Source organism: Pleurodeles waltl, chromosome 6, assembly GCF_031143425.1.
Source record: "Pleurodeles waltl isolate 20211129_DDA chromosome 6, aPleWal1.hap1.20221129, whole genome shotgun sequence".
Taxonomy (NCBI): Eukaryota; Metazoa; Chordata; class Amphibia; order Caudata; family Salamandridae; genus Pleurodeles; species Pleurodeles waltl.
The window spans coordinates 655,396,241-655,540,419 of NC_090445.1; positions in this window are offsets into that span (position 1 = coordinate 655,396,241).

Genomic DNA, 144,179 nt, shown 5'->3' on the forward strand with positions numbered 1-144,179 from the left:
CACACTGGGCACTATGCCCCATGCAGAACCAGTGGAGAACCATCCACTCACCGCATCCTTGCCAGGATGAAGCACACTAGGCACAAGGCCCCCTCCAGAATCAGTGGAAGAAGCCATCCACTCACCGCATTCTTGCCAGGATGAAGCACACTGGGCACAAGGCCCCCTCCAGAACCAGTAGAAGAAGCCATCCACTCACCACATCCTTGCCAAGCTGAAGCACATTTTGGACAAGGCCCCCTCAAGAACCAGAGGAGTAGCCATCCGCTTGCGAGACTGTGGCCTTGCACTCCCCAGGACCACGCAGTGGGCAAACCACCCACTTGAGAGACTGTGGCCTTGCACTCCCCAGGACATCTCACAGGGCATGTAGCCCCCTCCAGGACCAGTGGTGTTGTACCATCTTCCGGCTGAGGTACCCCCCAATTCCCCATCCCCCTGAAGTGCCTGTGTATTTTCGACCTGATGCCCCTGCAGTGTTCTTTCCGTGTTGTTGCAGGAGTGAGTTAGGGCCTTGGCCTATGTGTTGTGGTCCTGTGGCCCACGGACATTGAAGACTGGGCAGTGTCCCTCCATTTGTATATATGTATATACTGTTTTGATTTAGAAGCACGCATTTCTACTATTTTATCTTATGTCACTCACTGAAATCAATTCCTTTTGTCCTTGCATTTTTCCTGAGGGGTACGGGGTGGATATGTAATGTTATTGCATCTGTTTGTGTGTATGGTGTTGGGGGTGTTGTGTGTGTGTGTCATTCTCTTTTTCCTCCCCCCTCCCTTGTGTGCTAGGCGGCAGTACTCACCATGGTCGTTTTCGCCGGCCTTGCTGCTCGTAATGCAAGAAGAGGTAGACGACCATGGAGAAAATGTGCAACTCGAGCTCCATGGTGTTGTGGTTGTTCCCTGAGTGTCCAGAGGTGAGTCCTTTGACTTCTGTGTTCTGTTTCCGCCGTGCTTTTGATGTCGTTGGTACCTCCCCAGAAAAGGTGGTGGATAGGCCTGTCTTTATACAGTGGGTGGAACATTGTCTTCCGTCTGGCTGTTGGCGGTTACCCCCGTGGTGCTTGTTGCTACCGCCGTGGTGGTCGGTGTGTTAAAGTGGCTGTCTGTCTGAGCGGTTTCCGTCATTGTCATAATTAAAAAAACAATTACCGCCGGCCTGTTGGCGGTATTACCGCCACTTTATCGTCGACCACCAGGGTTGTAATGTGGGCCAAAATCTATTTGTATTATGTACATATGCACCTATGAAAAATAATGCTAACAATCACATATGTAATCACAAAATGTATCCAGTATTAATCAGACATGAATTTTGTCTTCTATTTCCTTGAAGTTTCCCATGCCATTATATTAATCACAAACCTTTTCTGTCCTTCGCAGGCTCAGATGCCATAAGGTTCAATGATGCTCATTTTTTAGTAGCATAAACTTGTTTTCAAACCTGGCAAGGAATGCAGGATTGTGTGAGAAGAACAATGCCATTGCTGTGTTTATGATTGTTGTTTCCCCTTCAAGGCCATCCTTCCCTTTCTTGAGATGAAGATCCTGACACTTGCACATTAGGCACGTTTTCCCTGAGAATAGCACATTTCTGTCACAGGGTCATGTTACATTTACTTCTTTTAAGAGAAATTGTACACATACTAACTAATTTTACATGATTTTACTTCTACATTCCAACTGAGCTTCTACCAAGATACTTAGGTGGTCATTCTGACCTCGGCGGTAAAAGGCGCCTACCGCCGGTCAGAAATCCTCCATAATCCCGCCGCGGTCGCGGAAACCCGCCACGGTCATTCTGACCCGCAGAAGGCAAACCTCCGAAAATCCGACCGCCACAACAGACCGCCAGACCAGCGGTCGGCGGAAAGGTGGAGGTGAGCAAACCTCCACCGCCACGCCAACAGAAATACGCCCATGCCATTACTACCCACGAATCCACGCGGCGGTCATTCAAACGCGGTATTCCATTGGCGGGACACACCGGCGCGGTCAGAATACACACAAACGAACAAAACTCAGCCACATTGGACGATTTGAATCCCACACACCTGATACACATACACACACCACTCCCACACACACAATACAATATAAAACACCCACCCACATCACCCACAAACCCCTACGCTTAAAAATTCGTAAAGAAGACAAGAGCGAGACACCAGCATCCAAAACATAACAGCCACAGCCACTCAACACCATCACCCACACACTATCCACACACAAAACAACACACACCACCACACTCAACTCACTTAAATACACATACTCCACCCCACACATCATTCACACCACCCCATGGCACCCCAAAGACAACCCCGCTTCACAGACAAAGAACTCAGGGTCATGGTGGAGGAAATCGTTCGGGTAGAGCCCCAGCTGTTCGGCACACAGATACAATACACCAGCATTGCCCGGAGGACGGAGCTATGGCAGAGGATTGTCGACAGGGTGAACGCAGTGGGACAGCACCCCAGAAATCGGGAAGACATCAGGAAGCGATGGAACGACCTACGGGGGAAGGTGCGTTCCATGGTATCCAGGCACAACATCGCCGTGCAGAAGACTGGCGGAGGACCCCCACCTCAACCCCCACAATTCACATCATGGGAGGAGGAAGTCTTGAACATCCTGCATCCTGACGGCCTCGCAGGAGTCAGCGGAGGAATGGATACTGGTAAGTTGAAGCTTCAATACTGCTTCCCCCCCACCTGCATGCCAAATCAGACCCCAACCCTCACCCCCATCCTCGAACCCCACCCTCACCCCCACCCCCATCCTCACCCCCACCCTCACCCCCACCACCATCCTCACCCCCACCACCATCCTCACCCCCACCACCATCCTCACCCCCACCCCCAGCACACCTATTCCCCGCCAATGTCTCACCATCACAACCCACACATCCCAAAACCTAGGCCTGCATGCGTCCACTAAGCATGGACACCCATCACCAAAGCATGCCCAATGCATATACACATCCCCCCCACAAGCCACCCTCACCAAAGCCCCCACACACGAATGCCAGCACTTGGGGACACGAGAACCCACAGATACACCCATATGCCACACATTTAAACTATAACCATACCTCTATACCCCTGCAGGACCCGACCGTCAACACACCGCGGCGGAGGGGCCAGAATTATCCACACCCCCCACCCAAGAGGCCGTCAGCGATGACAGCAGCTCTGTCGACCTGGACACCGATGACCAGCCCGGACCATCGGGGACCTCTGGACAGTCGGTTCCCCTCACACAGGCCCAGGCCACTACAGACCCAAACCCCTCTGGGAACACCAGCACAGCTCCCACCCAGCGGGCCCATGCCTCTGTCTCCAGGGCGCGTCAATCTGCGGTGTGTCTACCACTACAGGGCACCCAGGATAACCCACCACCCCAACAACAACAGGGACCTGGGGGCAGTGGTAGTGGGCACACCGGCCAGGGGGCAGAGGCCCAGGGAAACAGGGCAACTCGGCGGGCAGCTGTGCGACAGGGGGGGGAGGAGAGGCCCAGGGAACCCACTCTCCACGAGGTCCTCACCACCATCATGGGAGCATACAACCGCTCCCAGGAGACGATGGCGACGGTACTGGCCCGGTTCCAGGAGATCCAGGTGCTGCAGGAGGAACACTATCGGGGGTACAGGGAGGACATCAGAGCCATCAACACCACCCTGGTTACCATGGTAGGGCTGCTGCAGGACCTCGTAAACAGCAGGGCGGACACTGAACAACACCCAAGGGCCCCTGCCACTAGCCTGGACCAAGAACAGCCATCCACCTCCGCCGGCGCTAGTGGACAGGAGGCCCCCGCACAGCAGCAGCCCACCAGACCCCCACCTCCTGCAGGAGAAGAACCACCCCGCAAGAGGGCCCTGAGATCTCGCAAGAAGACAGAGTAGGATGTCAAGACCCCCGCCAGCAAAGGATACCACCTGATGTCATCCCACTGTCCCACATTGTCACCCTGTCCATCCTTGAACTGCCCATGCTCCATCTCTCCACAGGCCTCTGGACAATGCACCTGTGTGACTGTTACTCTGGACTCTGCCATGGACATTCCTTCACCATAGCCCCCACCCACTTGAAACCACCCATCCCATTTTGAGCACTTCAATAAACACCTATTTTGCACCAAAATATCAGGAGTCTGGCTGTGATTTCAATAGATTGTAATTGACATGACAGTGCAAATATGTCCTTGTACATGGTGAAGTCAACAAACAGCTGCCACAAAGCTGTAGTCCATGGGGAAACGAAGCACAGGACTCGTAGTGGGGACCCCAGATCTGAAATAGGGAGGGAAAAGCCAAAACTCAGTCATCATACACTGGGGCAAATAGACAGGCAGCAGAGATGCTGCAGAGTAGTTAACATTTACTAAATTATCTTTGAAATGTTACCTGTGTCCTATTGGAAGTACTGTTCAATGATTCTGTCCCTGTTGTCTGTTTCAGCCCCGTCGTCTTCCTCCTCGTCACTCTCCTCAGGTTCCACCGCTGCCACAACACCACCGTCTCGACCATCCTCCTGCAGGAAAGGCACCTGGCGGCGCAAAGCCAGGTTGTGAAGCATGCAGCAGGCCACGATGATGTGACACACCTTCTTAGGTGAGTACATTAGGGATCCACCGGTCATATGCAGGCACCTAAACCTGGCCTTTAGGAGGCCAAAGGTGCGTTCGATCACCCTCCTAGTACGCCCATGGGCCTCATTGTACCGTTCCTCTGCCCTGGTCCGGGGATTCCTTACTGGGGTCAGTAGCCACGACAGGTTGGGGTACCCAGAGTCCCCCACTAGCCATACACGGTGTCTCTGTAGCTGTTCCATCACGTAAGGGATGCTGCTATTCCTGAGGATGTAGGCGTCATGCACTGACCCTGGGAATTTGGCATTTACATGCGAGATGTACTGGTCAGCCAAACACACCACCTGGATGTTCATTGAATGGTAATTTTTTCTGTTCCTGTACACCTGCTCCCTGTCTCTTGGGGGAACCAAAGCCACATGGGTCCCATCAATGGCACCAATTACGTTGGGAATATGTCCAAGGGCGTAGAAATCACCCTTCACTGTAGCCAATTCGCCCACCTCAGGGAAAATGATGTAGTTCCTCACGGATTTCATCAGGGCAGACAACACTCTGGATAACACCTTCAAAAACATGGGCTGAGACATTCCGGAAGCAATTCCCACGGTTGTCTGAAATGACCCACTTGCCAAGAAATGTAGTACTGACATGACCTGCACCAGAGGGGGAATCCCTGTGGGTTGGCGGATGGGGGACATCAGGTCGGGCTCCAGCTGGGCACACAGTTCATGGATAGTGGCACGGTTAAGACGGTAGGTCAGGATAATGTGGCGTTCTTCCATTGTCGACAGGTCCACCAGCGGTCGGTACACGGGAGGATTCATCCGTCTCCTCGCCCAACCCAGCGGACGGTGCCTAGGAAGGACAACATGGAGCACACAGTCAAGCAACCCACAGGTACGTACTCACAGCTAGCACAGTATACGATTCTCTATGCAGTGAATGGCGTGTCTGAGTGGCTATGCAAGGCCTAGGCCTGTGTGACGCAGTTGAAATTGAGCCATGTGGGCCCTGGAAATGGCGGCTGCCTGACCTGTGAAGTGTGACAATGGGATGTGAGGTCAATGCGCTGGCGTGGCACACCGCGGCGGGCGGCGGGCGAAGACCGCGGCGCGAAGCCGCATTGGTTAACATTGAAGCCTATGGGTTTCAGGAGCCAATGGCGAAGGGCGCCGGCGGTGGCGGGACGCACCGCCGCGGTACGCACCGCCGCGGACGTGACCGCCATTTTCTATCTACTTATCCACTTGCGACTTGAACTTTCACAGGAGAGGACCTATACTGCAAGTGTTGCTGTGACCTCGGTCTGGAAGGGACAATGGCTGCTGCGACTGGGGAAAGGGCCCCTGCCTTCACTGGAGAGGAGTTGGAGAAACTTGTGGATGGGGTCCTCCCCCAGTATGCGCTACTCTACGGTCCTCCAGACCAACAAGTGAGTTTAATTCAATATGGATTTGGGGCCACTGGCTGGCTTGGGGGCCTGGCGGGGATGGGGGGCATGTTGGGGCTGGCGGGGGGCCTGGCGGGGGGCCTGGCGGGGATGGGGGGCATGTTGGGGCTGGCGGGGGGCCTGGCGGGGGGCCTGGCGGGGATGGGGGGCATGTTGGGCATGGCGGGGGGCATGGCGGGGGGCCTGGCGGGGATGGGGGGCATGTTGGGCATGGCGGGGGGCATGGCGGGGGGCCTGGCGGGGATGGGGGGCATGTTGGGCATGGCGGGGGCATGGCGGGGGGCCTGGCGGGGATGGGGGGCATGTTGGGCATGGCGGGGGGCATGGCGGGGGGCCTGGCGGGGATGGGGGGCATGTTGGGCATGGCGGGGGGCCTGGCGGGGATGGGGGGCATGTTGGGCATGGCGGGGGCATGGCGGGGGGCCTGGCGGGGATGGGGGGCATGTTGGGCATGGCGGGGGGCATGGCGGGGATGGGGGGCATGTTGGGCATGGCGGGGGGCATGGCGGGGGGCCTGGCGGGGATGGGGGGCATGTTGGGCATGGCGGGGGGCATGGCGGGGGGCCTGGCGGGGATGGGGGGCATGTTGGGCATGGCGGGGGGCATGGCGGGGGGCCTGGCGGGGATGGGGGGCATGTTGGGCATGGCGGGGGGCATGGCGGGGGGCCTGGCGGGGATGGGGGGCATGTTGGGCATGGCGGGGGGCATGGCGGGGATGGGGGGCGTTGGGCCACTGGAAAGGAAAATGCTGAGAAACTTGAACGTGGTATTTCTCCCTCCCTTTACATGTCACATAGGTCCGCGCCCATGAGAAGATCGGGATTTGGCGTGCCATCGCCAAGGAAGTCCGGGCCCTGGGGGTCCACCATCGACGGGGCACCCACTGCCGCAAGAGGTGGGAGGACATCCGCCGCGGGACCAAGAAGACCGCCGAGTCTCTGCTGGGGATGGCCTCCCAACATAGGCGGGGTGCCTGCCGTCAACTGAGCCCCCTGATGTTCCGGATCCTGGCGGTGGCCTACCCTGAATTGGATGGGCGCGTGAGGGCAGCACAGCAGACACAAGGGTGTGAGTACAAGCATTATCTACTCTGTTGTCGCGCAGTGGAGGTGTCTGGGTGGGGGAGGAGGGCTGGGGGTCCCCCTAGGCCAGGGCGATATCTGTAGGCTGGGCACCCCCGTAAGCCCCTGTGTCCCCAGCCACCACCCTCAGTAGTTTGTCAGTACAGCCATCCCTGGGCCGTGTCATCCATGGGTGCAGTTGTCAACTCTAGGCGTGTAGGCCATGTTCCACGGAATGCGTAGCGTACCCCAAGTGCGCAACTTAGTGCAGGGGGCATCTGTGTCTGTCATGTCCGCTAACTGTACCGGAGATCCATGTACTCAATATGCCTTTATTTCTCTCTCCCCCCCCCTTTTTGTTTGTCTTTCTGTGCTTGTGTGCATCAGCATCATCAGGCGGAGGAGAAGTGGCATCGGGGCAGGAGGGAGCTGCATCTCACATGGCCCAGGAGGGCCATGCCACAGAGTCAGACTGGACCAGTGAGACGGAGGGCGAGGGGAGCTCCACGACGGGGACGACTGGACCCTGCAGCGACACGGACACGTCCTCGGAAGGGGGCTCCCTTGCGGGGGTGGCACCATCCGTGCCCCCCGCCATTACAGGTACAGCCGCCACCCAGCGCACCATCTCCGCCCTCCCAGCAGCCCCTCCGCGTTCGCCCCGTGCCCGCTCTGCCAGGAAGCCGGGCATCTCCTTCGCCCCAGGCACCTCAGGCCCTGCCCCTGTTACCCCCGCTGCCCTCAGTGAGGAGGTCATTGACCTCCTCCGAACGCTCATTGTTGGGCAGACTACCCTTTTGAATGCCATCCAGGGGGTGGAGAGGGAGGTTCATCGCAGCAATGCGTACCTGGAGGGCATTCATTCGGGTCAGGCTGCCCATCAGCGATCGTTCCAGGCTCTGGCCTCAGCACTGACGGCAGCCATTGTCCCTGTCTCCTGCCTGCCTCTACTAACTCCCTCCTCCCAGTCTCCTGTTCCTCTGCCTGTCCCACCCACACCATCAGACCAGCCTGCACACACCTCAACACCCAAGAGAAGCTCATCCAAACATAAGCACCACAGATCACGCAGACATTCACACACGCAACATTCCGATGCAGACATGCCAACAGTCACTACCACCTCTGTGACCCCCACCTCCTCGTCTCCCTCCTCCCTCCCTGTGACGTCTACACTCACACCTCCATTCACCTCACCATCAGCCAGTGTTTCCATCACCAGCACACCCTCCACTCCAGTCCGCACACGTGCAGTCACCACCCCCACTGCCATTTACACGTCCCCTGTGTCCTCTCCCACTGTGTCTGTCACCCCCTCTTCCACACCACACAAACGCAGCCACCCACCCACCCAACAGCCATCCACCTCACGACAGCCTATCCCTCCTGCACCTGCACCCAAAGACAGCAAACGTGACTCACCTACAACCACATCCTCTCCCTCCACTCCCATTCCCACTGTACCTACCACTCTCCATTGTCCCAAGAAGCTCTTCCTCGCCACTACTAACTTCTTTCCTGACCCTGAGCCCCCCCCTCCTTCTCGTCGGGGTAAGAAGAGCACCTCAGCCACCACCAGCCCTGCAGCCCCCTTGACAAGGGTGCAGGGGTATTGGAGCCCGCCAGCCCGCATGTCTGGATCTTCGCCCAGCAGCAAGGGGACAGCCAGCCCACCCCCTGGGAAGAGGAGCAGAAGGCGGAAGGGGCGCCGCAGGAGCCCGCCTTCTACATCCCCCCCGGACACCACCCAGAGACAGTCACCAGCCACAGCTCCAAAGGGAGGAAAGGGCCACAGGCCGACGACTAAGGAGGGCAAGGGCAGCAAGTTGGAGAGGTCAGGCAGCAGGCCTGCTGCCCAGGAGGAGCCCACAACCCCCATAGCCGCTGCCCCGGGAGGAACCGGCACAGCTGCCCCGGGAGAGCCCACCACCCCCATAGCCGCTGCCCAGGGAGGACCCAGCCCAGCTGGCCAGGAGGGCCCCACCACCCACAGCCCAGGTGGGCAGTGAAGGAGCACCATCCCCGCTGCCCAGGAGGGCACCACCAGGCAATTAGCAGTTGGCCATAGACCGTCCGCCGTCTCAAGAACCGCTGAACTGGGCCCTTCAAGGCAAGGACCGCTGAACTGGGCCCCGCCGTCTCAAGAACCGCTGAACTGGGCCCCGCCGTCTCAAGAACCGCTGAACTGGGCCCTTCAAGGCAAGAACCGCTGAACTGGGCCCCGCCGTCTCAAGAACCGCTGAACTGGGCCCCGCCGTCTCAAGAACCGCTGAACTGGGCCCTTCAAGGCAAGAAGCGCTGAACTGGGCCCCGCCGTCTCAAGAACCGCTGAACTGGGCCCCGCCGTCTCAAGAACCGCTGAACTGGGCCCCGCCGTCTCAAGAACCGCTGAACTGGGCCCCGCCGTCTCAAGAACCGCTGAACTGGGCCCCGCCGTCTCAAGAACTGCTGAACTGGGCCCTTCAAGGCAAGAAGCGCTGAACTGGGCCCCGCCGTCTCAAGAACCGCTGAACTGGGCCCCGCCGTCTCAAGAACCGCTGAACTGGGCCCGCCGTCTCAAGAACCGCTGAACTGGGCCCCGCCGTCTCAAGAACCGCTGAACTGGGCCCTTCAAGGCAAGAACCGCTGAACTGGGCCCCGCCGTCTCAAGAACCGCTGAACTGGGCCCCGCCGTCTCAAGAACCGCTGAACTGGGCCCTTCAAGGCAAGAAGCGCTGAACTGGGCCCCGCCGTCTCAAGAACCGCTGAACTGGGCCCCGCCGTCTCAAGAACCGCTGAACTGGGCCCCGCCGTCTCAAGAACCGCTGAACTGGGCCCCGCCGTCTCAAGAAGCGCTGAACTGGGCCCCGCCGTCTCAAGAACCGCTGAACTGGGCCCCGCCGTCTCAAGAACCGCTGAACTGGGCCCTTCAAGGCAAGAACCGCTGAACTGGGCCCCGCCGTCTCAAGAACCGCTGAACTGGGCCCCGCCGTCTCAAGAACCGCTGAACTGGGCCCCGCCGTCTCAAGAACCGCTGAACTGGGCCCTTCAGGGCAAGAACCGCTGGCCCTTTGGCAGACGTGGCAGGGCAGGATCTATCTCGGGCAGGGCTGCAGGATGTCCTCTGGCCAACTTGCCTCCTCCAGTGGCAGTGGGGTCTGTTATGGACTGTATGGACTATGGCTTTGCTCTCCCCAGGATTGCCCAGTGGGCAGGCCACCCACTGTATGGACTGTATGGACTGTGGCTTTGCTCTCCCCAGGATGGCCCAGTGGGCAGGCCACCCACTGTATGGACTGTATGGACTGTGGCTTTGCTCTCCCCAGGATGGCCCAGTGGGCAGGCCACCCACTGTATGGACTGTATGGACTGTGGCTTTGCTCTCCCCAGGATGGCCCAGTGGGCAGGCCACCCACTGTATGGACTGTATGGACTGTGGCTTTGCTCTCCCCAGGATGGCCCAGTGGGCAGGCCACCCACTGTATGGACTGTATGGACTGTGGCTTTGCTCTCCCCAGGATGGCCCAGTGGGCAGGCCACCCACTATATGGACTGTATGGACTGTGGCTTTGCTCTCCCCAGGATGGCCCAGTGGGCAGGCCACCCACTGTATGGACTGTATGGACTGTGGCTTTGCTCTCCCCAGGATGGCCCAGTGGGCAGGCCACCCACTGTATGGACTGTTTGGACTGTGGCTTTGCTCTCCCCAGGATGGGCCAGTGGTCATGGAGTCCCCTCGTGGATCTGGCGTCGTGTACTCAAGTGGCTGAGGTGCCCCCCCTTCCCTTCCCCCTGAGGTGCCTGTCCTATTTTCTTTCTGATGCCCCTGCAGTGTTCTCTTCGTGGAGTTCTTGTCGTGGGACTGGGCCTTGCCCCTTTGCACAGGACCCCTGTGATCCACGGACAGTGGTTGGACTACATTTAGTAGCTGTATATATTTTGTACATAGTTTATTTATTAATTGGGATTACTGGTGTACATATTTCAATATATCTGCCCGTTTATGATCTCTTCTTTTGGTCTTTGCATTATTTCGGAGGGGGGTGGTTTGTGGGTTGTGACAGTGATCTGTGGGAATGCATTGCTGTGTGTGTTGTAGTGGGTGTGGGTGGGTGGGTGTGTGCCGGTAATCTTTTCCCTCCCCTGTGTCGTAGGTGCCGTACTCACCGATGTCTTCCGCGCCGCCGGGCGTGCTCCTGGTATATGAGCAGGAATAGGAGTGCGGGGATGACCTGCAACTCTGGCTCCATACTGCCGGAATCTCGCGTGGAGTGCGTAGAGGTGAGCGTTTTCCCGTTCGTAGTCTGTTTCCGCCGTGTTCTTATCGGCGGTGCTCCCGCCCCGGAAAAGGTGGCAGATTGGTGGGTCGTAATAGGGTGGGCGGTACTTTGTCTGCCGCCGGGCTGTTGGCGGGAACCGCCGCGCTGTTTGTTTGTACCGCTGTGGCGGTCGGAGTGTTAAGTTGGCGGGCTGTGTTGGCGGTTCCCGCCAGGGTCAGAATTGCATATTTTAGACCGCCGGCCTGTTGGCGGCTTGGCCGCCGCTTTATCACCGACCGCCAGGGTCAGAATGAGGGCCTTAGTCAGTTGAAATGACAATTGTCTTTTGATCCTTTGCTTTGCTGCCTGCTATTTTTAGTTTAAGACTAGTTGGACTTTAGGCCCCCAACATGTTGTGTTTTACTTTTTTATCACATACCAGAAACAGTGTTGCCCCAGAGCCAGCCAATGATGCAGAAAGTGAATTGTTCTTATTAGTACACTTTTTACATTCTATTCTGGGCACTGATTTTGTCACCTCTGGGGCCAGGCTCGCAAAGGCAGTACTAGGGGTTACAAGCAGTGAGCCTGGGGTAGCAGTGACTACCAGTGGTACCCTCAAATTACGTCTGTCGGTAAAGCCTCACGACACCAGTGGTAAAGGCGCTCATCATTACAATATTAGCACAGTTACACTTGAATGCCGCGGAACACCTGAAAAAGCTCCCACACTTGACAGGAAATGATATATGATCAGCTGTAAAGACATGGCAGGAGGTATATAGCACATACTGTGAGCGGGATTTTAAAACTTTAGTTACCATAGTACATGAGCAAATGCAAAGCATGAGAATAAGTTATGCCCATGTTATCAGGGCATCACAAAAGTGATGAATGGATCGCTTGTATTAATCTCAGCCGCTGGCAATCGCTCGGCAGCATCCCAATCCATCGTTTGTCGACCACCATGTCACCTCAGTTTGAACCCATCGATGTGTAAATGAGCAGGGTCCTCCCCGAACCAGGAATACAAGCAACACAGGACCGGTTTTGCCCTAGGTAGGGCTCATGGGCCAGGTATAGCTTGGCTCCAGGGCACAAGGACTTTGGCATCCGAGATACAACTGATGATCTTTGTTTGTCCCAGTGTTTCAGGATGACTTCCCTGTATCAGTAATGTTGATTCTGATCCACAAAACTGGGTAAGGATGCTTATCAAAGTAAAGCAATCATGAAGGTCACGATATTTTGTGGTGACAGCAGAACAAGACTTTGATACCAAAATATTTGTAAATGATTATCTGCAAATGTGGTACTCAAGAAGTAGCTATAGGCATGTTTAGTTATACTTCGTTTAATGGGACTTTTTGGATCTGTTTGTGTTTAACTTTCTATTGCTCACTCTGTATAGGTCCAGATACATCAGCAGAATGTGTTTATTTGCACTGTAAATGTAAAAAAATCCAACCCTTTTATCACTCACGATAGCGTACAAAACTGTCCTATTGCAAGTTGCAGTACTAGTTAATTTCCAAATAAATAACATTGGCACCTGTATTACTCAGTTTCTTGTGATGTTGCTTGCTTGTATAACACTTATTTTGTCAAAACGGTTTCAAAGCACTACAAGGGAACAAAAGTGATAAGAATTAGACATGAGAGGGAAAGACAAGCTGTTGGGCCTCTATGTGACTGTGATGCCAATAGGTTGTGGCTATACATCAGGCCCCAGTGGAAGGAAATCATCTATACGGTGGCACAAGGCTTGGGCTGGATGGTCCTACCTTATGAATAAAACCCTTCCACCACCTTCCACACTTCCTGCCACAATTGCGGCCTGGATACCCATCCAGCACATGCAACCAGTCTCATGGTAAATCCAGGGTGGGCAGTACATGTGGGCAAGGTTTGCTGGAGACAGTGCCATGAGGGAGTGTTGGAGAATCATGGTGCAGTGAAGCACTGATGCCGGGATAAAATCAAACTAGCCTCTTTGTAATGCTATAGAAACTGGGTCATAGTGAAGCCTGGCATAACTATGATGTTTCACATAACAGGGCAAAGGGGCCCTGGCCTGGCTACATGGTGCTTTACAAGCTGGACTGTTGCACAGTATGTAAAGCGCTATAACCAGGCCAGTAGCCACAGTGTCCTGTATGTAAATAATGATAGCCAGGCCAGTGTTGTATCCATGTTACTTGGGCTATACTGACTATATTAAATTGCTTAACATGTTGTACCACTGTGACGGCTAGTCTGGCCAGGAAGCTTTATACTTGGTGTATGAGAGGGTTATAGGACCATAACATCCTAGAAATTCCCTCCATGGTGATTTTAACCTATACCCACGCTGACCTCTAATAAAGGGATACCTTGGCCTGCATGAGGTATTTTTATTTTCTTAGTTTTAGGAATAATATCAAAAATGCACCATGAAATATGGTTAAGCTCACCCTGGCATTTAGGGGCTGGTGCGGAGCCAATGATGAAGCATTCCACTACTAGAGTGGGTGATGGTCACATATAAAAAGAAAATAATTTATATTCCTTTTTTAAAAAAGACCTAGAATGTAGGATAGGTGTTTCTCTGGTTAGGCTGGGCATACCTTATTGTGATTATTGTCTTACGCTACATAAAGGACCATGTAAATACTGACTTCTACCTCACTAGTGAAACTGGCATAGGCAAGGTGCTCTGTATGCTGGAAGACTGTGTAAACTGGGATAGTAATATTGATTTGTATCGGAGTATAATATGGAGACTGAAATCATGGTATTATTTATTTATCCATTTATTTATTGAGAGTTTTATAGAGCCCATATATGACCCACCTCTGTGTCCTAACCAACACCTGTTGAAGGTGCCTCAGGTGGTCCTTTAATGAATTGCTAAACTCTGCAATATCATCCAAGTAGACCACATAGAACTCTTCCATCTCTGTGAGAACTTGGTGCACCAAGAGCTGAAAAGTGGCAGTAGCATTCTTCAACCCAAAGGGCATCACCTTAAACTGATATAGCCCTTCTGGTGTAGAGAATGATATCTTCTCCTTAGCGCTTAGTGTCAGGGAGATCTGCCAATAACCACTGCTCAGATCTATGGTAAAGTACTTTGTAGCACCTAACCGATCCACAAGCTCATTCCCTCTCGGAATTGGATGGGAATTGGTTTTGGTTACCTCATTGAGGGCTCTGTAGTCCGCACAGAACGACAAGTCAGTAGACAGTTGCATTGATACTAGAACCTCAGGACTAGAACAAGGACCAGGATATCTCTCAATGACTCCAAGGTCCAACATTTTGACATCTTCCGCCTTAACGCATCCCTTAACCTGGTCAGACATTCTTCCCTTCACTGGCAGACTGTCACCCCTTCGTATGTCATGCACACAGACAGATGTCAACCCTGGAGTCAGCGAGAAGAGGTTGGCAAACTATCCCAACACCTCTCTACAATCTCTCTGCTGCTCAGGCTTTAACTCAGGGGCTAACTGAACACCTTTCACAGTGTTATCCTTCATGTCACTATGAAGCAAGTCAGGAAGAGGCTCACTCTCTTCCTCATATTTCTCTGCCATAGCCATGACATTCGCTGTGTAGTCTCTCTGGAGTTAAGGCTTCAGCCTGTTCTCCAGAAAAACCCTCTTGGGGTCCATTGTGGCATATGTCTACCAAGTAGTTTACCTCAGACACTTTCTGAACTACTTTGTATGGCACACACAATTTGTCTTCCAAAGACCTTGGAAAAATAGACTTTAGCACCAACACCTCCTGGCCTTTCTGATACCCAGTCAGTGTAGCTTTCTGGTCATATTATTCCTTCATCTGCAGTTGGCTAGCCTGAAGGTGGTAAGGATGAGTGAGGAGTCGGGTTGGAGCAGAGGGACACAATGTGAGAAAGAGGAAGAGACAGGAAAGAGCAACAAGAAGGAGAGGTGGGTGTGAGCAAGAAAGAGCTGACATACAGGAGAAGGAAGGATCAGTGGGAGGGAGCAACACGCAGGGAAAAAGGACAGAGGGATGGAATGGGAAACCAAAACATATTTTATTACAAACCTCAAATTGAGAGAGTACCAACCAAGCCTAATTCTCTCCATGTGGGACCATGAGGTTCTCTCTTAAAGTCAATTTTGGAAAACAGTTGCATTTTACAGTACACTTTTCCAAATATATTGACTAAAAAGTAATAGTGTTTTGCAAGCAGCTTTCACGTGTTACAAATAAAATTTTCTGTTTTGCAGAGTCTACCTACTATACCACAGGGGAAGATTTATTTTGTCATGTAGTTGTATATACATTACGTGTGTGATGCAATGCACTGGATGTACAACAGACAGATATCTGTTCCACAGGAGAAACAATTGTATCTGGTCCAGTGCGAGCCACTGAAAATGATTGCCATCAAGCATCAATGAGCATTAACACTTTCAAATATTATGCCACTAAAAATTACCCTTCATTTGTTCCAGTGCCAATAAAAAGCCTAGACAAATGTACTGTATGTGCCAGAAATAAATTAAAATACAATCAGAATCAAGGCTATCATTTGCCACATCACTGCCATCATATCCTAAGGTAATTCTAATATATTCCTGAGTGGTACTTTAATATAGTTATAGGTATAGTTAATTTTATTAAGTTGCAATCATGTATTCCATAATTTGCCTGATATGTAGTCCTAAAACTGTCTTGGGGTCCAACAGTGTTGATGCCAACACTCTCTAAGGGAGTGCAAATGACAGGTAAGTGGGTCAGAGGATCTGAAAGCTTTTTCGCCAATTTCCCATTGGCCTGGTAGGTGGGACAGGACCTACAGAATGCATCTGAGGCTGTCTTCATCCAGGGCCAAAAGAAGTTGGGGACAAGTCTAGCTATGGTCCTGCCCTGCCCCAGATGTCCTGCCAGGGAGAAATTGTGAACCAAACCTAGCAAGAAGGTTCTGTAACACTGAGGAACACATGCACACGTGCTGCCCATGTCTCAGGAACCTTAGGTTCACTGTGAAGGAAGTTATTCTCCCCATAGATAAGGTGATCTCCAGAGTTATCTCTTGCTGCCTGGGCCACAGCTTGCAACCTCAGGTGTCCCATCAACCTAGACTCCAGGAACTTCAAGAGATGGTTTCCTACACTCCTTATCCCTTCTAATCTTGGCATCTTCCTGGGTCATTCCTCCAGGCTTCAGGCCCCCCTGACTCTCTTCCTGGACAACCATGGACCTTGTGGTCAGACAGTCCTATTCAGGCAACCCTAATATCTCCAAGTGTGACCTGAGCTCCACTTCTTTCCAGATGGTGTGCTCTAGACCGTTGCCTAACAGACAATCTGCAGGCATGGCATGACTCACATCTACTTTTAGAGAACCAGAGACCCCCCTCCACTCAAATGGAATCAGAGCCGCTGGTAGGTGACTCATGTAGTTGTCTTTGACTATGACTTGACAAAATGTATTAAGGAGGACATGCTCTGAGGACATTAGCTAACACCCTAGACATGCTGGCTCCTGTGTCCCTCAGAGCCTCCACCCGCTGCCCTCTGTTGGTGGCCCACTGCCTATAGTTACAAGTATTGGAAGGCATATGGGCTTTTGGCACCACCTCATTTTCCTCCAGGGACAGAAGGGTAGCCTCTATCTGCTCCCCAAAGCTAACTGAGATCAACTCCTCTCCAAGCCCTACACTCGCCAACCCAAGTATGTGCCTACTGGTGGGGGAGCATGCCCTTTTGGGACATTTAGGCCCTCATTACAACCCTGGTGGTCGGTGTTAAAGCAGCGTTAATACTGCCAACAGGCCAGCGGTAAAAAAAATGGGATTTGGACCCTGACGGTAACCACCATCCAAGACCGCCACTTTAACACACCGACCACCAGGGTGGTAACGGCCGCTGGGCTGGAGACTTCGGTCTCCAGCCCGGCAGCCTCCACAATCCCACCCTCGGGATTATGAAAAGGCCTACCGCCATGGCTTTCGTGCCAAACTTACCGCCATGAAAACCATGGCAGTAGGCACTATCAGTGCCAGCGAATCACTTCCCTGGCACTGATAGGGGTCTCCCCCACCACCCTCCCACACCCCAGAGTCCTCCCCCACCTTCCCCCTCCCTCTCCTGCCCCCTGCACATATATACACCGCACGCGCACCCATATACACACACGCATACCCACCACCACCCATGCATGCATACGTACATACCCACACACCACAACACACACCAACATACCTTTTCACACATATGCATTCACAACATTCACAATCAGTCATTCATGCTTGCATCCAACGCAACTCAAACCCGCATGCACGCATTCCAAAACATACACCCCCCCCCACATACACACAATACCCCCCACCCCCTCTCCGGTCAGAGTACCCGACTTACCCGCTTGTAGGGGGTCCTCCGGCTGGAGACGGTCCGCGGCGCTGCTGCCAGCAGCAGCGTCCGCCAGCAAAACACTGCAAGGCTGGCTGCAGTCAGCAGTGCCGCCTTACCACCTTCCGCCGCCATGACCATCGGCGGTGTTCCGCCAGCATTCTGAAGGTATACCACCAGCGGTCATGATACGCATAGACGGCTGGTAGCCACGGCGGCGGTATGTTGGTGGCCGTCGCCGTGGCGTTAGGCGGTACTTACTGCCAATGTTGTAATGAGGGCCTTAGTGTCTTCCTTGGAGTGCCCATAGTTGTAGCACTCAGTACACTGGATGGGCAAATCCCACAGTTTATTTGTCAAAGAACCATTTCTTCTTTGGCTCAGATTGGGACTAGTGAGTGCTGTTCCCATGGGAATTATTTTGGGGGCCTTTTGAGAACTGATTTTTAAGTTATCTCCTCTCCCTTTCCCTTGGTTGGAACCCTGACCACCTTTTAGGAGTCCCCACAAATGCCTTCTTGGACACCCCGGTACTGGCCTGAGGTCTGTTGCCTCAGGAAGCTTCCTGGGGTGAGTCAGCTTGCTGTTCAGTAGGTGTTGGTAGAGCTCTGTAAAACAAATAGTGAGCATGCGGTCCCCGAGAATCAAGTTGTACAGCCCATTATAACCATTAACTTTGCTGCCCTTCAGCAAGCCATTCATCGCCTTGACTGTTTTGAGAGTCTGTAGCTGTTCCAGAACCTCTGACAGTACTTCTCAGAGGTCATCCCAAATTTAGCAATAAGTTTCATTGGGGCTTACTGGGTTTGGGCCTCTATTTGTAATGTAAAGTGTGTCTTTCCCCACTGGAGAGATATGTTCAACAAACCACACCTCAACCCCTCCCAGTTTTTCTCTTGAATCTTATGTACTCTCACGGTCACCTCACACATAGAAAACTATTAATCTATGTCATCTTCCAACACATAATTGGGCACCAGATAACCAGGAATGCAGACATTCTTGCCTCCTTCAGACACTGTGTGTATGTTACCACCATTGCTGCTGGTCTCTGCTTGTGTAGCCCTGATGTCCAGCTCTCTGAGGCTCCTTCATTGAGCCATTTTCCTCTCTTTAGCCTCCATCTTCAGTTTGCCCGAAACTCCCTCTTTGCCATCCTGTCCTCCAGCATCTCATGGGACTGGCCATGTGAGGATACACTGCTTCCTGCTATGGCCAGGAGTTCCAACTAAGGAGATGAGTCATCCCCCTCCCCTGAAGGCTGCTTTATCTTACTGGGTTGCTGGTTGAGGGGAGTGAAACTCTACTCTAGCAGAAACCACAATCCTTCTAAGGGTCAAGTTAAGAGCAAAACCCAATTAACCTGTGTTCAACACTCTTGTAGTTTAGCACAGAGCTTGTGATGTAAAGTCCTGCGCCATTGTCCAGGCTGTCTTCAACAACAGGCTTGTGATGCACGGACCTGCAAAGGGGATGCATCATGCAGCAGAAGTTTCAATGAGGCTGTGTGGACAATGCAAAGTCCTTGCTCTAGGAAAGTTGTTGCATCAGAGGTGATGCGTCACTTCTGCTCAGGGTTGTGCCACGTAGCAGTGGAAATGCTTTGGTTCTGCTGGATTCACAGATGGGCTATCAGAGCACCGTCAGGCCCAAATTCAAGGGTCGAGGACTGGGGTGGCACTACTTGGCAGAGTTGGACATACAGTTGCAGAGTCCAGACACTGGTTACAGCAGACTAGTCCTTGGAATTACTCTGGTGGCTCTGGGTACAGGCCATACGTCCAGTCTTTCTCATTTGTTCAAGAGGGCAGCAGGTCAACCGAGCAGCAGTCCTTCAGGGCAGAAGTCCAGGAGGGTGGCAGTCCTTTTAGCAGCACAGCAGGCCTTCTTCCCAGAAGTCTTTCACAGGTCCAGAAGTATACCAAGGAGTTGGTGTCTGAGGTCTAATATTTAATATGGTGCCTTCTTTGAATTGGAAGAAACTTCTAGAGTATTTCCTTTTGAAATGCTCAGGTTTCCTGCCTCCCATGCCTTGGCTGCAGACTAACCACAGCAGGTATTCAATCCTAAGTGTGAAGGCAGGCACGACCTATTTAAGTGTAAGTAGGGTTTTGTCAGCTCTGTCCTCCCATCCTGCTAGTGGTGGCCCATCCAGGCACACTTAAGCTCTCTATTGTGTATGGCTGTCTAGGAGGATTAAGCAAAGACCACCTGCCAACTACACCCAGACATATGACCCAGAGACAGACCGGAAGCATTAAGGGGGTCATTCCGACCCTGGCGGTCCATGACCGCCAGGGCCGGGGACCACGGAAGCACCGCCAACAGGCTGGCGGTGCTTCCAGGGCTATTCTGACCACGGCGGTAAAGCCGCGGTCAGAAAAGGGGAACCGGCGGTTTCCCGCCGGTTTTCCCCTGGCCCAGGGAATCCTCCATGGCGGCGCTGCTTGCAGCGCCGCCATGGGGATTCCGACCCCCTTCCCGCCACCCTGTTTCTGGCGGTTCTTACCGCCAGGAACAGGATGGCGGGAACGGGTGTTGTGGGGCCCCTGGGGGCCCCTGCACTGCCCATGCCACTGGCATGGGCAGTGCAGGGGCCCCCTAACAGGGCCCCATGAAGATTTTCACTGTCTGCATTGCAGACAGTGAAAATCGCGACGGGTGCAACTGCACACGTCGCACCCCTGCAACTCCGCCGGCTCCATTCGCGCCGGCTTCCTTGTTGCAGGGCCTTTCCCGCTGGGCCGGCGGGCGCTCTTTTGGCGGTCGCCCGCCGGCCCACATATGGCGGTAACCGCATGATGGGCGGCGAATGCCGCCCGCCGCGGTCAGAATGACCGCCTAAATGACTAAGGCAGGAAAATACAAACTTTCTAAAAGTGGCATTTTCAAAACTGTAATTCAAAATCTGACTTTACCAAAAAATAATTGTCATTATAATTCCGAAGACACCAAACATTAACTCTCTATCTGCTCCCATTTGGAAGATTATTAAATGTAACTCCAATATTGTCCGATGGGAGGGGTAGGCCTTGCAATAGTAAAAAATGAATTTAGGAAGTTTTCCACTATCAGGACATATAAAAGTTAAAAGTATATGTTCTACTTTTTAAATAAGTTGCACCCTGCCCAGTGGGCTGTTTGGGGCCTACCCTTGCGGTGATATATGCATTAAAAAGGAAGCTTTGGGCCAGGGAAAAGGTTTATTTTGCCAGATTGAGATGGCAGTATAAAGCTACACACACAGGCTTTAGTGGCGAGTCTGTGACATGTTTAAAGAGCTACTTAGGTGGGTGGCACAATAAGTGCTGCAGGCCCACTAGAAGCATTTATTTTACAGGCCCTGGGTACATGTTGTACCACTCTACTAGGGACTTGTAAGTAAATTAAATATGCCAATTGGGGATAAGCCAAAAGCCCAAATTACCATGTTTTAAGGAGTGAGAACACACACTTTAGCATTGGCTAACTGGGATAAATGCAAAATCCTAAGGCCAACAAAAATGTGACCCAAAAAACATGGAGGACCAGGGCAAAAAGTTTGGGGGAAGGCCACCCTAACACTGGCAGGTCTTACAATGGCTATGCAGGGAGAGAACACCAGGTCCTTGAAATTATTTATGTATTTACAAAGTTTAGACTTTGTAGTGGAGCATGGAGCCGGATTGAGTCACAGAAAATCTGATGGATCTATTTGACCATCTGACCATCCAACTTCACCAGGTTAGGAGTTGGTTCTGGCTGCTCTGATATGGAAGGGGCTTCTTTTGGGACTGTAAAGTCCTCTGCATGGTAAAAGATATTGTACCCCTTCCCTGTGTGCCCAACAGTACTGTTTTCTGGATTCCTAATGTTGATTTTTGTTGTCATAAGCAAACAGAACATGCATGTGCACCATGACATAGGCCTGTCTCATAGGCTGCGGTCTTGTAGGGCACCCAAAGCGCTAGCCTCATAGTGGTGGAGGGCTACTGCCTTCACCAAGAGTTAAGCAGCACAAGTGATGTGGTTATTGCATACTGTATAGTGATCAGTAGGAAATAACATTTCCTTTTTGACCTGTGTCACTGGAGTGAGGCTAACAGGGTCCCTCACCTTTTTTGTTAAAGTACAGCTGTTGTGTGCTTAGCTCACCCTTCACTGACAAGACGGAGCTCATCATCTTCGGAAATGCCACCTTAGCTTGGTGGCTCACATCCTTCAGCATCCCCACTGCACCAACCGAGCACGCCTGCAACTTAGGAATCATCCCCGACTCCTCCCTCTCCATGACCCGCCAGGTAAACTCTGCCGCCTCCTCCTGCTGGCACACACTCCGCAAACTTCGGAAGATCTTCAGATGAATCCCAGCAGACTACTGCAGGACATTCACCCACGCCTTAAACACTAGCAAGCTCAACTATGGCAACGCGCTCTACGCCGACACCTCAGCTAGGAACATCAAAAAACTTCAACTCATCCAGAACGTCGCCGCCAGACTCATTCTGGACCTCCCTCGCCAAGAACACATCTCCCAACACCTGAGAACCCTCCACTAGCTCCCGGTTAAGAAGCAAATCACCTTCAAGCTTCTCACTCACACGTACAAGGCCATACACAACTCAGGACCAGCCTACTTGAACCACCACATCTCCTTCCACACCCCCATCAGATGCCTCCGCTCCGCTCAGATGGCCCTGGCCACCGTCCCTCGCATCCGCAAAACCAATGCCGGAGGACAATCTTTCACCTACACTGCAGCAAAGAGTTGAGACAACCTCCCCCTGCACCTCAGACAAAGCCCGTCGCTCACCATCTTCAGGAAGAACCTCAAGACGTGGCTCTTCGGATGAGGCCCCTTCCCCCCCAGTGCCTTGAGACCCTCATGGGTGAGTAGACACACTTTACAATTATTGATTGATTGAATCAGATAGATGTAAAGTGTCTCACAGTGCAAGAGGGGTGACCCTGCATTGGTGCTTGGTAAGGGTAAAGTATAGGGATAGAGCATTGCTGAGCAGTACAAGCATGGTTAGTGCATGTACTGAGTGTATGTCTACCTGCAAGGAATACATCACTTGAGAGTTGTAGTGCTATGCCGATGTTAACACGTCCTTTAATGATATTTTATTACACATCAGGACTCGTTTTAGGCCAATGAATCTTTTGATCCAGTTGAGAGACACCTTAGGACGAGATAGCTAATCAATATATCAATCAATACATCAATAATGTCATCAATATTTATCACGACAATGCATTTCACTTTAGTCAGAGTCATTAATCAATTCAAAGACATTACCATGACCTTTCAGCCATGAATAACCACACCTTGTTTAGTAGAATTTTATGAATTTTTATTCCCTATTAATTACAATCTAACAGCAAATGCGTTACTCTACACCAAGAAACATAATAGCATAGTCACAGTATGGCAACTTTGATAAGCTTTCATGTAGGCAAGAATCACAAACATCAGAACATAACACGGCGTGAACATAGATCAATTTTAGCAGAGTGTCAATAACACGTCAGTTTCAACAAAGCATAGTTTCGGTTGTTTGTCTATTTGCGTCAGTTTGATGAACACCTGTCCTAACCACTGATTAGCATTCGCATGTTGGGCTTCATGCAAAACAATTTAGAACACTAATTTGGAAAACATCTAGCTAAGGTCTCTGTCAAAAGCAAGCAGTTGGTACCTAGAAAGGAAAAGCAAACAAACAAATCACAAATGCATTGTCATAATTACCCTCCAAGGATTAGGTCAGCGCACAGGTTCAGTCTTCGTCTTCAGGACATCAGTCAAATAGCCATCAGTCAGAACTCAGCTCTGGGGCAAAAGGGCACTTCCCTCATAAGGAGGTAAAGTGTAAATGGGCAATCTAAGGGAGAGGATGGTTTTAATTAAACCAAAAAGTCACTAAACAGAGTGACAGAGTTTCTAGATAAAATCAATAGCATTCCCTACCTAATTCTAAATGACTTCCCGTGACATGGGTTTTTATCCTTTTTTCAATATACATTCCCCCAAAATTCTATTGGTCGTTTGTTATACCCCACTAACTTTAACCTATCAAATTAAGCATTAGGTAATCCTAATCTTCACCCCATATTGTATTACAAGTTTTTGATTGGTCTCTGTAATTGACGTCTTCAGAAGTGGCACGTCTGGTATGATTTCATCTTTTTGTAATTCTTTGCACATCTTTTGGTCAGCAGTTCCATTGTCTTCACCGGTTTGAATGACCTTGTACATTACATTAATCTACACTGTTTCAATTCATTTTAACATTTATTTTGCAAGACGATGCGAAGCGGTGGGAAACGGATTTACATGGTTACATTCATCTTCCAAAAAGAACTTGCAGGGTCATGTACCCTGTGAGTCAGCACACTGAAAAATAGAAAAATGCATTTAATATGAGAGCCAAGCAGCTAAGCTGCAGCTCATGCTAATTTAAGGCCTATAAGGTTTTCAATACAGATTTAATAACGCAAATGTTAGTATAAGCTGATTTAAATGTAACATAAATATTTTTGGTCATCATTATTAGTTTGCGTATACATTGGTGGTCAAATTCAAGCGCACGTCTAAGCAAAATTGCTATTATTATTATGGTTTCTATGCTGCATCATCACACCTTAATTCATAAACATTTCATGTTAATATAGATTATATAAGCTACGCTCTCTCAGTCCCTCCTCTGATGACGTTCATCATCACACAAACTTTTCCCTTTGACCTTTCACTTACATTTTTCACCTTACGCATAATGCGCATTTCAAAATCTTGTCCCTTGTGTGAACTTTACCAAATTTAGTTGAACATTTTCTACCTTTCACTTTCTTCATTTTTCCTGGTTCTCTTTGTCCAATTTCATTTAATTTTATCATTAATTTTGCATGCTCCCCATAATCCTAATAGACAGGCCATAACAATTAATAGACACCCTAATATTTTCGCGAGTACCCCATTCCAAATATTGCTAAACCAGCTCCCTACTCTGGCAATTCCTTTTCCTAATTTCTATCACACTCCAGGTTCTTCAAGTCCTTCAGATCTGTACTATCTTTAGTTAGGTTAATGAGCATACCTCTAATCTTTTTACTATTGTCCGGTATAAATGAGCAACAATGACGCTCGTTGAGCATCTTGCAGACTCCGCCGCTCTTTGCTAAAAGAATGTCTAAAGCAAGCCGGTTTTGAAGAGTCATAGCTCTTTCTGCAGCAAGTTCAGTATCCATCAGGAGTATAGCCCTTGTAAAATTTGTCAGCATGTTATCCACAATAGTAGACAACTTTTGAATCTTTATGGAGTTTAAGATAACCCCTACCGAAGGAATTATGGCTCCAAATATGTCACCAACGACAGCAGCCGCAGTCTCTCGTTTTTGTCTAGCATGTTGTAATTTAGATGTTTTAGGTATTTGCTTGAAGTCATCGATTTGGTAAATCTTCGGAAAACTATTCCCAAATACCATGTCCCATACCATCCCTTAGGGAGACGGTAATAAGCATTAAGTCCACAGATATAATAGACCCCTTCTTGTACTGACGAAGGAATCTTTGTACACACATAACAGTTTTTCGCATCCATGGTCTCAACGTACTCATTCAGCAAGTGATAGAAGACATTAGTAGAAAGTTCCCGCTTTGAATTAGTTCCCTCATGCAAGTGTTGGGCATCCTGCTCAAACTTTTCCCACAGTGTTAGTGTTGTAGTTTCAGGTTTTGAAGCATTGTTAGTCGCTTTCTTATCCAACCACGGCATTCCCACAATCACTCCCACAATTATTATTGCACACACAATACCTATTAAAAGACTCAACCAACCACACACCTTACCCTTCTTGTTACTACCTTTATTATAAGCCATGTCTGTAAAGAATAACAATCAACTTGAGGACGATATAAACTCTCTCTTTTTTTTTCTTAATTGAAAAGTCTCTTTCTCTCTGCGTGTATTTACAACGTTTCACTCACTCCAGGACCCCTTTGTCAAATCATGTTAGCAGCTTGTCATAATCAGGTTTCTCAAAGTCAAATCAGGTTATCAGTGTCGCATCCGGTAATTTATTAGTCTCTTTTCATAAGTTTTCAATTTTCTTTTTAACAAAATCTCTTTCTTTGAATCACTTCAGGTACCGCAGTATTGGCTTGGCACTTCTCGATCAAAACAGAATGCTAAGAATTCTTGTTGCCATTCAGATGTTGTTGCATACGCCCATTCAGGACCTGCGTACCTTCTATTTGCGGTTCCCTTTCTTTTCAGTCTACGTTCACCTTGCAATTCTCCTTCACTCAGATTTTCTACTCGGGATGTATCAGTCTCTTCTGTTATTGTTTCACCTGGTACACTCTTTTCTCTTGCAGCCTGTTTCTCTGGCCAGTTATCTCCCTTATGCGTCTTCTTTCTACCTGTTCTTTCAGGACGTTGAACAGCACCCTCCTCTTGTACTATGGTGTTTTCTCTTGATGGACCTGCAACTGGCTCAGGGGATGCCGCAGTACTTTGGTCTCTTTCTATTATTTCCCCTTCTTCTTCTTCTTCTGGATCTGTAATGGGTTCAAGTTCTAACCCGTATCCGTCTATTTCTGGGAGAACCTCTCCTTGACTTAGTTTTCCTGCTGCCTCTACTGAGATAGGCACACTGTCACCTCTCTCGAACTCGTTCACTGTTTGAGGGACTAGGCTGTTCTCAGTGGGCTATCCTGCAGTCTCAGTTCCCTCGTGGCTGTTTTCTGGCCCTGAGACTTCCCTCTCTGGAACTGTTGTGCCGGAAACTTCAAGTTCCTCATCAGTTGGACACGTTACCTTTTTTGTGTGACTGGCATGTATCCAATTTGGAACGCCTGCACATTTCACAGCAGTGGTTGTTGTCAAGATTACTTGATATGGCCCCTTCCAGCGCGGCTCCAAACACGACTTTCTCACGTGCTTCTTGACAACCACCCAGTCACCGGCTTGTAGGGTGTGACCTGGATCACCGATCGGTGGCAATGTGTTAGCTTCTACCTGGTGAGAGAAAGAGCGAATCACATCAGCCAAGCCTTTGCAGTAGTCCAACACCATATCATCCGTGATATTCACTAGAGCATTTGCAGGTACTGCGGGTAACCTCATAGCTCTGCCCATGAGGATCTCATGGGGTGATAGTCCTGTCTTCTTATCAGAGGTGTTCCTCATTGACATCAGCACTAATGGTAATGCATCTGGCCATTTCATATTGGTAGCTGCGCACATCTTTGCCATTCTTGATTTCAAGGTACCATGCATTTGCTCTACTAATCCTGATGCTTCAGGGCGGTAGCCACAGTGCAGCTTCTGTTCAATATCCAATGCGGCACACAAGAGTTTAATCACCTCATTGTCAAAGTGTCTGCCCCTATCTGATTCTATAGAGACCGGAAACCCGGACCTGGGTATTAGTTCCCTAAGCAGCAGCTTTGCAACTGTGAGACTGTCATTTCTACGTGTGGGGTAAGCTTCAATCCAATGGCTGAAAACACACACAATCATCAACACGTATTTTAAGCCTCCACAAACAGGCATCTCAATGAAATCCATTTGTATCTTGCTAAATGGACTGCCAGCTCTCCCAGTGTGGCTTAGAGTTACCACAGTCCCTTTTCCGGCATTCATCTGTTGACAGATGATGCACCTTTGACAGTTAACCTCTGCCGCATTTCTGAACTTTGGGTTAAACCAATCGATTTTGAATGACCTGATCATTGCATCTCTCCCAAGATGAGCCTGTCCATGGTAGAGCCTTGCAAATTGAGATAGAAGACTGTTTGGCAAAACTAATTTCCCCTCTTCTGAGACCCACAAGTCATCAGCCCTCTGTATACATTGCATTCTTTGCCAGGAGCGTTTTTCCTCTTTGCTAGCACAACCCTGTAGTGTTTCTAGCTCATCTAGTGTATTGACCACCCTTAATGCAAGGTTCAAGCATGTGTCATTTTCAGTTTGCGGCATCAATCCTTACAGTTCAATGTGCAAAACCTTGCGACTTGATCTGCATAGCCGTTTCCCATGGACACAAAGGTGGTCATTCTGACCCTGGCGGTCTTTGACCGCCAGGGCGGAGGACCGCGGGAGCACCGCCGACAGGCCGGCGGTGCTCCAATGGGGATTCCGACCGCGGCGGTAAAGCCGCGGTCGGACCGGCACCACTGGCGGGGTCCCGCCAGTGTACCGCCGCCCCATTGAATCCTCCGCGGCGGCGCAGCTTGCTTCACCGCCGCGGGGATTCCGACCCCCCCTACCGCCATCCAGATCCCGGCGGTCGGACCGCCGGGATCCGGATGGCGGTAGGGGGGGTCGCGGGCCCCTGGGGGCCCCTGCAGTGCCCATGCCACTGGCATGGGCATTGCAGGGGCCCCCGTAAGAGGGCCCCTACAAGTATTTCACTGTCTGCTGTGCAGACAGTGAAATACGCGACGGGTGCAACTGCACCCGTCGCACAGCTTCCACTCCGCCGGCTCGATTCCGAGCCGGCTTCATCGTGGAAGCCTCTTTCCCGCTGGGCTGGCGGGCGGTCTGAAGGCGACCGCCCGCCAGCCCAGCGGGAAAGTCAGAATTACCGCCGCGGTCTTTCGACCGCGGAACGGTAATCTGACGGCGGGACTTTGGCGGGCGGCCTCCGCCGCCCGCCAAGGTCAGAATGAGGGCCAAAGTCTTGTGACTTAACGTGAGCATTGCATTTCACCACGGCAATTGCAAGAGGTAACTGAATCGCATGTAACAAATACTTAATTTGTTCACCATTTTTCACAGGAGAACCAGAAGAGGTCATGAAACCTCTCTGCGACCACAATTGGCCAAAATCATGTACAATTCCAAATCCGTACCTGCTGTCAGTATAGATAGTGACTCTCAGATTTTCAGCTGCGTGGCATGCCTTAGTAAGGGCAATTAGCTCTGCCACTTGTGCGGAATACACTCTCTCGAGCCAGGAAGCTTCAATGATACCAGCTATGGTACATACAGCGTAACCGGCTCTCAGCATTCCGACTGAGTCTCTCAAACAGGATCTATAAACAAACATAATACAGTCATTTTCTTTTAACTGTGTATCTTGAATATCAGGTCATGGCTTAGTACATAGTTCTGTTACCTCGAGACAATCATGCTCAACTTCCTCTTCATTATTAACCTCAGTATTCTCAGCAGGAAGTAGAGTTGCCGGGTTCAACACAGTACATCGTTTCAGCGAAACATTAGGTGACCCCAGTATAATTGTCTCATATTTGGTAAGATGAGCATTTGTCATGTGCTGAGTTTTGGTTCGAGTCAACACAATTTCAACTGAATGAGGAACCATTACTGTTAGGGGATATCCCATTACTATGCCTTCACACTGCGTGAGGCTCTGACCAACTGCTGCAACTACGCGCAAACAACCCGGTAAGGCTGCTGCGACGGGGTCGAAGGTAGCTGAAAAATATGCTACAGGGCAATTTGCACCTCCATGGACCTGTGTCAAGACAGACAAAGAACAAGCATCAGGTTCATGACAAAACCGTAGAAAAGGCTTCGTGTAATCAGGCATACCCAAAGCTGGTGCCTTGCACATGCACTCTCTCAATTCCATGAATGACTCAAGCTCTTCCTTGGACAAGGCTATGGTATACGGTTTATCTTTAATCTCTTTACCTGTCAGTTTTATCAAAGGCTTTGAGATCATTGAGAAGTTGGGTATCCACTGGCGGCAGTAGCCCACCATTCCCAAAAACATCCTGACATCTCTCTTTGTTGTTGGGGGGTTCATTTGCAAAATGGCTGTTATTCTTTCTTTCGATATTCTCCTGGATCCTCTTTCATTTAAGTGTCCTAAGTACTTCACAACTTTCTGGCAGTACTGCAACTTCTTGGGTGACACTTTATGTCCATTCTTTCACAAATGATTCAGTAAAGCGATTGTGCCATACCTACAGTCATCCCTTGTCCTGGATGCAATCAGCAAGTCATCAATGTACTGCACTAGAGTCGAGTTAAAAGGCAGTACTAAGGATTCTAAGTCTTTTTTCAATATCTATTTGAAGATGGACGGTGACTCAGAAAACCCTTGAGGAATTCTGCACAAACTGTACACCTTGTCCAGGAATTTGAAACTGAATAAAAACTGGCTGTCCTCGTGAAGAGGTATTGAAAAGAAAACTTGTAACAGGTCTACAACGGTGAACCATTCAGCATCACATGGGACCTGAAACATAATTACTGCTGGATTGGGTACTATGGGGGAACATTTCACCACAATCTTGTTTATTTTTCATAAATCCTGCACAATTCGAACTTTCCCACAAGGCTTTTTCAGACGCATTATCAGTGAATTACATGGGCTGCTCAACACTTCCTTCAGGACTCCCTGTTTTACAAAGTCTGCAACTATTTGTGACACTTGAATAAGGACATCTTGTGCCATGTGATATTGCGGCACCTGGGGAAACACTGCATTTGGTTTCACTTGTACTTTAACTGGTTCTACTCCTTTTATCAATCCCACTTCTTTTCCTGTGAAATCCCACACTTTCTCTGTCACTGTCCCTTGTAACTCAGCAGGTAAGTCGATCACTGTAAGCATCGGGAATAATGTAATCAAAGGGTAATCTTCATTTGCAGTTCCTGCCTCTAACTCTGAGAACTGACCATCATCCCCTTCATCATCACTGTTTGTCTGCACTTTGATTCCATCATTGGAACAGGTAATCGAATATTTTGTCTTGCACAGTAAGTCTCTTCCCAGTAGGGATACCGGACTCGAATCGCAGACTACAAACTTATGCAGTCCCTGGAAGTTGCCGATCTCAACTTGCACTGGATCTGTAATCAGATTTGTCAGGTACTAGTTTGCTACTCCGACCACCCTTATGGTACACCCCGAAAGTGGTAATTTCGGAACCTCTGCACTTCTGACTGTAGAGCGTGTAGCTCCGGTATCAACCAAGAAGGAAACTTTGTGACCCATTACCTTTCCCTCTACATAGGGTCCCCTCTTATCTACCTCTAGGGATGCTGCAAGCTGAATTGCTGTACTGTATTATTTTGACTCATCACCTGACCTGTGACCTGCTGAGGAAGCATCACCTGTTGCTGTCCCATCGGAGCCATTGGTAATTGCATTTTCTGTCTAGGTACCATGGGAACCTGCTGTTGTACTTGCTGCATTTGCGCTGGTTGAACGCGCGGCATTTGCATTTGCTGCATGGGCTGTAACCCTTGCATCTGAATCATGTTATTTTGGAAGTTCGGGTTTTGAATTCTCAGTTTTGGACCTTTCATATTTTGCAATGTACCGAGATTAGTGCTTTGTTGAATGACACCATCCTGCACCACATTTGGGCATTCCCGCTTCCATGGTGACATCCTTTTCATCCCTTGTGCATCATTTTGAACTACAACAGTATTCAAGTCTGGACCGCGATTCACAAGACCTCGACCTCTTGGTTGTGCCTGAAACACACCATTCCCTTGCGGTTGCTGCTGTATCATCTGTTGGACTCCATTTCCCTGCATACCAGCCTGCGCTGCCTTTATCTGCATCACCATCACTTTCTCCTTTAACTTTTTCTGCTTCAGCTCAATTTCGTCACTACAGTATTTCGCATACTGCAACACCTCATCAATCGGTTTCGCTTGCCAACAAATCAAATTCTTAATCATCTGGCTAACCTCTGGTCTCAGCCCTTCAACAAATCTGAACATGAGATGGTTCAAGTCTTTCGGCTCAATGGTCTCAGTACCACTATAATGTTTGAATGCCTTTAACAACCTCTCATAGTAAGCATGTATTGATTCCTTAATCTCCTGTGAGGTCCGGTCGATTTTCTGCCAATCAGTCACCTTCGGCGATACTTTCTACTTCAAAAACTGAATCACCCTATGATAGTAATTCATCACCTTCTCAGAGGGTGCTCCGGTCACCTTATCCCTTGCCGGCTCCTTCGTCGGCCAGTCTACCCCTCTCTTGCACTCGAGCCACAAATCAGGCCGAACAATGATCTCAAACAAGGTATTCAAGTCTACCCAAAGACACTTTGCAAGCTTCACAAATCTATCTGTTTGTTGATACCACTCAATCGGTTTCTCCCTCAATCTGGGATAATCATTTGTAAAAGATAGGATGTCTCCTCTGGACCACGGCACATGAATTAAAACTCCACCAGCTGTTTCTCTCATGGGTAGTATTTTTACTGATTCCGTATCGGGTGAAGCTTTAGCCTGACTTGACCCCGGACTGTCACCTTTCTCCTCATCTCTTTTCTTTGCCCATCTGCCTTCCCACTTTTCTAACGCTCCCCAGATTTGCGCACTTTGCAGTATTTCTTTTAAATGCGCTTCCATTCCAGCAGACCTCATATGCTCAAAGTCTTTTGAATCAAAGTCTAACCTGTAACTTCTTTTCAAATGTTTAGTGTTCTCAATATCAATGTTGTACTTGTCTGCCAGGTTCACTAATCTCTGATGTACCTTGCCTACCTCTTTAATAATCTTAGGACACAGATATCTCAGTTCTGCTTCTGTGTATGACTCTAATCTGTTTACCCCCATTGTTCTGTCGACTAGTTCAGCAGCTTCCACCCCCAGTCTCACAAAGTTCAGGTACTCATCTCTCCCCATCCTTTCTGGTTCTACTGCAGTCACTGTAGTCTTCTGTGAAGCATAGGTCTTCTCTAACCACTCATTCAACTGTTGTACTGTAAAACCTCTCCAGTGAAATGTTCCCTGCATGCATCATTGGCGATTGTGAAGCATTCGTACTTATCGTCTGTGGGGTTAGCACTCCTAGCCCTGCCTGTCTCATTGCCTCCAACGGTGCTTCAGCTGGGCTAAGGTTTAACAAGGACCTCGGTTTTTCAACCGCTTGTTCTCCTGGGGCCATTAACTGGGGAGTTCCTACGAACCCTCCTCTCATTACATCTTGGGTCATTACTCCCTGATCACATACGCCAGGCTTACCTTGTGCATACAATGGCACCGGTGGACCAACAGTAATTGGTAACGAAATTGCAGTGGGTGTCTGACCTGGTCCCAAACCTCGTGGAGCTGCGACTCCAAAGGTCTGATCCTCTGAAGCGGAGCAGGTATTAATGGAGGACCTGCTGCTGGGTTATATCCTGGTATCAGTTGTGGCTGCGGCTGGGGCAGCGATTGTGGAGTTGGCTCAATCTGCACTAACCTCGATTTTGTATATATCGGGTCTGGCGGCACTATCAGGTTTGTTGTAGTCTCTAGTACGGGGATGTCTAGACAGATTCTCTGTATCTGCGGTGGAGGTTGCGACTGCATCTGCATGTCTGGCGCAGTGGGTACACTGACACCATTCTGTATCAAACCTGTATCACTAGTCTGTACCGTATCAGTAACTCCCTTCTCCTGCGTCTGGTTCCCAGGACCCATACTAGTGCTCGGGACATTGTCGCTTGCCGCATAAGGTGGCGGGCGATCATGTAATATTCAATCCATAAATTCTTCATCGTCTGAATCATCTTCTTCTTCCCAAGTTCTCTTAGTTTCCTTAGGCTTACTAGAGTCTTTGTCTGTTTTACAGGTGGCTTTCTTTCCCTGCGTCTCTTCTCTCTGTGTTATTGCTGGGAACAATTTCAATCCATCAACTATTCCCCGTCTCCACATTTTGCTTTCATTATCCCACCTAGCTTCTGCATAAGGCTTTTCTGTCCTTTTTATTCTTCTTTGGAATTTTTCTTGTCTATGTTTAAGAGCCATTAGATCCAAATCGCTAAAGCCTCATACTGAGCTGGCCTCGGAGGTGGTTTCTGTACGCTTAACATCCACCTCAAATTCTCTAGCACCCTCGTATTGAAAGTCCCATGTTCTGGGAACACCAAATATCCCTCTTTCTCTGTTAATTTGCGCCACTGTTTCATCCATAAACAAGGCGCAACACCTTTTTACTCCATAACTATGTAAGCTAGAGTACCCTCAGGCGGTGTAGGCTCCCCTTCAATCGCCATAATGTATACGTCTCCTTTCAGAGCACTCTTAAAAGCTTTGACAAAATTCATCTCTGCGTCTTTTCTTCTTGTTTGTATTTAATCAGAAAGTGACTTTAATTCCCAGGACACTCTTTACCCACCTTTCTCAACCTGTTGCCCCTCACGGACGGCAGCCAATCCGTGCGCGACCCCTCTGGACAACTGACCTATCTCAGCGCGGCACCACTGACGTCACCCTCACACACTGCAGCTGACAAAGTCTTGCGGCTTGTCCGCCCCTCACTGGATTCACACCAAACTAATGCAAAAGTTTACTGCGAGCACCTTAACAACAACACAAATCTGCCGTTTTACTACAGGAAGGGTAACACATCCGCTTCAGAACTTTACAGAGATTTCAGTTGAAGCCTCGGCCGCTACTCCCTCTTTCTCAGTTCCCACTCCCGCAAGCAGAATTCGACCCACAAATCCTACTCTCGACTTGTCAATGGTTCATTCTAGTGCACTTTAGAACTTGCCATCGAAGGTTTCACACATACATTTTGACTCAAACTCGACTTGTCAACCATGCCCGATTGACCCATTAAACTGCACAGATTACAACATAAACCCAAGTGTTTCCTACACTTGTCAATATACTCCGGAGTCTTAGACCACGACGGGTCCGTACATGAACAACCAACCACGTGGATAATTTTGAGCACAAAGCGCCACACTCAAATGAAGTACGCCTACTTCCCTACTCTCATACTGTGGAGTATGCCCACTCCTACTAAAACAACATTTACCTGGCCTAAATACACACAGATTTCAAAATCACCTGCAAAAAGGCATAAGCTGAGCAAGCGCAAAACCCTATACCACACACGCTATGACGCCGAGAACATTCCCAACTCACTTAGGCAGGCTCCGAGATCCCGGGAAAGTCATGGTGAATTTAGAAACACATCATACCTCCAATTTGCATTATCTCAGAAAAACAATTTAAACAATGATTCTCTGTCCTAGGGCCACAAAGGGCAAACCGTCACTCTGCTACCAGAACTGTTAACGTGTCCCTTTATGATATTTTATTACACATCAGGACTCGTTTTAAGCCAATGAATCTTTTGACCCAGTTGAGAGACACCTTAGGACGAGATAGCTAATCAATATATCAATCAATAATGTCATCAATATTTATCATGACAATGCATTTCACTTTAGTCAGGGTCATTAATCAATTCAAAGACATTACCATGACCTTTCAGCCATGAATAACCACACCTTGTTTAGTAGAATTTTATGAATTTTTATTCCCTATTAATTACAATCTAACAGCAAATGTGTTAATCTCAACACCAAGAAACATAATAGCATAGTCACAATATTGCAACTTTGATAAGCTTTCATGTAGGCGAGAATCACAAACATCAGAACATAACACGGCGTGAACATAGATCAATTTTAGCAGAGTGTCAATAACATGTCAGTTTCAACAAAGCATAGTTTTGGTCGTTTGTCTATTTGCGTCAGTTTGATGAACACCTGTCCTAACCACTGATTAGCATTCGCATGTTGGGCTTAATGCAAAACAATTTAGAACACTAATTTGGAAAACATCTAGCTAAGGTCTCTGTCAAAAGCAAGCAGTTGGTACCTAGAAAGGAAAAGCAAACAGACAAATCACAAATGCATTGTCATAATTACCCTCCAAGGATTAGGTCAGCGCACAGGTTCAGTCTTCGTCTTCAGGACATCAGTCAAATCGCCATCAGTCAGAACTCAGCTCTGGGGCAAAAGGGCACTTCCCTCATAAGGAGGTAAAGTGTAAATGGGCAATCTAAGGGGGAGGATGGTTTTAAGTAAACCAAAAAGTCACCAAACAGAGTGACAGAGTTTCTGGATAAAATCAATAGCATTCCCTACCTAATTCTAAATGACTTCCTGTGACATGGGTTTTTATCATTTTTTCAATGTACATTCCCCCAAAATTCTATTGGTCGTTTGTTATACCCCACTATCTTTAACCTATCAAATTAAGCATTAGGTAATCCTAATCTTCACCCCATATTGTTTTACAAGTTTTTGAAATTGACGTCTTCAGAAATGGCACGTTCGGTATGATTTCATCTTTTTGAAATTCTTTTCACATCTTTTGGTCAGCAGTTCCATTGTCTTCACCGGTTTGAATGACCTTGTACATTACATTAATCTACACTGTTTCAATTAATTTTAACATTTATTTTGCAAGACGATGAGAAGCGGTGGGAAACGGATTTACATGGTTACATTCATCTTCCAAAAAGAACTTGCAGGGTAATGTACCCTGTGAGTCAGCACACTGAAAAATAGAAAAATGCATTTAATATGAGAGTCAAGCAGCTAAGCTGCAGCTCATGCTAACTTAAGGCCTATGAGGTTTTCAATACAGATTTAATAATGTAAATGTTAGTATAAGCTCATTTGAACGTAACATAAACACTTTTGGTCATCATTATTAGTTTGCATATACATTGGTGGCCACTCTTCGTGGTCACAATTCAAGCGCACGTCTAAGCAAAATTGCTATTATTATAGTTTCTATGCGGCATCATCACACCTTAATTCATAAACATTTCATGTTAATATAGATTATGTAAGCTACGCTCTCTCTCCCCGACAAACCGCCAAGACTTGTGTGAGCCTTAGTGGTGACCTTGTATGTCAGAAGGGGCCACTGAAGTATCAGGGATTGCACAGGAGAAGTCTATGCCTTCCCAGCACGTACTGTGACAACCCTGTAGACCAGAAAGAGCTGGCAGTACTGAGTATTGCCAAATTTAGGCTGTCACTTGGTAAAATTGAAGCTACGGCCTGTGAGTCAAAATTGTGAACCGAGGCCAGCCCCCTGACCAATGCCATGGACTTTGGAGGACACCAAGAGAACTTTACTCTGTCGCTGGGCTCTGGTTGCCAGCACGAACATCATCCCCCTACCCCTGTGTGGAGAAAACTGAACTTCCATGCCAACGGAAATGGTGCTTACTGCCATGGACAGGCTGGCGATTGGGGACTCATTATCCCCAAGGCAGCGCTGCTTGCAGCGTTCCCCTGGAGATTATCACTGCCTGGCGGAAGTCTGGCGGTCAAGTGGAGGGGCCGGCGGTATGGCCGTGGCTAATGCGCCACGGTCATAATACACTGGTGGACCACCGCCTCCCTGTTGGCGGTGTTACCGCCAGTGTACCGCCGGCCGCCAGGGCCGTAATGACCCCATAAGTGACGAGTGCTGATAGCGAGTGTGTGTAGTTTGCTTACCGCTCTCCGGCCTCTTCCTTAGTCAGTTTTATGAGGGGTCCCCTGCCGCCACTTTTGGATAGCACAAGAAATTACGTTCAAACATTTGGACATATGGCGCGCCAAACGAGGACTGAAAGGATAGAGGAAAATCAATTCAGCATAGCAAAATCGAACCATGACTAAAAGGAATGTTGATAGACGTGGACTAAAGAAATTATAGATTCCCTACCTTAAAGTTTCAAGTGGCCTTGCTTCTTATATATAGAGTTCGCGTTAATCCGTGTTTTTCCTTAGTTGGCTTTTTGCCTTTCCCAGTGTTTGCAGCTGGCGGCTGGCATTTTCTAGATTGACCTGGCCTGGATGAGAAGAGGAGTCCTACTTCCACTGGCCGTCAGCTGGTGCTCTGAGCTCAGCTGAGGACATGAATGTGACTTTTGTTTGCCACGAATGTGACTCCAGGAGGGATATGAAGGCATGCCCTCTGACGTGTGACTCTATGTACCAGTGTCCTGACGAAGAATAGTGGTCAGCGGGAACAGGATTCCTGCACACAGTACACAGTAGCTGGTTCTTGCAATAAGTCACCGAAGAAACAAATGAAATAAAACAAACCTATCCTGGAAGCAGAATAGTAAGCGCACACAGGTTTAATTCGGGAGTCTGTAGATATGTTCGATGAATCATAAAAATGCAACACATAGAGTACAATACAAGCCATGTGACTTTCTCCGATAGTCCCTTAACCCAGCACTACAGATGAATGCACTGCTTAACCTAGGCCTACAGGTGTATAGGCGATGATGGTGATCTTTCCAACGACATTCAACTCCCTTGATTTTATTTCTCGTATCATACCTACAGATTCATGATAGTTTTAGTGTAGCAAGATGCTTGTCTTGAGAACAGAAAAAGTAACAAGGTGCTCACTATAGGGGTGTAGAATGAGTGTGTTTTTGATTCATCACGTATGTGAAATGGCTGCCTGTAAGAACCAGGATGAATGACGAAGCGAGGCTGATCTGAATGACGGAAGATAATTTGAGAAAGAAGTGATCATTCCAAATGTGTATTTGAGCTGCACTAACTGTATAGTAAGTATTGGATGCAGTTATCATTGTTGTTGGTGCATAAAGGATGGTTAGTGTACACCAACGGTGAGTGGAGGAGGATAGAACGATCACCTGCCTGTCATGGACGTCATTTAGGGGACCCTGACACTACATTTGCGACTCCTGATGTCAGAGGTGGCAAAATCAGTGCCAGAAACACAGGGGCAGCTCGTCCTTATGAATATGAGTCGGGACAGCAATTTCTTTGTTTTTTTTGGTCATTTTTTATTGCATAATAATGAATAATAACATGTTGTTCACTATTAGTGTAAAACATGGAGTACAATTAGCTGGAATATGACCCTCCAGTTGAGGTGAGTAAAAAATGCTTTTAAATGTTTGTTATGTGCATGCGTGTAAGTGACTGTGTGTTTATGTGAGAGAGTGTGTGTATGTGTGATTGTGTGTGTATGTGTAAGCATGCGTGTGTGACCACATGTAGAGGTCAAATGATGTGTGAAGTCACTTCCACTACCATTGGCCTTTTTTGCAGTAGGTGACTGTGTGTTTATGTGAGAGAGTGTGTGTATGTGTGATTGTGTGTGTATGTGTAAGCATGCACGTGTGACCGAATGTAAAGGTCAAATGATGTGTGAAGTCACTTCCAATACCACTGGTCTTATTTGCGAATTGACGTTCATGCTGCCTGCTGTCCCATCCTCCTACCATACACAAAATAGAAGAGGCTTGTCTCTCCTCTAAGAGTATAAACAATGGTAACTCCACAGGGGCATCTTATATTGGCCTGTGGCACTGCAACCCTGAAACTTGGTGACTGAAGACTTTGCAACCTTCCCTTAAACTCCATCCAATTCCAGTGTGCATACAAACGTGGTATCCTTTCCTCTCACTTCACTTCCAAGGACAGTGCCCTCCAAACCCAATAGTAATTGCATTAGCAAGCACATTTGCTCAGCTCTGGTTCATCTGCTCGTGTGTTTGGAATTGCCAACATTATCACATGTGCTAGTATAAGCTTAAATGATGGTTTAGGCTAGAGATTGTGTCCTCATGGGGCAAAAGTGATAAAGTGAGGAAGAGTGTGCTCAAGTTGGTAGACAATGGAAAGAGGCAATAAGGGCAGTACCCAAAAATTCAGGCTGCTAATACTTGGTTATTGCTACATGTAGCAAGGAAGACCGAGTAAATTCCAGGGATCCTCAGACATATCTGTTTCATGATCTCGAAAAACTGATTGTTAAGCAGGGTGGCCATGCCGCTGGGGGCAAAGGAAGAGAAGATAGGTGTTGAAATGAGAGAAAGTTGCACAGATAATCGAGGGACAACATGTCCAGTTACACCTTTGTGGTTATAGAGGTCGAGAGATATTAATGACCCTTCATACTCCCATAACCCACTCTGGGCTTAGATATGCTTGGCACAGGTGTGATGTTGCTGGAGGAGGCTTTATGAGGAAGGTTACTTGATCATCTCATCCTCATTTTCTCCTTGGACACACTACGTTTTCCTATATTTCTTATACTTTCTTGTTGAAGAATATCCTACATTAGTTTTTGCAGTTTTATATAAAGCAAGCCTCGTCCAAGGTCGCTAGAGCACTTTATATGATCATCAGATTACACTAGACAATTTTGTTTGTTTTAGGGACAAGGAGATTATGGGGGTCATTCCGACCCTGGCGGTCCATGACCGCCATGGCGGAGGGCGGCGGAAGCACCGCCAACAGGCTGGCGGTGCTTCCTGGGCTATTCTGACCGCGGCGGTAAAGCCGCGGTCAGAAAAGGGGAACCGGCGGTTTCCCGCCGGTTTTCCCCTCGCCCAGGGAATCCGCCATGGCGGCGCTGCTTGCAGCACCGCCATGGGGATTCCGACCCCCTTCCCGCCAGCCTGTTTCTGGCGGTGTCCACCGCCAGAACCAGGATGGCGGGAACGGGTGCCGTGGGGCCCCTGGGGGCCCCTGCACTGCCCATGCCACTGGCATGGGCAGTGCAGGGGCCCCCTAACAGGGCCCCACAAAGATTTTCACTGTCTGCTTTGCAGACAGTGAAAATCGCGACGGGTGCCACTGCACCCGTCGCACCCCTGCAACTCCGCCGGCTCCATTCGGAGCCGGCTTCCTCGTTGCAGGGGCTTTCCCGCTGGGCCGGCGGACGGCCTTTTGGCGGTCGCCCGCCCGCCGGCCCAGCGGGAAAGTTGGAATGACTGCCACGGTCTTTTGACCGCGGTGCGGTCATTCGGCGCTAACCGCATGGCGGGCGGCGACTGCCGCTCGCCGCGGTCAGAATGACCGCCTATGTGATTTCCTGATCTTGTGCAACCCAAAAGATGCCTAATCAGGGACTTGCCTTGGACACTGAGTGAGATGGACAGGTAGCTTCACAGCTCCTTCCCGGCTGTCCTGCTAAACCTCTTATAGATGCCAAACCACTTCAGTTTCTAGATGAAAAGGAATCAATATTTACCCTGAGCTGTCTGGTGAGCAGTCTTCACTTTTTACTGCCGATGTGGTCAGGGACTTTGCCAGTTCTTATGTCGTCACAAGCATTGAGCAAATCGTCCCCTCCATTTTGAATTATGGCATGTTGTGTCATTTTTGGAAACTGTTTTCCTCATCTGAGGGAATTGCTCTACTTGAGAAAACCCAGCTTTTCATCATTTCTGATGATGACCCGCCTGAATAAATTTCTTTGCTAAGGGTCGAAACATCGACATTGTATTAGAAAATGTGGATTGGCTTTTGAAAAATTCCGGAGGCTCACAGTACCTATGGTTATAGGTGCTTATTTGAGACCTCATGCTTTTAACTACAGTTTGGTTTTAGTTTTTATGTAAATAGCACTGCAACACTTATTCTAACACATAATTCACTGACACTGCACCGTTATATAGGAGCACCTCGATTACTTTACTTTAAATTGTGGAACTTAAGTTTCTAATAAATGTGATATATTACTCACAAACTTCATCGGTACAGAAAGTTCTTTATGTACAACCACTGTCGTGGAGGTTCATTCATATCCTTCCCCCAGAGGGACCAAAACATTTTTCTGTTACATTTTTCACCACTTCTGCAGCATCATTGAGGAGTTTCTGGACAACTTCCATAACTGTCATCATTATCTTCAATTTGGTTGCCATTTTAAAGATAGTTTCCCATGTTTTCCCTCAGCAGTTCCACATATGCGATGTGTGAGACCATCTGCCACTGAGAAGAAACATTTCTCCCCACCATGATCTTCTTCGGGACAATAATACAAGGTATTCAAGACCTGTTTTCCCTTTATCCATATTCTTTATGACTTTAGAGTCTAACATGTTTATAGTTATCTCTCTTAATGTGTTATAAGGTTCCCACAAAGGTAGGACTGCATATTAGGATGACAGAACATTAGGATGTAGGGACCACCTACACCATAAGGAAATGTCAGCTCCATTCCGAGCTAGCTCACAGTACCTCACCTGAGCCCCTAACCTTCCAGGGGTAACAGATGATTTTGGCAACCTTCAACATGGCACTCTGATTCCTAAGGAAATTGTGGAAACAGATCTTGCCCTTTCGTTATTTACTTATGCAAGCCCAAGGTAAACACAAGAAAGATATGAATAAAGGTTTTCAAACATTTATTGAAATATTCTCATTCTTGCATGGAGAGAATGAGCTGTGATTTGTAGGCAAATGAAACAAAGCATTGTAACACGTGTTACCAACATGGTGAACAGAATAAATAATCCAACCATGGCAATCCCATTTCTATAAATTCCTACCTATCTCTACCTACACTCTGAGAGCATAGCGGTTGTACCTTCTGCCAGATCTCCAAGGATAGCCTGAATGCCTCATTCCTGGACAGCTGAGCCAGGGAGCCAGTCTAGAGTAGAGTTGGCAATCCTTCTTTGCAGTATGAAGAGAAACTTTCACAACAAAACCCCCAATTCAAAAAGAGCAACATGGTGTGAATTTCAGCTAAATATGTCACAAATATTGAGGACGCTCCTTCAGAACAAGACGTGGACAGTGACACTGCCAGACAGCGTGGCAAAGGTCATTGCAGTTTGCCAGAATCTTCAAGGGTTTCTAGATGTGTAAGCAAATAATGACTTAGTTGTAGTCAAAACCCCGGATTATTGAGTCGTCCCGCCTGATAGACTGTAAAAATTAAATATACAAATTGAGGGTGACATAACGCGTACTGTTAAAGAAATACTGTAGGAAAATTTAACACTTAGCTATGACATTCTCTTGGCTGAGGTTAATTGTCAACCAGAGTGTGTTAGAACAGTACCACAAGGAGTAGATGTATTACCACTGTTGTTCTAACCTCTTCTCCCTGAAGAGGTTAAACAAGCATGTGTTGCAGAATGGGGCCTTGCATAAGCCCTGGCATTGTGCCTCAACCAGGTTGGCTGGAATAAGGATTTGCCTTATCACAATAAGCATATAAGGTCCATCCCACAAATGCAACCACAATATCCACTAAACATGAAGCAACAGCTCCTGTGAGGGAAGTTCTCTCAAAAGCAGAGTACCAGGGACTGATTGAACCCTGTTTATCTCCTATGAATAAACCTTTATTCCCTGCAGCTAAACCAGATAATTTGTACTGCATAGTCTTAGTTTACAGACATCTAAACAGTCTTACATGTGCATTTGTAAATCAAAATGCACACAATACAGCTTAATAGAACACTGTTGTCTGTAAAAAAATATAAAAACAATCTCTGACATTTTTAATGTTTTTTCTGTCAAATATAGGCGGTCATTACAACATTGGCGGTAAAAGCCGCGTACCACCGTGCAGAAGACCGCCAACACACCGCCGCGGCTGCGGAATTCCGCCACAGCTATTATGACCCACAGCTCGGAATCTGCCAAAATTTAGACACCCACACAAGTCCGCCACACCAAAGGTCAGTGATAAACTGGCGAAAACAAATCCTTCACCGTCACGGCAACAGAAATATGCCCTAACTATCACGACCCGCGAATCCACGCGGCGGTCTTTCAACTACAGTATTCCATTGGCGGTACACACCGCCGCGCTCAAAATACACACACATTTACAAAGCACCACCACATTGAACAAATCAAAATACACACACCTGATACACATACACACACCAATCCCACACACCCAATACAATATACACATCACCCACAAACCCTTACAACCACAAATCACGAACGAAAGCCAGAGAGAGACACCATCATCAACAACACTAGCATCCACAGGCACACAACACCATCACCCACAGAACTTCCACGCACCACACACTACACACCACTACATATCAGCACACTTATCACCACACACATCACCCCACACATCACTTACAACACCCCATGGCACGGCAAAGACACCCCAGGTTCATGGAGGAGGAGCTCAGGGTCATGGTGGAGGAAATCGTCCGGGTAGAGCAACAGCTATTCGGAGCACAGGTGCAGCACACATCAATTGCAAGGAAGATGGAGCTATGGCGAAGAATAGTGGAAAGGGTCAACACAGTGGGACAGCACCCAAGAAATCGGGAGGACACCAGGAAGAGGTGGAATGACCTACGGGGGAAGGTGCGTTCCGTGGACTCCAGACACCACCTGGCGGTTCAGCGGACTGGCAGCGGACCCCCACCTCCTCCCCCACAACCAACAACATGGGAGGAGCAGGTCTTGGCGATTCTGCATCCTGAGGGCCTCGCAGGAGTAGGTGGAGGAATGGACTCTGGTAAGTCAAATCTTAACTATTACATCCCCATCCCTACCTGCATGCCACCACATACCCCCACACTCACCCTCACCACTCTAACTCCTCACAAATGTCCCAACATCACAAACCACAGATCCTAACACCAAGCCCTGCATGCAACAACAAAGCATGGACACCCATCACCAATGCATGACCACTGCACATACCCATACACCCCCCTAAACCATCATCACACAAGGTCCCACACAGGAATGCTTGCACTGGGGTACACGTTCACCCACCCATTGCACACCATGACACACACAGATGTAATAAACATCCTTTTATACCCCTGCAGGACCCCTACCCAACGTCACCAGACAGGAGGGTCCACACATGTCCACTCCACCAACAGAAGAGGCCCACAGTGATGACAGCACCTCTGTCCAACTGGATCTAGATGACCAACCCGGCCCATCTGGGACCGCGGGACAGTCGGTTCCCCACACCTAGTCACAGGCACTACAGAGCTTCCCCCCTCTGGAAACACCAGCACAGCACCCACCCAGCGGGCCCATACCTCCGTCCCCAGGACACGTCAATCAGCTGTGTGTCCACCACTACAGGGAACCCAGGCTAACCCACCACCCCAACAACAACAGGGACCTGGGGGCAGTGGTAGTGGGCACACAGTCCAGGGAACGGAGGCCCAGGAACACAGGGGAACTGGGAGGGCTGCTGTGCGACAAGGGGCCGACAGGCCCAGGGAACCCACTCTCCACGAGGCCCTCTCCTCCATCATGGGAGCCTACCACCACTCCCAGGAGATGATGGCAACGGTACTGGCCAAGTTTCAGGAGACCCAGCGCCTGCAGGAGGAACAGTATATGGGCTTCAGGGAGGAACTCAGAACCATCAATTCCACCCTGGGCACCATTGTAGGGGTGCTGAAGGAAGTACTCAACACCATGAGGGATACTGTGGCACTACAAGGGGCCCCTGACACTAGCCTGGACGATGAACTGCCCACCACCTCCGCCGGCACTGGTTGACAGGAGGCACCGCCACAGGACCGCCACACCAGCAACTCCCCCCCTGCAGAGGGAGAACCACCTCGCAAACGGTCCCTGAGATCCAGGACAACGACAGAGAACGATGCCAAGACCCCCACCAAGAAATGAGACCACCCTGATTGTCATCCTACTGTCCCACTTTGTCACCCTGTCCATCCTTAAACTGCCCCAGCTCCACTTCCTATGCCCATATGGGCAATGCACCTGTGAGACTAATAGACTGGACTCTGCCATGGACATTCCTCCGCCATCACCCCTCACCATTTTACAACCCACTCCAATATTGAGCACTGAAATAAACACCCTTAAAGCACAAAACAATCTGGAGTCTGTCTGTGATTTCGGAATACTGTATTAGCAATAACTGTGGCAAAAAGCTTTTTCATTGGTAATGTCAACATACCTATGTCACACAGCTCTAGTCCATGAGGAATCAAAGCAGATGTCACACAGTGGGACCCACATCTGTGAAAACGTAAGGGAAAGTGACAACTCAGTGACCATACACTGGGTGAAAACGACAGACAGTAAAGAGGTAGTAGTGTTAAAGTACATGCAGTAGGCAGCTTTGTTTTCTTACCTGTGTCTCACTGGAAATATTGCTGGATCACTGAGTCCCTGTTGTCCATGTCTTCTTCCTCTGCTTCCTCGTCTTCACTGTCCATAGGCTCCACAGCTGCAACAACACCGCCATCTGGACCATCCTCCTGCAGAAAAGGCACCTGTCGTCGCAAAGCCAAGCTGTGAAGCATACAGCAGGCCACGATGATCTGGCACACCGTCTTTGGTGAGTAGAATAGGGATCCACCTGTCATATGGAGGCACCTGAACCTGGCCTACAGGAGGCCAAAGGTCCGCTCGATCACCCTCCTAGTTCGCCCATGGGCCTCACTGTAGCGTTCCTCTGCCCTTGTCCTGGGATTCCTTACTGGGGTCAGTAGCCATGACAGGTTGGGGTAACCAAAGTCACCTGCAAATGGCGAGGGACAACTGTGAGACACACACTAACCTGGAGGGATATCCCCAGGCCCAGACAACCATTCCCACTGACTAGCTTCCAGGTGCTCACCTAATAGCCACACACGGTGCCTCTGGAGTTGACCCATCACATAAGGGATGCTGCTATTCCGCAGGATGTAGGCATCATGCACTGAGCCAGGGAACATGGCATTCACATGGGAGACGTACTGGTCGGCCAAACATACCATCTGTACATTCATCGAATGATAACTCTTCCGGTTTCTGTACACCTGTTCACTCCTGTGGGGGGGGGGGGTACCAAAGCCACATGTGTCCCATCAATGGCACCTATGATGTTGGGGATATGTTCCAGGGCATAGAAATCACCTTTCACTGTAGGCAAATCCTCCACCTGAGGGAAAACGATGTAGCTCCGCATGTGTTTCAGCAGGGCAGACAACACTCTGGACAACACGTTGGAAAACATAGGCTGGGACATCCCTGATGCTATGGCCACTGTTGTTTGAAATTACCCACTTGCAAGGAAATGGAGCACTGACAGGACCTGCACTTGAGAGGGGATTCCTGTGGGATGGCGGATAGCTGACATCAGGTCTGGCTCCAACTGGGTACACAGTTCCTGGATTGTGGCACGTTCAAGCCTGTTTGTGATTATCACATGTCTTTCCTCCATTGTCGACAGGTCCACCAACGGTCGGTACACAGATGCCGCCATCACCTCACATGTCCCAGCGGACGGTGCCTATGAAGGACAACAGCGAGCACAGAGTCAAACATCTCAGAGGTACGTACCCACAGCTTACACAGAACACCATTCATAATCAAAAAATTGGCCTGTATATGTGTTGAGTCTAGGCCTAGGTATGTGTGATGCAGTTGAAAATTTAGCCATGCGGGCCCCTGAAATGGCAGCTGCCTGACCTCTAAAGTGGGACAATGGAATGTGAGGTAACTGCGCTGGCGTTGTACACCGTCGCGGTAGGCGGTCTAAGACCGCGCGCAATGCTGCATTGGTTAACATTGGACCCTATGGGTCCCAGGAGCCAATGGCGATGTACGCCGGCGGTGACGGTATGCACCACCGCGGACGTGACCGCCATTTTCTATCTGTACAATCACTCGATACCTGATCTTCAACAGGAGAGGACCTACACTGCAAGTGCTGCTGTGACCTCTGTCTGGAAGAGACAATGGCTCGAGTGTCTGGGGAAAGGGCCCCTGCCTTCACATCAGAGGAGTTGGAGAAACTCGTGGACGGGGTCCTCCCCCAGTACACGCTACTCTACGGTCCCCAATCCCCTGTACCTCAGCCTATCCCAAGCACACCTACAGACCAGCATGCACACACGTCAACACACAAGGGAAGCTCAGGCAAACATAAGCACCACACATCCCACAGGCACTCACACAAGCATCACACGCATGCAGACATAGCAACATCCACTGCCTCCACTGTGTCCCCTCCTCCTCATCTCCCTCCTCCTTCCCTGTCTCGTCTACACTCACACCTGCATGCACTACCTCTACAGCCACTACATCCCTCTCCAGCACACCCACCACCACACCCCGCTCACGTGCAGTCACCACCCACACTACCATTCACACGTCCCCTGTGTCCTCTCCCAGTGTGTCTGTGACGCCCCCTCCCAAGATACACAAACGCAGGCACACACCCACCCAACAGCCATCCACCTCACGACAGCCTCCAACGCATGCACCTTCACCCAAAGTCACCAAACGAACACCTCGTACAACCACAACCTCTTCCTCCATTCCCAAACCCCCTCCAGCTACCCGTCCCAGTGTGTCCAAAAAACGTTTCCTGTCCAACCTTGACCTCTTTCCCACACCTCCCCCACCCCGTCTGTCTCATAGGTCCCGAACTAGCACCTCAGCCACAACATCTCCGGGACCAGTGGTGCCTGTAGTCACCGGAATCCGTAGTGCACCGGCCACCAGGGCAGCCAGTGTGGCACGGAGCCACAGCACAGACAGTCCCCCACCTGTGAAGCATCAGAAGTTGGCCAGTGCCCGGCGGGAGAGGGGGAAGACTCCAGCCACCAAACCGCTCCCAGGGGTACAGGTGGGAATGTGGAGTCAGTTGCGACACCTTCCAAGGTGGGGAAGGGGCACAAGAAAGTCAGCAAGTCTGGGAAGAGCAGCATGGCGGAGAAGACCGCCATCATCCCAACTGCCCAGGAGGCCATCGCCAGCACAAGGCCAGCTGCCCAGGAGGCCACCGCCAGCACAAGCCCAGCTGCCCAGGAGGCCACCGCCAGCACCAGCCCAGCTGCCCAGGAGGCCAGCACCAGCCTAGCTGCCCAGGAGGCCAGCACCAGCCCAGCTGCCCAGGAGGCCACCGCCAGCACAAGCCCAGCTGCCCAGGAGGCCACCACCAGCACCAGCCCAGCTGCCCAGGAGGCCACCGCCAGCACCAGCCAAGCTGCCGAGGAGGTCACCGCCAGCACAAGCCCCGCTGGGCCATGAAGGACCGCTAGCAAAAGCCCCGTTGGGCCATGAAGGACCGCCAGCAAAAGCCCCGCTGGGCCATGAAGGTCCGCCAGCAGCTGAGTCACTGCAATTGAGACCGCCGTCTCAAGCACCGCTGAACAGAGCACCGCCGCCTCAAGCACCGCTGCACAGGGAACCGCCGCCTCAAGAACCGCTGAACAGGGCACCGCCACCTCAAGAACCGCTGAACAGGGCACTGCAGTCTCAAGCAACTCTGAACAGGGCACTGCCGCCTCAAGAACTGCAGAACAGGGCACCGCCGTCTCAAGCACCGCTGAACAGGGCACCGTTGTCTCAAGCACCGCTGAACAGGGCACCGCCGCCACAAGCACCGCTGGCCCATGAGCGCCAAGGGCACTGACGCTACTGAGTCCGTCACAGGCAGAATGAAGCACTCTGGGCACCATGCCCCCTCCAGAACCAGTGGAGAGATCCATCCACTACCTCTGTCCTTAGCAGGATGAAGCACTCTGCGCACAATGCCCCCTCCAGAACCAGTGGAGACTGTTATCCACTTGAGAGACTGTGGCTTTGCACTCCCCAGGATGGAACAGTGGGCAACCCACCCACTGTAGAGACTTGAGAGACTGTGGCTTTGCACTCCCCAGGATGGAACAGTGGGCAACCCACCCACTGTAGAGACTTGAGAGACTGTGGCTTTGCACTCCCCAGGATTGAACAGGATTTGGCGTTGTGCACTCACGCGGCTGAGGTGCCCCCCTTCCTCTCCCCCTGAGGTGCCTGTTTTGTTGCTCTCTGATGCCCCTGCAGTGTTCTCTCCGTCATGGTCGGGGATCTTGTGTGGGCCTCGCCCATACCGTGTGGGCCCAGTGTTCCACGGACTTAATTGGAGCACTAACTGGACTACTATGCTTGGTATATATTTTGTACATGGTGTATATATAGAGTTTTGCCTACTTGCTTTTAATATAGTACAATGGTTACACTAATTTTCTATTGTCTTTGCATTCTTCCGGGGGGGTTGGGGGTGTAACTGTGAAGTATCAATATGCATTAGTGTGTGTGTTGTAGTGGGTGAGGGTGGGGGTGGAGGTGTTGCGTGTGTGTGTCCCTGTTTTTCCCTCCCCCCTCTCCTGTGTCATAGGTGCAGTACTCACCGTGGTCTTCGCCACCGGCGTTCATGCTCCTGGTAGAGGAGCAGGAAGACTATCGTAGGAAGAATTTGGAGTTGCGGGTCCATGGTGTCCTCGTTCCTCGTGGGGTGTGTAGAGGTGAGCGTTTTTCCTTCGGAATTCCTGTTTCCGCCGTGTTTTTATCCACGGTGAATCCGCCCCGGAAAAGGTGGCGGATTTGTGGGTTGTAATAGTGTGGGCGGTACATTGTCTCTCGCCTGTCTGTTGGCAGTGACCGCCGCGCTGTTTGTTTGTACCGCCGTGGCAGTCGGAGTGTTAAAGTGGCTGTCTTTGTTGGCAGTTTCCGCCACGGTCGTAATTGCTAAATGTTTTCCGCCGGCCTGTTGGCGGTCTTACCGCCGCTTTAACACCGTCCGCCATGGTTGTAATGACCACCATAGTGCCTAAAAGTGGAGATCTAACAGCGGTCTCTGCACTAGGCTCAGAATGTTGATTTTGCCAACTACCTCAATGGTATAAGAACAGTCCTGGATTGTTTGCTACCTGAGTAATGTCATGCTATTGACCCAGAACCATTGTTCTGTGTTGAAATATATCTTGAGGATGATGACTTAAACACACAAGTAGCTAGAGTGGATCTCATTGTCTTGGGATTTGGTGTGCATGGCTATAAATTTAACTTCCAGAAAACACAAATTGCTTTTCTCAGTGTTTTTAGGATACAAATTATAAAATGAAGGCAAAAACCTTGCACCACTTTATTTAGAGAAGTGTGTTTTTTTACAACCTCCAAACATCATTGAAAAATTACAATCATTGTTGGGTTTTCTCAACTTTGGTAGAACATATATACCAGATTAGGCACAACACATACAACTATTACACTATTTCATCTGCCCTGATTTCTTCAGTACATGTTAAACATTAGACAATATATAAATTCTTTGGTCGCTACAGACTAACATGCTTTCACCTTGACACTTACACACATGTGTATATAAAACAAACTTGGTGATCCGTGTAACTGTGGGTTCCACTGGTTACACATACTGTATGTCACATTCAATGAGAGTGACACAGTGCCCATTGTATATAAATCACATTTATATTCGAATGCTGAAATGTGTTTTGCACCCACTGAAAAAATACTGACTACAGTTCAGATGGCTGTTGTAAAGGATATACCTTTGGCTCAGGGGAAACACATAATTGAGGTTACTTCCATTCCAGCCTTAAAAATTGTCACAGAGGTCAGCATTCCTAACGTGAAAGGCTTACATCCTAGATGGATACATTGGGTCACTTCCCTGACTCATCTAGCCTACATCTTTGTAGGAAGTTGGCTCTGTATGTGCTATTTCAAAGTAAGGAATAGCATGCACAGAGTCCAAGGGTTCCCCTTAGAGGTAAGATAGTGGCAAAAAGAGATAATACTAATGCTCTATTTTGTGGTAGTGTGGTCGAGCAGTAGGCTTATCCAAGGAGTAGTGTTAAGCATTTGTTGTACATACACCTAGACAATAAATGAGGTACACACACTCAGAGACAAATCCAGCCAATAGGTTTTTGTATAGAAAAATATCTTTTCTTAGTTTATTTTAAGAACCACAGGTTCAAATTCTACATGTAATATCTCATTCGAAAGGTATTGCAGGTAAGTACTTTAGGAACTTCAAATCATAAGAATTGCATGTATACTTTACAAGTTATTGACAAATAGCTGTTTTAAAAGTGGACACTTAGTGCAATTTTCACAGTTCCTGGGGGAGGTAAGTTTTTGTTAGTTTTACCAGGTAAGTAAGACACTTACAGGGCTTAGTTCTTGGTCCAAGGTATCCCACCGTTGGGGGTTCAGAGCAACCCCAAAGTCACCACACCAGCAGCTCAGGGCCGGTCAGGTGCAGAGTTCAAAGTGGTGCCCAAAACACATAGGCTAGAATGGAGAGAAGGGGGTGCCCCGGTTCCGGTCTGCTTGCAGGTAAGTACCCGCGTCTTCGGAGGGCAGACCAGAGGGGTTTTGTAGGGCACCGGGGGGGACACAAGCCCACACAGAAATTTCACCCTCAGCGGCACGGGGGCGGCCGGGTGCAGTGTAGAAGCAAGCGTCGGGTTCGTAATGGAAGTCAATGGGAGATCTCGGGATCTCTTCAGCGCTGCAGGCAGGCAAGGGGGGGGTTCCTCGGGGAAACCTCCACTTGATCAAGGGAGGGGGACTCCTGGGGGTCACTCCTCCAGTGAAAGTCCGGTCCTTCAGGTCCTGGGGGCTGCGGGTGCAGGGTCTCTCCCAGGCGTCGGGACTTTAGGTTCAAAGAGTCGCGGTCAGGGGAAGCCTCGGGATTCCCTCTGCAGGCGGCGCTGTGGGGGCTCAGGGGGGACAGGTTTTGGTACTCACAGTATCCGAGTAGTCCTGGGGTCCCTCCTGAGGTGTTGGATCGCCACCAGCCGAGTCGGGGTCGCCGGGTGCAGTGTTGCAAGTCTCACGCTTCTTGCGGGGAGCTTGCAGGGTTCTTTCAAGGCTGCTGGAAACAAAGTTGCAGCCTTTCTTGGAGCAGGTCCGCTGTCCTCGGGAGTTTCTTGTCTTTTCGAAGCAGGGGCAGTCCTCAGAGGATGTCGAGGTCGCTGGTCCCTTGGGAAGGCGTCGCTGGAGCAGGATCTTTGGAAGGCAGGAGACAGGCCGGTGAGTTTCTGGAGCCAAGGCAGTTGTCGTCTTCTGGTCTTCCGCTGCAGGGGTTTTCAGCTGGGCAGTCCTTCTTCTGGTAGTTGCAGGAATCTAATTTTCTAGGGTTCAGGGTAGCCCTTAAATACTAAATTTAACGGCGTGTTTAGGTCTGGGGGGTTAGTAGCCAATGGCTACTAGCCCTGAGGGTGGGTACACCCTCTTTGTGCCTCCTCTCAAGGGGAGGGGGTCACAATCCTAACCCTATTGGGGGAATCCTCCATCTGCAAGATGGAGGATTTCTAAAAGTTAGAGTCACTTCAGCTCAGGACACCTTAGGGGCTGTCCTGACTGGCCAGTGACTCCTCCTTGTTTTTCTCATTATTTTCCCCGGCCTTGCCGCCAAAAGTGGGGCCTGGCCGGAGGGGGCGGGCAACTCCACTAGCTGGAGTGTCCTGCTGGGTTGGCACAAAGGAGGTGAGCCTTTGAGGCTCACCGCCAGGTGTGACAATTCCTGCCTGGGGGAGGTGTTAGCATCTCCACCCAGTGCAGGCTTTGTTACTGGCCTCAGAGTGACAAAGGCACTCTCCCCATGGGGCCAGCAACATGTCTCGGTTTGTGGCAGGCTGCTAAAACTAGTCAGCCTACACAGATAGTCGGTTAAGTTTCAGGGGGCACCTCTAAGGTGCCCTCTGGGGTGTATTTGACAATAAAATGTACACTGGCATCAGTGTGCATTTATTGTGCTGAGAAGTTTGATACCAAACTTCCCAGTTTTCAGTGTAGCCATTATGGTGCTGTGGAGTTCGTGTTTGACAAACTCCCAGACCATATACTCTTATGGCTACCCTGCACTTACAATGTCTAAGGTTTTGTTTAGACACTGTAGGGGTACCATGCTCATGCACTGGTACCCTCACCTATGGTATAGTGCACCCTGCCTTAGGGCTGTAAGGCCTGCTAGAGGGGTGTCTTACCTATACTGCATAGGCAGTGAGAGGCTGGCATGGCACCCTGAGGGGAGTGCCATGTCGACTTACTCGTTTTGTCCTCACTAGCACACACAAGCTGGCAAGCAGTGTGTCTGTGCTGAGTGAGAGGTCTCCAGGGTGGCATAAGACATGCTGCAGCCCTTAGAGACCTTCCTTGGCATCAGGGCCCTTGGTACTAGAAGTACCAGTTACAAGGGACTTATCTGGATGCCAGGGTCTGCCAATTGTGGATACAAAAGTACAGGTTAGGGAAAGAACACTGGTGCTGGGGCCTGGTTAGCAGGCCTCAGCACACTTTCAATTGTAAACATAGCATCAGCAAAGGCAAAAAGTCAGGGGGCAACCATGCCAAGGAGGCATTTCCTTACACAACCCCCCCCCAAACGAAAGAGGATGAGACTAACCTTTCCCAAGAGAGTCTTCATTTTCTAAGTGGAAGAACCTGGAAAGGCCATCTGCATTGGCATGGGCAGTCCCAGGTCTGTGTTCCACTATAAAGTCCATTCCCTGTAGGGAGATGGACCACCTCAACAGTTTAGGATTTTCACCTTTCATTTGCATCAGCCATTTGAGAGGTCTGTGGTCAGTTTGAACTAGGAAGTGAGTCCCAAAGAGGTATGGTCTCAGCTTCTTCAGGGACCAAACCACAGCAAAGGCCTCCCTCTCAATGGCACTCCAACGCTGCTCCCTGGGGAGTAACCTCCTGCTAATGAAAGCAACAGGCTGGTCAAGGCCATCATCATTTGTTTGGGACAAAACTGCCCCTATCCCATGTTCAGAGGCATCAGTCTGCACAATGAACTGCTTAGAATAATCTGGAGCTTTGAGAACTGGTGCTGAGCACATTGCTTGTTTCAGGGTGTCAAAGGCCTGTTGGCATTCCACAGTCCAGTTCACTTTCTTGGGCATTTTCTTGGAGGTGAGTTCAGTGAGGGCTGTCACAATGGATCCATATCCCTTCACAAACCTCCTGTAATACCCAGTCAAGCCAAGGAATGCCCTGACTTGAGTCTGGGTTTTTGGAGCTACCCAGTCCAGAATAGTCTGGATCTTGGGTTGGAGTGGCTGAACTTGGCCTCCACCTACAAGGTGTCCCAAGTAAACCACAGTTCCCTGCCCTATCTGGCATTTGGATGCCTTGATAGAGAGGCCTGCAGATTGCAGAGCCTTCAAAACCTTCCTCAGGTGGACCAGGTGATCCTGCCAGGTGGAGCTAAAGACAGCAATATCATCAAGATAAGCTGTGCTAAAGGACTCCAAGCCAGCAAGGACTTGATTCACCAACCTTTGGAAGGTGGCAGGGGCATTCTTTAAACCAAAGGGCATAACAGTAAACTGATAATGCCCATCAGGTGTGGAGAATGCTGTTTTCTCTTTTGCTCCAGGTGCCATTTTTATTTGCCAGTACCCTGCTGTCAAGTCAAAGGTACTTAGGAATTTGGCAGCACCTAATTTGTCTATGAGCTCATCAGCTCTTGGAATTGGATGAGCATCTGTCTTGGTGACAGAATTGAGCCCTCTGTAGTCCACACAAAACCTCATCTCTTTCTTTCCATCTTTGGTGTGAGGTTTGGGGACTAAGACCACTGGGCTAGCCCAGGGGCTGTCAGAGCGCTCAATCACTCCCAATTCCAGCATCTTGTGGACTTCCACCTTGATGCTTTCCTTAACATGGTCAGACTGTCTAAAGATTTTGTTCTTGACAGGCATGCTGTCTCCTGTGTCCACATCATGGGTACACAGGTGTGTCTGACCAGGGGTTAAGGAGAAGAGTTCAGGAAACTGTTGTAGGACTCTCCTACAATCAGCTTGCTGTTGGCCAGAGAGGGTGTCTGAGTAGATCACTCCATCTACTGTGCCATCTTTTGGGTCTGATGACAGAAGATCAGGGAGAGGTTCACTCTCTGCCTCCTGATCCTCATCTGTTACCATCAACAGATTCACATCAGCCCTGTCATGGAAGAGCTTAAGGCGGTCCACATGGATCACCCTCTTGGGGCTCCTGCTTGTGCCCAGGTCCACCAGGTAGGTGACCTGACTCTTCCTTTCTAGTACTGGGTAAGGGCCACTCCATTTGTCCTGGAGTGCCCTGGGAGCCACAGGCTCCAGAACCCAGACTTTCTGCCCTGGTTGGAACTCAACCAGTGCAGCCTTTTGGTCATACCAAAACTTCTGGAGCTGTTGGCTGGCCTCAAGGTTTTTGGTTGCCTTTTCCATGTACTCTGCCATTCTAGAGCGAAGGCCAAGTACATAGTCCACTATGTCCTGTTTAGGCTCATGGAGAGGTCTCTCCCAGCCTTCTTTAACAAGGGCAAGTGGTCCCCTTACAGGATGACCAAACAGAAGTTCAAAGGGTGAGAATCCTACTCCCTTCTGTGGCACCTCTCTGTAAGCGAAAAGCAGACATGGCAAGAGGACATCCCATCTCCTTTTGAGTTTTTCTGGGAGCCCCATGATCATGCCTTTTAATGTCTTGTTGAATCTCTCAACCAAGCCATTAGTTTGTGGATGGTATGGTGTAGTGAATTTATAAGTCTCTCCACACTCATTCCACATGTGCTTTAGGTATGCTGACATGAAGTTGGTACCTCTGTCAGACACCACCTCCTTAGGGAAACCCACTCTGGTAAAGATACCAATGAGGGCCTTGGCTACTGCAGGGGCAGTAGTCGACCTAAGGGGAATAGCTTCAGGATACCTGGTAGCATGATCCACTACTACCAGGATATACATATTTCCTGAGGCTGTGGGAGGTTCTAGTGGACCAACTATGTCCACACCCACTCTTTCAAAGGGAACCCCCACCACTGGAAGTGGAATGAGGGGGGCCTTTGGATGCCCACCTGTCTTACCACTGGCTTGACAGGTGGGGCAGGAGAGGCAAAACTCCTTAACCATGTTGGACATATTGGGCCAGTAGAAGTGGTTGACTAACCTCTCCCACGTCTTGGTTTGTCCCAAATGTCCAGCAAGGGGAATGTCATGGGCCAATGTTAGGATGAACTTCCTGAACAGCTGAGGCACTACCACTCTCCTAGTGGCACCAGGTTTGGGGTCTCTGGCCTCAGTGTACAGGAGTCCATCTTCCCAATAGACCCTATGCGTTCCATTTTTCTTGCCTTTGGACTCTTCAGCAGCTTGCTGCCTAAGGCCTTCAAGAGAGGGACAGGTTTCTTGTCCCTTACACAGCTCCTCCCTTGAGGGTCCCCCTGGGCCTAAGAGCTCAACCTGATAAGGTTCAAGCTCCAAAGGCTCAGTTCCCTCAGAGGGCAGAACTTCTTCCGGAGAAGAGAGGTTCCCTTTCTTTTGCTGTGTTGTAGTTGGTTTCCCAACTGACTTTCCTGTTCTCTTGGTAGGCTGGGCCATTCTTCCAGACTCCAGCTCTACTTGTTCACCCTGTGCCTTGCATTGTGCTCTTGTTTTCACACACACCAGTTCAGGGATACCCAGCATTGCTGCATGGGTTTTTAGTTCTACCTCAGCCCATGCTGAGGACTCCAGGTCATTTCCAAGCAGACAGTCCACTGGGATATTTGAGGAGACCACCACCTGTTTCAGGCCATTGACCCCTCCCCATTCTAAAGTAACCATTGCCATGGGATGTACTTTTCTCTGATTGTCAGCGTTGGTGACTGTGTAAGTTTTTCCAGTCAGGTATTGGCCAGGGGAAACCAGTTTCTCTGTCACCATGGTGACACTGGCACCTGTATCCCTCAGGCCCTCTATTCTAGTCCCATTAATTAAGAGTTGCTGTCTGTATTTTTGCATGTTAGGCGGCCAGACAGCTAGTGTGGCTAAATCCACCCCACCCTCAGAAACTAGAATAGCTTCAGTGTGGACCCTGATTTGCTCTGGGCACACTGTTGATCCCACTTGGAGACTAGCCATACCAGTGTTACCTGGATGGGAGTTTGGAGTGGAACCTTTCTTGGGACAGGCCTTGTCTCCAGTTTGGTGTCCATGCTGTTTACAGCTATGACACCAGGCCTTTTTGGGATCAAAGTTTTTACCCTTGTACCCCTTGTTTTGTGAAGAGGCTCTGGGCCCACCCTCCTGTGCAGGTTTTTGGGGGCCTGTAGAAGACTCTTTACTATTTTTAGTTTTGGTTGTCTCATCACCCTTCCCCTGGGGAGTCTTTGTGACCCCTTTCTTTTGGTCACCCCCTGTTGAAGTCTTGGACACCCTTGTCTTGACCCAATGGTCCGCCTTCTTTCCCAATTCTTGGGGAGAAATTGGTCCTAGGTCTACCAGATGCTGATGCAGTTTATCATTGAAACAATTACTTAACAGGTGTTCTTTCACAAATAAATTGTACAGCCCATCATAATTACTTACACCACTGCCTTGAATCCAACCATCTAGTGTTTTCACTGAGTGGTCAACAAAGTCAACCCAGGTCTGGCTCGAGGATTTTTGAGCCCCCCTGAACCTAATCCTGTACTCCTCAGTGGAGAATCCAAAGCCCTCAATCAGGGTACCCTTCATGAGGTCATAAGATTCTGCATCTTTTCCAGAGAGTGTGAGGAGTCTATCCCTACACTTTCCAGTGAACATTTCCCAAAGGAGAGCACCCCAGTGAGATCTGTTCACTTTTCTGGTTACACAAGCCCTCTCAAAAGCTGTGAACCACTTGGTGATGTCATCACCATCTTCAAATTTTGTCACAATCCCTTTGGGGATTTTTAACATGTCAGGAGAATCTCTGACCCTATTTATATTGCTGCCACCATTGATGGGTCCTAGGCCCATCTCTTGTCTTTCCCTTTCTATGGCTAGGAGCTGTCTCTCTAAAGCCAATCTTTTGGCCATCCTGGCTAACAGGAGGTCATCTTCACTGAGAGCATCCTCAGTGATTTCAGAAATGTGGGACCCTCCTGTGAGGGACTCACTATTTCTGACTAACACAGTTGGAGACAGGACTTGAGGGGTCCTGTTCTCCCTATTTAGGACTGGAGGAGGGACATTGGCCTCCAAGTCACTAATTTCTTCCTCTGTGATGTCATCATCAGAGGGGTTGGCTTTTTCAAACTCTGCCAACAGCTCCTGGAGCTGAATTTTGGTAGGTCTGGAGCCAATGGTTATTTTCTTTATATTACAGAGAGACCTTAGCTCCCTCATCTTAAGATGGAGGTAAGGTGTGGTGTCGAGTTCCACCACCTGCATCTCTGTATCAGACATTATTCTGCTAAGAGTTGGAATACTTTTTAAAGAATCTAAAACTGTTTCTAGAATCTAATTTCAAACTTTTAACAAACTTTTAACTCTAAAAGACAATGCTAAACAGGGACTTAACACACAAGGCCCTAGCAGGACTTTTAAGAATTTAGAAAAATTTCAAATTGCAAAAATGAATTTCTAATGACAATTTTGGAATTTGTCGTGTGATCAGGTATTGGCTGAGTAGTCCAGCAAATGCAAAGTCTTGTACCCCACCGCTGATCCACCAATGTAGGAAGTTGGCTCTGTATGTGCTATTTCAAAGTAAGGAATAGCATGCACAGAGTCCAAGGGTTCCCCTTAGAGGTAAGATAGTGGCAAAAAGAGATAATACTAATGCTCTATTTTGTGGTAGTGTGGTCGAGCAGTAGGCTTATCCAAGGAGTAGTGTTAAGCATTTGTTGTACATACACCTAGACAATAAATGAGGTACACACACTCAGAGACAAATCCAGCCAATAGGTTTTTGTATAGAAAAATATCTTTTCTTAGTTTATTTTAAGAACCACAGGTTCAAATTCTACATGTAATATCTCATTCGAAAGGTATTGCAGGTAAGTACTTTAGGAACTTCAAATCATAAGAATTGCATGTATACTTTACAAGTTATTGACAAATAGCTGTTTTAAAAGTGGACACTTAGTGCAATTTTCACAGTTCCTGGGGGAGGTAAGTTTTTGTTAGTTTTACCAGGTGAGTAAGACACTTACAGGGCTTAGTTCTTGGTCCAAGGTATCCCACCGTTGGGGGTTCAGAGCAACCCCAAAGTCACCACACCAGCAGCTCAGGGCCGGTCAGGTGCAGAGTTCAAAGTGGTGCCCAAAACACATAGGCTAGAATGGAGAGAAGGGGGTGCCCCGGTTCCGGTCTGCTTGCAGGTAAGTACCCGCGTCTTCGGAGGGCAGACCAGAGGGGTTTTGTAGGGCACCGGGGGGGACACAAGCCCACACAGAAATTTCACCCTCAGCGGCGCGGGGGCGGCCGGGTGCAGTGTAGAAGCAAGCGTCGGGTTCGTAATGGAAGTCAATGGGAGATCTCGGGATCTCTTCAGCGCTGCAGGCAGGCAAGGGGGGGGTTCCTCGGGGAAACCTCCACTTGATCAAGGGAGGGGGACTCCTGGGGGTCACTCCTCCAGTGAAAGTCCGGTCCTTCAGGTCCTGGGGGCTGCGGGTGCAGGGTCTCTCCCAGGCGTCGGGACTTTAGGTTCAAAGAGTCGCGGTCAGGGGAAGCCTCGGGATTCCCTTTGCAGGCGGCGCTGTGGGGGCTCAGGGGGGACAGGTTTTGGTACTCACAGTATCCGAGTAGTCCTGGGGTCCCTCCTGAGGTGTTGGATCGCCACCAGCCGAGTCGGGGTCGCCGGGTGCAGTGTTGCAAGTCTCACGCTTCTTGCGGGGAGCTTGCAGGGTTCTTTCAAGGCTGCTGGAAACAAAGTTGCAGCCTTTCTTGGAGCAGGTCCGCTGTCCTCGGGAGTTTCTTGTCTTTTCGAAGCAGGGGCAGTCCTCAGAGGATGTCGAGGTCGCTGGTCCCTTGGGAAGGCGTCGCTGGAGCAGGATCTTTGGAAGGCAGGAGACAGGCCGGTGAGTTTCTGGAGCCAAGGCAGTTGTCGTCTTCTGGTCTTCCGCTGCAGGGGTTTTCAGCTGGGCAGTCCTTCTTCTGGTAGTTGCAGGAATCTAATTTTCTAGGGTTCAGGGTAGCCCTTAAATACTAAATTTAAGGGCGTGTTTAGGTCTGGGGGGTTAGTAGCCAATGGCTACTAGCCCTGAGGGTGGGTACACCCTCTTTGTGCCTCCTCTCAAGGGGAGGGGGTCACAATCCTAACCCTATTGGGGGAATCCTCCATCTGCAAGATGGAGGATTTCTAAAAGTTAGAGTCACTTCAGCTCAGGACACCTTAGGGGCTGTCCTGACTGGCCAGTGACTCCTCCTTGTTTTTCTCATTATTTTCCCCGGCCTTGCCGCCAAAAGTGGGGCCTGGCCGGAGGGGGCGGGCAACTCCACTAGCTGGAGTGTCCTGCTGGGTTGGCACAAAGGAGGTGAGCCTTTGAGGCTCACCGCCAGGTGTGACAATTCCTGCCTGGGGGAGGTGTTAGCATCTCCACCCAGTGCAGGCTTTGTTACTGGCCTCAGAGTGACAAAGGCACTCTCCCCATGGGGCCAGCAACATGTCTCGGTTTGTGGCAGGCTGCTAAAACTAGTCAGCCTACACAGATAGTCGGTTAAGTTTCAGGGGGCACCTCTAAGGTGCCCTCTGGGGTGTATTTGACAATAAAATGTACACTGGCATCAGTGTGCATTTATTGTGCTGAGAAGTTTGATACCAAACTTCCCAGTTTTCAGTGTAGCCATTATGGTGCTGTGGAGTTCGTGTTTGACAAACTCCCAGACCATATACTCTTATGGCTACCCTGCACTTACAATGTCTAAGGTTTTGTTTAGACACTGTAGGGGTACCATGCTCATGCACTGGTACCCTCACCTATGGTATAGTGCACCCTGCCTTAGGGCTGTAAGGCCTGCTAGAGGGGTGTCTTACCTATACTGCATAGGCAGTGAGAGGCTGGCATGGCACCCTGAGGGGAGTGCCATGTCGACTTACTCGTTTTGTCCTCACTAGCACACACAAGCTGGCAAGCAGTGTGTCTGTGCTGAGTGAGAGGTCTCCAGGGTGGCATAAGACATGCTGCAGCCCTTAGAGACCTTCCTTGGCATCAGGGCCCTTGGTACTAGAAGTACCAGTTACAAGGGACTTATCTGGATGCCAGGGTCTGCCAATTGTGGATACAAAAGTACAGGTTAGGGAAAGAACACTGGTGCTGGGGCCTGGTTAGCAGGCCTCAGCACACTTTCAATTGTAAACATAGCATCAGCAAAGGCAAAAAGTCAGGGGGCAACCATGCCAAGGAGGCATTTCCTTACAATCTTTGACCCTACTTTACAAGAATTTTGCCAATATGAACAAGACTATCCCATGCCCAGTGATAGATTGCCTCTTGAACAGTATACCTACATTATGTATACTGATGGTTCAGCCCAGGCTAGTATTGGCACCAAGCACCTTTACTCATTGGCCTGCATTGCAGTACAGTGTCATGACAATTTGAGCCACAAAAAACATTTACACATTCCTTAGGGGATTGTACTGTGCAACTGGCTGAATTGAGAGCCTTAATTCTGGCACTATAGTGCTCCTATGACCCGTGCAGAGCAGTGCACCATTTATATAATCAAAGCCACATTGTGTTAGAGGCACAGCTCTGATGCGATTATATTTCTGGGATTCAGGAGCTGTCTCTAGATGGACAATGCAAGCCCTAGGATCTCTTGTTCTATGTTCCTAGCCTTGAACAGAGTGTAGATTACATGGCAAGAAAGGCTCCCTGAAAACAAGCAGCATGTACAGCATATTCCCTAATACTATTGGGCAAGCATAAGACGTATAAATTAACATTGCAAAAAATGTTGTTAGCCTACGACATATAAAATGTAAAACTAAAATGTAAAACCAAGGTGAGCCCAAGAAGGCCTCACAACAAAGGGAATAATGAAAAATATTTATTTTGTTGTCACTCTATGTTGAAGAACTTTATTGAACTTTCAGTCTTTTTTAGAGTATCTCTTCTTGAATCTCTTGATACTTGTTTACTTGCTCCTGTATGGGGAGATTACTACACTGGCAAATTTCCTCATATGCTTTGGTAGCTTTATAATGTCATAACATTCCGTGTGCTTCCCTAACTAATAGCACACTTCTTCTAATGGCAGAAGCAGCAAAACCAAGTTCTGATGGGACCCCTGTTGTTGTTCCTAAATCTCAAGGAGCACATAAACATGATCCCTCATCTTCTAATAAATGGCCAAGAAGAGGTTCCCTTTCACCACTGAAGGTTCCTACTCCTCTAACTAAGGAGCCATTGTTAGCAGAATTAGGAGCTTTGAAACCGATATAGGAAGACACTGACAACACTCTGCATAATCCTGAGAAAAAATGGTCATTTATGGACAAAAGAGTATATGAATTGTAACAAAGGGTTAGTGATATTCAAGACTCTGCTACTAAAATAGACAATTTGCAATGGGAAGTTAATGCAATAGAGACACAGTGATGATCTTGAAAACAGGAATCTCAGGAATAACCTGAGCGTTTATAGCCTGCCAGGGAACATGAGAGATATGATATAACTCATTTTTCAAGTAATTCCTTCCAAAATATTCGTATCTTTTTCCTGCAACATCTCTGAATATTCAAAAGGCACTTAGATTGGGTCCAAATCAGTCTCTAAACCAAGAAGAGTTATCATTCTTTTTTTTTTAGTATACTGACCTTCTTAAACACATTAACAATGCCAAATTAAAAAAGCAGATCGTATTTTTCTCAAGATGTGGCTGAAGCTACAGTTAACCAAAGGAAGCAATTCCTGGATCTTCAACCACAGTTGTGGGCTGTGAATTGTAGATGTGGCTTTATTCATCCAAGTAGATTTAGATGGACTTACAAAGATAAAACAGTGACTTACGAGGATCCTGTGCAATTAAACATTTTTATCCATACTTGTAGAGACAACGTAATGGCAACTTACGTCAAGATCTGTTTTCTATTACTATGATTATATTACTTATGTTTTTCTAGGGTTGTTTATTACCTCAAATGTTGTTGTTGCCTTCTCTTCACAGTTAACATTTTTGAGTCATCATATTTACATGGTTTTGTGACTGTTTGGAACAAATTCATGTTTGTCTCTATCTTGCCATGTTCTGTCTCTGCCCCACCTGGAACAGAACAATTTCCCGTACAGGTATGTTCCTCAGTCATTATATATTGGGCTTGCATGGGCTTCTTTTGATTGTTGTCTAGTCATCTACTTTTTCTCCCTATCGTCTGTGTTTCTGTCTCTTTTCACATTTCTTTTCCACCTTTCTTCTTCTTCCATCTTTTTAGCATGCTGTAACGATATCTGTATTTAACCACTGCTCCATCTTGACAGCTGACTCCATTTTGTGCTTAGCTTAGCTTCACAGACCTACACATTGGCAACCACCAGCTCCTTTTTTATTACAGACTCCATTCTGTGCTTAACTTAGCTTCTGCCACGACGTTAAGAGGTGCAGATATTTTTCCACGCACAAGCTCTGCAATGTGTTTTTCGCACATGTTTTCACTCTTCGTGATCTTTCTCACCAAGGGCTAGAACATAACATGGAGGGGTTTGAGTTAGATGAGGATGTACCAGGATGATGTTTATGGTACGGCAAGGAACGGTTTGGTCTCGGAAGAGCACCTTGGGATGTGGCCAATTTTCAACATGCCCTTCTAAAAAACAAATCTGCTTTGGCCAGCATTTCAACAACAACTCACTGGATGAGAGGAGGGATTGCTAGAATTCTCTTCTCCAGCTTGTTTAAAGTATATAAGAGGAGGAAACTAGGCGACTGTGAAAATATTGAACTCTGGTCGGGATGGGGACGCCTGTGCCTGCCACTCTCACTTGAGGGTAGTTCTCTCTCTTCACAGTTGACTGGGTTCACGACCAGTTGTTGGCAAGGAGATGAAGCAAGTGAGCCCCATGGTGATGAATTCTTTTTGATTATTATTTATAGCTTTGAATTGTGCATGAATATATAATCACTGCATATTCAGATATATAATCCATGATTAAAGTAGTGTATTTTCATTGTTTGTTTTTATGAGCATTATTATTCTACTGCTGTGATTATTTTTGGAAGTGTATTTGTGTTGCTGCATTTGACCTACATGCTTCCTCTATTTGAACCTGAAACATTGCTTTAATAAATCTATAACCCAGATTAAGAGCTCTGCATTGGTGGAATTCCTTTTATTTGTGTTTCCTCTCAGTTTAAAGTAAAGCAGAACACTTTTATTTCACTGCAGTGACTTTCTTCAAATGTGCACTCGTGTTGTACATAATTGACCTTTTTATTCAAACCTTGCAAAGTGCCTTGATAAATGTGTTTCTCGGACTGAGAGGGTTGCATACCAGAAATTCCTTTCAGTATTTGTGTATTCCTTCTTAGTCTGCAGTAAAGCAAAACACATGCACATCTTTAACTATATTTTTCAGGTTATTATTTTCAGGAAGGACCTCAACCTCTTCAACTAAACCGCAGATCCACCTCCTGCCCCTCCACTCTGAGCCTTGAGACACTTACAGGTGAGTAGTCGCGCTTTATAAGAATCCTGATTGATTGATTATTTTGATTCATGGTTCCCTTTATAATGTTATTGTAAACATAGATGTTTTGTTTGCTATATTCCTCCATTCAGGGTAATATAATGGAATGTTAAAGTGTTGGGTAACCCAATTAAAATACACAGGGTGATATCTCATTATGCCAGATTGAAAGCAGACATTGCTCTACTACAAGAGGCACACTTACATGAGCCAGAAGCATTGACATGTAAGCAGTCTCGGGTAGGTGTTAGAGCTGTCAGCCCTAGGGTGGTCTTCCCCTAAACCATTTGCCTTCACCTTCCTATGTTTTGTTTTTTGAAAACATGTTTGTTGGCTTTAAAGCTCTCTGCACTTTACCCCTGCTAACCAGTGAAAAGTGTTTGTGCTCACTACTTAAAACATGGTAAAATTGGTTTACACCTGATTAGCAAATTTAAAATATTTATAAGGCCCTAGTAAAGTGGTATACCACATACCCAGAGCCTGTAAATGAAATGCTAATTGTGGGCCTGTAGAACATGTTGTGTCAACCCCTTAATTAGACCCTTAAAACATTGCCCAATCCTGCCATTGCAGCCTGAATGCAGTGCTAAGCTGCCAATGTCGACTTGGCAATATAACCTCTTTGCCGAGGGTTAAACTCACCTTTTATTGCATATATGTCACTCCTAAGATAGGCCCTAGGTAGCCCATAGGGCAGGGTGCATTGTAATTAGAAGATTCAACATGTACTTTTAATTTTTATATGTCCTGGTAGTGAAAGACTCATAAATTACTTTTTCACTACTTTGAGGCTTACCTCTCCTATACCATAAATTTGGGATGCCTTATTACGTTTAGTAAATGCTAATGTTTGATTGAGACAAGGTAAACATTTCATTTTTCATGTCTGAAAGATTGTAATTAAAAGTCCTCTTTAATGGGTAAGTCAGATTTTAGATTACAATTTTGAAAATGGCACTTTTAGAAAGGTGGTGTTTTCTTTCCATAAATATTTGATGCCTGCGGCCTCTGTCACGTAACTGTAATTGGCAGTTGGTCTTTGTTTATTTCTTCCAGACAGACACACAATAGAGGGATTAGTTGTGCTTGGATGGGCCCTTACTGACAGGACAGGGGGAGGAGCTAAGCACAGCCCCAGTGGTATCCGAACAGGCTGTGCTCTGCATTCACACAAAGGACCAGTCACCCCTTTATTCTTCATGCAGACAGCTTGGAGCCAGGGCAAGAGAAGCAGGAAACTTTCAGTACTTCAAAGGGAATTTGCTCAAAACCTCTCCTTCTTCATAGAAGGCACCAGGTAGAAAAATAGGACCCTTAGACACACTCTTCAGTTCACTTTCTGGACCTGCATAGGGTCTTTCAGAAGACTGCCTGCTGCTGTGACCTGCTGTGCACTTCAGAAGACTGTCTGCTTTTCTGCACCTGAAAGGGCTGTTTTTCAACCTGAAGCCTGCTTTGAACCCTTAGAGGCCTGCCCTGCTGTTGAGCCTTGTTCCGATTGAATCCAGAGTGACTCAAAGGGCTACTTGACTGACCTCTAACCATCTTGAACTTGCACCTGGACCCAGCATGATGAGTCCTAATCTCTCAAGTAGTGTCCCTCCAGTTCTTGACCCTTGGTGGTAGTACTAAAGGTGCACAGATAGCCACAATCCAAAACTTGGGACTTGGAGATTTTTTGGCTAAAAACTGCTCTGAGATCTGAGAGGAGACTGGGAGCAACCTGTCCATCTATCCGCCCAAGATGCATCACCAGTCGGCCTGATTCCACAGCAGCTTCCACTACGTTCTTCTCTGCAGCAGCATATCCTGTTTAGGAGTACTTCACCAAAGAGGTATCTGGCCTCTTGGAACTGTTGTCTGCTAACGTGCCTTGCTTCGTCCCACTGGACATTTCTGACTTCCAAAAAAGAGAATAAGGGCCTGATTACGATCTCGGTGGCATTGCCATTGTGATCGCCAATGCGGCCTGACCCCATCGTATTACAATGTTTCCACCGGGCCGACCGGTTGAAACGTCGTATTATGACATTTCCACCTGTCAGCCCGGTAGAAACAGTGCAGTGGCATTGGCCTGGGCCCTTAGGGAATCAAGGCCAATGCCGTCAAACACAAGCACCTTCGGAATGCACACTGTCTGCATAGCAGACAGTGCGCATTCTAAGGGTGCTGGCATGGGGGTCCCTGCACTGCCCACAGCATGGTTGTGGGCAGTGCAAGGAGCCCCCGTGGCTCCAGCACTGCCTTTCTGCCAGTCTTTCCATGGTGGTGCAAATGCCATGGAATAACTGGCGGAATGGGGCATTGTGATCAGCACAGCAGTGCCAAACTCGACACTGCAGTGGCAGACCATGACTCTGACTGCTGCAAACCAGTCAGGATCCCTGATTTGGGCAGAGGCGGCGGTCCTCTGGCTGTCCGACCACCAGATCAATATCTGGCAGTTGGACAGCCAGGAGTACAGCGTTCGACCACCACTGCGAGTTTGGCGGTCCTTGCACCGGACCCTAAGTCTGAACATAGAAATCTTCACCGCACCTTTGGCCAGTAGCTCCCCGCCAACAAAGCCTCTTCCTGGGACAATGACTGAAGTCTTGCACTGCTGAACTTTACCCGCTCAGATCTTTTTTCAAATTACCTCTAAGTCTGAAATGAAGCAAATCCCAGGCACAATCCACTTGTTTTTATCCGACTCATGCTCCATCGCAGACTTTGATCGGGTTTCACTCGTCTAGATGTCTGCGGTTTGTGCTTTGATCTTTGATGTGCCAGTTTTTACAAATTTCTTACAGTAGGTCAGTTTTTTGTATCCCGACCTTAATTAAACAAAATTGGTATTATTATTCCTATTGATAAGAATTTAAATACACAGGTGCTATCACTATCACATGGTACTGGAGGTCGATGGCTTGTAATAGAGCAATTGTTTAATCGAATTCCTCTTACGATTTTCAATGTATATAGGACTACAATAGTTAACAACTCCTTATTACTCAGCAACCTTTAGTGGTGACTATTTTATTCTAGTTGGAGTAGCAACCAAGTATAGGATCCTATTTTAGACAGGAATTCCACTGTTAAATACATACCTACATAATGCATAAAGCCTTTTGTTGTGTGATTGCTCAGAAGTCTTAGGTTGACTCATGGTGTCTTTGCAATTCCACCTTACTGGAGTATACTTTCTATTCTGCAACTCACCATACATGATCCAGAATTGATTATATATGAGTAAATCCCTGGCACAAAATCTGATGCATGCAAAAATAGGCTCTATTATTTTTGTAATCATGCACTCTTACTTACTGACATTGATCTTCTTCCCATCTAATCACTCCTAGAGGATTTAGATTTAATAATTCACTCCTTTAAGAACCCATCTTTACCACCAAATTTAAAGCATTATTCAGTGAATTGTTTTATAATCAATACATCTTTAGATACATGTTTCTGGCATGTATTGGGTGGTTTTAAAGCATCAGCAATAGGCTATAATATTGATTATGTAAAACACAAGAAACAGCAATTTGATAAATAGTCATATTTTATTGAAATACATTAAAAATCTAGAATATCACTATAAACACTCTAAATCCCAACAATACTTGCAGGATTTAATTAAAACAAAATTGAATTTCAATAGGATATCCTCAGGAACAAACTTCATCCTTTTTACTACTGCAAAGTGCTAGATATTACAGTGGAAACAATGAGACTGGGAACTTTTTTGGAAAAATAATTAAAAAAGAATAAAAGAGTGAAGCAAAATTGATTCCATCAAAACACTTATGATTAAATTGTTTCCAAAGATAAAGATCTTTTGAGTGAATTTGCACATTTTTACAACCATCTATATTCCTCTGAACAGTCCCAATCACCACAGTCGCATTCATCAATTAAAGAATATTTAAACTCAATTCCAATACACACCTTAGATAATGTTGATTTTTTCCCAAATGGAAACCACAGTTAATAAAAAATGTGGAGGCAGTTAAGAAGTTAAAACGCAGATAAGCACCTTGTCCAGATGAATTTACTACTGAATTTTATTCCCACTTTTCTACCCTTTTCTACCCAGAGCTCCTTAAACTAGATTACTTATTTAGCTACCTTTAAATCAGCCTCTGATACTTCTCAAAAAGCAATTATTTGTTTGATTACAAAACAAAATTGAGATATACAATTGTGTAAAAATGATCATCTGATCTCCTTCGTAAATGTAGATTATAAAATATTTTCCCAGACTTTAGCTCCACAAATTTAAACCATTCTCCCTAAGTTAATTGGATAAGAGCAGGTTGGTTTTATCAATTGACACTATTCCTCTGGCAACAGAAGATGTCTGTTTAATATCCTCCGTAAGGCAGCCTAATTGCCTCATAAATTAGTTGCTACTGCATTAGAAGCAGAGAAAGCATTTGATCATATAGAGTAGAGATTTATGTTTAAATCTTTAAAATGGTTTGGATTTGTACCTAAAATATTACATTAATGCTTTCATCTAAATACATCACTTAAAGCTGCCATTTTTGTAAAATAATTTTGTCAGAATATTTTCATTGAAAAGAGGGGTACAACAGTGCGATCCTTTATCCACACTTTTGTTAATCCAAACTTTGGAACCCTTTATTACCAGAATTCAACGCAATGACAAAATTACAGTTTCTTCTACAATGATTCCAATTAAAATTATCAGTTATGCCAATGACTTCCATTATACCTTCCTAACCTGAATTCATCTACTCCAGTTTATCATGCAGAAGTGCATGCTTGATCCAATTTTCAAGCTATAAATTAAACCTTGGGATTTACTTGGATCCCCACTGAAACTAAGTACCTGTGAATTTGGCTCAAAACGTATATAAATTAAACAGTAAAGCTATACTTTGAAGAAATAATAAAAAAAATAAAACACTTCTGTTCTATATGGAATCCAGTATTTTTGTCTTGGTGTGGGCGCACAGGTCTTTAATATGATGATCTCTCCCTTGTTGTTATGTGTAATGTTCTTTATTCCTGTTCACATTCCAGCTACTTTTGTTATACATATAGAATGTATTTTGCTGTGCTTTCTATGACAGGATAAAAAAATAGCTTTTTCATGCCTCAAATTAAATGAACAGGATGGGGGAGGTAAATTTCCCAAACTTTGAAAAATATCCTACAGCTTTGTGCTTGGGATAAAATGCTCTCTGGCCCACTTTTGAAGAAGACTTCCCTAAACCTTTTAGACTGGCCAGAAAATTCATTTGATTCACATTCCTCTTTTGCACAAGTTTTATCTTACTCCTCTAAAACAACTTTGCTTCCTCTGGCTGTCATTGTTCGTGCACATAAAGTTTTGAGATCCTTTTTATTTCCCAAATCTAGACAGGAAACCAATTTTCTATATATTTTGCTGAGACACTCCACAATCATTAGCATCTCACTGGCCTCAGGTTTAGAGTTTAGAAGTGAGTGGCTTCTAAACACTGTGCTTACTCTAAAGCACTGTGCTTGCATGCACAAACCAAAAAGCCTATTGCACAAGTATAATCTATATATATATCTATCTATATATATATATCTATATATATATATATATTATTTTTTTTAAAGCCTAAGGTTTCAGGGACGTTATAGTTAGGCTCTGAATGTACTTGCACAAAACCATACAAATTCAGCAGCTATAGTTAGAATTATTTCAAGTAACTAAAACTCATGCCCTAAGGTAAGTAGACTTACACCACCAACATCCACAGTTTTCTCATCAGTAAGTTTACTGCAAATATTGCATTGATATGATCAATGATATCATAGATGATGTTTTGAGTGATGTAATATATGCGGTAGTTAGCAGTGCATGGTGAAGACCCAAGTTATAGTTACCTTAGGGCACGAGTTATGGTTACTTGAAATAAATCTAACTATAATTGCTGAATTTCTATGGTTTTGTGCGAGTAACTTCAGAACCTAATTTTAACGTCCCTGTAATCTTTGTTTTTTTAACTGAGTTTCTATGTTTTTTAAATTATATTTCCTAAATATAATGTCCCTGTAACCTTTGTTTTTTTCAGTGAATTTCTATTTTTTTTTAACATTAAGACATTTTAATTTCTTTGATTACTCTAGATTAATCCAACCACTTTGGCCATGTATGGTGGGGGGTTGGCCGAAGGACCTGACTTGTGACCAGGCCCTGGAGCCGCTCCCCTATAACCCATTGTTCCCGTCCCCCAGTTGATGCAAGAAAGAGAATGGTGGCCACAGCCTTGCTGCTCAGTTGCAGCTAGCCAATCAGGGCCTTGCTTTCCCCCTTGTTCCGAGGAGTATTCTAGGAAAATCCCAGGATAATCAGAGGAGGGTCCCAGAGGATCCACGGATCAGCCCAAAAAACAATTCTGCAACTTTTTGCCCATAGGGGTTCCTAAGGGAGCCCTCCTTTCATCCTATGGTGTGAGGATAGCTGTATCCTGACCCCTTACATGGTTTTACATTGCTTTTTACCCTCCCCCCAGCCAATGCAAGAAACAAAATGGCGGTCTCAACTTTTCTGTCAAGTTGCTGCCAGTCAATTAGGGCCTTGCTTTTCTTCTGGATTTGTGAAGGCTCCCAGGAGGATCCGAGGAGACTCAGCACCTCTAGAGATCCAAATGTATTTTCCTTTAACATGTCAAAAACCCATTAATGGATTTACATGAAATAACAAAAAGCATGATTTTCGGACGAAAACCTATCTTCTTAACAAATTTTGTGTGATTCCGTCCAGCGTTCAGGCTGCAGACTTGTCTAAAAACTTGTTGGGAATTAGCCTGGGAACCACACTTTATTGACCCCCCCCCCCTTTTTCTTGGCCCCCTCTTGACAGATCACCGTGAAACTTTCCATGTGCGAGAGGACCCTAGAGGGTAAAGTTTTGGAACAGTTTGTGAAGATTTGTCAAACGGTGACAAGTAAAAAACACTTTTCCTAGGAAAACTAGGTCCTAACTATAACTACCTACTGGCAATCGCCAGTATGTAAAATATATATGCATATGTATATATGTATATAGATATATATCTACATATACTTATACATATATATATGTATCACTGAAAAAAAAGGTTACAGGGACGTTATAGTTAGGTTCTGAACTTACTTGTACAAACCCATAGAAATTCAGCAGTTACAGTTAGAGTTACTTCAAGTAACTATAACTCACGCTCTAAGATAACTATAACTCGCACCCTTGCCATGCACAGTTTTCTTATCAATAATTTTATTGAAAATGTTGCGGTGATAATATCAAAGATACCATAGAAGATGTCATCAATGATATAATATGTGCAGTAATTAGCTGTGCATGGCATGGCAAAGGTGTGAAGTCTGATCCATACAGTGACCTTAGGGTGCAAGTTATAGTAACTCTAACTATAACTCCTAAATTTTTATGTTGTTTTGGTATGTTTGAAATGTGAGCCTAACTATACCCTCCCTGTAACCTTTATTTTTTTGGGTGAATTTCTCTGTTTTTTTAATGTGAAGTTATTTTAATTAGTATACGTTAATCCAAACACTGTCACAACAGCCCTTGGCCATGCACAGTGGGTTTTGGCCACAGGGTCTGGCCTGCAGCCAGGACCTGCAGCCAAGCCCTTACAACAACCTAACCCCGGGCATGGCCTTTGGCCATACACAGCGGGGCTTGGCCACAGGGCAACTCGCTATCAGTGGATCTGTGAGTAGGTGCGTGAGTGTCTGAGTGGGTCTGAAAGTGGGTGTGGGAGTCTATGAGTGGGTCTGAGTTGGTACATGACTATCTGAGTGGGTGTGTGAGTGGGCACATGAGTCTCTGAGTGCATGTATGAGTGAATGAATTAGTGTATGAATGAGTCTGTGAAAGTTTTTTTTACATTTTTTTGCATATTCTCAAATATTGCCCAGGGTGAAGAAAAATCATTTAAAACCATAATCTGGCCCTAAAACACCCCTATATCACTTACCATTTCTATTTTCAGAACCAGGGACCCTCTCCCATAACATAAAATGGTAACCGCAACATTCTAGTCACATTGTGGCCGACCCATTACAGCACTTCTATTCATGCGTTCATTCGCAAATTTGTGTGATTTATTCGTGGCCAGAGATATACACATTTGGATTTTCCTTAACTTCTAATAACAGATTTACAGCAAATAACCAATAGCATAATCTGAGTACCGACAGCTAACTTTTTGCTACATTTGCTGTCATTCCATCTAGCGGTTCAGGTGTAGTCTTTCTAAAGGTCCTATGGGAATTATTAACATTGGAAACGTGGCTTTTTTGACCCCTCCTTTTTCTTGGCCCCGATTGACGGATCACCCTGAAACTTTCCATGCACATCAAGAATCACCGGGACGTTTTTTTGTAGACAATTTCGTGAAGGTTCATCAAATGGTTCCAATTATATAGGCAAGTCAAAAAACGCTTTTTCAATGGTAACATGGTCCTAACTACCTACTTGTGACCTCTAGTAGGTAATTATATATGTATATATATATACACACACCCTACTGGCGGTCACCAATAGGTTATTATCGTTAGGACCTGGACCTATGTTCCATAGGAAAAGTGTTTTTTGTTTTGTTATATAAGTTTTGATGCTGACTGATGAACCTTCACAAAATTTTTCAAAACTAGTGTGCCAGTCACTTCAGATGCTGTCTGTAAAGTTTCAGGGTGATCCATCAAGCAGTGGTTGAGAAAAAGTAGGAGAGTGTTCCAAAAAGCGTTTTCCCTACACAATTTGCCAATGGGATTTTAGACATAACTACAGCCCAAACTACTGATTGGAATGACACCAAATTTGGCAGAAAGTTAGATCTTGGTCCAGAAAAATAATCTGTTCAGTAAGCCTGGAGTTATTAAAGTAAAAAGATTTATGTACATCTAAAGACTCAGATCTGCCACAGATCCTCTGCAGATCTGGGTGGATTAGCTGATCCATACACCAACAGCAATGCTGTAGTTGGCTGGCTGCAAACTGAGAGGAAAGTTGTGGCCACAATTTTGTTCATAAGGACTTTGGCGGTCATTACAACATTGGCGGTAAAAGCCGTTTACAGCGGTGCAGAAGACCGCCAACACACCGCCGCTGAATTCTGCCACAGCAATTAAGACCCACAGTTCGGAATCTGCCAAAATTCAGACACACACACAAGTCCCCCACACCAAAGGTCAGTGAGAAACTGGTGAAAACAAAACCTCCACCGTCACGCCAACAGAAATACACCCACACTATCACGACACACGAATCCACGCAGCGGTCTTTCAACTGTGGTATTCCATTGGCGGTACACACCGATGCGCTCAAAATACACACACTCTTACAAAACACTACCACATTGGACAATTAGAAATACACACACCTGATACACATACACACACCACTCCCACACACCCATTACAATATAGAACACACACCCACAAACCCCCACGGCCAAAAATTCCGAAAGAAGGCCACAGAGAGACACCATCAGCAAGAACAAGAGCATCCACAAGCACACAACACCATCACCCACAGAACTTCCACGCACCTCACACAACACACCACTACATATCAGCACACTTATCACCACACACTCCACCTACACCACCCCATGGCACGGCAAAGACACCCCAGGTTCTCGGCGAAGGAGCTCAGGGTCATGGTGGAGGAAATCGTCTGGGTAGAGCCACAGCTATTCGGAGCACAGGTGCAGCACACCTCCATTGCAAGGAAGATGGAGCTATGGGGAAGAATAGTGGACAAGGTCAATGCAGTGGGACAGCACCCAAGAAATCGGGAGGACATCAGGAAGAGGTGGATCGACCTACGGGGGAAGGTGCGTTCCGTGGTCTCAAGACACCACCTGTCGGTTCAGCGGACTGGCGGCGGACCCCCACCTCCTCCCCCACAACTAACAACATGGGAGGAGCAGGTCTTGGCGATTCTGCCTCCTGAGGGCCTCGCAGGAGTAGGTGGAGGAATGGACTCTGGTAAGACAAATCTTAATTGTTACATCCCCCACCCTACCTGAATGCTATCACATACCCCCACCCTCACCCCCAGCACCCCAACTCCTCACATGTGTCCCAACATCACAAACCACCCATCCCAACACCAAGCCCTGCATGCAACAACAAAGCATGGACACCCATCACTAAAGCATGGCCACTGCACATACCCATACAACACCCTAAACCATCATCACACAAGGTCCCACACAGGAATGCAAGCACTGGGGTACACGGTCACCCACCCATTGCACACCATGACACACACAGATGTAATAACCATCCTTTTATACCCCTGCAGGACCCCCACCCAACGTCACCGGACAGGAGGGTCCACATCACCAACAGAAGAGGCCCACAGTGATGACAGCAGCTCTGTCCAACTGGATCTAGATGACCAGCCTGGCCCATCAGGGACCTCGGGACAGTCGGTTCCCCTCACCCAGTCACAGGCCACCACAGACCTTCCCCCTCTGGAAACACCTGCACAGCACCCACCCAGCGGGCCCATACCTCCATCCCCAGGACACGTCAATCAGCTGTGTGTCCACCACTACAGGGAACCCAGGCTAACCCACCACCCCAACAATAACAGGGACCTGGGGGCAGTGGTAGTGGGCACACGGTCCAGAGGACGGAGGCACAGGAACACAGGGGAACTGGGAGGGCTACTGTGCGACAGGGGGCGGACAGGCCAAGGGAACCTACTCTCCATGAGGCCCTCTCCTCCATCATGGGAGCCTACCACCACTCCCAGGAGACGATGGCAACGGTACTGGCCAAGTTTCAGGAGACCCAGCGCCTGCAGGAGGAACAGTATATGGGCTTCAGGGAGGAACTCAGAACCATCAGCTCCACCCTGGGCACCATCGTAGGGGTGCTGAAGGAAGTACTCAACACCAGGAGGGACACTGTGGCACTACAAGGGCCCCAGACACTAGCATGGACGATGAACTGCCCACCACCTCCGCCAGCGCTAGTGGACAGGAGGCACCACCATAGGACCACCACACCAGCACCCCACCCCCTGCAGAGGGAGAACCAACCCGCAAACGGTCCCTGAGATCCAGGACAAAGACAGAGCATGATGCCAAGACCCCCGCCAAGAAATGAGACCACCCTGATTGTCATCCTACTGTCCCACTTTGTCACCCTGTACATACTTAAACTGTCCCAGCTCCACTTCCTATGCCAGTTTGGGCAATGCACCTGTGAGACTAATAGACTGGACTCTGCCATGGACATTCCTCCGCCATCACCCCTCACCATTTTACAACCCACTCCAATATTGAGCACTGAAATAAACACCCTTAAAGCACAAAACAATCTGGAGTCTGTCTGTGATTTCGGAATACTGTATTAGCAATAACTGTGGCAAAAAGCTTTTTCACTTAAAGCACAAAACAATCTGGAGTCTGTCTGTGATTTCGAAATAGTGTATTATCAATTGCAGTGACAAAATGCTCTTTCAATTATAATGTAAACATACCTATGTCACACAGCTCTAATCCATGAGAAATCTAAGCAAATGTCACACAGTGGGACCCACATCTGTGAAATCGTAAGGGAAAGTGACAACTCAGTGACTATACACTGGGTGAAAACGACAGACAGTAGAGAGGTAGTAGTGTTAAAGTACATGTAGTAGCCAGGTCTATACTCTTACCTGTGTCTCACTGGAAATATTGCTGGATCACTGAGTCCCTGTTGTTCATGTCTTCTTTCTCTGCTTCCTCGTCTTCACTGTCCACAGGCTCCACAGCTGCAACAACACCGCCATCTGGATCATCCTCCTGCAGAAAAGGCACCTGTCGTCGCAAAGCCAAGTTGTGAAGCATACAGCAGGCCACGATGATCTGGCACACCTTCTTTGGTGAGTAGAATAGGGATCCACCTGTCATATGGAGGCACCTGAACCTGGCCTTCAGGAGGCCGAAGGTCCGCTCGATCACCCTCCTCTTTTGCCCATGGGCCTCATTGTAGCGTTCCTCTGCCCTTGTCCTGGGATTCCTCACTGGGGTCAGTAGCCATGACAGGTTGAGGTAACCAGAGTCACCTGCAAATGGTGAGGGACAACTGTTAGACACGCACTAACCTGGAGGGATATCCCCAGACCCAGACAACCATTCCCACTGACTTGCCTCCAGGTACTCACCTTATAGCCACACACGGTGCCTCTGGAGTTGACCCATCACATAAGGGATGCTGCTGTTCTGCAGGATGTAGGCATCATGCACTGAGCCAGGGAACTCGGCATTCACATGGGAGATGTACTGGTCTGCCAAACATACCATCTGTACATTCATAGAATGATAACTCTTCTGGTTTCTGTACACCTGTTCACTCCTGTGGGGGGGGACCAAAGCCACATGGGTCCCATCAATGGCACCTATGATGCTGGGGATGTGTCCCAGGGCATACAAATCCCCTTTCACTGTAGGCAAATCCTCCACCTGAGGGAAAACGATGTAGCTCCGCATGTGTTTCAGAAGGGCAGACAGCACTCTGGACAATACGTTGGAAAACATAGGCTGGGAGATCCCTGATGCTATGGCCACTGTTGTTTGAAAAGACCCACTTGCAAGGAAATGGAGCACTGACAGAACCTGCACTTGAGGGGGGATTCCTGTGGGATGGCGGATTGCTGACATCAGGCCTGGCTCCCACTGGGTACACAGTTCCTGGATTGTGGCACGGTCAAGCCTGTATGTGATAATCACATGTCGCTCCTCCATTGTCGACAGGTCCACCAACGGTCGGTACACCGGAGGATGCCGCCATCTCCTCACATGTCCCAGCGGACGGTGCCTATGAAGGACAACAGCGAGCACAGAGTCAAACAACTCAGAGGTACGTACCCACAGTTTACCCAGAACACCAATGATACACAAAAGGTGGCCTGTTTGTGTGTTGAGTCTAGGCCTAGGTATGTGTGACGCAGTTGGAAATGAAGCCATGTGGGCCCCTGAAATGGCGGCTGCCTGACCTCTAAAGTGGGACAATGGGATGGGAGGTAACTGTGCTGGCGTTGTACACCGTCGTGGTAGGCGGTCGAAGACCGTGGCGCAATGCTGCATTGGTTAACATTGTACTCTATGGGTCCCAGGAGCCAATGACGATGTACGCCGGCGGTGACGGTACGCACCGCCACGGACATGAACGCCATTTTCTATCTGTTCAATCACTCGATACCTGATCTTCGACAGGAGAGGACCTACACTGCAAGTGCTGCTGTGACCTCGGTCTGGAAGAGACAATGGCTTGAGTGTCTGGGGAAAGAGCCCTTGCCTTCACATCGGAGGAGTTGGAGAAGCTCGTGGATGGGGTCCTCCCTCAGTACATGCTACTCTATGGTCCTCCAGACAAACAGGTAAGTACACAGGGAGCATGTTGTATGGGCTATGCCTGTGTGGAGAGGGCTGGATGTAATAAGGAAGGGGAGAGAGTGCTGCATGGATGAAAGACGGTGAATGCATGTGCCACATGGCAAGGGTAGGAATGGGGGCCAATCACTTTGACGGTGCAGTTGGTAATATCTTCTCTTTTTCCCCCTGTACATTTCATGTAGGTCAGCGCCCACCAGAAAAAAATATATTTGGCGTGCCATCGCCAAGGACATCCGGACCCTGGGGGTCTACCACAGACGGAGCACCCACTGCCGGAAAAGATGGGAGGACATTCGCCGCTGGAGGAAGAAGACGACGGAGGCTCAGCTGGGAATGGCCTCCCAATGTGGGAGGGGTGCCTGTCGCACCATGACCCCTCTGATGTTCAGGATCCTGGCGGTCGCCTACCCGGAGTTGGATGGGCGCTTGAGGGCATCACAGCAGCCACAAGGGGGTGAGTACACTCTCATTCTGGTGACTTTGCGTGCAGTGGAGGGGTCTGGGTGGGGGAGGTGGGCTGTGGGTTTCCCTAGGCCAGGGCGAGTTCCGTAGGCAACCCCCCCGTAAGGCAGGCCATGTGGCACCCCACCCCTCCTCTGTAGAGCGGCAAGTACAAATACTCATGCCCCTGTGTCATCTATGTGTGCAGATGTCGTCCATAGCCTTGTACGCCATTTCCCAGGAATTGAACAGTGGACCCCAAGAGCGTGGCGTAGTGCAGGGGGCTTCTGTGTCTGTCGTGTCCACCAATGGTAGCGGTAATGCATGCACTCAACATGTCTTTCTTCTGTCTTCCCCCCCTTTTTGTGGTCTCCCTGTTCTTGTGTGCATTAGCATCATCAGGCGGATGAGCAGTGGCACCGGAGCACAAGGGAGATGCATCCCACATGGCCCTGGAGGGCGAGTCTACGGACTCAGAGTTCACCAGTGGGACGGAGGGCGAGGGGAGCTCCACGGCGGGGACAGGAGCTGACACCAGCGACACGGACTCGTCCTCTGATGGGAGCTCCCTTGTGGTGGCGCACCATCTGTGCCCCCGCATCTACAGGTACAGCCGCCACCCCCCCTACCAGCACCGCCCTCCCAGCAGCCCCTCAGCCTTCGCTCCGTGCCTTCTCATCCAGGAGGGTGGGCATCACCTTCACCCCAGGCACCTCAGGCCCTGCCCCAGTCACCCCTGCTGCCCTCAGTGAGGAGGCCATTGACCTCCTCAGGTCCCTCACTGTTGGGCACTCTACCATTTTGAATGCCATCCAGGGTGTAGAGAGGCAGTTGCAACAAACTAATGCATTCCTAGAGGGCATTCATTCTGGTTAGGCGGCCCTTCAGGGAGCTTTTCAGACTCTGGCATCAGCACTGATGGCAGCCATTGTCCCTGTCTCTAGCCTCCCCCCTCCAACTTCCTCCACCCAGACCCACACCCCTGTACCTCAGCCTATCCCAAGCACACCTACAGACCAACATGCACACACGTCAACACACAAGGGAAGCTCAGGCAAACATAAGCACCACACATCCCACAGGCACTCACGCAAGCATCACACACATGCAGACACACCAACATCCACTGCCTCCACTGTGTCCCCCTCCTCCTCATCTCCCTCCTCCCTCCCAGTCTCGTCTACACTCACACCTGCATGCACTACCTCTACAGCCACTACGTCCCTCTCCAGCACACCGACCACCACACCCCGCTCACGTGCAGTCACCACCCCCACTACCATTCACACGTCCCCTGTGTCCTCTCCCAGTGTGTCTGTGACGCCCCCTCCCAAGATACACAAACGCAGGCACACACCCACCCAACAGCCATCCAACTCACGACAGCCTCCAGCGCATGCACCTTCACCCAAAGTCACCAAACTTACACCTCCTACAACCACCACCTCTTCCTCCACTCCCAAACCCCTTCCAGCTACCCGTCCCAGTGTGTCCCAAAAACTTTTCCTGTCCAACCTTGACCTTTTTCCCACACCTCCCCCACCCTGTCCGTCTCATAGGTCCCGAACTAGCACCTCAGCCACAACATCTCCGGGACCAGTGGTGCCTGTAGTCACCGGAATCTGGAGTGCACCGGCCAACAGGGCAGCCAGTGTGGCACGGAGCCAAAGCACAGACAGTTCCCCACCTGTGAAGCATCAGAAGTTGGCCAGTGCCCGGCGGGAGAAGGGGAAGACTCCAGCCACCAAAGCTCCCAGGGGTCCCGGTGGGAGTGTGGAGTCAGCTGTGACACCTTCCAAGGTGGGGAAGGGCCACAAGAAACCCGGCAAGTCTGGGAAGAGCAGCACGGCGGAGAAGACCGCCATCATCCCCGATGCCCAGGAGCCCACCTCCAGCACAAGCCCAGCTGCCCAGGACAGGACCGCCAGCACTAGCCCAGCTGCCCAGGAGGGGCCCACCAGCACCAGCCCAGCCCAGCTGCCCAGGAGGCCACCACCAGCAACAGCCCAGCTGCCCAGGAGGTCACCGCCAGCACTAGCCCCGCTGGGCCATGAAGGACCATCAGCAAAAGTCCAGCTGTGCCATGAAGGACCGCCAGCAAAAGCCCCGCTGGGCCATGAAGGACTGCCAGCAGCTGAGACCCTGCAATGAAGACTGCCATCTCAAGCACCGCTGAACAGGGCACCGCCATCTCAAGCACTGCTGCACAGGGCACCACCATCTCAAGCACCGCTGAACAGGGCACCGCTGTCTCAAGCACTGCTGGCCCATGAGCGGCAAGGCCACTGACACAACTGAGTCTGTCACGGGGTGAATGATGCACTCTGGGCACCAAGCCCCCTCCAGAACCAGTGGAGAAAAGCATCCACTACCCCAATCCTTGGCAGGATGAAGCACTCTGGGCACCAAGCCCCCTCCAGAACCAGGGGAGACTGTCATCCACTACCTCTGTCCTTAGCAGGATGAAGCACTCTGGGCACCATGCCCCCTCCAGAACTAGTGGAGACTGTCATCCACTACCTCTGTCCTTAGCAGGATGAAGCACTCTGGGCACCAAGCCCCCCCCCAGAACCAGTGGAGTAAAGCATCCACTACACCAATCCTTGGCAGGGTGAAGCACTCTGGGCACCATGCCCCCTCCAGACCCAGTGGAGACTGTCATCCACTTGTGAGACTGTGGCTTTGCACTCCCCAGGATATGGCAGTGGGCAACCCACCCACTGTAGAGACTTGAGAGACTGTGGCTTTGCACTCCCCAGGATATCGCAGTGGGCAAACCACCCACTGTAGAGACTTGAGAGACTGTGGCATTGCACTCCCAGGATATGGCAGTGGGCAAACCACCCACTGGAGAGACCTAGAGAGACTGTGTCTTTGCACTCCCCAGGATGTAACAGTGGGCATGTGCCCCCCTCGTGGATTTGGCGTTGTGCACTCAAGCGGCTGAGGTGCCCCCCATTTCCCTCCCCCTGAGGTGCCTGTTTAGTTGCTCTCTGATGCCCCTGCAGTGTTCTCGCCGTCATGGTCGGGGATCTTGTGTGGGCCTCGTCCATACCGTGTGGTCCCAGTGTTCCACGGACTTTCTTAGAGCACTACCTGGACTACTATGCTTGGTATATATTATGTACATGGTGTATATATATATTTCTGCCTACTTGCTTTTAATATATTACAATGGTTACACTAATTTTCTATTGTCTTTGCATTCTTCCAGGGGTCTTGGGGGGTGTAACTGTGATGTATTGATATGCATTAGTTTGTGTGTTGTAGTGGGTGAGGGTGGGGGTGGGGGTGTTGCGTGTGTGTGTCCCTATTTTTTCCCTTCCCCTTCCCCTGTATCGTAGGTGCAGTACTCACCGTGGTCTTCGCCGCCAGCGTTCGTGCTCCTGGTAGAGGAGCAGGAAGACTATTGCAGGGAGAATTTGGAGTTCCAGGTCCATGGTGTCCTCGTTCCTCGTGGAGTGTGTAGAGGTGAGCATTTTTCCTTCGGGATTCCTATTTCCGCTGTGTTTTTATCCGCAGTGAATCCACCCCAGAAAAGGTGGCGGATTGGCCTGTCATAATAGTGTGGGTGGTACATTGTCTCCCGCCTGTCTGTTGGCGGTGACACCCGCGCTGTTTGTTTTTACCGCTGTGGCGGTCGGAGTGTTAAAGTGGCTGTCTTTGTTGGCGATTTCCGCCACGGTCGTAATTGCTAATTTTTTACCGCCGGCCTGTTGGCGGTCTTACCACCGCTTTAACACCAACTGCCAGGGTTGTAATGACCACCTATATTTCTAGTGGGGAAACTAAAATTTAAAAGTGATACTGAGTGGTGTGTGTGTGAGGAGCCCTGAATGGACAGGAAATTTTCCAAAAATGTATTTTTGATTATGTGAGGATCTGCTGAGCTACCTGGATCATCACAGAGTTGGTTGGATTCGGGAGGTTCCGTGGAGCCAGACCCCAATTAAAAAAATACCTACACCTACGCACAGACCACACACCTATTCACAGACCCACAACACCACTTTTACAACCACACAGCCATTCACACACCTACTCACACACTCACACAGCCACTCACAGACCCACACAGCCAGTGACACACACACCCACACAACCACCCGACATGCACACACCCACTTACACACTCACACAACCACTTACACATGCAGGTCACAGGAGCGTTTTTGTTAGTAAACAACAATTTAAAAAAACATAGTAATTCACTGAAAAAATCAAAGGTTACAGGGATGTTATAGTTAAAAAATAAAATGTTAAAAACCTTAGAAATTCACTGAAAAAACAGAGGTTACAGGGACATTATATTTAGGTTCAGATTTTACACATACAAAACCATTGAAATTCAGCAGTTATAGTTATCTCAAGTTAATTACAACTGCTGTCTTAAGGTAACTATAACTCACACCCTCGTCATGCTCTACTAATTACCCCATAAATTACATCACTCATGACATCTTCCATGACATCATTGATAATATCACTGCAACTTTCCTGTGAAATTATTGATGAGAAAACTGCATGGCAGGGTCGCGAGTTATAGTTACCTTAGGGCATGAGTTATAGTTACTTGGGATAAATCAAACTATAACTGCTGATTTATTTTATGGTTTTGTGTGTGTAAAATCTGAAACTAACTATAATATCCCTGTAACCTTTGTTTATTTCAGTGAATACATATATATATATATATAAAACTGATTGCCAGCTCTCACCACTCTGAGATGCACCAGATGTCAGGAGTGTTATGACTTACAGTCTACAGACCTCGTGCAAACGGAAATGACCTTAACAAGCCACATCTGTAAATAGATTCCAGTACTCTACAATATTTTCGCTTGCTAATTGTTATTTTTGTTCAAACATGACAATTGATAAGATAGGTTATCTGGAAAAGGGCATGAAGTGTGAGTTATAAATATACATACCTAATTAAATATTAAATATATTACAGATGAGGACAGAACAACTGCTGGTCTCATCTTTCCATGCATTAATTTCCTGTGTTAGAATCTGAAACCTGCTTGTGCCTTAATTACACTGGCAAAAGACCCAAATGGTCAAATTCACATCCTAACCACAGATATACAGACATATGCAGCTCTTCAGTTGCAGTGAATATAGACTACCACTACATGTCACTAAACAAGATATTTTTAGGGGCCCAGGTGCATTCTTTAATAAGCACTACTGTTATCATGAAGACCTATTCTTTACCCTATATTATCTCTTTTGGCCTGCAACTAACACCTGCCCATGAATACACCCTCACCTAATAAGGTCAATTCTTGGCATGACTTTTCACCACAAAGATGTCATGTTGAGGGTTTGAGCAAAAAAGGTTAATGCTGAGCAGATAAATTCCACAGAAATCACTTGGAACCTAATGGGTATATTTACAAGAATTGACGCACTGCTGTGCTAGCCCAGTTGTGCGTCATAATTTTTAACACCAGCTAACGTCATTTCTTACCGCCATGCATGCAACATATCAACAAAACTGCGCACCATGGTGGTAAGAAAAGGTTAGCATCAAAAAGTCATGCTCCACTTTGCGACATCACAAAAAAATGATGCTTCTGCCACAAAAGTGTCAGTAGTCTGATTAGTGGCACGTTTTCTGACGCAAGTTGTTCTAGCATTATCTTTGGGCTTAAAAGCGTCAAAGAAAGTCAGCAAAAATGCCAAACACAAGCCACGAGAGAGACCCCAACGACCCCAGTGCAAGCCAGGATAACCCAGGAGAAGGGGAAAAGAAAGAGGAAGAGTAGGTTCAGTGAGGAGGAGAATACCATCTTGATCACAGAGGTGATGGAGCACCAACACCAACTCATCACCTCTAAAGTGCCTATAATTAGGAAGAAGGCCATATGGCAGATCATAGTTTGGAACTTCAACAGTGTGGCAGAGGTGAAGAGGACTGTGAAGGATTGTAGGAGGCGCTGGCATGATTGCAAGCGCAGAACAAAAGAGAAACTGGCTAGCAACCGAAAGGCAGCATTGCACACCGGTGGTGGAAGTCCTGCACCCTAGGAGCAGGTTGATGAGCTGGAGGAGATGGTGGCAGCAGCCATCCCTGAGGAGTTGGTGACCGGAGACAAGGGACAGGACACAGCAGCATATGATGAGTAACAGCAAACACAGGGTAAGTTGTAGTGTGGGGCACTGTTGTAACTAACAAATGGCATAAGGGGGAGGGCACATAGGAGGCAAAGTATGCATGTGAAAGAGTTGCATGGAGGCACAATAATGGTGAAACACCAAACACGTAATGTGCACTGATTCCCCCACTGCATGCAAAGACCACTTCACAAGCCTCACACCACTCTCTTCACCGTATTGACTGTACCATCTGGCCATGTTTAACTCTTAGTGGCCATCATGTACAAGGCCTGTTGCACAGGGCGGGGCAGCAAGGGCTGGGAACTGCCTCCCTGCACCACTGGGAAAGGGCACAAATGTAATGTACACACAACATAAGGGGTATTTTTGCCATTACCATCTGTGCTGGTGAAAAATTTGCTGCCATGTTTCTGGGCAGACACACCTGCACCATGCTGCAAGGGTGCCTGTGTTTTCGGGAGGATTGCTGTTGTGCATGAAGTGACACCTTCCTGCACAACATCAGGCACAAGTTGTACTTTTCGTCTTACTATGTGTGATGCACAATGCAGCACACAGAGAGTCATGACAGTACTGGGACAAACAAATCAACCCTAACGTGCTGTATGAAACTGCAGCATTCCAGCACATGAAAATCTGGGAAGGCTTCAGAAGTTGGGTGGGTCATATGTGTATTGTGTGGGAACACCACCAGCAAAGCAAATGTAATGCCACGTACATGCAGTGTGAGGTCTGAAAGGGGCACATAATTACCAGGCCATAAAAAGGCACACAAGGTGCCTTCCTTAGCCTTGTAAATGTGGCCTGGCAGACTGCCTCACTGGAGTGTAACTTAACAATTATGCTCAGATGAGGCAGTGTGCTGTCAGTGTCTGGGAAATGTGGCCCACTGTTAACCATGTATGATGAAATGTTGCAGAGCAGTGCAGCAGCCCAGCCTGCTGTGCCGTATTGCATTATCTTGAATGTGCAGGGATGTGTAGTCATCACTAACACGCAATGCATCCCTGTGCTACCTATGGTGATGGGGCGCAAACTGCTGCCTAACACCAACACAGGCACACATTGAGTATGATATGGGGGGCCTGTTTTGGAGGTCTGATTGCACATGTGCCAAAAGGGACACATCCTGCAACATCAACAATCAGGAATGCCTTCTGCCACTTTCAATGCCTGTTGCTGATTGCAACACAAGTACAAAACGCAAAAATAGGCCCACAACGTTAGTCATGTGTAGCACCACTATAATGCCACCCCTGAGGAGGTGTGGCAATCTGATGCATTCACACATTTGCAAGTTTGAGAATGTGTGAAGTCCTTATGCCAACCCACATGTGTTGTAAGACTGATGCGAGGGCGAGAACTGTCCACGTGCATCCTCCATGTAACCTCTTGTTATGTGTGCTGTGTCCTGCTGCACCCATCGTAAGATGCAACCACCTCTTGTGTATGTGACTGTACAGAAAGGTGTCCCTTCCTGCAGAACAACACTCAGCTCTGCAACACAGGCACCCTAATCCCCATGCCAATGTTGCAAAAACTATCAACATTACATTGTCACTCTCCCACTGTTGACCCATCACACATGTGGACTGTCATTGCGGCCAAGACCACCTAATGGCAATGTGATCACCTCCTCACCGATGTACTCCTACACTACACATGTCTTATGGCATGTACCCCCCTTGGCATTTGTCTGGCCATCCAATGGCAAGGAGTCTATCATGGGATCATTCTCCTGTGTACTGTGCAGTACCACATATATCATTTTTGCACATGTAAAAAAAGTCACTCAAAACATAATTTGTGTTGAATCTCTGACTGAGGCAGTAGCTTTGTGAACTTTATGCATTGTGTGAAGCCAATACACTGAGGGGCCATTTTGAAAAAAATTGTGCAGCTCGTTGCCACAAGCAATGTTTCTGCCCTGAGCTGCGTAGTTTCCAAAATGTAGGTTTGTGCTGTATCTAATAGGATACTATGCATCCATGTGTTTTCCCTAGTGCTGGTGCTGATTCAGCTGCCTAGTGCCAATGCAGGCAACCTTGCACCATATTGCAAGGGTGCGTGCATTGCAGGGAATGGTTGTTTTGCTGTGCTGCCCTGCGCCACCTGGAAAGATCAGCAATGTGTCATATCTACTAGATAGAGTGCATTTCTATCCTCACCCCATGTGCTGCCACTGTGTCAGCTGCTGAGCTACAATATAGGCACCCTTGACCATGGTGCACATATGCCTGTTTTAGGGGTGATTTATTATGTGCAGGAAGTGGTTCCTTCCTGCACATAAACAACCAGTAATGGCTCCTTGCTCCTACTATGTGTGCTGCACAATGCAGCACACAAACAATAAGCAAAAACGAAGAGAAATAATAGTCTTTCTCCCTGTTGTGTCATGCCAACCCCATCCCTGGGGCGATGTAATTGTTTTGGCACTGCCTTAGGTTTGCATTCCATTGTAAACCTGAGGTAGTGCCAACAGCAACACCCATTGCACGCCCCTCTGCCACAGAAATATGCCTTAAGTGGACCCATTTATACAATGCGGCGTTAAGCCATGCAAAGTGGCTTAATGCCACCTTCTAAGTAAGTGAAAGAGCACAGTGCTACTGGAGCATCACACAAAGAGATGCTCTGGGGGCACTAGGGGCTTGTCAATATGCCCCTGAGTACCTGCCTAAGGGATATGTGTGGATTTGTGAACACACCAAGCCATACACAAGGACTGCAACAAGATTGAGGTGGCTAATAGCTATGTGAACTAGCAAGTTTTACCTGAGGATCCCAAGCATGGCATGTGACATTTAGCGTGCACATATTGTGATAGCTGACACCAATCACTACACAAGTGGCTGGGCCAAGCAAGGATGGTAACAAATGTAAAACATTGATGTGACAAATAAATGATGCATATGTGAGACTGTGAGGGGCAGCCATGAGTGTCTCAGTAACAAAATATAGATTTAGGGGGAATGCAATGACAGCAACATAATGACAATGCAAGTCACATTACTTCACGACACAAAGAAAAGTTGTATGAGTACTTTTTTAGGATGTGTGTCCATGCACATCCATAGTGTCCCATACATTGCTGAAATATGTCTGGTGTTGCTGATGTGACACCATTGCCAGCCTGACAGGTACTTGCTCATAGGGCATACACATAGTCACACATGTAACTAACCACTGCATGCAAATGCATGTGCCTAACATGACCTGTGCAGACATGCTATTACCTAGACAGTAAATCATTATGGAGACCTTACAGTAGGTATAAACAAGATTTAATCAAACTTCAAATCTTAGCCTAAAAAACCCTAAACTAACTAACCTACCTATACGTAATCTACACTATCATATCCTAATTTATTCCTACAACTAACGTATGTTATCTTAATTTATACTGTACATATAATGTCACATGATAAACATCAATCCACCACCTCCCTTAATATACATCTATAGACAAGGACAACAGTAACTACAGCTAAACATTGACTAACTAAACACATAGCCTAAACAATCAATTTTTTTTAAATTGTTTGAATTCTTTTTTTTTTTTTTTACCTCATATACCTAAAACATCAACCACTCCCCAATATAGCAAAAAGAGAGTTACCCAAAAACTCACCCCTAAGAAAAAACTACTATGTCCTACAACTAATCTACACTATGCTAACTTAGCAAACTCTAACTATCTAAATACCTCAACTATGTACAAAAATATATTCAATGGGAAGGGAAGTCCAGTCTATCGGGACCACTGTCCACCTCAGTGCCTCACACATCAGCCCTGATCTCTCGGAGCATTTTCATGATTTGATTGTTCCTGTGCTCTAGTCTGGCTATACAATACTTCAGGTCTGCAAGCTCTTTGCAAAATTCCTGCACATAGGGTGTTTACACATATGCCAGTGCAGCCTGTGAACCTGTGGGGGCACTTGTTGCAGCTGATGTTGATGGTCCTGTCCCTGTAGAGCTGGCCTTTCTGTTGCCACACAGCTGCTTTTTGTGTGGTTCCTGGAGGCGGATGGATCCTTGGGTGGACCCCCTTGAGGGAATGCTTTCCATGCCCGTGATGTACGCTCTCTCTCAAAGAGGCACCCCATCCTCCGGAAGCCCTATGAGACCTGGCGTATGGGGCAGTAGCGTTCTGCATGCTTCTCGAACCGGCACTTTCTAGGATGGGTTCATGTTTGCAGCTGCAACATGAAAGGGACATGTCAGCCAAATGTATATTAGGCAAATGAACAATAGGCATACACCATCTGCAGTTGTCACATGTTGGCCAGCGCTCATCACAATGCCATCCTGAAGGGCAGGGGTAATGCATATCTGCACACCAAACATCATCTCTACAGTGCTCATGTCCGAGGTATCAAGGCTAGCTATTGTTGCACAATAACACTGAACCATCTTGGAAAATCTTCAAAGGACCATGTCACCATTAACTAAGACTGTCATATGCATCAGCCACCTGACCATGGTAGATCATACTCATCGTGTTGGATTGCTCATCAATGTCCCTCATGCTTGCGCAAGTGACCTCAGATCCGTTGGCATGTACCTAAATCCTCTAAGCAAGGACTGCAAGTTAAATGTGGTCCCACAAGAGTTTGAGCCTCATATGGCAATGACAGATGTCTGGACACATTGTTACATGCAAAATTGATGTGACAGGCATCATATGTGAACATGGTGGATGGAGCAGTCACTAATGTCACACAGAGTAGCATGACACTACTCTCATATTCACAATCATCAGTACCTGGTGAGCTGTGCCATGACTTCATGTATAGCCCCAGAGTAACTTGATTTCTTCCACTATGCTGCCCATTGTTTGTATATGTGTCCAAAGCTCTGGTTAGCGTGTTGCACAACAGCACTCAGCACTGTCATCTCACATATGGGTGCAATCCTGCCCTACACCTTATCTGCCCAGGGATCTTGAAGCAGCACTGGCTAATGCTGTACATTGTGTGAAGATGTTTGCATCACAATATGGACACTATCTGGACCACCACAATCTGATGATGTTGTGAGTGATGGCATGCCATATGACAATTCTGTATGGATATGCCTCTGGCCAAACACACATGACAAGATCTGTGAGGATGACATGGGTTGGCAATGTTGAAACACGTGACATAAATTATGGGGCATTGCACCACAATGGTGGCCCAAACCTTGGCATTTTCAAGTGTGGTATGTTGACCACTTTCCTGCTAATCTTAGGGAACTATTCACACGGACATGAATCCCACCATGACCTGAGTTACTTTGTGCTACGTGTGGCACATAGATCAGTGACATGTTTAGAGAATAACATTTTGCCACCCTGCATACATGTGTAGGACCCTTTACTTCTGCCACATTTCCATACTGTCATCACTGTTTTTGGACTCATTTTCATGGACCTTGCTACACATGTTGCCACCAGTGCAATTTTTCTTGGGATGCACATCCTACACACAACTGCAACCTTTCAGTACATATCTATGTTTAGCATACAATGTTTGTAGTAGCAGACATGCACTTGGTACATGGCATTGCCCACAGCATACAACAGCACACAACATACGTGTACTACACATTACACATACAAATTGTGACTCACTGGTTGCATCAGGGTCTGTGAAGCTTGCCACCTCTCCAGCGGTGTATGCCTGGGGTCCACCTGCAAGAGGGAACATAAGACATAGCATTTTAAATGTTGCACAATGAACACTTTGGACACTATCGCACATCAGACATGATTTGCTAATGGACATAGAGGACTTAGGTTAGTGAGTACTCAATTAGGCCATTATACATGTCTCAGTGCATCTCATGCATTGATAGGCCAGGCTGACATGTACTCATATTTGCTGGAACCTGACATACATGTCTCTGCTACATTGTTCACATTTTGCAGATGAATTCCTACTGCAAAAGTTTCCAAGCATAGCTTATAGTATTGTCACTATGCACATACATCACTCACATGTCACACTCAGACATGACTCTCTTTACTCCTGCATCAGTTTCAAAATCACATGTACATGACTATGCAACATACAGCAGTAGTCAGGCACTTACACGTGTTCCTGGTAACCATGTACCCTTCCACCATGACACACTTGTGTCGGCATTGGCGCACATCAGTATTTAGTGACAAAACCCAGGGGACAAGGACAGGAATATGCCATTTGTCTTCTTAATAGTGCAATGCTGAACTTGGATGCTGTTTTGCACAAAGACACTACTCACAGCCCTGCCCTTTGTCTTAACTTGGTAAATGAGACTCTATGGCCAACAGACATGTACTTGCAATTGCAAAACAGGAGTCAGCCACATAGATTGTGTACTCATCCACAGTTCCACCGACCTCTTTTCCAAGGTGGTCCAGAAGGTCCTGTTCCCTGCTGATGATGTCTGCCCAGTGGTTTCATTTGGTGGGCAGTGCACTCTAATATACAGGTCATGTGGGACAGGACTGTCCCCCACTACAGCTTGGGTGCCTCTGTCAGGTTGCCCTGCATCACTCTTTCCCTCATGGCCACCATATTGGGGAGGTAATATGTGATCAGCCATAGGAAGCCACCCAATTCATCCGCACTGAGGTAACAGGCCCTTCACTTTCCTGACATGTCCTTACAGAAACTCACGGTACCCTTAACAAAGCAAATATGACCCCCAAATTACCCCGAACTAACCCAACTGACAGAAGTACCCCAAAGACAAACACCTGACAATACAATCACAACACAATACAAATAACAAATCTAAAGGACAAAACAGATATCAGGGACACTAACGAGAGTGAAGACAGCACAAAGGACAACTCTAACACCACTCTCTAACACAGCTCACAAAATACCCAACCTCTTTCCAACACAGATAAAAAGACTGTGACTGTAATAGAAGGTGAAAGTAACTTTACAGTTACTGGTGTGCAGCATGGCATTACTTTACTTCCTGTGGTGATGCATCACGTTTTCTGACAAATGTCGTTTTTTTTAGTCTACTTGCCACTGCATGAATTTTAATGTCGCATGACAACCCAACACGAGCCAGTTCCAACACATCACATGGGATGCATTTTTTTGTCAGATGCAATGGCGTCAGAAAACACACCTTAGAGCAATGCATCCATTTTTTTGATGCAAGGACTGTAATATGTGGAAAGAAGTATGGATCTCCTGTGGATTTTTTTTTTACATGTTTTCAGTCATGTGGATTGTTGTGTTGCCTGTGAATAGTTCCGTTCAACATACTCCTCTCTTTCCATGTGTCCAAGGAATGTTTTGTAAGTCTACATGTGTGATGGTACATGCCTTACCAGGACCAGACAATGCATAAGCCACATTTCCTATGAGTAATGGACATGACAAATTAATAGGGTTCCTTCATGTGCCAACTATGGATCATATTTACAAACCCCTTGCACACCTTAGGGCCGCTCTTTTTATGCAGCGCTAAACAGGCCCTCACCCTGTGCCATATTTACAAAGTGATGCAATGCTAACATTTCACTACTTTGTTAACCCTTGCACCACATTATACCTGTGCCAGATATTATGTATGCAAGGTGGGTGTTCCCCTGCAGGGAGGCCCTAAAACAATGGTGCAGGGAAAGTTACAAAATGTCATTGCCCCATTCTATCATCATTTTTTTACAGCTGCCCACGGCAGGCATCATACTGACGATAGTGCTGTAGCCTATAGGATTACCTGAGCTTTACTGGACTAGCACAACTGTTTTTGGCACTAGTCCAACAAAGTGCCACAACTGCGCCCAAAATGTTTTCACAGTTGTCCTAACAAGCACCATAGTGCATTGTATTGTAAATACAACACTACTATGGTGTTGTTAGGGTAGCGCAGGGCAGTGCAAGGAAACTGGTGCATTGTAGCCGATGCACCAGTTCCTTTTTAATATGCCCCTATGTGTTGGCACCTCAGTCCATTGTTTAGATTACCCCCGGGGATGCCATGGACTAGCTATGGAATGTGGCCCATACACCCACATGTAGGACTGTACACATGTCAAACAATATGTGCTGTGTCCCAAAGTACAGACAGCAGGATGTCACTCAAGGGGGTGGGGAGCGGTGGTTACAATGCGTGGGGCTGGCAAGTGTGGTGATCTCATTTACAAGCCACTAGCTCGACAGGAGCTTCACTATTAACCACCTTCCTGTCTTCCCATGTGTACATATGTGAGTGAAAATGCATTATTGGGATCAGACTACACAGATGTGTAGCCACACAGCTTAGGACAGCTGACCCATGTGCTCGACATGTTCCTGCACATGATACCCTTGTTAAGTGTATATCCTGGGATGCTGTTGACTCTCTCTGGATTGTGGGTGGCCATCTTACCCACCCATATGACAGTGCATTTGTGTGACAATCTATTGTGTGTCCAAAGGAGCAGACATCAGCTGTCATGCAACATGGATAACCTACAGTTCCCTGTGCAGGCAAATGATGGGATGTGCTGGACAGACATGTGCCATGAATGTGTTTGTTATGCCATGCATGTGGTTGATTTGTGTTCTTCTTGTGTGGATTTCTTCTGTCTACTACAATGGTATGTCTAGGATTTCAGTTCAACAATCTTCATGATCCAATCATGAGTCATAGCACTCCTTCCGAACAATATCTTTGCTCAGATCAGTGACTAACATTTTACCGTCTGTAGATACATTGCTACTGTTTGTAAGTGTTAATAGGTGGTTTCCCTAAACACCAGGTGCTATGATGCATCTTAGCATTTGTCCAAGCTCATAATTGTGGACCACACAGCCTGGGGCACCTAGGGGGGACATTAAGGATGCATTTTGTGAAACAGTTTTTTTCAGTTCAGTTCCTCACCACATAATTTTGCACAGACTTTCCTTTTACCACACAGCGTGCATGGTAGGGCTGCCGTCAGACAGGGAGGCAGGCTTCACATCAGTGCACACTCAAGTGAGAGTATCCAAATGTACGACTACACTCCCCTGCCCTATTATCTACTAGGAACTTACAGCTTGTTGTTGTCAGCCTTGAACTATTACCTCCTAGGGACTTACAGGTGATTTATGTCAGCTTTGGACTAATATGTACTACGGAGTCTGTGAATTGGGATGGTAGATGTGTCATTATTGCATTGACCCTCCTTTGGCAGATAGTGGGACAGGGACATGTCTGCTGACCCAGGGTACCGATAGTGTAGTTCACACATACATCTCTCATACCTGTTTGTGCTGGGCAAGAACATAGGTGGGCTTGCTGACAGTGTGACTGGGTTGTTAAGTAACCTACACAATGTGTGTGCTTATGTGTGTTGTCTACAATGCTGTTTTGTGCAGTGATTGTTTAAGAATGTGTAGACGTTGCTGGGACTGTTTTGACAATTGGTACTTGTTTCTCATCTTTCTTATTCTCACTGTCCAGTCCTTCATGCATGTCACTATATTTTGTCCATGGGATATTTGCCAATGAACATTTAATTTTATACAGGGCAAGCAATATTTGCCGTAGCATATCCATTGTATGCAGGATGAGTGACTGACACCCACTGTTAGAAATGGGGTCTTTGGTAGGCAGTCAGGTTACTCCCTATCCAAGCAAGGACCCTCACTATAGTCAGGGTAAAAGAGAATCACCCTCAGCTAACCCCTACTCACCCCCTTGGTAGCTTGGCACGAGCAGGCAGGCTTAACTTCAGAGTGCTAGGTGTAAAGTATTTGTACCAACACACACAGTAACTTAATAGAAACACTACAAAATGACACACCACCGGTTTAGATAAATAGAGAATATTTATCTAAACAAAACAAGACCAAAACGACAAAAATCCACAATACACAAGTCAAGTTATCAATTAAAAACCAAAAAGAGTCTTCATGTAATTTTAAACACAACCCTAACTCTGTTAGCGTGAAAATGCACCGGGGCATGTCAAAAATAACCCCGCAGGGGCGAGTGTGCGTCAAAAGGGACTTCTGATGCGTCAATATCGCTCACGAGCGAGACCGTGCGTGGTTTCTCCTTCAGTTGGGTCGGTGTGTGTTGTTTCTTCTCTCCACAGGAGAGCGATGCGTCGATCCGAACAGCACTCTCGGGTCCGGGCAGGCCTTGCGTCATTTTTACACACCCAGCAATGTTTGCGTCGGAAATCCTCCCACACGATGATTCGAAAACCACGCAACGCGGGTTGCGATCTCACCAGCCTCCGTCAGCGATGCTGCGTGTCGTTTCTCCAGCTGCGAGTGTTGATTGTTCAGCTGCGTCTCAGCGTTGCGTTGATCTTTTCCCCGCACGGCGGTCTGTTCATGGATTTCTTACTCTCGTTCTGCCTGCTTCTACTTTCTGGGTCCCAGGAACTGGATGGGCACCACTTGGCAGGGTAGGAGTCTCAGCAGAGGCTCCAGGTGCTGGCTGAGAGAAGTATTTGCCGTCCCTGAGACTTCAACAACAGGAGGCAAGCTCTAGTTCAAGCCCTTGGAGAGTTCTTCACAAGAAGGAAGACACACAATGTCCAGTCTTCGTCCTCTTGCACAGGCAGAAGCAGCAACTGCAGGATAGCTCCACAAAGCACAGTCACAGGCAGAGCAGCTCTTCTTCCTCAGCTCTTCAACTCTTCTCCAGGCAGAGTTTCCTCTTGGTTTCCAGAAACTAAAGTCTGTGGTTTTGGGTGCCCTTCTTATACCCATTTTGCCCTTTGAAGTAGGTCTACTTCAAAGAAAAGTCTCTCTTGTTTGTGAAATCCTGCCTTGCCCAGGCCAGGCCCCAGACACACACCAGGCGGTTGGAGACTGCATTGTGTGAGAGCAGGCACAGCCCTTCCACGTGTGAGTGACCACTCCCCCCTCCCTCCTAGCACAGATGGCTCATCGGGATATACAGGCTATACCCCAGCTCCCTTTGTGTCACTGTGTAGTGAGAGGTGCAACCAGCCCAACTGTCAATCTGACCCAGACAGGGAATCCACAAACAGGCAGAGTCACAGAAATGGGTTAAGCAAGAAAATGCTCACTTTCTAAAAGTGGCATTTTCAAAAACACAATCTTAAAATCAACTTTACAGAAAGATGTATTTTTAAATTGTGAGCTCAGAGACCCAAAACTCCACGTCTATCCGCTCCCAAATGGAATCTACACTTTAATCATATTTAAAGGCAGCCCCTATGTTAACCTATGAGAGGGATAGGCCTTGCAACAGTGAAAACTGAATTTAGCAGTATTTCACTGTCAGAAAATATAAAGCACATTAGTATATGCCCTACCTTAAACATACACTGCACTCTGCCCATGGGGCTACCTAGGGCCTACCTTAGGGGTGTCTTACATATAGGAAAAGGAAAGGTTTAGGCCTGGCAAGTGGGTACACTTGCCAAGTCGAATTGGCAGTTTAAAACTGCAGACACTGCAGTGGCAGGTCTGAGCCATGTTTTCAGAGCTACTATTGTGGGTGGTACAACCAGTGCTGCAGGCCCACTAGTAGCATTTGATTTACAGGCCCTGGGCACCTCTAGTGCACTGCACTAGGGAATTACCAGTAAATCAAACATGCCAATTATGAATGAACCAATTCCATACACATTTTGTATAGGAGCACTTGAACTTTAGCACTGGTTAGCAGTGGTAAAGTGCCCAGAGTAACAAAAACAGCAAAAACAGAGTCCAGCACACATCAACAACCTGGGAAACAGAGGCAAAAAGTTAAGGGAGACCACACCAAGGATGAAAAGTCTAACACCCACACATCGCCAGACTCCAGCTGCAGCACATGTGTAGTCTGTAAGTCACCTCTGCAAAGTGACTGTGCCAGGTCAGTGCAGGAGTGTCTCAGCAGTACTTCAATATGTGTGTGTTTTACGTGGACACTCACACACAGCTGCTGCCAACATCCTTTGTCAGATGCACAATGAGTGTGGGTGGATTGTATGAATAGTTCTGACAGCTATGTGTACAACATGCATGTGTAGATATGTGTGTCCTGATTGATACATGGAGTTTGCCAAGCGTATGGGACATGCTATGACATTTTTGACATACATGCGAGATGACAACTGAGTTGAGTAAGACAGGCATAGACATACTGGTGCAGTGTTCTCTGTATGTCACACACTATTTGTCATATATGTGGGTGCCACTAAGGGGTATGTTATGAGTTGTCACCTGTGATTGTGACATGAAGACATTGACTTGTCACATAGCTGACACTGACCTACTGTTGTAGGTACTGACTACTCTTGTCCTACTAAGGCCTGACATATGGATAACATTCATTCCATGGAATTCCATGGTCCTGCTGTCAAATTTTAACCAGACAGACCTGTGTGATGTGTGTTTTGCTATATAAAACGTATGTTAAACTGACAATGCATACATTACACCCGCACATTCCTTTATCAGTGCTTTGTGTACCGTTCTTTGGTCTTCCTGAGTGCATTCCTACTTCTTTTCTCACTGTTGCAGCCTAGTCTTGCTTTCCTAGATATGTAAGAGTTGCTGTTGCATTTGAATGGTACAGATACTTCAAGACACTTGTGTGATTAAGTGATTTATTTACAAATTGTTGCAATGTAAAATATTATTTACAATATTCATGCACAATATGTGCATGCCTGTATGCCCCAGCAGCAGTATTTTGTGCTTTTCCATCCCGAGGTGGCGCACCATTGTCCTCCTCATCCTCCCTGCGGTCCACCATTTGTTTGTCCCCGGGGACATTAGTCCGCACACAAATGTTGTGCAATATGGCACACACTACGATAATTTTGCAAACAAGGGGTGGTGAATATAGGAGTTTTCCCCCTGATAAATTGAGGCATCTGAAATGGGACTTCAGGATGTCAAATGCCCTCTTAACAACATTCCTGGTGCGGATTTGTGTGTGATTGTATGCCTTCTCTGCGTCGATCTGTGGGTTTACATATGGTGTCATCACCCACAGCTGAATGCCATGTACTTGGTCAGCTGCAATAGAAGAGGAGAGAAAGTGCCAGACTTGCCCTTCTGTTTCTTTTCCAACTGGCCTTTCACAGTATTTGTCTATGACGTAGAGCGACAGACTTGCATTTGGCATTGTGTGGTTTCCTGTTTGCATGCTTGATTGTAGTTGTGTGTGGTGGTGCACCTTCCAGTCAAGAGTACAGCATCAGGGGCATGGTGATGGTATGATTTGTGTGGTCTGACAGTTCACCCATGCAGGATGTGTGTGATGTTTCAGATTATTGTACATGTCTCCAGTAGCATGTGACCTGCTGATGAGCCATGCTGTGGGAGTTTTCACCTAGTTTGTGTTGTGTGTGCTATCAGACGATTGTTGTACCCTGTGTGTTGCATGTGGTCCCCCCGTTGCACACAGAGTTGTTATCCATATTTCCTGGCTGACATGCCTGCGTGGACATCATGCAAAGTGTGGCATAGTAGCTTAAGATGTATTGCTATGTATGTGCCTAATTTACAAGCCCCTGTGGCACAGGCCAGGGCAGGAATTGTCTTGCTGTGCTGCCCTGCACCACTGGGAAAGGCCAGCAATGTGCCATATCTACTAGATGCAGTGCATTTCTATTCTCACCCCCTGCACCATGGGTAAGGGTATCCCTTCCTGCACATAACTAATCAATGACAGCAATTTACTATTTCCATGTGTGCTGCAGAATGCATCACACATTGGAAAAGCAAAAACAATGGGAAATTAAAGTATTTCACATCATTGCACCATGGTAATGCCTCCCTTAGGGTGGCGTTTTTTTTTGGTGCTGCCTTAGGTGTACAGTTTTTTGTAAATGTGGGGCTGCACCAAAATGTAATGTGTGTTGCAGTGGCACACCCACAGCAACACCCATTGCACACCCCTTCCACACCAAGTGATGATAGTGAATGGGCTGCACTTACAAGGTGGCTTTTAGACACAAAAAGTGGCTTAACACCACCTTGTAAATGCAGAGTGGGCATTGATCCACTGGAGCATCTGTAAAAATGATGCTTCAGTGGTGCCAGGACGTTGTACATAGGGCTCTATGTCAGGGTGATGTGCATTGTATGTTTGGAGTGATGCGTGTTGCATATTTGTTGATCAGCAGACATCCATGAGTCACTATCCATGTGTGCAGAGTGTGGTGTGTGTATTGTTTGCCCCATATGTCTTATTTATTTTATGTGTTATGTAGTGTCTGCTAGCTTAATTACCAGTAGGCCATTGCCATATTATTGCTCCTGGAAGCGTTGGTTGATATTGGAGTGCTGGAAGATATAAGCATCATGTACCCTGCCAGGATATTTAGCTAGCACATTGGTAAAGAGCCACGGATGGTCCACAATGGCCTGCACATTAATGGAGTGTGTGTGCCTCCTGTTCTGATAAAGATGTTCTGTTGCAGCTTGAGGTATGAGTTGAACATACATGCAATCCATTGCACCCATTATGTGGAAACCAAGCAATTGCCTAAAATCCTTCTTTTGTCTCCTGCTGTAGTTGCTGGGTGTTGGGGAAGAGAATGTGGCAGAGAGTGAGGCGGTTGATGGCGTTCGGTACAGATGGCAGGAAGGCAGAGAAGGATGGCTGTGATATTCTGCCCGCTTGTGCTGCAGTCGTCTGAAAGGAGCCAGAGACCAACATGTGCAGAACAGCCTGGAGCTTTGTCAGGGGTGGTATATTTGTCAGCCTTTCAACTATTGCCGTGATTGTGAATGCAATATGGTGGAGCAGCTGGACAATGGACTCTCGCTTCAAACTGTAATATCTGATGACCTCTTCTTCTCTGAAGCCAAGGATGGACGTCCGTTGGCAATGGATTCACTCTCTTCTCCTGCACTGCCTTTGTGGTTGCTGTTGTGGTGATGGTGGGTGATGCTGTGCTGCTTGTGGTGCATGGCATCGTCATTGTCGCCGTCTCCATGTGCCTAGCTGGAGCAGAAGCAGGTCCATGTTGTCCTGTGGGTTGCCAGAGTGTTTTGTGTATGTTTTTCTTATATACCTATGACTGTGTCATTTTAACGCCTGGTCTGACCAGACGTTAACATTTTGATACTAGTCAGAGCTGGCATAATTTTTCTTTAGTGTGCGTCTTTTTTTGTGAGGCATATAAATATGACGCTAGCGGGCTAGAGTAATTTTTTAGGAGGGAACACCTACCCTGCATATCATTGTTGGTAGACGGCGCTGGGTGAAGCAGTGCTCCTAAAAAATGACACACACTCCTAGAAAAAGTGGCGCTAGACAGATCTTGTGCCAATTTGTAAATATGGTGCTGAGTTAGCGCCACCATTGCACCCAACAAATGGTGCAGCGGCGGTGCAAACTCCTTGTAAATATTCCCCTAAGATCATTAAGGTGCCTGTCCATGTTTTGTACTCCGGCCCAATCTGTCTAAATTTTTTCTTCTGCCTTCCTCTGCTAACTCAGTTTAATTTATCTTATTTTATCTGTTTTGTTTTTCTTTGCACTGCAGGAGTTGCAGTCACTCTTAACTTAAGGAGCCCTGTTTCTAAATGAACAAGAAAGAGGTCTTTGAATTTTTGTTTTTAAAAAAAAAATGTTGTTTCAATGACAGACTCAAATTTCAGACATGATGTTCTGGCCAACCACTGATAAATACTTTGGGGGTCATTACAACATTGGCGGTAAAAGCCGCTTACCGCCGTGCAGAAGACCGCCAACACACTGCTGCGGCCGCGGAAATCCACCACAGCTATTATGACCCACAGCTCGGAATCTGCCAAAATTCAGACACCCACACAAGTCCGCCACACCAAAGGTCAGTGATAAACTGGTGAAAACAAAAACTCCACCATCACGCAACAGAAATACGCCCACACTATCACAACACACGAATCCACACGTTGGTCTTTCAACCGCGGTATTCCATTGGAGGGAAACACCACCGCGCTCAAAATACACATACATTTACAAAACACTACCACATTGGACAAATCGAAATACACACACCTGATACACATACACACACCACTCCCACACACCCACATCACCCACAAACCCTTACGACAACATTACCGAGAGAAGGCCAGAAAGAGACACTACAATCCACAACCAAGCATCCACAGGCACAAAATACCATCACCAACAGAACTTCCAAGCACCTCACACAACACACCACTACATAACAGCACACCTATCACCACACACACCACCCCACACATCACCCACACCACCCCATGGCACGGCAAAGGCACCCCAGGTTCTCTGCGGAGGAGCTCAGGGTCATGGTGGAGGAAATCGTCCGGGTAGAGCCACAGCTATTCGGAGCACAGGTGCAGCACACCTCCATAGCTAGGAAGATGGAGCTATGGCGAAGAATAGTGGGCAGGGTCAAGGCAGTGGGACAGCACCAAGAAATCGGGATGACATCAGGAAGAGGTGGAACGACCTACGGGGGAAGGTGCGTTCCGTGGTCTCAAGACACCACCTTGAGGTTCAATGGACTGGCGGCACACCCTCACCTCCTCCCCCACAACTAACAACATGGGAGGAGCAGGTCTTGGCAATTCTGCATCCTGAAGGCCTCACAGGAGTAGATGGAGGAATGGACTCTGGTAAGTCAAAGCTTAACTATTACATCCCCCACCCTACCTGCATGCCATCACATACCCCCAACCTCACCCCATCACTCCAACTCCTCACAAATGTCCCAATATCGCAAACCACCCATCCCAACACCAAGCCCTGCATGCAACAACAAAGCATGGACACCCGGCACCAAAGCATGGCCACTGCACATACCCATACACCCCCCTAAACCATCATCATACAAGGTCACACACAGGAATGCAAGCACTGGGGTACACGGTCACCCACCCATTGCACACCATGCCACACGCAGATGTAATAAACATCCTTTTATACCCCTGCAGGACCCCTACCCAATGTCACTGGACAGGAGGGTCCACACATGTCCACACCACCAACAGAAGAGGCTCACAGTGATGACAGCACCTCTGTCCAACGGGATCTAGATGACCAGCCCGACCCATCGGGGACCTCGGGACAGTCGGTTCCCCTCACACAGTCACAGGCCACTACAGACCTTCCTCCCTCTGGAAACACCAGCACAGCACCCACCCAGCGGGCCCATACCTCTGTCCCCAGGACACGTCAAGCAGCAGGGTGTCCACCACTACAGGGAACCCAGGCTAACCCACCACCTCAACCACAGGGACCTGGGGCAGTGGTAGTGGGCATACGGTCCAGGGGACAGAGGCCCAGGAACACAGGGGAACTGGGGGGCTGCTGTGCAACAGGGGGAGGACAGGCCAAGGGAACCCACTCTCCACGAGGCCCTCTCCTCCATCATGGGAGCCTACCACCACTCCCAGGAGACGATGGCAATGGTACTGGCCAAGTTTCAGGAGACACAGCACCTGCAGGAGGAACAGTATTTGGGCTTCAGGGAGGAACTCAGAACCATCAATTCTACCCTGGGCATCATCGTAGGGGTGCTAAAGGAAGTACTCAACACCAGGAGGGACAGTGTGGCACAACCAGGGGCCCCTGACACTAGTATGGACGATGAACTGCCCAGCACCTCCGCCGGCGCTAGTGGACAGGACGCCCCACCACAGGACCACCACACCAGCACCCCACCCCCTGCAGAGGGAGAACTACCCCGCAAACGGTCCCTGAGATCCAGGACAAAGACAGAGAACGATGCCAAGACCCCCGCCAAGAAATGAGACCACCTTGAATGTCATCTTTCTGTCCCACTTTGTCACCCTGTCCATCCTCAAACTGCCCCAGCTCCACTTCCTATGCCCATTTGGGCAATGCACCTGTGAGACTAATAGACTGGACTCTGCCATGGACATTCCTCCACCATCCCCCCTCACCATTTTACAATCCCCTCCAATATTGAGCACTTAAATAAACACCCTTGAAGCACAAAACAATCTGGAGTCAGTCTGTGATTTCGAAATTGTGTATTAGCACTTACAGTGACAAAATGCTCTTTCAATTGTAATGTCAACATACCTATGTCACACAGCTCTAGTCCATGAGGAAACAAAGCAGATGTCACACAGTGGGACCCACTTCTATTAAATCGTAAGGAAAAGTGACAACTCAGTGACCATACACTGGGTGAAAATGACAGACAGTAGAGAGGTAGTAGTGTTTAAGTACATGCAGTAGGCAGGTCTGTACTCTTACCTGTGTCTCACTGGAAATATTGCAGGATCACCGAGTTCCTGTTGTCCATGTCCTCTTCTTCTGCTTCCTCGTCTTCACTGTCCACAGGCTCCACAGCTGCAACAGCACCGCCATCTGGACCATCCTCCTGCAGAAAAGGCACCTGTTGTCGCAAAGCTAAGTTGTGAAGCATACAGCAGGCCACGATGATCTGGCACACCTTCTTTGGTGAGTAGAATAGGGATCCACCTGTCATATGGTGGCACCGGAACCTGGCCTTCAGGAGGCCGAAGGTCCGTTCTATAATCCGCTGAGTTCGCCCATGGGCCTCATTGTAGCGTTCCTCTGCCCTTGTCCTGGGATTCCTCACTGGAGTCAGTAGCCATGACAGGTTGGGGTAACCAGAGTCTCCTGCAAATGGCGAGGGAAAACTGTTAGACACAAACTAACCTGTAGGGATGTCCCCAGACCTAGACAACCATTCCCACTGTCTTGCTTCCAGGTGCTCACCTAATAGCCACACACAGTGCCTCTTGAGTTGACCCATCACATAAGGGATGCTGTTATTCCGCAGGATGTAGGCGTCATGCACTGAGCCAGGGAACTTGGCATTCACATGGGATATGTACTGGTCTTCCAAACACACCATCTGCACATTCTTCCGGTTTCTGTACACCTGTTCACTCCTGCGGGGGGGACCAAAGCCACATGTGTCCCATCAATGGCACCTATGATGTTGGGGATATGTCCCAGAGCATAGAAATCACCTTTTACTGTAGGCAAATCCTCCACCTGAGGGAAAACGATGTAGCTCTGCATGTGTTTCAGCAGGACAGACAACACTCTGGACAACACGTTGGAAAACATAGGCTGGGACATCCCTGATGCTATGGCCACTGTTGTTTGAAATGACCCACTTGCAAGGAAATGGAGTACTGACAGCACCTGCACTTGAGGGGGGATTCCTGTGGGATGGCGGATAGCTGACATCAGGTCTGGCTCCTGCTGGGTACACAGTTCATGGATTGTGGCATGGTCAAGCCTGTAGGTGATGATCACATGACTTTCCTCCATTGTCGACAGGTCCACCAGCGGTCTGTACACCGGAAGATGCCGCCATCTCCTCACATGTCCCAGCGGACGGAACAGCGAGCACAGAGTCAACCAACTTGGATGTACGTACCCGCAGCTTCCACAGAACACGAATCATAATCCGAAAAGTGGCCTGTATGTGTGTTGAGGCTAGGCCTAGGTATGTGTGACGCAGTTAAAAATTAAGCCATGTGGGCCCCTGAAATGGCGGCTGCCTGACCTCTAAAGTGGAACAATGGGATGTGAGGTAACTGCGCTGGCATTGTACACCGTCGCGGTAGGCGGTCGAAGACCGCGGCGCAATGCTGCATTGGTTAACATTGGACCCTATGGGTCCCAGGAGCCAATGACGATGTACGCCAGCGGTGACGGTACGCACCGCCGCGGACGTGACTGCCCTTTTCTATCTGTTCAATCACTCGATACCTGATCTTCGACAGGAGAGGACCTACACTGCAAGTGCTGCTGTGACCTCGGTCTGGAAGAGACAATGGGGGTCATTCTGACCCCGGCGGGCGGCGGGAGCCGCCCGCCTGGAGGGAACCGCCGAATGACCGCACCGCGACCAGAAAGCCGCCCGCCGGCCCTGCGGGAAACCCCCCTCAACAATGAAGCGGGCTTCGAATGGAGCCGGCGGAGTTGTAGGGGTGCGACGGGTGCAGTGGCACCCGTCGTGATTTTCAGTGTCTGCAAAGCAGACACTGAAAATCTTTATGGGGCCCTGTTAGGGGGCCCCTGCACTGCCCATGCCAGTGGCATGGGCAGTGCAGGGGCCCCCAGGGGCCCCACGACACCCGCTCCCGCCATCCTGTTCCTGGCGGTAAAAACCGCCAGGAACAGGATGGCGGGAAGGGGGTCGGAATCCCCATGGCGGCGCTGCAAGCAGCGGCGCCATGGAGGATTCCCTGGGCCAGGGGTAATCCGGCGGGAAACCACTGGTTGCCCTTTTCTGACCACGGCTTTACCGCCGCGGTCAGAATGGCCCAGGAAGCACCGCCAGCCTGTTGGCGGTGCTTCCGCGGTCCCCGGCCCTGGCGGTCCTCGGAACCCAATGGCTCGAGTGTCTGGGGAAAGGGCCCCTGGAGGAGTTTGAGAGATTCGTGGATGGGGTCCTCCCCCAGTACACGCTACTCTACGGTCCTCCAGACAAATAGGTAAGTACACTGGGAGCATGCTGTATGGGCTATGCCTTTGTGGAGTGGGGTGGATGAAAGATGGGGGGGGAGATTGAGGCGTGCATGAAACGATGATGAATGCATGTGCCACATGGCAAGGGTAGGGATGGGGGCCAATGACTGTGACGGTGCAGTTGGTAATAAAATTTCTCTTCCCCCTGTACAAATCATGTAGGTCAGCGCCCACCAGAAAAAATATATTTGGCGTGCCATCGCCAATGACGTCTGGACCCTGGGGGTCTACCACAGACGGAGCACCCACTGCCGGAAAAGATGGGAGGACATTCGCCGCTGGAGCAAGAAGACGGCGGAGGCTCAGGTGGGGATGGCCTCCCAACGTGGGAGGGGTGCCCGTCCCACCATGACCCCCCTGATGTTCAGGATCCTAGCGGTGGCGTACCCGGAGTTGGATGGGCACTTGAGGGCATCACAGCAGCCACAAGGGGGTGAGTAAACTCTCATCCTGCTGATTTTGCGCGCAGTGGAGGTGTCTGGGTGGGGGAGGTGGGCTGTGGGTTTCCCTAGGCCAGGGCGAGTTTAGTAGGCAAGATCCCTCCGTAAGGCAGGCCATGTGGCACCCCACCCCACCTCAGTAGAGTGCCAAGTACACCTAGTAATGCCCCTGTGTCATCCATGTGTGCAGATGTCGTCCATAGCCTTGTAGGCCATGTCCCAGGGATTGAACAGTGGAGCCCAAGAGCGCTGCGTAGTGCAGGGGGCTTCTGTGTCTGTCGTGTCCGCCAACGGTAGCGGTAATGCATGCACTCAACATGTCTTTCTTCTGTCGTCCCCCCTTTTTGTGGTCTCCCTGTTCTTGTGTGCATTAGCATCATCAGGCGGAGAAGCAGTGGCACCGGAGCAGGAGGGAGCTGCATCCCACATGGCCCTGGAGGGTGACACTACGGACTCGGAGTTCATCAGTGGGACGGAGGGCGAGGGGAGCTGACACCAGTGACACAGACTCGTCCTCTGATGGGAGCTCACTTGGTGGTGGCGGCACCATCTGTGCCCCCCGCTTCTACAGGTACAACCGCCACCCCCCTTACCAGCACCGCCCTCCCAGCAGCCCCTTAGCCTTTGCCCCGTGCCCGCTCACCCAGGACGGTGGGCATCACCTTCGCCCCAGGCACCTCAGGCCCTGCCCCAGTCACCCCTGCTGCCCTCAGTGAGGAGGCTATTGACCTCCTCAGGTCCCTCACTGTTGGGCAGTCTACCATTTTGAATGCCATCCAGGGTGTAGAAAGGGTGTTGCAACAAACAAATGCATTACTGGAGGGCATTCATTCTGGTCAGGTGGCCCTTCAGCGAGCTTTTCAGACTCTGGCCTCAGCACTAATGGCAGCCATAGTCCCTGTCTCTAGTTCCCCCTCCAACTTCCTCCACCCAGACCCAATCCCCTGTACCCCAGCCTATCCCAAGCACACCTTCAGACCAGCATGCACACACGTCAACACACAAGGGAAGCACAGGCAACCATAAGCACCACACATCTCACAGGCACTCACGCAAGCATCACACACATGCAGACACACCAACATCCCCCGCCTCCACTGTGTACCCCTCCTCCTCGTCTCCCTCCTCCCTCCCAGTCTTGTCTACACTCACACCTGCATGCACTACATCTACAGCCACTACTGCCATCACCAGCACACACACCGCCACACCCCGCTCACGTGCAGTCACCACCCCCACTACCATTCACACGTCCCCTGTGTCCTCTCCCAGTGTGTCTGTGACGCCACCTCCCAAGATACACAAATGCAGGCACACACCCACCCAACAGCCACCCACCTCACGACAGCCTCCAACGCAAGCACCTTCACCCAAAGTCACCAAACGAACACCTCCTACAACCACAACCTCTTCCTCCACTCCCAAAACCCCTCCAGCTACCCGTCCCAGTGTCTCCCAAAAACTTTTCCAGTCCAACCTTGACCTCTTTCCCACACCTCCCCCACCCAGTCCGTCTCCTAGGTCCCGACTCTCCAGGTCCCAACCTAGCATCTCAGCCACAACATCACCGGGACCAGTGGTGCCTGTAGTCACCAGAATATGGAGTGCACCGGCCACCAGGGCAGCCAGTGTGGCACGGAGCCACAGCACGGACAGTCCCCCACCTGTCAAGAAATATTAAAGCAGAGTTGTTGTGACCTTGCGTACATCAATCAAAGTGAGAGTAGATCAATGTGTTTTGGGTTCTTTTGTTAACACTAAAATGTGTGTTTCCATCACACTTCAGGATTAACAGACAATTTACAAGAACTTGGTGGTTGTAGAGACTTGAGAGACTGTGGCTTTGCACTCGCCAGGATGCAGCAGTGGGCAAACCACCCACTGAAAAGACCTGAGAGACTGTGGCTTTGCAATCCCCAGGATAAAGCAGTGGGCAACCCACCCACTGAAAAGACGTGAGAGACTGTGGCTTTGCACTCTCCAGGATTGAACAAGTGGGCATGTGGCCCCCTCGTGGATTTGGCATCGTGCAATCAACCGGCTGAGGTGCCCCCCCTTTCCCTCCCCCTGAGGTGCCTGTTTTCTTGCTCTTTGATGCCCCTGCAGTGTTCTCTCCGTCATGGTCGGGGATCTTGTGTGGGCCTCGCCCATACCGTGTGGGCCCTGTGTTCCACGGACTTCATTGGAGCACTACCTGGACTACTAAGCTTGGTGTATATTTTGTTTATAGTGTATATATATTTTTGCGTACTTGATTTTAATATATTACAATGGTTACACTCATTTCCATTTGTCTTTGCATTCTTCCGGGGGGGTTGGCGGGTGTAACTGTAATGTATCATGCTGTATTGGTGTGTGTGTTGTAGTGGGTGAGGGTGGGGGTGTTGCGTGTGTGTGTCGCTGTTTTTTCCCTCCCCTGTGTCGTAGGTGCAGTACTCACCGTTGTCTTCGCCGCCGGCGTTCGTGCTCCTGGTAGAGGAGCAAAAAGATAAGGGCTGGCAGGATGTGCAGCTCTGGTTCCATGGCGTCCGGATTCCTCGTGGGGTGTGTAGAGGTGAGCGTTTTCCTTTTTGACGTCCTGTTTCCACTGTGTTTTTGTTTGCGGTGAATCCGCCCCGGAAAAGGTAGCGGATTGGTAGGTTGTGATACTGTGGGCGGTACTTTGTCCTCTGCCTGTCTGTTGGCGGTGACCGCCTCGCTGTTTGTTTGTACCGCTGTGGCGGTCTGAGTGTTAAAGTGGCTGTCTTTGTTGGCGGTTTCCGCCACAGTCGTAATTCACATTTTTTTACCGCCGGCCTGTTGGCGGTCTTAACACTGTCCGCCAGGGTTGTAATGACCACCTTTATATTTGTTCTTTCTCTGAACTCAAATTGAGGTCAGCATTTACCTTCAAACCAGAGACAAGTTGCGCCTTGTGTGTTGCATGTGAACACACTCCTGGGGTACAGTATATAAAAGGAAAAGCTGATAGTGTACCAAAGGGTTCATAACATAGATGCAAATAAAACTGATTGTGTTGCAAACTAAACAACACAATTAATTTGCCATTTATTAGTAACATAGGAAGTACCAATGCAGCACAAACAAATCCATTTAGATCTTTGTGGATGGCCTGCCAGCATTCCAACAAAAGCCATGATCTGTTAGAGATTCTGCCCCATCCCATTAGTTAGAGATCTCCACTTGCTGTATTTTGTTTTCTATAAATAACCCCCCAAAACACTAATGACACACAGGGTCATTAACTGACTTCTATGCCCAGTACCACTGGGTGTTCCATGGACAAGAAAATCTAGTGATAGTGGCCATGGTCTAATTAGGATGGGGCAACTCTCTCTACGTTCTGGGACTGTAATATCAAAAGTGTCCCACTGGCATACTACGGAAGGGCCCTCAGATGCGCTCTAGTACTGGCACATACGTAGCATGGGCACAATAACAAGGGGTATTCACTTATTTGCAAGTGGGCATGGTCCCATGAAAATGTGGAAACACTTGGCTTTGCTCCTTCCCCTTATCATAGATGCATGTGCAGAGTCAAAGGAGCAGTGAGGGTGCACCTGGACAGTGCATCACAAAGAAATGACACACAGTCTATGCACCCCTGGAGGGGCTGGGGTGGGTAATGGTCCTTTGGAATCTCCAGGCATACCCTCATGCGGGTGGTTGGAGTCACTCAATGCACTCACCTGCAGGGATCTCTGGCCCCTTTGACGTGCAGGTCTCAGTGCAGCTTGCTGGGGCAGGACTGTCATTATATTAGAACACACTGACCAGATCTGCTGTTGGTGCACCCTGGTAAAGGAGTACCATGGCACAGACCAAGACAAAGAGCCCTGACTGATATGGGCCCTGGTTGTTCTGTGGCAGACATTTCGCCAAGTGACGGGTTTGCACCAGCTGAGCCAGCTGAGGCTCTGCTGTTACAAACCTGGTGGGTTTCCCAACTCTAAATGGGGGCAGGGATAACTGCAGGGTTGACAGTGTGGGAGAGCTGCTACTGATTTACAGTGGTTCTCTCGCTCCACCAAACCCTAAAGGACCACCAAGTTCTTGTAAATTGTCTGTTAATCCTGAAGTGTAATGGAAACACACATTTTAGTGATAACAAAAAAAACCAAAACACATTGATCTACTCTCACTTTGATTGATGTACGCAAGGTCACAACGACTCTGCTTTAATATTTCTTCACCCTAAATGTGTTCTATTTTAATTTAGTTTACTTAATTTAGAGTGCCACAGTTGCAAACTGCCAAATAACTGTATATGTCAAATGCATGTATTACTAACATGCAATGTTGTTTACCTTGCATATTAGCACTTAAAAGCTCGATTTCTGCACATCTTACAGTTTGATCCTATTGTAAGCATAAACAGTTTACATAATGGATTTTTTTCTGAGTCAGTTACAATGGAAAAATCTAATATAGCTCACAGAAGCTCTGGCCAAATGGCATGGAGAACAAAGACAAAATAGTGTCCTATGGAAAAGACACACACACACACCCTTGCCAGACAACAAATGGCCACTTGGCCAGCAAACAAAGGAGGCATGTTAAGCAAAGAAGACAACACTACAATTAAGCAATGCCAAAATGAAAATGTAGTCAGCTACAAAATATTTTCAACAACACACATCCGCCAAAGGCACTTTCTGCAGAAAAAAACATGAATTGCAAAAAACAACATATACCACAGAAACAGTTATTTCATTGCCCATTGGCACTTAGTACTGGCTGGATGGCATGTGGTCAGACTAGGCCACATGGTAAAATAAATGACTTGTGTAAATTTTACAAAGAGAGAATAGATACTTAGCTGGTCAACATTTTTCCCTTATACAAGCTAAAAAATTGAATGCAAAAACGAAGCCCCTACTGCAACTCCAGGCCACCTACCACAACCACAAAAATTGATTAAATGGTGCAAATATATGCTGGTGCATACCTTCTATCAAACAACACCAGTATCCAATGTTTTAACCTGCTTTAGCGATGTCATAAAAACAAAGTCCTTAAAATCCAATGGCATATGCAGTAGGAACTGCAGACAAAAAGAGTGATCCTTTCAACTTAAAATCCAAATGAAAAGTGACAAGGAGCCTCCCCCTACAGGAACTGTAACACCTGGCGGTGAGCCTCTTAGGCTCAAGCCTGGTGTTACAACGCCCCAGGGCACTCCAGCTAGTGGAGATTTAATATTTATTTAATATTTAGGGGCGACCCTGAAACCAGAAAAACAGATTCCTGACGACCTGAACAAGAAGAAGGACTGCTGACCTGAAAACCCCACAGAGAAGAAGGAGACGACAACTGCTTTGGCCCCAGCCCTACCGGACAGTCTCTAGATTCCAAGAACCTCCAACAGCGACGCATCCAGCGGGACCAGAGACCTCTGCCGACTCAGAGGACTGCCCTGCAAACCCAAAGGACCAAGAAACTCCTGTGGACAGCGGCTCTGTCCAAAGCAACAAGAAGAAACCATCTTTAAAGGGACTCTCACCTCCCTCCTGAAGCGTGAGTCCCAACCACTCTGCACCCGACGCACCTGGCCTGTGTCCAGAGAAACCAACACTGCAGCGAGGACCCCCAGACGACTCCCATGGTGTGTCCACCCTGAGACGACCTCCCTGCACCTCCACGGCAACGCCTGCAGAGAGAATCCAGAGGATCCCCCTGACCATGACTGCCCGGTAACAAAGAACCAGATACCTGGAAGAAGCACTGCACCCACAGCCCCCAGGCCCGAGAGGAACCAACTACCGGTGCAGGAGTGACCAGCAGGCATCCCTCATTGTTGCCCAGTCAGTGGCTGGCCTGAGAAGCCCCCCCCACCGTGCCCTGTCTGCATCGCCAGAGTGACCCCCGGGCCCCTCCATTGATTTCAACGTAAAACCCGACACCTTCTTTGCACACTGCATCCGGCCGCCCCTTTGCTGCTGAGGATTTATTTTGTGTGCCTGTTTGGGATCCCCCCCAGTGCTCTATAAAACCACCCTGGTCTGCTCCCCGAGGACGCTGGTACCTACCTGCTAGCTGACTGGAACCGGAACACCTCTAGTCTCCATGGGCTCCAATGCTATTTGGGCACCTGACCGGCCCTGTGTTGCTGGTGCTGGGTGTTTGGGGTTGACTTGAACCCCCAACAGTGGGCTGCCTATGCCCCGGAGACTAAACTTTTAAGTGCTTTACTTACCTGACAAACTAACCTTTACTTACCTCCCCCAGGAACTGTTGAATTTGGCAGTGTCCACTTCTAAAATAGCTTATTGCCATTTTATGCCAAACTGTGTACATTACTGTTTTACTTCAAAGTTCTATATTTACCTATGCCACGTACCTTACAATTTATGTACTTACTTGAATTTTGAATCTTGTGTTTCTAAAATCAATTAAAAAAGCATATTTTTCTATATAAAAACCTGTATTGTCAAAGTTCCATCAAATTGGAATTAATAATGAAGCTTTTCAGTCATTGCTTTCAAGAAGGTTTCATTTATTGGTAGTAACGAATCTTAGGTGTCTTAGTATTCCATGTAGAAATCTTGAACATATGATGAAAAACAGCTGACACATGTTTCGCCCCCTTTTTGGTCAATTCACACTGGGCTTTTTCAAGGCTGCAATTAGGTAAACAGTGATTACGTCAAATGTTGTTGGCTATACAATAGGTACAAAAGAAAAAGAGTGAGCTTGAGGTAGACCCCATATTCCAATGGTGGAAAAGAAGGAAATGACTGGGGGGAAAATGAATAAATAAATAGTCCCAAAGTGATTGATCACTGTGACAAGCTAACCAAGGGGAAGGTATAAAAGAAAGGGGAGAGTGCATGATTGTAAGTATATAACTTCTTGTAAAAGAAGCAAGATTGGTGACAGCAAGAACAAAATGGGAAGGAAAAAGTGAAGAAGAAATGGAAAGAAAAGATGGATCCAGTCCGTTAGGTTTAAAGTGTATTGGTAAAAGTGTTCTAAAAGAAATATGTATGGTGATCAAAAAGTGCATATAAGAAAAAATCATACCAAAAGTATATTCATGGTGGACCTTCCTTTCTTGAGCAAATGCGTTCAGTCTGAGTAAGAGCATTAAAATATGAGTATAAATTCACGGCATTCTTATTTATAAACAGAAATATTTCATTCTATATAATGGAGCTATTCTTGTTGAGGCCTATAATTACCCATTCATTTGTAGGACAAAAAAAAGGGGGGAAGAAACAGGTGAGGGTGAATGTCTTATGAAACCCAGCTCAAGTAGTTCATCTAAGTATTTACATAGGTGTTTTGTTTCTAGCTCAGTTAAGGCATAAATCCTGCTACAGGGGAGGACAGCCCAAGAGACAAGATCTATGCGACAATCGTAAACCCTATGAGGGGGTAACTGAGTTGCCTTGACTGGAACAAATACGTCCTTGAAGTCTTGGTATTCTCTTGGCAGTTGGTCAGAAGAGGAAACATGGGTTGCACCACAATGAAGTGGTGTTACTGGATGTTGAGCTAACTGATAACACGTAGTCAAACATATAGGAGAATCTAAGGTAATGGTTCTTGAGACCCAATCTATCTTTGGGTTATAGCATTCAAGCCACGGTACCCCAAATGTTGGGATTTCAATGAGATCAAATGTTATTTCCTCTGTATGCCCATTATCACACACTAGAGTTAATGGGTTTGTGTGAAAACGGATAAGGCCAGAGGATAATGCAGAGCCATTTGACAGCACGCACAGGTTCTGGTACAGTTTTGGTTATGCGAGGCACCCCTAGTTTAGCCGCTAAGCTCAGGTCAAAGAAATTCCCATTTTCCCCAGAGTCAGTAAGTACTGACAACACTTGTCGGTTCTGAGGAGACAAGATACCAGCCACTCTAATTGTCATATGTTTGGGCACACAACTTAAAACATTTGTGAGATACTGGGAGAGCTGAAAAGTGGACCCTCTCGGGGAGACAATCTCTGTACTCCTCAAGAGAATTAGGCCCTCATTACAACCCTGGCGGTAAATCCCGCTTACCGCCATGCCGATGGCCGCCAACATACCGTGACCGCGGCAGTATTCCGCTACGGGTATTATGACCCACACAGAGAATACCGCCACAATACAGACACCCACACAAGTCCACCAGACCAAAGGTCAGTGATAAACTGGCAATAGCAAAACCACACCGTCACGCCAACAGGAATACGCCCACAGTATCACGACCCAGGAATCAACGCGGCGGTCTTACAACCGCGGTAAACCATCGGCAGTACACACTGCTGCGCTCAAAATACACACACCTACAAAACTACACCACATTGGACAATTCAAAATACACACACCTGACAAACATACACACCCCACACCCGCACACTCTTACCACTATAAAACACACACCCACATTACCCACAACCCTTTCAACAAACAAATGAGAACAAGCAGAGAGAGAAAAGCAAAGAGCACACCTTCACCCAGAGGCACAGAACACCATCACTCATACACCATCCACGCACATCACATAAGACACCACAACACAGCACCCCACACATCACCCCACACATATCACTCACATCACATCATGGCACCTCAAAGACACCCCTGGTTTTCTGAGGAGGAGCTAAGGGTCATGGTGGAGGAAATCATCCTGGTAGAGCCACAGCTATTCGGATTGCAGGTGCAGCAGACCTCCATTGCAAGGAAGATGGAGCTATGGCTGAGAATCGTTGACAGGGTCAGCGTCGTGGGACAGCATCCAAGAACCAGGGATGACATGAGGAAGAGGTGGAACGACCTACGGGGGAAGGTGCGTTCCGTGGTATCAAGACACCAGATAGAAGTACAGAGGACTGGCGGTGGATTCCCACCTCCTCCCCCACAATTAACAACATGGAAGGAGCAAGTCTTGGCGATCATGCATCCTGAGGGCCTTGCAGGAGTAGCAGGAGGACTGGACTCTGGTATGTCAAATCATTACTACTATATCCCCCACCCTACCTGCATGCCATCACTAACTCCTACCCCTACCCTCACCCCCATCACTCCACCACCTCACATATACCCCACTATCACAACCCACACATCCCAATACCAAGCCCTGCATGCAACACCAATGCATGCACACTAGAGAGACTCACCCACTCCACACAATCAGCAATCACACAAGGCTAAGGCGACAGGAAAAGCACAATTCCATTAGGGAAACACACCCATTGCACAAGACGGCAGAAACAGATACACTAACAATGCATTTGCATCCCAACAGGACCCCTACTCAACGTCACCAGACAGGAGGTGCCAGCTACAACCAGTCCCCCCACAGAAGAGGCCCACAGTGAATGCAGCAGCTCTGCACGCCTGGATCAGAATGACCAGCCTGGCCCATCTGGGGAGGTTCCCCTGCCACAGTCCCAAACCACCACAGAGCCTCCCCCCTCAGATAACACCACCACAGCACCCACCCAGCGGGCCCATGCCACTGTCCCCAGGACACGTCAATCAGCAGTGTGTCCACCACTGCAGGGACCACAGGCAACCCCACTAACCCAGGACGATCAGGGACCTGGGGTCAGTGGCAGTGGGCCCACGGTTCAGGGGACAGAGGCACAGGACAACAGGCAAGCTGGGAGGACTGCTGTGCGACAGGGGGAGGACAGGCCCAGGGAACCCACTCTCCACGAGGCACTCTCCAACATCATGAGAGCATACCACCATTCCCAGGAGACTATGGGCACGGTACTGGCCAAGTTTCAGGAGACCCAGCGGTTGCAGGAGGAACAGTACATGGGGATCAGGGATGACCTTACCAAAATCTACACCATCCTGGTCACCATAGCAGGGGTGCTGGCTGATATGGGCAAGACCATGAGGGAGGCAGTGGCTCAGCAATGGGCCCCTGACACTAGCCAAACCAAGGAACAGCCTTCCATCCCCGCCGTCGCTAGTGGACAGAAGGAACCGCCACACGAAGAACAGGCCACCAGCACCCCACCCCCTGCAGAAGGAGAACCACCCCGCAAACGGTCCCTGCGATCCAGGCACAAGACAGAGAACATTGCCAAGACACCCGCCAGGAAATAGGACCCTCCTGATTGTCACCCTTCTGTCCCACTCTTTGACCCTGTCCACCTTGAACTGCCATTGCTCCCCTACCTATGCTCCATTGGACAATGCAGCTGTGATACCAAGAGACTGGACTCTACCATGGACCTTCCTCCACCATCACCCCATCCCCTTGCACATACCCTTATACCCATTAGCACCTAAATAAACACCCTATAGTCAAATACCAATCTGGAGTCAGTCTGTTGATTCACAAATGTATTATTACAACATTAGCAAAAAAGTGCAAGGTATATGTTCATTTACTCATACCAATGTATGACAGTTGTTGGGCAGCAGTACACATAGCAGAAGGCAGAATGGGGTACACAGATATTAAAAAAGAAAATCCAAAGGGAACAGTCAGTGTCCATAGACAGAGGTTAAGAGGCTGCCATGCAAAATGTCCTAAAGTAAACTTATATGTGAAGAGGAGTTACAGTGTCTTACCTGTGTGTCACTGGAAGTACTGCAGGATGATGTTTGTTCTGTTGTCAACATCTTCTTCAAAGCAAAACACAACGCTGTGGGATAGCGTAACTGGATGGACGGAATGCAGAACCAATCAAACATTCACCCCCAGTCACAGATCTGGGTTTAATCCATCCATTATTTTGCTCACCATGCCACCCCAGTTTGAACCCAGCCATATGCAAATCAGTCTTGACCCTGTTCCTCATGGGAACAGTCCAGCCCGAACTGCTAGGCCAGGTTCTCCCTGGACCGGAAACAAGCATCCTGGGACCGGTTTCGGGGTTTCACCCCTCATCAGCCAGGCTAGCTTGAATCCAGTGGCACAGTGAGCCTGGGACCCACGTCTGGGCATACCCGGCGCACTTAGGGCGGCAAAAGCAAAGCAAAACACAACGCTGTGGGATAGCGTAACTGGATGGACGGAATGCAGAACCAATCAAACATTCACCCCCAGTCACAGATCTGGGTTTAATCCATCCATTATTTTGCTCACCATGCCACCCCAGTTTGAACCCAGGCATATGCAAATCGGTCTTGACCCTGTTCCTCATGGGAACAGTCCAGCCCGAACTGCTAGGCCAGGTTCTCCCTGGACCGGAAACAAGCATCCTGGGACCGGTTTCGGGGTTTCACCCCTCATTAGCCAGGCTAGCTTGAATCCAGTGGCACAGTGAGCCCGGGACCCACGTCTGGGCATACCCGGCGCACTTAGGGTGGCAAAAGCAAAGCAAAACACAACGCTGTGGGATAGCGTAACTGGATGGACGGAATGCAGAACCAATCAAACATTCACCCCCAGTCACAGATCTGGGTTTAATCCATCCATTATTTTGCTCACCATGCCACCCCAGTTTGAACCCAGCCATATGCAAATCAGTCTTGACCCTGTTCCTCATGGGAACAGTCCAGCCCGAACTGCTAGGCCAGGTTCTCCCTGGACCGGAAACAAGCATCCTGGGACCGGTTTCGGGGTTTCACCCCTCATCAGCCAGGCTAGCTTGAATCCAGTGGCATGGGAAGCACGGGACCCACGTCTGGGCTTATCATTGTGAAATGATAATTTATACAGCAATATACTACCAAGGTGCATTTAGAAGGTACTTGTCTGTGGGGTGGAATGCATAACCTGACAGGATGAGATACTCATAACAGTGTAACTGAGAGGCCCTCCACCTGGGATACATCCAGCAATTCACTTTCAGTGCCAGCTGGAACCTCCATCTTACCTCCTCCTTGGACCCCGCTTCTGGTACCATTACCCACACCACCACCAGGGACAGCGATGCTGACTTCGCCATCTGAGTAGAAGGATCTGAATGTTCTTTCCGACATCGAGTTGACACAAGTCTGACCTTGTTCAATGTTGCATCCGAATCCACCTGAGGCACCACTTTACCCCGATCTTCCGCTGCTTCACCATCAGCAGGGTTGTCAGCATTCTCTGCATTCCCTTTTTGGAACAGATTCTGACAAGGATTATGACCTGGTTGATGAGTTTGCTCTGCCCTATCAAGACGTCCTTTGGTACGAGGACTGCTTCCTAAACTCTCTGCCAACTCCGCAAAATCTTCTAATGGATCGCGGTTGACTGCTGCAAGATAATCACCCGCACCCTAGTCACAAGCAAGCTCAACTACAGCAATGCACTCTATGCCGGCATCACAATAAAAGAACATCAGGAACCTACAACTCATCCAAAATGCTGCCGCCAGACTTGTCCTGAACCTCCCCAAAAGGAACACATCTCCCAAATCTGGAGGATCCTCCATTGGCTCCCAGTGGAGAAGGGAATCACCTTCAAACTACTCACCCACACCTACAAGGCCCTTCACAACATCGGACCGGCCTACCTGAACCACTGCATCTCATTCCATAACCCTGCAAGACCCTTCGCTCCCCCCAGCAGGCACTAGCCACCATCCCACGCACCTGGAAAACTACCACCGGATGAAGATTTTTCGCCTACCTCGCAGCTAAGAGCTGAACAACCTGCCCATGAACCTCAGACAAAGCCCATCAATCACCATTTTCAAGAAGAACCTCAAGACATGGCTCTTTGAATGAGGTCCAGACCCACCACCAGCGCCTTGGGAACCTCACGGGTGAGTAGTTGCGCTTTATAAAAACTGATTGATTGATTGATTGAGCTGAGAGCCATCCTCTTGGCATTTAAATCTTTCCTTCCGTCCGTCCATCAGAGGGTGGCTGGTACAGCTGCTCGCAGACCACACCACTGCAGGGTGAGGTCATGAACACTTTGCCAGAAGACCTTATCCCTCTGGGAATGGCTGGACCACCATGGGGTCTTCCTGGTGATGATCCACCTGGTAGACTCAGTGAATTCCAGAGCGTACAGGTTCAGCTGTTACATGCGGAGGTGACGCAAGCTCTCTCCTGCAAATGAGGAAAACCATGGCTCGATCTGTTTGCCACTGTTATGAACACGCAGTGTCAGTGCTCCTGCTCATTGGAGTTTTGAAGGTGGCTCTCCTTTGGAGATGCTTCTGGCTCGAGTGCAACTTGGGACTCCTCTGCGCCTTCCTGTCGATACTCCTCCTGCTTGAGTTTTCAAGAAGATGTTGACATACTAGGGCCAATTCATCCTAGTGGCTCCGGATTCGGCACAAAGAGTATGGTTTACAGAAGTCCTGGGCTTCAGCATATGTCCTACGATCAAGCTGCCCCTTCTGGAGGACCCACCTTCACAGCAACACAGCAGGGATCTACACCCCAGCCTTCTCACTTTCCAACTTCAACACTTGGAGACTGAGTGGCAACAGCTGAACACCTCTGACTTTCCGACTGATGTGGCTGGTGTCATCTGGGCAGCAAGGCATTCCTCAACGAAAACTGCATAGACCACTGGGACAAATTTGTACCTTGGTGCAGCAACCGCCAAATAGACCCACTCCAAGCCAGCTATCCTACATTACATTATTTGTTCTTTCTCTTGCTCAGCAAGGTATGGTTGTGGGCATAGTTAAAGTTTATATCTCAGCCCTCTCTGCCATCCTACATTTGCCATATCAGCCCTCACTGATAAAGACACCGGTTGTGATGCGATTCTTGAAAGGGCTACAACATCTTTTGGACCTTAATCTGGTTCTGACTTATCTGATGTGCACTTGTGGCTCATCACTATCAAAGCTGTTTTCCTCATTGCTTTTACTTTAGCACAGCATGTGATTGAGCACCAGGCTCTTTGTGTCAATCCAAAAAGATGATGAAACTTTTCAAACACTCCCCCCCAGTCACAGATCTGGGTTAAATCCACCGTTCTTTTGCTCACCATGCAATCCCAGTATGGACTCAGCCAAATGCAAATCATTCTTGGCCCTCCTCCCCATGGGAGCCGTCCAGCTCGAACTGCCAGGCCAGGTCCTCCCTGGACCAGAAACAAGCAGCCTGGGACCGGTTTCAGGGTATCACCGATCTCATCAGCCAGGCTATCTTGAACTCACTGGCACCGTTAGCAAGAGATTCACATCTGGGCATACCCTGGCCACTTGGGGCAACTTTAGCAACACCAAAAGATGATGGTCAGAGTGCTAAAACTTTTCAAACACTCACCCCTAGTCACTGAACTGAGTTTAATCCATTGTTCTTTTGCTCACCATGCCACCCCAGTGTGGACCCAGCCATATGCAAATCAATCTTGACACTGCTCCACATGGGAACAGTCCATTCTGAACTTCCAGGGCAGGTCCTCCCTGTACCAAAAACAAGCATTTTAGGACCAGTTTCAGGGTATCACTCCTCATCAGCCAGGCTAGCTTGAATCCAGTGGCACAGAAAGTAAGGGACTCACCTCTGGGTATACCCTGGCCACTGAGGGTGACTTTAGCAACACAAAAAGATGATGGGCGGAGTGCTGAAACTTTTCAAACACTCACCCCCAGTAACAGATCTGGGTTAAATCCATTGTTATTTTGCTCACCCTACCATCCCAGTTTGGACCCAGCCATATGCAAATCAGTCTTGACCCTGCTCCCCAAGGGAATAGTCCAGTCCAAACAGTCAGGCCAGGACCTCACTGGACCAGAAACAGGAATCCTGGGACCAGTTTCAGGGTATCACCCCTCATCAGCCAGTCTAGCTTGAATCCAGTGGCACAGCAAGCAAGGGGCCCATGTCTAGGCATACTCTGGCTACTTGGGGTGACTTTAGTAATACAAACAGATGATGGATGGAGTGCTGAAACTTTTCAAATACTCATCTCCAGTCACAGATATAGGTGAAAGCCACTGTTCACGTCCTTCTTCCCAGACAAATTGATTCTGCGGTCTCGAGTATCATTTCTTTTAATGTTGTCATTCCATGTTGGTCAAACCATCACAGTGCTGGTGTTCTTTACTCCACCTCACCCCTCCAAGGAGGAGAAGAGGCCCCATTGCTTAGATCCTAAAAGAGTGCTGAGCTTCTAAATAGCTAATACCAATGAACACGGGGTGGTTGATCAGCTCTTTGTGGGATTCTCTGGAGCAAAACAAAGCAGGGCTATGCAGAAGAGAATCATCCCCCTCTGGATTATGTTCTGCATTAAGATCTGCTATGCATTAGCCTAAAAACAACCTAAGGAGGACTACCTGAGCTATGTACCAAGGCCAAAGCTGCTACCACTGCTTTAACACACAGAGTCCCTGTCTTAGACATTTACCCGGTGGCTACGTGGGCGGGACTCCACAGGTTTACCAAGCACTACTGCCTGGACAGTTTAGTTTGCAGAGAGGGGCATTTTCTTTGATCGGTCATGCAATACTTTCTGGTTTGAATCCAACCACAGACCCACCTCTGGATAGGTATTGCTTTAGTATCTATTCAGAAGGTGAGGAATCTGCAGCTAGAGGAGTCTACCAGAAGAACAAGTTACTTACTTATGGTAACACTCTTTCTGGTAGAGAGTCTGTCTAAATGCAGATCCCTCATTGGCCCTCTCATTCTCCTTGTTCTGTGATTGGACTCTATGGGGGTCATTACAACATTGGCGGTAAAAGCCGCTTACCGCCGTGCAGAAGACCGCCAATACACCGCCGTGGCCGCGGAATTCCGCCACAGCTATTATGATCCACATCTCGGAATTCGCCAAAATTCAGACACCCACACAAGTCCGCCACAGTCACGCCAACAGAAACACGCCCATGCTATCACGACCCACGAATCCACGTGGCAGTCTTTCAAACTCGGTATTCCATTGGATGTACACACCGCCGTGCTCAAAATACACACACATCTCCAAAACACCGCCACATTGGACAATTCCAAATACACACACCTGATACACATACACACACCACTCCCACAAACCCCTACGACCCAAAAACAGAGACAAAGGCGACAGAGAGAGAGCACAGCAATAGAGAACCCCACCACACAGAGGCACAAAACACCATCACCCACACAACATCCACGCACAAAATTCCACACACCACTACACATCACCACACTCATCACCACAAACACCACCCCACACATCACCTATCCCACCCCATGGCACGCCAAAGACACCCCAGGTTTTCGGAGGAGGAGCCCAGGGTCATGGTTGAGGAAATCGTACGGGTAGAGCCACAGCTATTTGGAGCACAGGTGCAGCACACCTCTATAGCCAGGAAGATGGAGCTATGGCGAAGAATCGTCGACAGGGTAAATGCAGTGGGACAGCACTCAAGAAATTGGGAGGACATCAGGAAGAGGTGGACCGACCTACGGGGGAAGGTGCGTTCAGTGGTCTCCAGGCATAACATCGCGGATCAGCGGACTGGCGGCGGACCTCCACCTCCTCCCCCACAACTAACAACATGGGAGGAGCAGGTCTTGACCATTATGCATCGAGAGGGCCTCGGAGGAGTCGGTAGAGGAATGGACACTGGTAAGTCAAATCTTAACTATCATATCCCCCGCCCTACCTGCATGCTCTCACACATCCCCACCCTCACCCCCTCCCCTATCACTCCAACTCCTCACTAATGTACTTATAACACAAACCACCCATCCCAACACCAAGCCCTGCATGACACAATTTAGCATGGACACCCATCACTAAAGTATGCCCACTGCACATACCCATAACACCCCCCGAACCATCTTCACACAAGCCCCCACACAGGAATGCTTGCACTGGGGTACACGCACACCCACCCATTGCACACCATGACACACACAGATGCAATAATCATGCCTTTATACCCATGCAGGACCACTACCTAACGTCACCAGACACGAGGGTCCAGACATGTCCACTCCACCCCCAGGAGAGGCCGACAGTGATGACAGCAGCTCTGGCCAACTGGATCCAGATGACCGGCCCGGACCATCGTGGGCCTCGGGACAGTTGGTTCCCCTCGCACAGGCACAGCCCAACACTGACCTTCCACCCTCTGGTAACACCAGCACCCACCCAGCGGGCCCATACCTCCGTACCCAGGACACGTCAGTCAGCTGTGTGTCCACCACTACAGGGAACCCAGGATAACCCACCACCCCAACAACAACAGGGACCTGGAGGCAGTGGTAGTGGGCACACGGTCCAGGGGACGGAGGCACAGGAACACAGGGGAACTGGGAGGGCTGCCGTGCGACAGGGGACGGACAGGCCAAGGGAACCCACTCTCCACGAGGCCCTCTCCTCCATCATGGGAGCATACCACCACTCCAAGGAGACGATGGCAACGGTCCTGGCCAAGTTTCAGGAGACCCAGCGCATGAAAGGTGAACAGTATTTGGGGTTCAGGGAGGAACTCAGAACCATTAGCTCCGCCCTGGGCACCATCGTAGGGGTGCTGAAGGACATACAAAAGACCATGAGGGACACCGTGGCACTCCAAGGGGCCCCTGACACTAGCATGGATGAAGAACTGCCCACCACCTCCGCCGGCGCTAGTGGACAGGATGCCCCGCCACAGGACAACCACACCAGCATCCCACCCTCTGCAGACGGAGAACCACCCCGCAAGCGGTCCCTGAGATCCAGGAACCGAACAGAGCAAGATGACAAGTCCCCCACCAGGAAATGAGACCACCCTGATTGTCCTCCCACTGTCCCACTTTGTTACCCTGTCCAGATTGGAACTGCCCCAGCTCCACTTCCTATGCCCATATGGGCAATGCACCTGTGAGACTAATAGACTGGACTCTGCCATGGACATTCCTCCACCATCATTCATCACCATTTTGCCACCCCCTCCAATAATTAGCATTTCAATAAACACCCTTGAACCACAAAACAATCTGGAGTCAGCCTGTGATTTTGAAAATGTGTATTAGCTGTGACAGTGACAAAATCCGTTCTCAATAGTAATGTCAACATACCTATGTCACACATCACAAGTCCATGAAGGATGCAAGCAGATGACACACGTTGGTAACCCCACCTGTGAAACCGTAATGGAAATGTATCACTCAGTTAGCAGATACTACTTCAAATTGACAGACAGGATAGAGGTAGAAGTGTGAAAGTTAATGTAATAGTAAAAAAATTGTTCTCACCTGTGTGTCACTGGAAATATTGCTGTATGACAGAGTCCCTGTTATCAATGTCTTCTTCCTCTGCTTCCTCCTCATCACTGTCCACAGGCTCCACAGCTGCCACAACACCGTCATCTGGACCATCCTCCTGCAGAAAAGGCACCTGGCGTCGCAAAGCAAGATTGTGAAGCATCGAGCAGGTGATGATGATCTGGCACACCTTCCTTGGTGAGTAGAATAGGGAACCACCTGTCATATGCAGGCACCTGAACCTGGCCTTCAGGAGGCCGAAGGTGCGTTCGATCACCCTCCTAGTCCACCCATGGGCCCCATTGTAGCGTTCCTCTGCCCTGGTCCTGGGATTCCTCACTGGGGTCAATAGCCATGACAGGTTGGGGTAACCAGAGTCCCCTAATAGCCACACACAGTGCCTCTGGAGTTGACCCATCACATACGCGATGCTGCTATTTCGCAGGATGTAGGCGTCATGCACTGAGCCAGGGAACATAGCATTTACCTGCGAGATGTACTGGTCTGCCAAACATACCATCTGTAAATTCATCGAATGATAACTGTTACGGTTCCTGTACACCTGTTCACTCCTGTGGGCGGGGACCAAAGCCACATGGGTCCCTTCAATGGCACCTACGATGTTAGGGATATGTCCCAGGGCATAGAAGTCACCTTTAACTGTAGCCAAATCCTCCACCTGAGGGAAAACGATGTAGCTCCTCACGTGTTTCAGCAGGGCAGACAACACTCTGAACAACACGTTGGAAAACATAGGCTGGGACATCCCTGATGCCATGGCCACTGTTGTCTGAAATGACCCACTTGCTAGGAAATGGAGCACTGTTAGCACCTGCACTTGAGGGGGGATTCCTGTGGGATGGCGGATTGGTGAAATCAGGTCTGGCTCCAACTGGGTACACAGTTCCTGGATTGTGGCACCGTCAAACCTGTAGGTGATGATTAAATGTCACTCCTCCATTGTTAACAGATCCACCAGCGGTCGGTACACCGGAGGATTCCGCCATCTCCTCACATGTCCCAGCTGACGGTGCCTAGGAAGGACAACAGCGACCACAGAGTCAAGCAACTCAGAGGTATGTACCCACAGCTACACAGAACACGACACTAAATACAATATCCTTCCTGTATGTGTGTTGAGTGTAGGCCTAGGTATGTGTGACGCAGTTGTAAATGAAGCCATGTGGGCCCCTGAAATGGCGGCTGCCTGACCTCTAAAGTGGGACAATGGGATGTGAGGTAACTGCGCTGGTGTTGTACACCGTCGCGGTAGGCGGTCAAAGACCGCGGCGCAATGCTGCATTGGTTAACAGTGGACCCTATGGACCGCCATTTTCTATCTGTTCAATCACTCGATACCTGATCTTCGACAGGAGAGGACCTACACTGCAAGTGCCTGCTGTGACCTCGGTCTGGAAGAGACAATGGCTGGTGCGTCTGGGGAAAGGGCCCCTGCCTTCACTGCACAGGAGTTGGAGAAGCTCGTGGACGGGGTCCTCCCCCAGTACACGCTACTCTACGGTCCTCCAGACCAACAGGTAAGTACACAGGGAGCACGTTGTATAGGCTATGGCTGGGTGGAGAGGGCTGGATGTCAGTAGGAAGGGGGCAGAGTCCTCCGAGCATGTAGAAGTGTGATTGCATGTGCCACATGGCAAGGGCAGGGATGTGGGGCACTCACTTCGACGGTGCTGTTGCTAATGACTTCTCTTCTTCCCCTGTACATGTCATGTAGGTCAGCGCCCACCAGAAGAAGGATATTTGGCGTGCCATCGCCAAGGACGTCCGGACCCTGGGGGTCCACCAGAGACGGAGCACCCACTGCCATAAAAGATGGGAGGACATTCGCCGCTGGAGCAAGAAGACGGCGGAGGCTCAGCTGGGGATGGCCTCCCAACATGGGAGGGGTGCCCGTCACACCATGACCCCCCTGATGTTCCAGATCCTGGCGGTGGCCTACCCTGAGTTGGATGGGCGCATGAGGGCATCACAGCAGACACAAGGGGGTGAGTACATTCACATTCTCATGACTTTGCGTGCAGTGGAGGGGTCTGGGTGGGGCAGGAGGGCTGTGGGTTTCCCTAGGCCAGGGCGAGTTCCGTAGGCTAGGCCCCTCCGGAATCCAGGTCATGTGCCACTCCACCCCACCTCTGTAGAGTGCCAAGTACAGGTATACATGCCCCTGTGTCATCTATGTGGGTAGATGACACTCATAGCCATGTAGGCCATATCCCAGGAACTGCATCTGTAGAGGCCAAGAGCACGGCTTAGTGCAGGGGGCTGATGTGTCTGTATTGTCCGCCAACGGTAGCGGTAAGCCATGCACTCAACATGTCTTTCTTCTGTTCCCCACCCCTTTTTGTGCTCTCCCTGTTCTTTTGTGCATCAGCATCATCAGGCGGAGGTACAGTGGCACCAGAGCACGAGGGGGCTGCATCCCACATGGCCATGGAGGGCCACACCACAGACTCCGAATACACCAGTGGGATGGAGGGCGAGGGGAGCTTCACGTCGGTCACCTGATCAGCAACCAGCGACACGGACTCGTCCTCCGATGTGAGCTCCCTTGTGGTGGCGCACCATCTGTGCCCCCCACTTCTACAGGTACAGCCGCCACCCCCCCTACCAGCACCGCCCTCCCAGCAGCCCCTCAGCCTTCGCTCCGTGCCTTCTCATCCAGGAGGGTGGGCATCACCTTCACCCCAGGCACCTCAGGCCCTGCCCCAGTCACCCCTGCTGCCCTCAGTGAGGAGGCCATTGACCTCCTCAGGTCACTCACTGTTGGGCAGTCTACCATTGTGAATGCCATCCAGGGTGTAGAAAGGGGTTGCAACACACTAATGCATTCCTGGAGGGCATTCATTCTGGTCAGGCTGCCCATCATCAAACCCTGCAATCTCTGGCCTCAGCACTGATGGCATCCATTGTCCCTGTGTCTACCCTCCCCCCTCCAACTTCCTCCACCCAGACCCAATCCCCTGTACCCCAGCCTATCCCAAGCACACCATCAGACAAGCCTGCACACACGTCAACACACAAGGGCAGCTCAGGCAGACATAGGCACCACACATCCCACAGGCACTCACACAAGCATCACCCACATACAGACACAGCAACATCCACTGCTTCCACTGTGTTCCCCTCCTCGTCGTCTCCCTCCTCCCTCCCAGTCTTGTCTACACTCTCACCTGCATGCACTACCACTACAGCCACTAGGACTCGCACCAGAACACCCAGCACCACACCCCGCTCACCTACACTCACCACCCCCACTTCCATTTACACGTCCCCTGTGTCCTCTCCCAGTGTGTCTATGACGCCCCCTCCCAAAGTACACAAACGCGGACACCCACACACCCAACATCCATCCACCTCACGACAGCCTCCAGAACCTGCACCTACACCCAAACCATCTAAAGTTACACCTCCTACAACCACCTCCTCTTCCTCCACTCCCAGACCCCCTCCAGCTACCCGTCCCAGTGTTCGTCAGAAACTTTTCCTGAGCAACCTTGACCTCTGTCCCACCACCCCCCTTCCAATTCATAGGTCCCGTACTAGCACCTCAGCCAAAAAAACTCCAGTACCAGTGGTGCGTGTTAGAGGTATGTAGAGTGCACCGGCCACCAGGGCAGCCAGTGTGACACGGAGCCAAAGCACTGCCAGTCCACCCCCTGTGAAGCACCAGAAGTTGGACAGTGCCTGACGGGAGAGGGTGAAGACTCCTGCCGGCGAAGCCGCCCACAAGGGTCCCGGGGGGAGTGTCGAGTCAGCTGTGACCCCTCCCAAGGTGGTGAAGGGGCAGAAGAAGCCTCCAAAGTCTGGTAAGAGCAGCACGACGGAGAAGGCCGTCATCCTCCCCGCTAGCCAGGACGCCACCGCCAGCCCCATCGTCACTGGTCCGAAGACCACCGCCAGAGTCAGTGACGTGGAGGGCAGCTCTATCATCACTGGTCCGGAGACCACCACCAGAGTCAGTGCCCTGGAGGGCAGCACTATCGTCACTGGTCCGGAGACCACCACCAGCGTCAGTGCCCTGGAGGGCCCCGGCACCCACAGCCCCGCTGGGCACTGAGGGACCGTCATGCCACACACCGCTGCACAGGTCACAGACAGCAAAGTCAAGCACCGCTGAACAGGGCAAAGACCGCCAAGGCAAGCACCGCTGAACAGGGCAAGAACCGCTGAACGGGTCAGAAACGGCAAAGTCTAGCACCACTGAACAGGGCAAAGACCGCTATGGCAAGCACCGCTGAACAGGGCAAGCACCGCTGAACAGGTCAGAAATGGAAAAGTCTAGCACCGCTGAACAGGGCAAAGACCGCCATGGCAAGCACCGCTGAACAGGGCAAGCACCGCCAACCCAAGCATCGTTAGCCCATGTGCGGCTGGGACAGTGACGGAACTGAGACCGTCACGAGGAGCCTGATGCACTCTGGGCACCAGTCCCCCTCCAGAACCAGTGGAGAACTGCATCCACTACCTCTGTCCTTCACAGGATGAATCACTCTGGGCACCAGTCCCCCTCCAGAACCAGTGGAGAACTGCATCCACTACCTCTGTCCTTCACAGGATGAAGCACTCTGGGCACCAGTCCCCCTCCAGAACCAGTGGAGACTGTTATCCACTTGAGAGACTGTGGCTTTGCACTCCCCAGGATGGATCAGTGGGCAAACCACCCACTGTAGAGACTTGAGAGACTGTGGCTTTGCACTCCCCAGGATGCATCAGTGGGCAAACCACCCACTGTAGAGACTTGTGAGACTGTGGCTTTGCACTCCCCAGGATTGATCAGTGGGCAAACCACCCACTGTAGAGACTTGTGAGATCAGTGAGCAAACCACCCACTGTAGAGACTTGAGAGACTGTGGCTTTGCACTCCCCAGGATTGATCAGTGGGCAAACCACCCACTGTAGAGACTTGTGAGACTGTGGCTTTGCACTCCCCAGGATTGATCAGTGGGCAAACCACCCACTGTAGAGACTTGAGAGACTGTGGCTTTGCACTCCCCAGGATTGATCAGTGGGCAACCCACTCACTGTAGAGACTTGAGAGACTGTGGCTTTGCACTCCCCAGGATGGTATAGTGGGCAACCCACCCAGTGTAGAGACTTGAGAGACTGTGGCTTTGCACTCCCCAGGATGGTACAGTGGGCAACCCACCCACTGTAGAGACTTGACTTGAGAGACTGTGGCTTTGTACTCCCCAGGATGGTACAGTGGGCAACCCACCCACTGTAGAGACTTGAGAGACTGTGGCTTTGCACTCCCCAGGATGGTACAGTGGGCAAACCACCCACTTGTGAGACTTGAGAGACTGTGGCTTTGCACTCCCCAGGATGGTACAGTGGGCAAACCACCCACTGTAGAGACTTGAGAGACTGTGGATTTGCACTCCCCAGGATACATCAATGGGCATGGAGCCCGGTCGTGGATCTGGCGTTGCACTCATCCGGCTGAGGTGCCCCCTGTTCCCTTCCCCCTGAGGTGCCTGTTGTATTTCTATCTGATGCCCCTGCAGTGTTCTCTCCGTTTCTGGACAGGTATCGTGTGTGGGCCTCGCCCATGCATTTTGGGCCCAGTGGTCCACGGACATTGAATTGTGCATACCTGCACTACTAATCGTGATGTATATATTTGGAATGTGTATATATTTCTGTATATATGAGCTTACAGTATTTTTATTCATTACAATAGTTATACTGATTCCCTTTTGTCTTTGCATTCTTCCGGTGGGGTTGTGGGTTGTTACTGTGATGTGTGGATATGCATTGGTGTGTGTCTTGTAGTGGGTGAGGGTGGGGGTGGGAGTGGGGGTGGGGGTGTTGGGTGTGTGTGTCCGTGACTTTTGCCTCCCCCCTCCCCTACGACGTAGGTGCAGTACTCACCGTTGTCTTCGGCGCTGCCGTTGCTGATGTTCGTAGAGGAGCAGGAAGAGAAGCGCAGGGAGTATTTGGAGTTCGGGCTCCATGGTGCCCTCCTTCCTCGTGGAGTGTGTTAAGGTGAGCATTTTCCCATTGCAAAAGCTGTTTCTGCCGTGTTTTTATCCACGGTGAATCCACCCCGGAAAAGGTGGCGGATTGGCCTGTTGTAATAGTGTGGGCGGTACTTTGTCTCCCGCCTGCCTGTTGGCGGTGACCGCCGCGCTGCTTGTCTGTACTGCCGTGGCGGTCGGAGTGTTAAAGTGGCTGTCTATGTTGGCGGTTTCCGCCACGGTCATAATTCCCTTTTTTTCTCCGCCGGCCTGTTTGCGGTATTACCGCAGCTTTAAACACCGTCCGCCAGGGTTGTAATGACCCCCCTATATGTTAATAAGATTCCAAGTCCAGGACTCTGCACACTGCTCTCGATCAGTATCGCTCTGCGTCTGGGGTTGCAGACAGCCTCAAATGCAACTGATGCCAGCACGTCATTTCTAGAGCAGAATGGTGTTTGTGTGGGGCCACACTGTGCCACATACTGTTGTGCCAAGGTACTGCAGAAATGTTTCTGGATCCAGTCTGAAGCCTGGCAATATTCAAAAGGTGAGCACTGTGTGGCAAGATAGAGCCTCTACTAAAAAGAGTGTTACAGGAGGTAAGTAAGGTGTCCCTCAAGATCTACCTGAAGAAGAAGAAGACCAGAAGAAGAGATTTTATTGTTTAGTTACTTAAAACCATAACACAAAAAAATAAAAATAGATAAGCACTATATAAAAAGGTAAAAAATAAAAATTATTGTTCAGTCATTTCAGTTCGGCTTCATAGGAGCTCGCTTTAAATGATGGTTAAGTGTTGCTATTTAAAATATTTGCGTTGCTCCAGTGTGAGCAGAGCAGCGCTTAATGCCATTGTAGTCCATTGTCAGGCATTAAGCCTGTCCTCCTCCTTTAGATCGACAGGGGGGCAATGTTGCTTGTTTAACTCCTGCTTTTGTGACACCTGCAGTAAAAACTTTCCCAAGGCATAATTCAACTGTAGGTCACCAGGTGCAAAGCACGCCATTACTGCTTGTCTCCGTGTCCGGATGCCTTTTTCATTAAATTTGCACTTCAGTAGGGCTTTTTGTTCTAGTGCGAGATGATTGCAAGAACAAAGGACGTGGAGGAGATCTTCCGTGTCCTCACTGCACAGGCGGCACATAGAGTTGGTTACGTCACTCAACCAAGGGGCCGCATATAAGGCAAGTGGTAGGAGACCAAGTCGGTACTTTAATAAGTCGTCCTTTGTTCGTTTCGAGAAGCCCTGGCCTAGGTATGGCTGTGGTGTTGAAGACATGTAGGTGTGCAGGGTTATCTAGGTGTGAGACCTCCGTGAGAAGGCTGCTTTGTCCTCCAGTAGTGACTGGAGCCTAAGTGATTTCCTAGCTGCTTTCTTAAAGGCATTGTGTGGGATTGAGGTCCTCCACAAGTCTGTTAGTCCGGTCTTCTTAAGAGAGTCATCTAAGTGAATTCTGAATGGGGAGGTGTTCTTACGTTTAAGCTCTTGCCACAAATGATAGTTGAGAGTGCCTGGGGAGGCACCGCGGGCTTTGCTCCAAAGGTTTATGTAGGCGACAGGTTGAGCCAGGGATTGGTTCAGCAGAGGGAGGTGAATCTGGGGATGTTAAATATCGGCCGGTAAGCTTTGCTCACTGCACGATTTAAGATATCAGAGTCCCTGCCTCTTTGAGCTTCACTCCCGTATGTTATAGTGGGGAGGAGTTTGCCCTTTTTCACTTTTAAGAGGGGGGTGTATGAGGGCCCATTCAGAAGGATTTTTAGTCTTTTTAGTGAGAGTGCTATGGCTAGACTTTTTCCCATTAGGCTTTTCCTTTGATGCTCGAAGTTCCCCTATTTGTCAACAGTGACTCCAAGATATTTGTACTTATCTGTGTGGACCAGTCATGTCTCCCCAAAAACCAGGCTCTCGTGGATGGCTTTGACCTAATTGACAGTGTGCGTGTTTTGCCAAAGTTTGCCGTCAAGGCATTCGTAGCTGTGTAGAGCTGAGTGGCGTTGAGTAGTCTCTGAAGGCCTACCTCCGTGTGGCTGAGTAGTACGAGATCGTCGGCGTACATGAGGCATGGTAGCTCGAGGTCCCCAATTTTTGGAAGGTGCGAGTTTATAAGGGTGAGTGCAGCTGCTAAATCTGCTAGGTATAGATTGAACAATGTGGGTGCCAGAGCGCAGCCCTGTTTTAGGCCTTTGGTTGTAGGGACCCGCCTTGAGAGATAAGTGCCTTTGCCTAGTTTTACCTGGACCCATGTGTTAGTGTGGAGAGCTACTAATAGGCGTAGAAGTGGATGGGGAAGCCCCCAGGCAATATTCAAAAGGTGAGCACTGTGTGGCAAGATAGAGCCTCTACTAGAAAGAGTGTTACATAAGGTAAGTAAGGTGTCCTTCAAGATCTACCTTCTTTAAATTGTTTTCCCAGTGTTTTACTTCTAGGTAGTGGGTTGTCATTTTTGGTAGTCATTTGAGCATTTTGCTGCAATGCTCATTGATCCTGATTTACACCCTTCTGAAAGTCATTTGCATATAGCTGTGCTTCCACAGGCTAGTGATCATGTACATCACATTTCCAGAGTTACAAGTGGTATGACATTTAATAATCCACAGACTGTTAGTTCCAATATCTATCTCCCTGGTGGCAGTGGTAAACTGGCATACAGAGCAGTTCCCACACTGGTGGTGTCTTGTGACTGGAGGTATATCCATTAAAGTGGTAAGGACTGGTGTACCAGGCAAATCAATTTTGATATGCCATCCTAGTACAATCCATTACCAATTATATTAGGGTAATGGGATCCCAATTTGGTGTTCCTTAATACTGTTTCAATAACTGATTGGGGAATACTTGTATTCAATACCTCCATGTCCATTGCGATAAGAAGATATGATTCTGGGTTAATGGACCAGTCTCTAACTAAACAAAGGACATCTTTCGTGTCCTTCAGACACAAACACATTTGAGTGACAAGGGGTCTAAGAAACCAGTCACAAAAACAGTGAAAGAGATTCTAAGAAGTATTTTATTATGAATATAATAGCTCTGATAGGAGGAAGAGATCGCTATGTATTTTAGGGAGTGTGTAGAAACGTGCTACACAGGGTTATTTGACTGCAGGAGACTTGGCTTCCTGTCTTGTTATCCATCCTGATGTTAACTCCTCTTCCCTCATACTTGTAAAAGTGATTATGAAATGTGGGGCAGGGTTCTCCCTCAAGACTTCATAACTTGGTATCTACCAGGAAGTGATTATAGACCAGGTTGTACTTTCCATATGTGATCACTATAGTAGCTCCACTTCTGTCCACCGATTTCATCACCTGTGATTTATTATTCAGAAGCCCTTTGAAAGCCAATTACTATTGGTCTGATAAATTATAGAAGCCCCCCAGGTGTTCGGAATCTATTGTTTCAATGTATTTTGTGACAGCCTGTTCAAACGCTAGAACTTCTACAATACTGTCTGTGTAGGAAGGTGGATATAAATGGATTTCTTAATCCCTGTCCTTATTGGCACCCTGAGTCTCATTCTCTGAAAGCCTCGTCATTATCTGTGTTTCGTCTGACCACTTGGGTCATGTATTGTCTTTCTGTTTCCCTCAGCAGCTTCCTCCGTCGCTTCTTAAAGATGGAGGTTGGCCATATGGAAATGGAAATCCGGGTGGGAAATGTTGGCACTCATTAGGACACAAACCAAATGGAAGGATGGTTGGGCCGTTGGGGGCACGCATGGATGATGATTTCCCTTTCCACCTTCCTCGCTGATGATGCTGAGCTCAAAGGCCGTTGTTGTAGTGTTGGTTTCCTTCTGTTTCCCTGTTTTTGTGTCTGAGACTGTCTTCCATTGGCTGAGCAATATTTATCTGTCATATAGGGTAAGTGGTCTCGCGGCTACATTTCCACACATCTTTCTACAATTTACTGATTTTTGATTGCGTCAGAAACTATCTTATTAATTTCTTTCAGCCTCTTTTTAAAAGTTATTATCTGGACTGGCCTTATTGGCATTCATCTGAATCGCCATTGCATCAGAGACGCGTTTGGGCTTATTGATTATCAGCGACAGCCAATGTTTGGTGCATTTATACCCATACCCTACCACATCATGTGTTAGCCATGTATTTAGTAAAATGTTCTCCAAAATGGACGACTGGAATTCTGCTATTCCCCACTCTCCCCTTAGCCCCGTCGCATTAAAGTGGTTTTGCTCATTAGGTACTGCTCCCCTTGCGGATTTTTCACAATCCCGGTGACAGCGCAAGTAGTACCTCGCTCTGAAAGTTATTTCAACGCCACTAGTAAAACCTTTTAACTCATGGTCATAGAAATGCACACTGATGCTCCTGTGGGCCAGGCGGGTCTTCAGTTCTCTCTTCTCATTAGTGGTGCTCTCTCTCTAACCCTGGTGTTTGTTTGCAGTGTAGTCAATAAACGGCTGTTAATTTCCGGCGAAGTGTAAGTTAATTGTTCAGCTAATCAGGCCATTTTAAACTAAGGCTAATTTTTAACTGATGCTCACAAAGGTTTACTTAGGGATAGAAGTCTAATTTGAAAGAAACACCCTTTTACAGCAGTGTTTGGATCAGCAAATTAGTTGTTTGGGCAGATAAAAGATTGAAAGAGAGAGTAAAGGAGAGAGAAAAAAAACACCAAAAAGGAACTGTAAGGTCAATAAAAGAAATCAGAAAAGCCAATTTGAATCTGAAATTCTGTAAACGTATGATATATCATCCACGAGAGAACAGGCAGTTAAAGGTGTAGTGCGAACATGTAACTAACCATAGGGTTGGGCTTCATGCGATAAGACCCCACCTCCTCTGTGACACTTAACATGATTCTGAGCAAATCGCTCAAACTATGCTATCTTCCACCAGTTTTGTAATAGAGTGTAACTAGGGGGGTAATCGTGTTAGCTATGATATCAAACTGTAAGAAATGCGTAACTTGAGAGAAATCTCTGCAGTGTGAGACATACTCTTGTTCGTTCTGTGTCACAGAGAGCGTAGTTCTGCTATTTAACGTTAGCAAATGTAAGATGTGTGTAACATGTGGGATTGCTCTGTTGTGTAAGAGCCGGGGGCCAGATGTAGGAAACACTTTGCGAGTCGCAAACGGCAAAATCTGCCGTTTGCGACTCGCAAATGCGTGTTTCCTATGCAGAAATGCATTTTGCGAGTCGTTACCGACTCGCAAAATGCATTTCCGAATCGCAAATAGGAAGGGGTGTTCCCTACCTATTTGCGATTCGCAGTGGAATGCAACTCCATTTGCAACCGCGTACGCGGTCGCAAATGGAGTCGCAGTTACCATCCACTTCAAGTGGATGGTAACCCACTCGCAAATTGGACGGGGTCCCCATGGGACCCCTTCCAGTTTGAGACTGGACCCCAAAATATTTTTTCAGGGCAGGGAGTGGTCCAAGGGACCACTCCCTGCCCTGAAAAAACCGAAACAAAAGGTTTCGGATTTTTTTGAAATGCAGCTCGTTTTCCCTTAGGGAAAACGGGCTACATTTAAAAAAAAAAAAAACTGCTTTATTTAAAAGCAGGTCGCTAACATGGAGGCCTGCTGACTACAGCAGGCCTCCATGTTAGCGAGTGCCTATACTCGCTATGGGGCCGCAATTTGCGACCCACCTCATTAATATTAATGAGGTGGGTCATTGCGACCCCATAGAGAGTTGCAGTCGGTGTCTGAGACACCGTACTGCATAGCAATTTGCGAGTTGCAAATTGCGAGTCGGAAGGACTCGCAATTTGCAACTCGCAAATTGCCACCTACCTACATCTGGCCCCAGGTCTGTTAATTTTGCACTACTTGACAAATAGGTTTAGTGTTTGAAAGCTAACGCTTACAAAATATGTGTAACTCATAATTCTGCTGCCGAATGACTTTACCTGTAATTTCTTTGACACTTTCTAGATCACTTCGCTACCTTAACACAGAGTCTGTGTGTGAAAGCAAATTATTTTACGTCTTTAGGTCGAGCATAGCAGCGCGCAAGCGCTGCTTTTCTGACGTATTGGTATGTATCTGGGCCCACCGCATGCCCATCACTATCACTCGTTCGTGGGCTTGCCTTCCAAAAATCCTTTGTTTTCGTTGGTAACTGCTTTACGTTTGTCCCTCCTTCTGGCGGTTTGGTTACCGCCTTGGGGACCGACCCTGTTACATGGCTAACTGCACTTTTGCAGATAACTTTGACTGCGAGCTAACTTCTTTTTCCTTGTGTGTCTCTCCTTCGTGAACACGCTGTCGGCGGCGGTGGTGCTTTGAATCAGCTTGCTTATGTCAACTGTTTTACTTTTTATTTTCTCAGCAGACAGGCAGGCAGCCTATTTGGTTTTTATCTTATTAGACCAACTCTTGGTTGCTAAGTAGAAAGTGGTGAAGAAAGCATGTAATGGTAAGAAACCAGGTTAGATTTGAACCTGCATTTGTCTGTAACACCCCCTCCTCCCTCTGATAATGCCCTTCATGGCAGTATCTTTGTCATAGGTTGAGGCAGATGATGCGGTGTGTGCTGCGCCGTGCTGGGGTTTCTGGGACGGTGAGTATTTGTGCTCTGGTCCTGTTTGGAGAGTGAGGTAGAATCCGTGGAATAGTGGCAGCGAGGCGCTCCTGTGATATGAGCGGCTCTCTTCATCCCTAACAAGAGGGACGGGCTACAGTCCTGTTGCACTGCGCTTTTGGGGAGGAGGGAAGAACACCACGACTCCGTTGCTGTGTGGAAAAGGCCGCATTATTGGAACAGGTGCATTTACAAACATAGGCGGTCATTCTGACCCTGGCGGTCAAAGACCGCCAGGGCGGAGGACCGCGGGAGCACCGCCGACAGGCCGGTGGTGCTCCAATGGGGATTCCGACCGCGGCGGTAAAGCCGCGGTCGGACCGGCACCACTGGCGGGCTCCCGCCAGTGTACCGCCGCCCCATTGAATCCTCCAAGGCGGCGCAGCTTGCTGCGCCGCCGAGGGGATTCCGACCCCCCCTACCGCCATCCAGATCCCGGCGGTCCGACCGCCGGGATCCGGATGGCGGTAGGGGGGGTCGCGGGGCCCCTGGGGGCCCCTGCAGTGCCCATGCCACTGGCATGGGCATTGCAGGGGCCCCCATAAGAGGGCCCCTACATGTATTTCACTGTCTGCTGCGCAGACAGTGAAATACGCGACGGGTGCAACTGCACCCGTCGCACAGCTTCCACTCCGCCGGCTCGATTCCGAGCCGGCTTCATTGTGGAAGCCTCTTTCCCGCTGGGCTGGCGGGCGGTCTGAAGGCGACCGCCCGCCAGCCCAGCGGGAAAGTCAGAATTACCGCCACGGTCTTTCGACCGCGGAATGGTAACCTGACGGCGGGACTTTGGCGGGCGGCCTCCGCCGCCCGCCAAGGTCAGAATGAGGGCCATAATTCCTTGGCCTTTGCCTTACAAAACTATAACCTCACTAGACATCGAAAACACCTAACCAAATATCCTCCCCCTTCCCCTGCCCCATTCTCCCTCCTCCCTGTAACCTTATCCTGCCCTCCTTCTCTCTTGTTTTACCTATTTCCTTATCAGACCTGTTTGTTCTTCTCCTTAACGCTAATGTCAAACTTCCTTCCTGCCCGTCATGACCTGCTGCTGTCCCCCCCACTACCTAAAATTGTCCTGCCATCTTCACCATCTATACGTGTTTCGGTACCTGCAAACTCTCCTTGCCTCCAGCAGCACCTGTTCCAAGCAACACCAACTATATACACGCAACCCCCCTGTGTGCAGCAGTTCCACCTCAAGCACCACGTTCCACAAATCCAACTTAAAAAGCGGGAATTGAATCCTGGCTAGCCAGTAGGGAGGGAGGGTGGGGACAAAAAACACACCCAAAAAAGCGGACTGGCCACTGTGTCACCAGTTGACAAAATGGTGGCTGGTTGCACAAAATGGTCCCATATATACCACCCACCCACCACCCAAAAACAGCCCCAGGCAGCCCAACTGCCGCTGTGGGCCATACCCCCCTCCCCAAAGACCCCAGGGGGAAAACCCCATTCTTTGTCCAAACAAAAACTTTTCATTTCTTTATTAAGCTTACACCTGGCCCTCTCAATGGCCCTTGGTTTCTTCGCCCCTCTCCACACCCGCCTCGGGACAAACCTTGTAAAAATAACATGGCAACCGCTCCACTGTGACAAAATGACCTGTCAATCCTCCTTCATATCCTTCATAAGATCCAACCCTGTTTTGACCACCAAATCGTTCTCCCCCAAATGCAAACACAAAACATCCGGACAAACCCCCCCCCGCGAGACCCCTGTAAACATGGTAAGAGCTCCTCCCACCTCATACCGCCCTTACTAATCCAGCACACATGGTACTGTTCCATATACAACCCTAAATTTTCCCCTATAACTGTGCGTCATGCTTGTCACTGAACCCATTTTATGAATGAGTGGCCAATGACCCAGATCCCAATGTAAGCCGCTTCTGGACCTGCCACCAAACCTGGAAAAGAAACATAAAATTAGCGAAAATTCCCAACCAACATGTCCCTCCCTCTCACATATCTCTTAAAACAATCTGACTTCCACTTCCCCAAAGACATGAGCTCCTCCCTACTCCAACCTTGCTGCCCTGCTTCCGTAGCCATCCCAATCCTAAAGGAGTGGGTTCCAAATTGACGGGGGTCCTGCCCAAACACCACCAGCCCCTTCTGCATCCCTGCCAATAACTGGGCTGATGTGCCCCTGCTCCCATCGCTATGAAGAAATACCGCACCAGACCGGTCCCTAGTTTGTTTCATCCACCTGTGCCCCAGTTTGAAGGGGTATATCGAAGCAATTGGATAACGCCTGAGAAAAACAGCCACCCCTGAACCCCTCTGATCTATTTTCAAACTGCTGATGCCCAAAGCTACACCCGACCTCCCCAATGGACATCTTTCCAGCAAATACCAGCCTTCCGCACAGAGCCCAACAATTCAGACACCCTAAACGTGCCGAAAAACAACTACAACATGAGGGTCTGAAAAAGTAAAGCCTCTCCCTCATTAAAACAGACGTCTTTCATGGTACCAGACAAATCCTTCAACAAGTGCAATGACACCAGGTGCCAAATGCGACCCGACCACCCCCTTCCCTCGCCCAGCCTTCCAAAATCAGGTGTCCCGGTTCACCTACCGACGGCTGGTATCCCCAGAGAAGCTTTCCCATGAAACCCAACGCCGCTAACTTACCTGATATAGTAACCCTGGACTGTCCCTTATCTATCAATGCCATAATAAACTGGACCACATCCTCCGCTGTATCGGTGGGTCTCACTCTCTTACGAGCTCCAGATTTGATAAATTCTTCCCACGCTATCACATATGCCCGATGCGTAGCAGGCACCAGCGAATTCATTACCAATCGAAGCATCCTCGAGTGCCTACGTCCCATAGAGCTTCTGGCATCGCCGTCCTGCACAACTCCATGCCCGTGACTAACCCATGGAATCTGTCCCACTGTGAACGAGACAAAGCATCCGCAATGTCATTGTTCTGTCCTGGCACATGACGTGCCCGAAACAAAATATCATACTTCAAACACTGCAGTACAAAAGCCCAAAGTAACTGAAGGACCTGGACCTCTCTTGCTCACTGCCTGTTTACTAAATGTACCACGGCCATATTGTCCACTCTGACCAATACTGTCTTGTGCCGCAAAGCACTCCCCCATAGGCACACCGCTACCATCAATGGGAAAAGCTCCAAGAATACTATGCTACGCACTCCATTCTTCCACTTAAGTGGCCACTCCTCCGCACACCACCTGCCCTGCCAATAAATGCCAATACCAGTGGACCCGGCTGCATCAGAAAAGATCTGAACATCCCATTCCCACTCTTGCCATGCCTTCAGTGGAATTACATTAAAAGACTCCAGGAATGTGCTCCACATATGAAGGTCCTCTTGCACCCCAGTCTTGAGGCTTACATGATGGGGCAACAACTTCCCAGCCAAAACCAAAGCCAGCCGTCAACAGAACGTCCTCCCCGCTCGAACCACCCAGCATGCAAAATTCAGGTGACCCAGCAATACCTGCACCTCCCTCGCTGTTACTTTACTTTTGCTTAACATCTCAAAAATCTTGTGAATCATTTCCACCCTCTCATCCTCCGGCAGACGCCCCGTCGCTGTCACTGTGTCCAATTCAATTCCCAGAAACGACAGTGCCGTACAGGGCCCCATTGTCTTTTCGGGGGCCAAGGGCACACCAAGGTCCCCCATGACTTCCTGAAATTGCTGTAACACTCCCGTGCACCGCGGAGAATCCGCCGTTGCTGCAAAAAAGAGATCATCAAGATAATGCATCACGTGGACATGGCTGACACTGCCGTAAAAATCCTTTGCAGGCATGTGCTGAAACATTCGAAAAGGGCACAAGAACTCGAGCAGCCCATAGGAAGAGCCTTGTCCATGTACCAGCACCCACCGAATTGAATTCCCAGCAACTCAAAATCATCCGGGTGCACGGGGAGCAAGCGAAATGCCGACTTGATGTCTGTCTTCGCCATCAGCGATCTGGGCCCTAAAGCTTCCACCATGCCAATAACCACGTCAACCGACGCATATGACACCTTAGTGACCTCCTCCGGGATAAAATCGTTAACAGAGGCACCCGCTGGCCATGATAAATGGTGAATCAAATGATACTTCCCTTTCTCCCGCTTGGGAACCACGCCAATAGGGGACACAATAGGATCTGCATCAGCCAATGTACAATACTTCCTTCTCCAACTTGCCACTCACAAGCGCCTCTTAGCCCCTCACTGATCAAAGATTCTCAGCCCACGCCGCACCCGGGGACCCGTGTAACCCAGCCAGAACCCCAGGGAAAATGCCCATATCAGCAAGTCCGCGTCCGAAGGTCTGTCATAAGCCTGTAACCAAAAATTCAGTCTGTCCACCTTAACCGGAGTATGCGCCCTTTCCCGTAGGGCCCTGTCTAAACCTCTGTCTGTCTCGCCCATTCGCTCCTGATTGCTGCCCACCCCAAGAGACCTGTCCTTACCCTACCACTGCTCCTGTAGGGGCTTGCTGCCCAGAACAGTGTATAAGAGGGTGACGTCCTGAACACTTTGAGCACTTGTGCCAGAACTCACAATATTACCGAGTGCAGATCCCTTTGTTATAGTCCCAACATGCTCCGGATTGCCCATTTGCTGCTGTGCCTGAACTTGACTGGCTAGTGCTCCCAACCACCACCCCTTGGGGGGGCACTCCCGAAAGGGCCGGTACGTAATGAGCAGCCCAATGGCCGTAAATGTAGTCTTACTAAATTTGGCCAGACCCATTGTGTGTTGCCACAGGTCCACATCTATTTCCCCCCACTTCACCTCCGGATCTGCTGCCATCCTCGCCCTAAACTCCTCGTCGTTCTGCTGCCACGCGTACCCCCGTAGTTGATTTGAGCCTTCTGTATTATGTCCATACACTTAAAAAGCGCTACCGATCGCTCCGGAAAACGCTCGCAGTAGACACTTGCGAAGATTAAAAAGGCTGTAATCCAATTTTCAATATTAACGGACACCTTTGGCCGTTTAGTGGGCTCAAACTCCTCTTCCTTGGAGCCCTCTTTTGCCCGCACCTCCCTGTGCAACAGTTTCAAAACCTCAACATATTCCCCTTTCCCAAAAAATTCTTTTGTTGCCTGCATCAGATGCTCTCCCAAAGGCTTAGCAGTGCCTATGTAAGGAAACCTTGCTGCTCCGCTTTATTCCCTTGCTTCGTGTCACAGGCTTGCTGTGAACCTCCTTCACCTGGCCCGACCCCCATGACTGTCCCCTCATTGTCACCTTTTATGGATCCCACAGATGTCACCCCACTGTCTGTCACCAGCCTCGCATCCAACACATACACACCCTTTACCAACCGTGCCACCCTGTCCCCACTTCCTCTTTGGCTTCCACGGCTACTGACACCATATGTCCATGATGAGCTGCAACCTTACCTGGAGACAAGGCTGGTGGCCGCTCCTGTGCCTTCCGCCTCCCCCACTGGGGGCCATTCCCGCCGTCCGTGGCTGCGCCTGTCGTGCCCCCTAAAACAACTCAGTAACAAACTTAGCAGCTACCCCCCACCCCTGCTGCCCACCCACCACTCTTCTTCCTCCCCTTCCTCAAACAGCTCCCCCTCCTCTATACTACGCTCCTCAAAATCCAACTCACACTCCTCATCACCAATTATATCCAAAACGTGCAACCCCGCCGCAGAGCTCCCTAGCTGCTGCCACTCACCACTCCAGGCAGCTTCCACATACTGCACACAGAGTCCCTTCTGCATACCTGAAGGGCCAGGACGCCGCTCCCTAGGGACGGCGACGCCAGTGGGCGCAAAACCCATACCTCCATACCGCCCCCTGGCAGCATCCGCAACCCCTGTCCTCCTTGCTGTTGCCTCTGTTGACGAACTCCAGCCAGCCATGCTGGGCTCTACCTTCTCTTCCCGCCAGGGTCTCAGAGCTGCACGCTGCTCGCCTGGCTCACTGCGTCCCCGCTCCACCTCTTTCTGCCAACAAAGGTCCGATGTGCTGGGTTGAGCTCCGCCCCTTACCATAGGCCCGCCAGACAGCCCGACATCCTCCCCCCAAAACTACCCCCGACCTGCTTAGCTCCCCGGAATAACCACCCAGTTCTTTCCTTGACCCCCCAGCCACCGAATCACTGTACACACGCCCAGCGAACTTGCATCTGGAGGGGAGGAGGAATCACTGTCCTCCCAAACCCCCAACCTGTCCACCTCACTGTCACCTTCGCTGCGGCTAGCACTCCACTCCAACATGGTGGGCCTGTTTTTGGAGATGGGCACCATGGGGTCCCTTGTCACCTCGGGCCCCATAATCTCTTCACACACCCCGCCTGCCATACTGGTAAAAACTTGCTGTTCTCCACATTTTTTGGGAGGCAAATCGATTGTAACCCATCCCCCCGTACTCGGTCTTGAGCCTCGCCCCCTTTCTGCTCTGAAATCCCCACCTCATCTTTAAAGGAAGCGTAGGCCCCTGTGAGGGCCCGCTGCTCAAGGGCTGCATTCCCCCACGACCGAGGCCCCTCTCCCGCTCCCTCCCCTTTCCCTGAACCATTCAAGCGAAGGCAGCGCCGGGGCCTGTTGCCCGGACGCCGCTCATAGCCGCCTTTGGGACCTGCACCTAGGCTACTCGATGCGTTTTCCCTGCCCCGCCCTTCCGCTGTTGAAACCTCCTCCCTGGGCCACAAACCACCTGACCCACCCCTTTAGGCACCCCCGCGCTTCCTCACCTGTTCCGCCTTCCTATCGGGTCACAGCGGGTTTTTCCAGGAGAGCGAGCGCCCTCCGCACACAATCGCCCTCCATTGCAGCAACAACCTGGTAAGCCGCCAGATTAACCTGCTCGGGCCGTGTGTCTTTTGTAGTGTTTTTTTTTAAAAGCACGAATCGCAAAAAAAAAAACGCCTGCAATAAGGACAAAAAATGCACCCAAAAATGCGGACCGGCCACTGTGTCACAAGATTACAAAATGGTGGCCAGTCGCACAAAATGGCCCCATATATACCCCCCACCCACCGCCCAAAAACAGCCTAAGGCAGCCCAATTGCCGCCGTGGGCCATACCACCCTCCCCAAAGACCCCAGGGGGAAAGCCTCATTCTTCGGCGGATCCCCCCGGGACCCCATTAACGGCCCAGTTCAGTCTGGCTCATGAAGCTGTCTGTGCTGGTTATTAGTAAACAACATAAATACTTCTACAACGATTGTAGTAAACAGCAGAAGAGCATAAAATTGTTTGTCCAAAATACACACCACATTCCTCATCCACCTCTCTCGTTGCTGCATAAAAATCAAATTGAGTATGACATCTCTCAATGGGTGTTCAGTAGTAACATGCTATTAATTTGCTTAGAATTAAGCTCAGTATATTTGCTGTTCAGTGTGTTTTATGTTTGAGCAACCATGTGGACTATATCCCAAGCATACCGTCTCCTTTGAAAGGCCATGAGCCATCTCCTTTGAAAGGCCATTGAGACTGGGGCAGTCAATTCGATGTCCGACATGACGCGACTGTCTGTGCAACCCCTTCAAGCCAATGAGAGCCTTTGGCTTATTACGAACATCCTAACCATATTTTGTTTTCAATGTGTAGTCCAGCTCTACTGTATTGACAACACTATTCGCCTGGTTACTGCTGCTGTGCTGCTATTGGCATTGCATAATTGACTTGGTAATCGCATTTTGCAATTATTTAATCACAGGCCAATTGTAATTTTGGCTTATTATGTCTTAAAATAACACCTGAAGATTAATTTTCTGTGGCAGTCGCCTGCTTTTGCTGCAAGACCATATCTAATACAATATACCCCCACTCTCTTTTCTAATCTTTTCTGTTCTATTGATATTCTAATAAATATTCTTCAGTTAGTGTTTATCTTCCCCATTATTCTTTTTGTTTGTTTTTATTCTTACACTTTCAGATATGCCTTTACCTAAGTACTTAAGAGTTAATGATAGCAATGCACGATTTTCAGCTTTAAGAACTTTGGTATGAACTGCTATAAACATGTTTTTTTATTATTAACACCGGATTTGTGTACTCGTATGTACTCCCTACTTATTGCGATTAAAAGTAGTTTAAATACTGCAATTGTTATCTGGTTATGTGCTTAGGTCATACAGTGAACAATGGTGTAGTGTTTGATCACCTGTTTTTCTCTCTTCTCTTTCAGGTACTCATCTCTCCCTACTGTCTCTCTCAGCATCGTTTCTTTCTGCCCTATTACTCTTTCTCTCCCATTTCTCTTTCTATCTCCTCCTCGTTTCTGTTTCTCCGCCGCTCCTCTTTCTCTTTCTTCCCAACATTGTCTCCTTGTTTCTCTTTCTCTCAATCTGGTTTCATATTTTTACCCACCTAAATCCACTCTATGCCACATTACAACAATCCACATAAATACACTGTATACTATACCACATAATTCCACTCAACATAATTTCACTC